Consider the following 138,748-nt stretch of genomic DNA (forward strand, 5'->3'; position numbering starts at 1 on the left):
AATGATTTTAACAGCGCTGGAGGACTTACCCCTTCTCCCCCAGGGACCCTCAGCTGATTCATTGCATGCAGGGCTAGAAGGAAAGCGGGGGACAGCTGGCCTTGGGGGACATGATGGCTCAGAGGCAGCGGCAGAGCTATACAGGGAGCCACGAGCTGCTTGCAGGCGACAGCAAGCCAAGCACGGCTGCTCTGGGGCAGGCAGACAGGACGCTCGCGTAGGGCAGCCTGGTCCCAGTTTGCTGGGATTCCCCCAAGTCCTCGGCAGGTGCCGTCTCCAAGAATTTTGGACGTTGTCCTGCTCTCTGTGTCCATCCAGGGAAGCCCTGAGGACCTGCAGGGGGAAGGGAGGGTGCTGGGGGTCTCAGCACGGAGGACAGTTGCCACTGAAGGTGCTGCTTCAGAGACACAAAGCTGAACCCATCACATACCCGACTGCCTCCTAACCACAGCCAGCTCACATCTCGCATCTAGAAATAGTCACAGCCAGGTCTTCCCTCTCTCTTGGCTTCCCATTGACTTCAGGAGATATTGCCTGCATTCCCACCACCCCAGCAAGGAGAGAGACAGGCTGCGACTCACGCAGGCAGGGCAACGACAGCACTGTGGTGAAGGCAAAGCCATCACAGCACTCAGCAGGGGACAGAAGCACCCACGTTTTGTGAAGCCAGGGCCCTCCAGGCTTGTCCATGTGCATGGAAGAGCCCCTCTCCTTGAAGCAGGGGGCTGCGGGATGCCCAGGTCCTTCCCTGCATCGTCTGGTGAAGGCAGCAGGTCCTGCCCAAGCTCGCACACAGCTCCAGCTGCAAGCCATGCTCTACAAGCCAGCGAGGGGCGAGGGGTGTGCTGGGAGGCATGATGGGTGGACAGTAAAAGGCACAGGCAGAAGCCAAGGCTAAAAGGACAGAGATGTCTCCACGGCAGGGTCGCTCCAAAACTGCCCTGGCAGAGGAGCCTCATGTTTCTGGTTGCTGGTAGGGGGCAGAGACCTGGCACCATTCATCACACAGATGGAGAATCATGGCCATCACCCCCATCACGCTGTGTCGGGGGAAAGCATGAGCCTTTCTGAGTCTGAGCCCCGCAGGCTCTGCCAGGCTGCCCATACACTGCCATGTCCCGGGGTTTCTGCAGGACCTGGTCCCAAGGTGGGAGACAGTCCAGAAACAAACTGGGAGAACTGGATCTCCATCTCCCACCCAGTGTTTTGCCCTTCTCATGTAATCACATTGGGAAGGGAAGTCTGCACCATCACCCTTCCTCTGCAGGGCATGGACAAAGGTTCCCCAGCCCAACAGGAGCAGCTACAGTGACCACCCTGATCACACTTCAGATCGGCTTCACAGGGGCGTTTAAACCAGGCAGGGCTTCACCCGCCGGGAAGGGGGTTTTAGCATCCACCATGTGCTGCAGCCAAACCCCAGGTGCCCCAGGTCAGCTCTAGCCTGGATGGACACTGGCCTTGAAGGTGATGATGGAAATGAGCACATCCATGAGGAATGCCCTACTGATGGTCCTGCCCCGCACCTCGCATCGAGCATGCTGGGTCCTCCCTGGGTAGCCGGTTTGGGGGAAGGATCCCCAGTTTTTGCAGATGGGAAGCTGAGGATTAGGGGGCAGAGGTGGAGCCAGGGAGAGGTCCCAGGATTCCCGCTGTCCCAGGTTTCCCCACCAACCCTTCCCCGCTACCAACACCAAGGACAACAGAGGAGTGACCAGCCACCTGCAAGTACCACCCCAGAGCAAAGTATTAAATTTACAGAGACCCACCTCATCCCGCCTCTCCCAGAAATTCACTGCGGGGCAGGCACCCTGTCCCTTAGGGCTGCATCACCAAACACTGACGGGGAGGTCGGAGGAACAGTGCAAAACCACCAAGCCAGGCTGTCCCACCCTCTCCAGCCACCCCAACTCTCCCAAGCAGAGACAAGTGAAGCGGAGCGGGCAGATGGGAGAGCTGGACAGGGAAGGCGAAGCCACGGGCTACAAGAACGTCACATCATCCTGAGACTGGAGCCAGCGCCAGTGGGCATCGTACTCCAGGTGCAGCTTGCTGTTGAGTTTGCAGTTCTCAAAGTCAGCTTCGGCTTTCCGAGTCTTCCCACCCGGGTTCCCCTTCCCCAGCCTCTCCCCGGCCCCCGATGGCAATTTGGTGTCTCTGCCTGGTTCCAGAGAGGAGGGCTGCTGGCCCAAATACCCATTGGCCACCTGGGGCTCCTTAGCAAACCGGTGATCCTGGGGCAGCCCAGGGGGGGAGAGGTCCACGTGGGGCCACTCGTGCTCCGCTTTGCCCTTCTCTTGCTTTGCAAGACCTGTCTCAGGGTCGATCCTGACCCAATCCTGCTCCACCCTGACCAGGGCTCTGCCCGGCATGGGTGCGGCGGCGTTTTCAGCAGTGTTTTGGGAATACTCATCCATGTCATCAGCCAATGTGTCCAGGTAGCTACCGACGGAGATGCTGTCCAGCCTGTCGTTGGGGTCCTGCAGGCTGTCCCAGCTGCCCCGCCGCGAGGCCGCCTGGCTCTCCACCAGGCTGTACTGGCTGCTGGTCAGGCTGCTGCAGCGACTGGTCAGCGTGCTCCTCTCCTCCAGCAGCCACTTCACCGCCTCGATGCCTTCGTTCACCACCACCAGCTGCTGCAGGATCTTCACATCAAGGGCTCGTAGGTAGGCCTGGCAGGGAGACAGAATGTGGGGTTTTTGAGGGGACTAAGGTGACACCAGTGGCCGAGGGCCCCGAGTCCCAGACCACCCTGGCAGAGGTGCCACCATGGTGGCCGCAGGTCTCCCAAGCTGAGAACGGCATGGGGGAACACCCTGCAGGGAACCGTGCTAGGGGACCCTGTCCAAGACCTGGAGACACAACCATGGGGCCCAATGACTTACAGCACCCACCAGCCACCAACCCCCTTGGGCAAATAAGTCCAGGGCACTTATGTCACTGTCTCCTATGGGGTAAGCAAGGAACTGGAGGCACTGGGTGCAGATCTGAGCCCAAAGCAACCCCCAAAACCCTGGGAGGCAGCTGGGACCAGGCAGGAATGTGCTGGGGCATTGCTCAGGGCAAGGGGCTGGCTGGACCATCAGCACCTCCCTGGGCTGTTTCAGCTGGGCCCCTTCATGCATTTACTCCCCCCCTTCTAGGGTCTGATCCAAGCCTCGTGACAACATGACACGGCAGGATTTGGAGCCTGAGACCCAAGTCACTCCCAAAATGGGGAAGGACGGTGGAGGGGAACAGGGGTTGTGGATCACAGACTCGCCTCGCTGACTCCTGCCCCTCTGAGCCCAGGGAAAGCTCTCTGCAAAAATTCAGTTGCTGCAGAAACATCTGTTTTCCTAACGGAAAGCCCCGCGTGCCAAGACATTCCTGTCTGTGTGATACTGGCCGCTGAAAGCCACTGGATTTCCCCTGCGCGGGACGCAAATATTTTGCCAGGAAAGGGAATAAGGCGGCGGGGGGAGAGGGAGAGAAACCCATCGCAGGACAGGTACAGGCAGCCTGGGATCTCCAGATGCCCACGGACTCATTCACAAACACATCCTGTCCCCAGCACCAGCAAGCTGTGACGGAAATCCACGCAGTCCCCCAAGGATCATTTCTAAGCACAGCGCCGGGTAGCCAGCATCCGGTGCCCTCAGAGTCACCCGCCCTCCCACGGGTAACCCGCCGGTCTCTCAAGACTCCGTCTCTGGTCCCACAGCGAGCACAGCAACAAAAGCATCCCAGGAAGGAGCCTGGGAAAACTCCAGCCAGGGTTTTGGCACGTGACACCTCTCAGTCCAGAGGACACAAAAAAAAAAAGGTTTTAGATTTTTAGAGACCCGACACCAACCCCCCATGCCCTCCCCACGCTCCTCAAGCTGGATTTAAATTAAAAATATCAGCAATGTGCCTGGATCGGAGCAGGAGCCAGCTTCGAAGTGCAGAAACTTCCTTTCTAGGCAAGTTATTTCAAAAACTGCCTACAATGGACTTTTCTGCACGCACTGCTAAAGCATCTGGCCTTGGCAGGGAGAAGACGCAGGAGGAGGAAGCCTGGGAACCCCTGATGGGGCGGGGGGGGGGTGTCCCCTTTTTTCTCTGCCACACGCGACTGTGGCTGTCAGAGATGCAAGGGGAGCCACCCCGAGAGCAGAGGGTGGGAAAACACTCCCTGCTTTCCATATTGTTTGCTGGAAAGAGTCGGCCATTCATTTGCTGCTGTTTCAGACCAGCCTGCCCACTCCCGTTGCACCCGGAGAAACCCCCTCTCCAGCAAGGCAAGATTAGCGTGGGAGGAGACCAAGGTCCCGCTGCTCTCTATACTCTCTATATTCTTCCAGATGCAGTGATGGGTACACGACACCAACCCCACACCCATCCCAAAGCCTGCCTGGTGCTGCCCACACAGTACCCGCTGGCTTCTGGACCCAGGGCGGCAGCAGCATCTGGAGGGGAGGAAGGTGACCGAGGTCCTGAGTGCGTGACAGGGGGTGGAGGAGACCCACCTGGATCCCTGCTCTGGGATGTGACACCCTGCACTGCTCCGTGCCTCAGTTTCCCCATGCACATCCTGCAATGCTGTCCTCCCCCAACATCCACAAATCTCCCCCCCTTCTTTCAAAGCAGACCCCCCAGGCCAGCGGAGCTGGGGGGCCCACCACACTCCTCCCCATGCTGTCTAGGGGCAGGCAGAGGCAGGGAGAGCATCCCCCCCGGGGGGAGAAGGTCCCACTCCCCTCCCCAGCACGTGAAAAACCCGCAGGCACCATCTCCCTTTGAGACATCTAGCCCCAGGGATAAAACATCCTCCTTGGACTGGGAGGCAAGAGGTGGAATTTGCTGTCTTCTCCTCCCACCGCCCCCTCCCAGGCCAGCTTCTCCTCTGAGCACTGGGTTTGCTGGTCTCTGCTACTGGGAAGGGAAATTTGTTTCCTGTTCATGGGGATGGGGAGACGGGGGGAGCCTCATGCTGGGTTTTTGGCACCCAGGTGCTGTTCCCAGCCTGCTGACCTGGGTGCAAGGTGTCCCCACTTCTTCACCAGCCAGTGAGAAGAGCCAGGGCAGAGAAAGGAAAAGCCTTTCCGAGCCGAGGTTAATAACCTGTGGACAAAATCAGGCCTTGCAGACCATGGGCTGACCCTGCCTGCACCTGGGCAGGGCAAACACCACAGCTGCTTCCTCTTCCTCCTCCTCCTCTGAGCAACCCAAAGCCTGCAGACCTTTCTCCTCCCGTCAGAGTGCAGCCTGGAAGCCGGCATGGAGGGAAGATGAAAGCAGAGGGAGGATGAAAGCATTTATGCCGATGGGGAATATTGAACCAGCCAAAGCACGGGCATGGAGGGCTCAGGCTGGGTGGGTCCCCAGCCCCACGGGTGGCAGGCAGGGATGCGGGAGCATTTAGCCTGTTTCCCTATGGAAACGATGCTCATTCCCTCCCTCACGCACGAGCGTGGGAGAGTCCCTTCCCCCAGCAGCACTTGAACCCATTGCCCAATCTCGCCACGTTTCCCGGAGGCGCAGGCATCGCCGGTATTTGTTCCCTCCACGGAGAGACGGAGGCGAGAAAGCTGCCACCAGCACTCCCACGGTCCCCGGGAAAGGCTGCCACCGGAGCACAACCCTTTACTAGCCACTGGAGAAGCCCCAGCAGGAAGCAAACCCCTGGAAAGCTCCCGGCGATGTTTGTGCCTTGTCACCCAGGGGGTGACACCCAGGGAAGGGGGGCAGGCACACGGGGCCGGACCCGCCACCTTGCCCTTGGCGAAGGTCCCTGCCCTAAATCCTGACCCCCCGGGACAGCCCAGTCCCCGCTGGAGCCAGGGCCTGGGGGCGGTGCGTGGGGTGAGGGGAGCAGGACGGAGGTGGGCAGGGGGGTCCGTGGGACCCCGTGGGGGGGATGCTGCGTGGGCCGGGGGGGGTATGAGCTGGGGGCTGTTAACCCATAGAGGAGACAGCAAAAGCGGGGGGCCCAAAATGCAGGCAGAGCGCGGGGCACTGTTAGGGGGCTGTTACCGGGGGGTGGCAGGCAGTTACCCGGGGGGGATGCGGTTATTCGGGGCGGGGGGGGGAACAGTTACCGGGGGGGATGTGGTTATCCCGGGGGGGCTGTTACCGTGGCGGTGGCAGGCAGTTACCGGGGGGGCGGGCAGTTACCGGGGGGGGCCGGCAGCTACCGGGGGAGGCTGCTACCGGGGGGGGGGGCAGGCAGCTACTGGGGGGGCAGCAGCTACCGGGGGGGCTGGCAGTGCCCCCGGTGCCGCGGGACTCACCAGCTCAAGGCGGAGCGCCCGGAGGCGGTCGGCGAGCGGCGGGCGGGCGCCACGGGCCGGTGCCGCCGGTGCCGGCGGTGCCGACGGTGCGGGGGCGGTCTCGGCCCGCAGCCCCCGCAGCAGCCCGGCGGGCGGCCGCCGTCCCACCTTGCTGGCCAGCTCCCGCAGGTCGGCGGGCAGGGCCTCCCCGCCGCCCTCCATGCGGGTGGGGCGGCGGCGCCGCGCGGGGCGGCGGCCGCGCTGTCACCGCGGCCCGAGCCCGGCCACGCCCCACTCGTCGGCCACGCCCCTCGCCACGCCCCCCCGCCTCCACCTGCCCACACCCGGCTCTGGGTTCCGGCCGCGCACCAGCGAGGTCCGCCGGGGAGCGCAGAGCGGCGCTGTGGGGCGGGGCCAGGGGCGGGGCTAGCGCTGGCTCCGCCCCCGCGGCGTCTCTGCGGCGCCGGAAGCGGCGCGGCCCCGCTGGCGCTGAGGGCTCGCGGGGCGGCGGCGGCAGCGGCGCGGAGCCGGGCCCGGGCCCGGCCCAGCCCAGCCCGGCCCGGCCCAGCCCAGCCCAGCCCAGCCTGACCCGACCTCGCCCCGCCCCGCCGCGGACCGTGAGTAGCGCGGCCGGCACTCACCCTTCGGGCCGCACCGCCCGGCTCCCGGCACCCCCCGGGCTCTCCGCGGTCCTGAAGCGCCTGGGCCTCCCCCCCCGCCCCGCGCTGCTCCGGGAGAGCCGCCGCTCCCTGCCGCCTCCGTCCTTGGACGCCTGACTCCCCCTTTCCCCCCTGCCCGGAGTGCCTGGGTCCCCTCCGCGACCCCTCCCTGCAGCCCTGCCCCTCCTTCCCCCCGCCCCGAGTGCCTGGGTCCACCTGTGATACCCACCTCCTCCCGCCGGCATCGCCGGGGTCCTTCCCCTACGGGCTCTGGTCCCCCAGTCCTTCTCTCCCCAGCCGGGCGGTTGCTGTGCGGCCTCTGCCCTGTAACTGGTGCTCCCCACCCCGCCTGGCTCCGCTGTGCTCCAGCCAGGCCCCTGGCTCTGCCGGGCCTCTGCATCCTGCCCCAGGCCCAGCCGGTTGTGGGGGGCCTGGCCTCACCTGGGCACAGCCCCTCTGCCCTGGGGGAGCTGGAATCTCCAGCAGGGCCGTGTCTGGGCCCCATGTCTAGGCTAGCTGCATCCCCACAGTGGCTGCAAGTCCTCACTGCTGCAAGTGGGTAGGGTGACTCTCCCCACCAGGGACCCTGCAGGCCGATATGGCCAGTGATGGCACCTCCATAATGCCTGCTGGTCCAGAGCCTATCACCGGCTTGTGCCTCTTGGCCACTTTTCTTTTTCCAGAGGGTGGGAGTGGGCCGACCACACTGCAGCACCCTCACTAAGGTGTTGGCCTGGAGCAGAAGTCGTCGCTGGCCTGTGGGTTCAAGGGCTTCCTATCACCCTGCTTGCAGTCCTCCAGTGAAGCCTGGCCTCCTGGATTGCTCCCTGCAGGGCTGGGGGTGCTGGCAGGCAGAGAGGCTCCATGGGGCTTCTGCTTGTGGTACATGAGTACCACTCATGGCCACTGCTTGTGCCAGGCCCTGTCTTTGCTGTGGAGAGTGTTTGAAGGTGCTCGCCTCCCTCACCCTGTGTCCATCCCGTCCTGGCAGGGAGCCCCGATGGACACGAGAGCGGACCAGAGCGCGTCCTGACCCCTGCCCCACACGGCTGCCTCTGTGCCAGCCCCCGTGACTATGGATGAGTGGAAACCCAACCCCGCCGTCAAGCCCCACAAGAAGCGGAGCTGGTACCTTGCCTGGAAGTACAAGCTGATGAACCAGCGTGCGCTGCGGAAGCTGTGCCAGGTGAGTCACCCACAGGCCTGCAGTGGATTAGGGAGGATAATCTGTAGGGTTTACGAGCTTACGGAGCAGCTGTGTGGGCAGAGGTGGGTCTGCTGGCAGCCCTGGGTGACCTAACATGCTGGGGAAGCATAACTTGTCCCACAGAAAGCTACCTCCAGTGGCTTTATGCTCATGAGTGGAAGGGTCTGCCATGTCTAGCAGCTCCTTCCAGCCGCAAATGGACCTGTTGGGTGGCTATGGCAGGAGATACAATTATCCAGGCATCCTTGCGAGGCTTTCAGCTAGAAACCTGACTGATTCCTCTCCTGGTTCCGGTCCCATGCCGAGTGCAGCAGGGCTCTGCCTGCAGTGAGAAACCACCCCTGCTCCATTTGGTTTGCAAACCAAGCCTGGTATAATGCACAACAGGTGGACAGACAAAATAGGGCTGGGTAATGGGATCTTGTGCTCCAGGGGCAGCTGGCATCTGGGAAAACCACAGGCTTGGTCACTTGTGCTGTAGAACAGCTAATCCTCAGTGGAGCCAGCATCCTGGGGGGGGTGTCTGAGGACAGGGAGGGTTTCGCCCCATGGCAGCAAGCTGCAGAAAAGGGGCTGTTCCCGAGATGAGCAGAGCCCGGTGAAATCTGGCAGCCAGTTTCTGTGGGAGGGAGCAGGGGAGGGTTTTGCGTGTGCCTGGGAGGACGAAGGCTCGCAAGGGCTCACTGGGGAAGGAGACTGCTTGGTCCTGCCTCCCCTGGGGTGCTCAGGGCTTGGGAATGGGCGTGGTCATTCAGGCAGGTGTTGCTTATCACACTGGGGCAACAGGCTAGAGCCTGTCTGCTGTCATCTCTCTCCTTCATGGCACTCTGTGGCTTAAAAAACAGATGAAAATTTGGCTTAAAATATGTAAACCAGAGATGCAGATATGGAGTGGCCAGGTCTACAGTAGCTGGGCCTCTATCGGCAGCTCTGACTGAGCCAGCCTTGCTAGACCCAGCTGCTGGTCTTGCTTTGTTGCTGCCCTCCTTGCTCTGGTCACCAGGGCTGCACCCCCATGTCTCCAGTACCAACCAGGGTGGAAGGCCTGGGCACGTCAGTCAGGTGGCCTTGCTGCTGGCCACCAGGCACAGCCTGCTTCTCGCCACGAGCCCGAGGCTCTGTTCTTGCCTAATTAAAAGCTTTCTGTGCACAGATCTGGAAAGGTGCTCATATTCCTGCGTCAACAGCAAATCAACAAGCCAAAATGCCATAGTGACATTTATATCATCGCGTTGTCTTATTGCTGGTTTTCCATCTTCCTTAGTTACTTCTTGAACCCGTTTGGCTGCTTGGCAGAGGTAGCAGCAACACGTAGCTTTGAGGCAGTAGCTGGCCAGGTAGGGCAGGGATCCTTTTAGTGCCTCTCACCAAGGGCAGGCCTGCATGTGATCTCGACCCCATACCAGACCTCAGAGAATCGAGGGTCCTAGAGCTGAAAAAGGCACAGATTTTTAGGAAGCAAGCTATTGGGGGGGTGAGGGGCAAGGGAAGAGTCTCAAAATCACCCAAGACCTGTCTCAACATCCCTTGGCGGGGGACCAGGCTATGAGCAACCTCTGCCAACCTCTCCCCTCTGTTCCCTTGGTTGCTGTGACATCTCCATGCTGAGTCTTGGGGTGCTCAAGGGAGGTTAGTAGGACCCTGAGCTTGCATGGCTGAAACTGGAAACTATCCGGTATGTCGAGAGCGTGGCTAGGCCAAGGGGCCAGAGCTTTTGGGCCATGGGATGAATCTTTTCAGCAGCACATAGCAGTCAGATTTGGGCCTCCGTGGTGGCTCTGCTGTGAGCTGGACAGACCGTCCTGGCATGGAGGCTGGTGGTGGAGCCCTGCAGCAGTGTTAGCTTTGGGGGTAATAGCTGCTCAGGGCTTTGTGTCTTAAATCCAATGGCGAAGCCTTCCCTTGCTGTGAGACTGTCCAGGGCAGTTTTGGGGCTTCCTGCTAGAGCTGTTTGTCAGCCGTGGGGCAGGGCTGTAGCTACTGCACAAGGGACATTGTCCCCGTGCAGAGCCCCACGGCCACCACATGCTGCAGTCGCCTTTCCACCATGAAGAAGCACCTGCGCCCTGGGTTACAAAGCTCCCTGGGTCCAGTAAAGACAATTTGCTTCAGCTGAGGTCTTGTCTTTCAATCCTACATCCCAGGCCAGCGTTGGAGCTCTAAGACCATCCTCTTGGCCGTGGCCAGATGTGCTCTTGCAGCTTACACCTGCAGGTGGATTATTTCCCAGTGTGGGATGTGTGGTCCAAGTCTTCCTGTGTGGCTCTGTCTCAGAGAAGGCCCTTTTAGCATGGAGTAGTTTCTGCTTGACACTGGGTCCAAATACCGGGAAAAAGTCTGAAGTTGAGGAAGAGAGGAGCGAGATATATTAAGTAAATACAGGTGCTTGTAGAAATGTAGTCTTTTCTCCCTCCTCTTGGTCTGGAAGAAACAAGGCCACGGGCAATGGTGATGCTCACATCAGGGGTTCCCGCGGACTCCTCCACAGCCCCGGACCTTCCCATAGCCCTTTGTCTGAGCATCCACACGGGTTGCCTTGAAGTTTGCTGCGGACAGTAAGGCTGCAGGCTGTTCTCCACAGCCTGTGGTACAGTGTGTTTCCTGAAGTCAGACCTCAGCTTCTTCCCTTTGCCTTGCTTTAGTTGCACAGCATCTCCTCTCCCTCTGAATACCCTGAATACATCCTCTGGTTGCAGAGGGAGAGATGAGAGTAGTGATGCTGCAGGAGAGGCAGAAGTTAAGGTTACCGTGGGAGCTGTACTGTGAATTACCAAACTTTGCCTACAGAGACCCTCAACCTTGATGCAGTATTTTAGCAGGAATCTGCTCGCAGATCTGGAAGCAGGTTTATGTTGGAAGTGGGTTAATTCTCACGTATCAAGAATTCGGTGCTCTCCAGCTGATGAAACCACTTCACCCTAAAACTCGGTCATCTGTATTTCTTTCTCTTTGCCTTCCCCCAGAAGAAAGCAGGGGAAATAACAGATGCTTGTGATCCTTTGCAAGATCTCCTTGGGGTGCCCTGCAGCCTCTGCCAAGGAGGTGGCTTGATCTTTGGGTTGTTACTTACAAGTTGCTAATGCAAGGCATCCTGCATTGCAGACAGGTGCTGTCCTCTTCCTGCTTGTGACTGTAATTGTGAACATCAAGCTGATCTTGGACACCAGGAAAGCTGCTTATGAGGAGGAAGAGGAGTCTGCACAGGACTATGGTGAGGGGCAGCACCTTGCTTTTCTTGGAAAGCAAGGAAACTGTAGGGAGGGAAGTAATTTATTTAAGTCAGGGCAAACTTGTGACCAGCTACAGCAGGAAAGACAGGTCTGTGCATGTGGGTTTAGCAAAATTGAATAGAAAAGACCATTATGATTCCTGGTCTGTCTACTCAAGGCTCCAGCACATTTGGCTGCAGAGGTCTGTGTGGGGATAGCTGGGGCCAGACCTGTTGCCACTTTGGGTTTCCCTTACCTGCTGTCCCTGTAGATTCTGGCCCATGGCTTGTTGGGCTGGGATACCTGGTGGGCATGACGTTCTGGAGGCTTGGCTGGGCTAGCACTGAGCAGGGACAAGCCAGAGGTGCCTTGGCTGGTTGAGACTGGGCATTTTTCCCCTGTAGATGATGAGATGCTGAATGTGGAGGTCCCTAGGCACCCTGTCAGCAACAAGAAGGTCTTGGATGTTGAGGTGTACTCCAGCCGGTCGAAGGTCTACGTGGCTGTGGATGGGACAACGGTAAGTGATGGATGGGTGCTGGCCATCCCTTTGAGCAGAGGACGGATGGAACTGGATGGGTGAAGCCTCAAGCAGCGGGTGGTGAGAGCAGTTTGGTGGCTGGCAAAAGAAGGTCAGGAGTGGATCTCTCTCCTGCCCACAGGACCATGGAGGTGTTGTCCCGCATTGTCTTCTACTCTGGCATGCATCACTGCCATGAGCAAAGACAAAATGTCAAAGGAGAGAGACTTGCCCCTTGTTCAGTGGCTCTGCTGTGCTGAATGGGCAGGGACTAAGAGGTCTTGGCATATGGTTCTCATCGCTTCTCCACTTGCAGGTCCTGGAAGATGAGGCTCGGGAGCAGGGAAGAGGGATCCACGTCATCGTCTTAAATCAGGCTACGGTAAAGCATCCCGGCATGTCTGCATTTGTCTTTCTTACTGGGCAGTGTTTGTCCTTGCTCTTTAACTGTTGGGTGTGTGAGGCAAAGGGCAGGCAGGAGAGAAGTCCCTGAATGCTTGTTTGCCTGTAGTTTCCAGAGCATGACATGGTCACCCAGAGGGTCCCTGCAGTGTTTCTCTTGTGCTTGCCTGGCTGTCCTTGGGGAGCAGGCAGGAGAGGAGTTGTGAGGTTGGGTAACGCTGTCCCATGGACCTCAATGCACTTCATGTTGTACGTGAAGGCCCAAGGGCTGTATTTGCCTGGGGACTAACTCCCTGGCATACCAGAAAAGTAACTCATCATGTTGTTCAGGGACTGAGGCTTCCAGGACATGTTTCCATAATTTCACATGTCCTGGCCGTATAGCATTTAAGATGCATCTGACGTTTGAATGCCAACAGGGTCATGTGATGGCCAAGAGGGTCTTTGATACCTATTCTCCCCATGAAGATGAAGCCATGGTACTTTTCCTCAACATGGTTGCCCGGGGCCGGATCCTGATCTTCACCATTAAGGTATGTGACCTTCGTGTCAAAAGAAAAAGTCACCTTTAGTCAGGACACCCTAAAGCCTGTGTGGGCAGTTGCCTCCTGAATGTCATCAGGTGTTCCCAGGGCTAAATGTCACATCCCCACTGGGCTATGCCTCCCTGTCTGGATCACCTCCCTTGTCCTCTCGCTCCCCCTTGTTACTACAGATACTGTTGTGTGCCCAGCAAGGCAGGAAAGCAAAAAGCAGATGTGTCAGAGCCTGCAGCAGTAAACAAGAGGTTAGGTGGAGAATGGACATGAGGAAATATAAGGATATAGTGGGATCCTTCTGGGTCCCAGTTCTAGGCTTTATGGGGGGCCACTGTAGACTGTGGTGGCTCTGGGCTGCTGTGCAAACAGCACTGTGCTTCTTCAAGTTTTTGGGTTTAGCTGTGTGAAGTGTTGCTGAACACATGGCACTGCTTGAGAACAATTTAGTCTTGAGTAAACAGGAGTCTGTGACTCCTCTGACCTCCCTGTGGGTCATGGTGAAGCCACCAGCAGGTTTAGTGGAACAGAGACCATAAGAACCTGCTCTTGAAGGTGTCTGGCTCAGCTGGTTCAAGGGTAGGAGTGGGCCCTGTACCTCTTTGGTATTGACAGAAGACTTCTCTTGTCTACATCGGGAGCCAGACCTCAGCTGCAGGGTTGTGTTTCGTTCCAGGATGAAGGCTCCTTTCACCTCAAGGACACAGCCAAGAATGTCCTGAAAAGCCTGGGGAGCCAAGTTGCACCATTCCTGAGCTGGAGAGACATGTGGACATTTGTGGGGAAGAAGGGAGGTGAGTCTAGCACAGGCCAGGAGAGGGTTCATGGCCCCATTCTGGGGGGAGAAGCCAGGTGAAGACAAACCCAACCCATCCCCAACATGCTGTGTGAGCAGGGAACAAGTCAGAGAGAGCTGATGAGAGAGAGCAAGTCAGAGAACTCTGTTCCTGGGGGTGAGGGGAGGGGATGAAGGCAGAGCATGTCCCTTCAGCAGCTTGCCAGAGGCCAACGGGGAAAAGGTGCCAAGCTGCCACCCTGAGCTACAGCCCCTGTTCATGCCTTGACGCAGCGGGGATGGGCCCTTCCAGACAGTCCTGACCCTGTGTCCCTGCTCCAGGGGAAGTATATGGGGAGAAGCACGCCAAGTCACCTGCCCTCTCAACATGGGGTGACCCTGTACTGCTGAAGACAGAAGTTCATCTGACATCCGTGGAAGGTAGGAAGTAAGATCCATTCTGCAGTGCCAGGTATCTCTGGGACGCATCTGCCTGCTGCTCTTGGTGGTTTTGAGTCAAAGTCACGGGTCTGTTAGCAGCATCCCAGGATGGATTTAAGGCTGTTTTAGACGGGGATGGTGACTTTTAAAATGGGGCCAGCTTCCCTTCTTCCTACTTCATGGCAGTTCCAGGCATGGTTGTTGAGAAGGGTGAGGATGGGAAAGTGGGGACATAGTCTGGCTGTTTGTCACCTCTCCAAACCAGGCCTGGTCCAGTCTTTTCTGACTGGTGGCCTTGAACGTGGCCCATTGCTGCTGAGAGAGGCCATATGGTGGGGAGGACTACTGAATGGCTCCTGTGGTTATATCTGACATTGAGAAGTGTTGTTTGTTTATAGTAATAAGGACTGGCTTGGTGAGGGCTGAGCCCAGGGAGAGCCGTCCGTGCAGCAGTGCAGCCTGGAGTACAGGTGAGGCCATGGGGATGAGCAGTCTTTTTCTCCTTGATGCCTCCAGATGCTGAGTGCCATTGGCCTGACACAGAGCTAAACCGCCGCCGGAAGAGGTTCTGCAGCAAAGTAGAAGGTTACGGCAGCGTCTGCAGCTGCAAAGACCCCACACCCATTGAGTTCAACCCTGATACTGTGAGTGCAGGGGCAGAGTATTCGGGGAAGGCTCCAGGAGGGAGGGCTGGGCTGGGCCAGGTGTGTTTGCAGCTGAGATGCAGAGCCCTGTCCTTAAGCTCCAGCTGAGTAGTGAAAACTGTCCCTGGGCAAGCTCTTAACCCCAGCAAAGGTAAGATGAATACATGTGGTCAGGTCATGCTGGGGAAGGAGAGTTCCCTTGCCCTATGTCTGCCCTGAGCTGCCAGGTTACCATGGCTCATGACATCAGTGTAAGCAGCAGAGCCTGTACATTTGGAGACAGAGCAGTTATCATGGCCTTTGGGCTGTCCTTGGCACAGTGCTGAAGGGTTTGGACAAAGCTCTCTGGGTGGATGCAAGCTGGATTTGGGAGCTGGGTCTGAGGTGGAGTGAAAGGGGAGAGCTGGCAGGTTCTCCAGCACTGCTGAGTGGAGTCCTCACTGGTTGGTGTGGTCCTGAGCCAAGGGGTAGGACTATGCAGCCCTACTGTTTAACAGCAGGGCCGATCCCTACCCTTTGGATCCTGCTCTCAGTGGCATAGAATCATTTAGGTTGGCGTGGCCTCCCCCCACCCCACTCACACACATTTTTCTCTTCCAGCTCAAGGACAATAAAGTCTTCAATGTGCCTGTAGCTGTTATTGCAGGGAACCGCCCTAACTACCTGTACAGGTAAGCACGTCCAGAGGACACAGCTTCTCTGCTCTGTGCCACAGGACCAGACATGGCCCAAGCCCTCCCCTTTGTCCTGCTGGCAGGATCCAGCCTCCTCCTGGGGTTGCATGAGCAACACGGGCAGACCTGCTTGGACAGATCCCAGCATCCTTGGCCATGGGAAAGGGAAGAGCCCAAGGCCAGTAGGTCCTGTTCCCTTACCGTGCACCCTCTCCCCCACCCCAAGGGATCCATACCCCTCTGCTGAGCAGGCCCAGGCCCACTGGGGCTGTGTGCTCAGGCCCCTTGATCTCTCCCCAGGATGCTGCGCTCCTTGCTGTCAGCTCAGGGCGTCAATCCGCAGATGATCACAGTCTTCATCGATGGGTACTATGAGGTGAGAGCATTCCCGGAGGTCCCTGTAGCCAAGTCCTTGGACCCCCAGCCAAAAATATGTGGCTCTGGCTCAGTCCTTGGTGGGTGGCAGCCCCTTCACCCTTATTCCTGCTGTGGGTCACACTGCTCCTACACAAAGTCAGTCAGCTTAGCCAAGCCACAGGTGTGGATAAAACTGCCTTGACCTTTCCCAAAGCCCAGATTTTACATCCCCATGTCAGGCTGGTGTGCAGGAATGAGGTGGTCATGCTGTACTCTCCCCATCCCTCTTTTTTGTTTGATGAGTATCGCCAGCCTGTGTGTAACACTGCCTGTCCAGCTCCCTTGCATGAAGCAGAATGAACCAGTCCAGCTGTGCCTGTCCAGCTCCACTCTCAGTAAGAGGTGAAGAGACCCAAAACGATCTGTTTTCACAAGGCTCATGAAAACTGTGGCCAGGTAGAGGAGAGCTGGTGCTTTAGAAGACAAAGACCTTCCTGTCAGCAAAACCTTATAAAGCCCTAGAGGATCCCACTGCAAGCCCTGGCTCCCTGGCAGTGGGATGTGCTTTGGGACAGGCCTTTGGCATCCTAGTAGGTCTCAGGAGCTTTCTAGCCCTCATCTCTGCCGCAGCCCATAAGGTATTGCCTGGTTGCCTTGTGATGGAGGTGGGGAAGGGAACAAGCTCATTCCCTTGCAGTCCTCTCCCACCACTGACAGGTTGTGGGGCTGGGGGAGCTGGTTTGTTTATGCAGGCTCTTACTGCAGCACATCAGAATGGTTAAAGATAGCAGTATCCATTGCCATGGCAACTGGAGCAGCATCCCTCAGCTACAAGGGGCAGCCTGGATGCTCCTCCTGCTGCCATAGTGGATAGCAAGGAAAGGGGGAACGGTTGGTGCAATGGGAGCTCCTTATCTCTTTTGTGGCTAGGAGGTGGGATGGAGAAGGCCTTGGTGGGGCCTTCTTAGGGCAGAGATATGTCAGCCCAAATATGGATTACTTCTGACCCCAGTGCTGATGTGCTTGGTCAGAGAGGTCTCTTTCTTGGCAACTGTGAGAGAAAATGAAGTTGATTATGGTCTTGACATTAAGCAGCTAGTAGGCGTTCCTGACTATACCTGTTTTCTTTCCGTACTGTCCATGGGGGACTGGGGATTTGGGCTTTTCAGATATTCTTGGATACAACTTTGGGTCTGCAAACTAGCAGGGATAACAGAAACTTATGGTGATACTTAAGGGCTGAAGGGTCAAGAGTGTTTGGCGAGTTCCTTGCTTGCGGGGTCTACGGCACAGCATCGTTTTGAGCCTCACTTGCCCCCAAGAGGACAGCCACATGCAGGGGATCCCACAGTTATATTCTTCTTGTCTCAGGGAGCTGACACTGTCAGAGGGTGGGAATGTATCCAGACCCACACATTTGATGAGCTTTGTACCTCTCTGTTGCAGGAGCCAATGGATGTGGTGGAGCTGTTTGGCCTCTCAGGAATCCAGCACACTCCCATTAGCATTAAAAATGCCAGAGTTTCCCAGGTGAGAGACGTTTCCCAAATCCTGGGAGAGTTATTTCCTGGGACCTGGGATAGCATTCATGGGAGGCAGGCTTAGCCCCACATCTGTGCCAGGCTACCCTCCCTGTGTTCCGGGGGTTGATGCTAACACAGGCAACAATCTGTCTTGTCTTGTAGCACTACAAAGCCAGTCTGACTGCAACCTTCAACCTGTTCCCGGTGAGTGAGACCTCTGCCTGCATCCTATCTAGCTGCTCACCCATGGGAGCGAGACAGTGCAGGGTTTCCCTGGGAGAGTGGCATCTGTGACCCCCATCTCACTGGAGCTGGTATTGGTCCTGTGGGGCAGGGAACAGCACAGGCAGGGGATGCTGCTTGGTGTTTCTGCTCTGTCCTGGTCCTATCCTTCTGACATCTCTGCTTGCCCTACAGGATGCTAAGTTTGCCGTGGTTCTGGAGGAAGACCTTGATATTTCTGTTGACTTCTTCAGGTAAAGCTGTGGGTCCCTGAGCTCCTGTTTGGGTGGGGCATTTCCTAGAAACTCTCTGGCTGCTCAGGAGAGGCCAGATCCCTGCCATGCTGTAGCTCACCTATCTGAGGCTGAACAGCCATAACTGAGCTCTGCCTGCAGAAAGTCTTCAGCCCACTGTCCTGGCACTCAGTGCAGGGTGACTTCGAGGTCTGGGATCTCCTCCTAGTTTGCTTTTTGGGGACACTGATCCATTCTGTACGTACATGGTTAGAACTGCCCCATGGCAAGAGGACAGGGATAGCAGCTACTGGGACTTCAGTTCTTTCATAAGGAGGAGGGACTCTGATGGAGCAGGAGAGACTATTGTCCCATCCCCATGGTGAGATGCAGCTTAGCTTGTTTGGGTGCTCCTCCCCTGATCTCATGCCAGCATCAGCTATCTTAGCCCAACAGGTGGGTTAGTCCCAGCAGTTGGGGGTGGCTTGTTCCTTTGTGGAGAATTTGCATTGGTTCGCCTGGGGGAAGAATGTTTGACCAGGAACCGGACAACTCTTTCCTCAGCTTTCTGAGCCAGTCAATACACCTTTTGGAGGAGGACGAGAGCCTATACTGCATCTCAGCTTGGAATGACCAGGTGGGTGTCGTGGTTTAGCCCCAGCCAGCAACTAAGCACCACGCAGCTGCTCGCTCACTCCCCCTACCCCAATGGGATGGGGGAGAGAATCGGAGGAGTAAGAGTGAGAAACACTCCTGGGTTGAGATAAGAACAGTTTAATAATTGAAATAAAGTAAAATAGTAACGATGATAATAGCAATATAATAATGATAATAATAATATACAAAGCAAGTGATGCACATTGCAATTGCTCACCACCCACCAACCGATACCCAGACAGTTCCCGAGCAGCGATCGCTGCTCCCCAGCCAACACCCCACAGTTTATATACTGAGCATGATGTCATATGGTATGGAATAGCCCTTTGATCAGTTTGGATCAACTATCCTGGCTGTGTCCCCTCCCAGTTTCTTGTGCACCTGGCAGAACATGGGAAGCTGAAAAGTCCTTGACTAGCATAAGCAGTACTTCGCAACAACTAAAACATCCGTGTGTTATCAGCATTCTTCTCACACTAAATCGAAAACACAGCACTATTCCTGCTACTAGGAAGAAAATTAACTCTATCCCAGCCGAAACCAGAACAGTGGGTCAGGGAGGATGGCGGAGCAGGGACACCTCTGCCCTGTGTTGTTCCCATGTCAGGCTGGGGTCCAAGTTCTGTCTGTAAAGCAGGGTGTCCCCCCACCATCATCCGAGGTGGGTCTGTCTCCCCAGCCCTGACCTGTTCAGAAGTGCCCCTGCAAATCACCATCCTATCCCTGCCATGTGCTTCCCAGTGGCTGTCCCCTGCTCCCCGTGATGGGAGTCTCCATGGAGCAAGGTGTCACCTATTTTGGCAGGGTAGGGGTGCATTCAGGATGCTGAATGCTCCCCTTAACATTGCAGGGCTATGAGCACACAGCTGAGGACCCCTCACTCCTGTACCGCGTGGAGACCATGCCAGGCCTAGGCTGGGTGCTCCAGAAGAGCCTGTACAAGGACGAGCTGGAGCCAAAGTGGCCAACCCCTGAGAAGGTGAGTACCCTAGAGGGACCCTGTCTTCTGCACCCCCATCTCTGCCTATCAGCAGTCCCTGATCATCACCCAGTCCCTGTGGGTACAGTTCTTGGAGGGGCTCTGGCTCTCCCTGAGCTTTCACTGGGAAGGATGCCCAAGCAGAATGGATTTGGGACAGACAGTAACTTGAGGACCATATAAACAGCCACAGAGCTGGCTGGAACAGCCCAGGCAGGCTGGAGCCAAAGGGGCTAGAGCTGGCCCATTTGGATGGCTACGCTACCAAATCATGTCCCCAAACTTGAGTGAGAGTGGCAGTTTCCCCTCCCCAGCTCTGGGACTGGGACATGTGGATGCGGATGCCCGAGCAGCGGAAGGGCCGGGAGTGCATCATCCCTGACATCTCGCGTTCCTACCACTTCGGCATCGTGGGGCTCAACATGAATGGCTACTTTCACGTGAGTGACCTCCCTCAGCCCCCAGACCCTGTCCTGGTGCTGAGCTCTGACTCGGCCACCTTTCCAGGTAGCGGGGATGCTCCACATACTGCTGACTCCCGACTGAACCCTGTTTTCCTTCCCTCCTCTCTCTCCCTCCCAGGAAGCCTATTTCAAGAAGCACAAGTTCAACACAGTTCCAAATGTCCAGCTTAAAAATGTGGAGAGGTGAGTGCTGGTCAGAATGAGATCTGGGTGAAACAGTTGCTTGACCTGACCCTTGTCCCCTTGTGCTGGGGACATTTCCCTTCCTTCTGGAACAACAGCCATAACCACCAGCCCCAGCACACTGGCCTCCACTGGGGCATCCTTGCAGTGTTTTTTGTGAGGTTGGGTTCAGCTACCGTGTGCTCCTCGTGGACATGTTGAAGGGCCACGTTTTTGCTGCCACGTCCTCCAGGATATGTGACAGTCCCTGCTCTCCATTCATTGGCTCCAACCTGCCTTTTTGTATTACACTGGGGCAGTCTTAAGTTTGGATCATCTTGGGATGATCCCTGTTTATCAAACTGTCTGGCTCTGCCCTGATCTCTGTGCTCTCTCCTCCTCTAACAGCTTGAGGAAGGATGCCTATGAGACCGAAATTCATCGGCTCCTGGGGTAAGTGCCTGCAGGAAGGCTGCGAGACCACAGCGCACACTGGGTGAACCAACCAGGACAGAAAGGGTGGAGGTGGCTCTGGCAACTCCAGCCACCGCTTGCCTATCTGAAGTACCCTGCAGTAGGAACAGGGAGGAGGTGAGGTCCCCTCTCACTCCCTGCTCTGTTTCCACAGTGAGGCTGAGGTCTTGGACCACAGCAAGAACCCCTGTGAGGACTCCTTTGTCCCTGACACTGAGGGCAGGGTCTACGTCATGTTCATCAGGATGGAGCAGGAAGCAGATTTCACTACGTGGACTCAGCTTGCTAAGGTGAGGCCCCTGATATGGCCCATCCTAACCCCTGCACCGATCTCTGCATCACTGGGAAACATCTGGCTGTTGTTCTTGGGCTTGCCCGTGGCCTTGGACGCAGCTCAGCAAATGGATTCTTGCTGCCCTTGGGTGGTATTTAAGCTTTTGGTGTTTACAGAAGGCACTGGGTCATCCAGGGCAGATACTTGGCTCAGTGGAGATAAGTTTTACGATCTCCCTGTGTGGGACCCCAGGGTCTGAGCTTGTCTGGATGACTCCATCACTTGTATGGAGGTGATGGTCAAACCCCCTGTCCTGAGGCAGGGGTGGGAGTGGGTTCCCCGTCTTCTCTCACTGGTGGTGGCTGGAGGGGTGCTGCCCTGTGCTACCGCGATCAAGGTGCTGTCCCCTCTCTGCTGTGTTTTGTAACGGGCAGGAATGGTGGCTTTGCCCTTGCCAGGGGATGCCTGGCCCTGGTGTCTTTCCCCAGGCTCTGATCCCTCTTCCTCCCTCCCCACCACCCCAGTGCCTCCACATCTGGGACCTGGACGTCCGTGGGAACCATAAGGGGCTGTGGCGGCTCTTCCGCAAGAAGAACCACTTCCTCGTGGTGGGGGTCCCTGCCTCCCCCTACTCGTGAGTATTGGGGGCACAGCAACCTGGGTAACCCCCGCCTTTCCTCATGGCACTGTCCCCTGCCCGGGGCACTGCATCATCTGCTTCTGTCCGAGCCCAGTCCTGGGGCATACCATGCCTCTTCAGAATCATGGTGGTGGGAGGGGAGACAGGATACATGCCCAGGGCTGGAGCATATCACAGTGGGAAGGAGATCACACCAGGGAGGCAGGCAGGGCCGTTGGGTGGTGGTCTCCCTCAGGATCCCAACTCCCCTGCCTGCTCCCATCCAGCCTCTTTACCTGCAGGTCCAAGAAGCCCTCATCAGTGATACCCATCTACATGGAGCCCCCTGCCAAGGAGGAGGGGGCAGTGGCAGTGCCAGCAGTTGCTGCAGCAGAGCAGACATGAGACCAGCAGCTGGGAAGCGAGGGGGACTGGGAGAAGACGGAGACCTCCATGGTGCAGAGACAGAGTTGGCAGCAGCTCTCGGAGGCTGGTGACGGGACATGGACTCCCATTTCAGGCTGCAAAATGAGACCTCGGGTTCCCTCCAGCCCCCTATTGTGGTCTCCCTCGCATGGGACAGGGTCCTTCCCATCCCAGGAACTTTTATTTTTTTAACACAGACTCTTTACTAACACTACTCCCGTCAACCCCTGGCTGGACAAGGCTGGAGGAAAGAGGTGCTCAGTTGGGGGCTAAAGGGAGTTTCAGGAAACACCTCTGCTTCTCTTTTTGGCCCCCAAGTCCTGACAAGGCAGCATGCTCATGTGCAAGTGCTGCAGCTGCCCGGCTGGGTGTTATTTATTAACTCTTGCCTGGCTGGCTCTGTGCCCAGTGGTGAAACATGATGAAGAGGGGATCTTCCAGCATCTCTTCTGTCTCCTGCACAACGGATGCACCTTGAAGACTGTATGCTGGGTTGGACATCTCCCTGCACACCAGCTTCGCTTCCTGGGCTGCAGCAATGGGTGCAACCCAGCTCATAGGCAAAAGGGAATGCTGAAGAGGAGCTGAACTTGCTGTGGACATGTAGGGGACACCCTGTACCCTGCCCGAGGGTGGTCAGGTGTCCCTTTCCTTTCCCTGCAGTTCTGGGAGCTGGAGATGACTGTAGATGGAAGTGGACCAGGCTGTGCGCTGCAGCTCAGACTGTCCTTACCCACCTTCTCTGTGGGGAACAGCCCTGAGTCACGGGAGAGGGGGTGAAAGTGCCTTGCAGAGCGAGGTGGGAGCAGCCAGCGGGCATCCCCCCGGCTGCAGGGGCAGGATGGGCCAGGGTCCTTTGGAGTGAGAGATGCTGCATTCTGGTGTGGTCCTTGCCTGTGGTACTGTAGCCTATCTCTCCCTCCTCCCTGGCCAGGTACCCCCAGCTCTTGCTGAAGGCAGGGGGCATTTGTTCTCCTGAATCCCCACCCTTACCATGGTACGTTGCTAGCAAGGAAGCTGTGAGCTGAGCCAGGATGGGCAACCTGGCTCTCCTGCTGTGGTACGCCCCTCATGTAGAGGGAGAGGGAGGGGGTCCCTATACCCCCTCCTGTGCCTTAGGAAGGACCCCAGGGCTCCCTCCCACCCCCAGCCACTTGGTACTAATGCCACACACACACTGGGGGCAGTCCTGGTCCCCTTGCTCCGCGCACCTCCCTGTCTCATCCATGCAGCAAGAGATCCGTTCTCTGCCCAGGTCCCTCAGCCTCAAGCAGGGATGCTATGCTCTGGCTTGCCCTTGGGAGGAGGATTTGCTGCTCAGCCCTTTCCATGTGGTCACAGGGTCTCTTCCCCTTCATTTTCTCACTGTGAACTGAGGTTGGGGTCTATACTACACTAACTTATTTATTTATTGCTTGTGGGAAGGGGAGGATAGCAGGAAAGCAGCATGGAGAGCTGGTAGCCCTCAGCCTGCATGGGGGCAGTCATGGGAGGTTTGTCTCTTGTCTGTCCCCCTGGCTCCATGCTCTGTTCCCCTCCTTCCTCCCTTGCCCTGCGTAGGAATGGATAGTTGTGAACCTGGGAAATCTGCTCCTCTTTGGCCAAAATGAGCCCTGTGTGGACACAGCACAGCTTTAGCATGACCACAGGGATTCTGACCTTTGTGGTCCCTTGCATGCCTGTCCCAGCAGCAGGGACAGAATGGATGCAGGAGGGAAGCGAGAGGGTGCAGGGTGGCACCCTTGAGACTGCGGTACCCAGCTTGGGTTCAGCCCTGCCCTCCCCTGCCACCCCCGGTGCTGCCCTTTGCTGGGACTCTGCAGTGGCAGCCAGCGGGCGGGTGGCCTCTCTGCGCTGGTCCTCGGGCGAAAAGCAGCTCCTTCCAGAGTGATGGGAAAGGGACCGGGCTTCTTCCTGGGGAAAGCGTCTCTCTCCCCATAACCTGCTTTGGAAAAACTTCCACAAGCCTCCACTGTGATGCCCTTTCCTTGGCATCTGTGTTCCCAAGGCCCCCATTTCCCTTTTCCTTGAAACTAAATGCACCCCCTTTCCCTTCTTCTCTGGCAGGGCTCAGGCTGGGCTTCTTCCTAGCTCCTCCTGGGGCTGGGGAATGTAGTCCTACAGCTAGGGAATGGCTAAAGGCAAGTTCCCCTCTCTGCTGCCTGCCCTGCAGTGACCAGGGGTCTGTGGCTCCCTGCTCTCAGCGACAGCAGGGCTTGACCGGTGGGCTTGGAGCTCCCTCCTCTCCACACGCCACAGCAGGCCCACTGGGTGCTGTTCTCCGTCCCTCCCCGTTCCTCCAGCAAGGCTCCGGTGTGGCGGCTGCGGTAGGGCTGGGTGCGTGGGCATCCCCAGGGCTTGCTGCTTTCTGAATCGGATTATTTTTTCAAGAGTAAACATTGCAAAGCTGTTGAGCCTCGTGTGTTTCATGGCTGGCCTCCTGCCTGGCGCAGGGCTGGGGTCCCCCGCTCTGGCCACCTGCCTGGAAAGGACAGAGCCCTGTCCTCTGTGGGGTCTCTGCCCTATGCGCTGCAGGGCTAGCCGTGGGCTAAGTGGCCCCGGGCCCCTGCCCTGTGGCCCCAATGCCAGCAGAGGTCCTCCGTGCCGTGCCGGAGCAGCTGGCGCAGGTTTGTGAGCTGTTTCCTCCTCGAGCTTTATCACTTTTATCTTCAGTAACCGACGGAAACTCTGGCCAGCTGCCTGGGGACTCGTTTGACATAACCAGCCCCCGTGCTTCCCCCCGGCACCTCCAGCCGCCATCCCCTGAGAAATACGGACCCGCGGCCCTCCCTCCTGGCTTGGTGTCCCCCAGGGGGTCAGCAGGGTGAAGCGGCTGCATGTCCTGGGGAGGGGGACAGCGAGCAGCCAGCCCTGGCACTTGCACCCCACCATCCAGCAGTCTGAGCCTCACAGGGCTGGGCTGCGTTTCGGGCCTGTCTGGGGGATTTTGGTTTCTTTCCTTTGAGGGAAATGGGGTCCTGGTAAGGACCCACTGCCCAAGGTCACAGCAGAAGGAAGGGACATCGTAGCTGCAGGGGACCAGGCCCCTGCCATCAACCAGCCACAGACAGAGCCGAGACCTGACAATTCATGTCATGCCACAGCAGGGCCAGCCCCTCCCCACACTGCTGCTGAGCCGTTCAGCCCCTGCCTGGTTGCGGCCAGGCGAGGCAAAGCAAATGCAGGGGCTGCCGGAGGGACCTCCAGCAAAACCACGTCCGCAGCACAGCAGCCTTTGCTCCTCCCTGCGGGGGTGAGTGCAGGCAGGTGTGAAGTGAAGCCAAAGAGGGAGCCGGCTTCCTCCTGCAGTGAGAAAAAAATAGCCACAGAGCCTCTGGGCCAGACCTGTGTGGGTGCCTTTTGCAGGAGGCCCAAGAGACCTCTCCAAATTTCTGCCCCCATGGGGCCAGGAGCTCTGGGAGGTGCACCTGTTTCTAGGCCAGAGACCACAGGACCCAAACAAAACTGTTGTCGTGGTTTAGCCCCAGCCAGCAACTAAGCACCACACAGCCGCTCGCTCACTCCCCCTGCCCTGATGGGATGGGGCAGTGAATCGGAGGAGTAAGAGTGAGAAACACTCCTGGGTTGAGATAAGAACAGTTTAATAATTGAAATAAAGTAAAATAGTAACGATTATAATAGCAATATAATAATGATGATAATAAAAATAATAATATACAAAGCAAGTGATGCACAATGCAATTGCTCACCACCCACTGACTGATACCCAGCCAGTCCCCGAGCAGCGATCGCTGCTCCCCGGCCAACCCCCCCCAGTTTCTATACTGAGCATGACGTCATATGGTATGGAATAGCCCTTTGGGCAGTTTGGATCAACTGTTCTGGCTGTGCCCCCTCCCAGTTTCTTGTGCACCTGGCAGAACATGGGAAGCTGAAAAGTCCTTGACTAGCATAAGCAGTACTTAGCAACAACTAAAACATCAGCGTGTTATCAACATTCTTCTCCAACTGAATCCAAAACACAGCACTATGCCTGCTACTAGGAAGAAAAATAACTCTATCCCAGCCGAAACCAGGACAACTGTGAACGGGAGGGTGTTGGCCACCAGCACGGAGCAGCCGTGACCTGCATCCTGTACCAGCTGCTTCCTGCTCCCCTGCCCACTCCCTGCAGCCATGCTGGGCTTCTTCCTTGGTGACTCCCACCATCTCCCCGGGGCCAGGAACAGCTTTTGGGGGGGCACCCCCTTGCCAGAGGCTTTTGCCCTAGCTCCAGGAACTTTGCTTGGCAGTGCCGGAGCCGGCTCTCGCCTGGCAGCCTCCCTGTCCGCATCCGCCTCCCACCGAGGCCAAACCCTGCGGTGCTGAGCCTCTGCCAGGGCACTGTGGGTGAGGGGAGGATCTGGCCGCTGGGGCTGATGCCCACGGGCAGAGCCCTGCAAGGTGATGTGGCTCAGGTTTGAGACCCACCACATCTTGCCCACCTCGAGGGACTGGCGTTTGCAAACTGCTGTGTTTACAGGAGCATCCCCTTCTGAAACAGAGGGATGATGCTAAAAGCAGGTTAACCCTCTCAAAGGGGAGTGCATGTGCCAGGCTGATGGAGAGCTTCGGCTCATCCCCCCCGGGGTGATGGTGATGAGGAGGTCACAGTCCCTGTGAGCTTGTTAGGGCAGCCAGGTCGCTCCCCATCCTGTCCTTTCTCCCCATCCTGTCCTTTCTGACACCCTCAGAGTCCCACTCACTTCCCGGCTCAGCCCAGAGGTGCTGGAGCATCCCCAGGTGTCTGAGAGCCAGCCGGGCGACTGGCCCATCGCCTGCCCTCCCTGGGAAGCCCAACCCACCGGCTCCCACAGCTCGGCCCCACGCGACACCCAGCTTTAGCACGTGCTGCCCAAGTTGCGGGTTGCCAGGTCTCACCCAGCCCCACGCAGCCCCCCTGCAGCCCGGCCTCCCTGCCTTTGTGCAGCCGTACAAAGGAGAACCTGTCCGGGCTGCTCCACGTCCCAGGAACTGGCTGATAATTAAACAAAAGCAAAATAGCCTTGGCGTGAAACTTGACCTTTCCAAAGCTTGGGGCGGGGGAAGAGGAATTTTACATCATTTCTGGTGGTGGTTAGTTTTATGCATTACGCTTGTTTCGTGGGGATCTCTGTGCCAGGGGAGTGGGGAGTCCCCGTGCTCCAGTGATGGGCTGGGATGTGGGAGACAAAGTTCAGGCTGACCCTTCCGATGGCACATGGGTCCTCTCTGCCACACAGATGAAGGGAAGCACCCTCCAGCCAGTATCCTCCGGGATAACAGATGTGGTCCTCTTGAATGGAGGAATCTCAGCTCTGGAGGAACAGCAGTGCCTAGGGAGTGCTGGCCCCGTCCCCTTCCCTGTGTGGGAGGGACACAGTGATGCTGTGCCCAAGCCACCTGCATCCCAGCTCAGGGAGCTGATCCCCAATTTTCAGCACTCTCTGCTTTATAAAGAGCCCTGCAATGCCAAGGTGCCCAAACCACTCCCAGGAAGGGGCTCTGCTTCGCTTCCCCCCTTGGTCCCAGCTGCGGGGGGTCCCTCCCCTGCGCCCAGCCCATCCCTGTCCCTGTCCCCTGCTGTGCCTCCCAGCGCGGGGCTGCCACCTCCTCCGCCTGGACCTAACAAAGCCTGGCAGCAAAATTAATCTTCAACTCGGTAGCTGGGACTGTTGCTGTGACAGTTGTTACGCCGCGTCCTGCCCACTGCGGCGTTAATGATTAACACCCCAGGTTCAATGTCAGCTCCTGCCTGCTGCCTTTGGAATAGCCCTTCCATTGCCTCCTCTGATATCCTGACAAATGACCAGGGCATGGAGCTGCCCAGAAAGCGCCCTTGGGGCTGGGGGGCACACAGGATGGTTTATCTCTGGAGCAGGGAGGAGGAGGAGAAGAAGGGGAGCCAGGGAGGAAGGCTATGCTGGGGAAAGGGTACCTTGCCTCACTTCTTCCCCCAGGCCAGCCCATGCCCTTCAAGGATGTCCTCTCCTTCCCGATCCTGGAACGTCCTGGCCAGGCTGTTACAGCGGGCAGTGGGAAATCCCCTGCAGCAGGAACTCCTTGAGCAGCTGATGCCAGATGAGTTTGCTTTTGCTCCCCATTCACTCCCTTTACCAGCACAAACCCAAAGAGCTGTGATTCCTCCTCCCACTCATGATGACCCTGTCCCCAGCCAAAACTAATTCCCAGGAGGGAGAGGGCAGCTCATTTCCTAAAGTGCTGAGTGCTGCCCGCTCCAAGGCAACACACACCCCTCTGCCACACAGGGTTTTTGCCCCAGGACAGGCGATGCCGGTGGTGAATGCGCCCCGAAAAATGTCCTGGGACTTTGGCCTGTGCACAGCACCCATCGTGGCAGGGCAACACATGAACCCCATGGGGCTGCCAGGGCTGAAAGGCAGGTCTTCAGGTATCTGCCTTCCCCATAAGTCTAAGGGTTACAAGGTGCAGAGATGCCTGGTGGTACCCACATGGGTTGGTGGGGATGGGTGGTGGGCTGGGGTGTGTCCTGGGGCTGCTGGGGGACCAGCTGGGATGGGGTGTCCTCCGGGGAGCCCAAAAGTTCTGGCGGTGCTTGGGCAGTGGAAAATGGAGGGCAGGGGCACAGTGGGAGCACAGGGGAGGCTGCACCAGCCTGGCTTGCCCCCTGCTGCTGCCCTTCAGCTGCCAGGGTTGCTGAGAATGGGGAAGTGTGATGGGGAGGAATCGCATCCGGGAGGAGAAACTGGTCCTTCGAGTTTCCCCAGCACACAGAGGGGAGGAACAAAACCAGTGGTTGCAGGGTTACTGCCAAATCTCGGCACCACAGAAACTGCCTGCCCTGTCCCAGAGAAACTCCATGGCTGGGAAGAGGTGCGAAGCTGGGAGCCTCCAGCCGTCCAAGCATACCCCTCCGAGCCCGCTCCACCCCACAGGGGTGATGGTGAGAGAGTGTTTGCCAAGAGCTGGCTTTGCAAGGCAGCCCCAAAAAAGAGGGAGCAGAGGCAGACATGGCCAGGCCAGGTGGTGCCCAGCTTGGACACCTCCAGGAAGGGCTTTGGGCAGCGTGGGCAGCTCCCGTGTGCTCGGAGAGAGAAAAGAGGAGTAAAAGCCTCTTGAGGTGTCACTCATGAGGTCACCAGTTTATGGTGAAACTGGGACCTTCACCTATCCAGGGAGGAGGAGGAAGAGGAGGTCATTTTGTGGCAGCTTCCCCCCATGCCTCACGGTGGGGCAGGGCCAGAACCCACGTCCCTGGGGCTGAGTCACCCAGGGTGCGGAGCAGGTCCCCACGCCTGTCCCACTGCCACCCAGCTGCTCCTGTCCATGTACTGGGTGCTGGATGGCACCGGGGAGGTGCTGGACCATGAGGGGCCGCAGTAGAGCCCCGGTGCAGCCCTGTACCCGGTGCAGGAGCTGATAAAGGGGTGCCATGGCAGGCACGGAGCAAGGCGGCGCGCAGGGAGGCTGTTTGCACATTGGCCTCCTGCCCTGCTGCTAATCGCCCCGTCCTTCACCACCGCCACCCCACAGCCCTCCTGCTCTGCCTCACAAACAGGGAGGTGGGGAGCCTCGTGTCAAAAATGGGGTGAAGCAGCCTGCAACACCACCCACCCCCCCAAACCACCCGCCTTGGCCTTGCTTTTGAAATGGGGAAACTGAGGCACAGTGAGTGGATGCTCGAGGTGGGGTGGTGCCAAAGGCGGGGGGGGGCGATGCTGGGGAAAGGGGGTGGCTGGGAACCCCCCACCCTGCCTGTGACCCCCCACCATTCCCACACATAGAGGGACTGCGGGTGCATCACATGGGCGGTGTGGGACAATGCTGGGGGGTGGAGATGCTCGGAGATGGGGCTGGCAGGACCCACTCCCCCTCGCTACCCCAAGCCCCCCATTTTGGGTTCCTGGGGGTGATGGGGACAGAAGCACCAGTACAGCCCCCCCCAGAGCCAGCCCTGCTTTTCAAGCCAAGCTGTTGCTGGGTCCGTGAACCAGCCTTGCTGAGTGAGCCGCGGCTCTTGCGGAGGGCAGGGCACATTTCCAAGGCTAGTGGTAGCCCCCACCACTCCCCGGCTGTTGTGCAAACACCGGGCTACTTGTTTCCAAGCGCCCAGTGAGGAGCGGCAGCAGAGGGAGGGCAGGCAGGCTGCAGGCAGGGCTGTGCTGCCTGCACTGGGCTCATGGCAGGGGGGCAGGTAGGCAAGGCAGCTGCCCCAGGCAGAGGCTATTTATTGAAGGCAACACCCAGATCAACTCCAGAAAATCATTTGTATCCAAGATGAAAAATTTATTTGTTTTTCTTTACAGCATGGAGAGGGGCTCAGCCATGAAATGACAGGGGGTACGGGGCAGCCCTAGCCACCGCAGGGCCAGGCACCAACAGGGCTGTCTTCATGCCAGGGCAGGGGCAGAGACCAGCCAGCTTTTAGGGAACAACAGGGTGAGGGCTGGCAGAAAAGGGGTGTAGGGGGTAGATACATGCCCAGGTGAGGGTACAGTTACCACCTACAACACCTTGGCAGGGTACTAGCCCCAGTTAAGTGGAGGGATGCAGGGGGGCATGGGCCAGCCCCAGTGCCAGCCCCCTGCCCTGCCAGCCCCGCACAGGGACACAGTGGGGACAGCATGGGAGAGGTACAGTACATGGCTGCAAAGGTTTAATCAAGACATCGCTGTGCCGCTGCCGGATCAGCAGCCCTGATTGGCCCCCGTGTCACTTTATCTCCTTCTGGTATCGGCCAAACAGACCAAGCAGCTTCCCCCCTGCCACCCCCCCTTCAAAAAACGCCCAAACCTCTATGTACAGACTCTGTGTGCCATATCAGTACAAAAATATACACAAACTCTACAGATCCCAGCTCAGTAGATCAAAACATAGCTATAAATCACAGTGCACAGGACAGCATCAGGCCCAGGGAGCAACGGGGTCCCCCCAAGAGCACGGCATGCCACAGGTGCACCCCGGCACGGTGGGGGAGCAGATCATCCTCCTGCCTTGAGGGGTCATTTCTGATCCAGCTCGCAGTACAGGTACATGGAAACCGCCATGGACGCAATCTGTGGGCAGCAAGAGGCGAGTTATCCCTGCTAAGTGTCCCACTCCAGCATGGGTTTGGGTCACAGCCCGTAGCATCCATCCCCAGCGCACACAAAGAGGAAGACCCAGGTGTGCCCAGGGAAGAAGGCTCAGTAGCCACCCTGAGGCAGATGGTGGTCCATGGAGCTACACCAGCCCCCTGCAGCTCCTTGGCCACCCAGGCCAGTCCCAGCCCCAGTGCTCACCTCCAGGTACAGGGAGGAGGAGGCAGCACAGCGATGCTCAGGCACTCACCTCCAAGGCAGCAATGCCGGCTGCCACACCACCCACCACACCTGCATTAGTCTTGATTTCGTCCAAGATCTGATAGAAACAACCCTGCAGGAGACAACCACGCAGGTGAGGATGAGCAAGGGGTAGCAATCCCCCAACCACTGGGGCACAACATCCCCAGAAAGCGAGGTACGGTTCTCCAGCCTAGAGCTGCACAGCCATGGAGAAGGTCTGGGGTCTTCAGGGGGCAACTCCTCTCAGCCACTTCTCAGGCCAAAGCACAGTGTTGGTGGGGGAGGAGGGTAAGAGGCAGGGAAATCACCCAAAAGAGTAGAGTGGTGCCTGGCTTCATTCCCAGCTCCAGGCATGCCACCCTGCTGCAGAGCTCCCTTTAGGGCCAGAGCAATGGTAGCAGCTTTGCTTGTCTCCACCAGGGACAAGCCAAGGCCACCACAGCATCCCCCAGGACTTAAAGCCATGTCCAGAGCTGGGGCTGGAGCTACAGGACAGGTCTCCCTCCCTGTGCCAGGGCACACCCCAAACCAGGCTCTGCCAGAAGGCAAGAGCTGCTGGTGCGTCCGTACCGGAACTTCGCTTTGCGCAGCGAGCGTGCTATTGCAGGGCTCCCTGTCCTTACAGCAGGGCTCCGGGTAGGTTTTGTGTTCCTTATACCAGGGGGAGTCAGTGAAGTCTGTGTAGTTATTCAGGCCACAGCAATTGACCTAAGAGGGAGAGAGAGGAAGGGATGGGGAGAACGTCCTGCAGGTCTCCCTCCTGCATCAGACACGGTCTGGACCCTGCTGCCCCATGGAGGGGGTCACCCAGCTCAACCCAGCTCCAGGCCTTGGCATCAGGCCTTTGCCCCACACTCCAGCATCTACAGCTCTCACTGCAGCCACGGGACCACTAGATCCCAAGCAGGTAGGTCCCAGGCACCTGGGAAGCTGATGGGGTGGTGACAGCTCAGCGCATCCAGGATTGTGATGGTGTCCCCACTCCCATCCCGCTGGCGCACCAGGCACCACCAAGCCTGTGCTGGGAGCATCCTGACCCACAGGTGGGGGCCCCTGGGCTCAGCATACCTCGTTCATAGTGACATTCCAGATGTGCGTGAGACCCTTATCTGACCCGTACTTCTCCTTCAGGAGAGGGGTCACCACAGCCGTCAACAGCGTCTCTGCCTGAAAGAAGAGGCAGAGAAACACCATCAGAGAAGGTCCCAAGGAGCACCACAGAGCCAAGAACCCCCATACCGGTCTCAGCCCATGGAGAGGACACCAACCAGACCCCACACGGCCAGGAGCATGTCACACCGCACCCCTTTGACCCGAGTACAGCTTGGCCCCTTCCCCACTAACCAGTGCTTTATGGCACCAAGGCCACTTATGACCAGTGAGTCATCTGATAAGCAGCATAACCAAGGGAGCCAGGAATGATGTTTGCCCTACGGTTGACTTCTCCCGTGCCTAATGAGGCAAAGCCACCTTTCTCCCCAGGTGGTTTCTCAGGTGCCTAATAAGAGGTTGAGTTTGCTCAGCACGAAGCATTAGGGACTTCCTCTCCCGTGTAGCTCCTACCATCAGAGGTGGAGAGGTGTCAAGCCTAGGCTGGTACTGGACTAAGGGGTTTGCAAGAAAGAGGCAGGCAAAACTTGTACCATAAGCCTCATTTCTTTAGGGCAATGGGATTCCCTGTTCCCACCACCCTCACTCCGGCCAGGCCGACCCAGCCTGCCCACAGAGCTAGTGCTGGCAGGGACTGGCATCCCTTCCTCCTGCGGCAGGGCCCACCTCTCAGCTTCCCCATCCATGGGCAGTATTGCCAACCCCAGTGTCTCCTGTTTTACCAAGGGGTAGGACAGGTCCCAGATTACCCCAGCCCAAGACTTAGATATGCCACTCACAAGACCTGTGTAGACCAGAGCCACCACGGCAGCAGCAATTTCAGCAATGAAGATGATCAGCACCACCGAGAAGAACTAGGATACAGCAAGGGGAGGGAGGTCAAAGCAACAGCCAGAGTCCACAGGGCCCCCAAGGAACCCATTTGCTTCCCAAGGGCCAGCAGGACCCTCCCTCAGGGCTCAAGCCCTGTCTCATTGCCTTCCGCTCTGCTCCAAGGCAGAAGCGGCACAACCCCCAGGTCCTCCAACCCTCCATCTGCATGGGGCTGACCTCTCCAGACATGCTCCAAGAAAGACCTCTGCTGAGCACCAGCTTCTGCTTCCTTTCACCCTTGGCTGGGTCAGACTTTGGTTTCAACACTGTCTTTCCAAGGTCCGCCCAGCCTTCCACCACATGGGAACATCCAAAGAGGACATCTCCATGGAGAAACCTATCCCTCAGACCTCCCCCACCAGAGACCCAGCTCAAATGAGGCTTGATAAGGAGATAAGTCAGGTCCGCACCATCATCAGGAGACACTTGCTCTCCTTCTGGGCACCGTAGCACCCGAGGAAGCCGATCACCAGCAGGATGGCACCAATGACGATGAGGAAGTAGCTCACGTTCACAACCTGCAGGATGCTAGAGGATAGCGCCCCAAATATATCCAGGAACGACTGTCCATCTACTGTGACCCAGATGCCAACTCCGAGGAGGGTCCCGCCACCGAGCTGGGAGGAGAGAGGCAATGTCAGCTCCCGTGCAGGCAGAGATCTGGGCTTTGGGGAAGGTGCTGGCACAGGTATTTCTCCCCTCTGCAAATTGTCACTGTGCCAAAGCAAGACTTTGTGGCCACTCAGGGCAGCTCAGGGCATTGCCACCACAGGCTTGGGGCAGCTGGATGGGTCACTACCCCAAAACACACCCCACCACCAGCACATCCCCAGCTGCGGCATCGCAGCTACCCCCTTCCCCAGCCCAACGGGTTTCGGTGCCAGCAGCGGGGCAGTAACCCTCATGCAGGGCAGCTGAGCCAGCAGCACCACAGGCTGTCCCCCCAACCCCAGAGGGGCAACATGCAGCCGGCTCGGACGCTGGCCACCATCACGAGTTCCTCCAGGCAGGGAAGCTGCCTGCTCACCCAGGGCAGCAGCTAAGCAGCCCCTGGCTCCAGGTGCTCACACGCTTCTGGCAAGGGCAGCTCAGGGCTGCCCCCAGCCTGCCCCAGCCCTGCCCTCAACCCGCTCGACCTTCCCCACCAGCCCCAGGTCCCAGCAGGAGCTCTAGGGAGGGAATGCTTCGGCAGGGCAAGCCTGGGGGCTCTGCACCTCCCCTTCCCAAGGCTATATCCCACCGCACCCCCTTCCAGGTTGCTCCGTCGCTCCTGCAGAGCCAGGGTAGCTCTCAGGAGCTCCACCACCCTTTGCCGTGGGTGGGAGCAGAGGCTGTGCGTGCTCTGGAGACCCCTGACATCTGAGACCCCCAAGGCTGCAGGTCGCTGTCACGCACATGAGCCTCTCCCCTACTGAGATGGAGCCCAGCAAACCCCCCCCTGCTCTGGGGCACTCAGCACCCTCCACCAGAGCTTCAGCACAGGGAGGTACATGGGCGGCTGATGCAACTGCCACCGTCCCCAGAGCCCAGCACCGTCCCCTGCGCTGTGGCCAGAGGTGGAGAGCAAGAGACCCCCACAAGGTTAAGGCCTCAGCTTGGGGCCAGAGACCAGATCTCGCACCCCACCGGGGTCCCAGGAGCATGAGTCCCACCAACACCCGATATCCCCCTCTCCATCCCCCACAGAAGGGATGTGGAGGGGCAGGAGAGCCCACATGGGTGGGCTTCGCCCACCCCATGGCCGGCTGAGGGTGCTCCCCAGGAGCTGCTCCCACAGACCCCAGCCCTTCATCCCAGTTTCCCAGGGCAGCCGGGGGGCTGCCAGGCTCGGCCCCCCCGGGCAGAGACAGCAGCTAGGGTGCACTTACAAATATGGCCAGGTTGAAGAGGATCATCATGACCTTGATAAAGGTGAAGCACCCCATCTTTGCGCTGGGGAGAGCGGAGAGAGGTTATCAGGGGGAGCCCCCACCCCGACACAGCCGCTGCCCTCCTGCGAGCGGGGCTTAGCCCCCCTCCAAGGGAGTCTGGGGGCTCCCCACGGGCAGAGGGGGTGCACCCACGGGGTCCACTCCCCGAAACGCCGAGCCCAGCCTACCTGAGTGCTGAGCACGTCCCAGAGCCCCGGCCCAGCCCGCCCCGACCACACTGCGCCCCCGCCCCGCCCCGCCGCCCTTTAAGCGGACGCGGCCCCGGGGCCGCCTCCGCCGCTGGGCCCCCCCCCGCCCCGCCCCCGCCGGGGCCACCCCCTGGGGGTGGCGAGGCCACGCGTGTCCCTGGGTGCCTGGTGGCTTGCTGCCCTCTGCCGCCGGAGCCGTCCGCCCCGGGGGACCCGGGTAGCCCGGCCGGCTGCTGCCCGCGCCCATCACCGCGGCCTCTCGGCGTGGGGTGGGGGACGTGATGCCCCCCGTCGTGCTGCTGCTGTGAGCTGACAGCCCTCGCGGGCCCCTGCCTGTGTCCCCGTTGAGTCCCCACCCGACAGAGCCCCACGGAGCAGGAGGCTGGGACCCCCGGCATGGGGGCTTTGGGAGGCAAGGGTATCTGTCCCGGGGGGGCTTCACCCCATGGCGGATGCTGCAGCCGTGGCGGGGGTACAACCCGCTGCCCTCCTCCGCTGGGCACGGTGCTTGGGATTTTCCAGCCATGGGCAGCCCTACGGCTCAGAGCCCCCCTGCCTCTGCCACCCATGTCTGGTGCGGCCACGGTCGAGTCACCCCATCTTCCCGGGCTGATGCTGCGGGTGCGCTGCTGGCCCCGCTGCCTGGGACCGCTCGGGCAGGGATCTCTCCAAATCCCAAATCCCCAACATCCCTCCCGGGCCAAAACAGAAGGGGAGAGGAGAGCATGGGGGAACAGCCATGTGAGACAGTGTGCAAAGGAAAAGCCAAAGATTTACGAGCTGTCCCTAACTGTTGCGACCAGAGGCAGATTTTTGCTGGCAGGGACACAGCAGGGTGGCAGCAGGAGAGGACGGTGACAGCCAAAACAGATGCCACCGCTGGAGCAGGTCAGCAGAGACCTGCCATTGCCTAAGGGCTGCCAAAACTGATTTTCTTTGGAAAGACACTTTGAAGCAGGGCTGGTTTCCCGGGAGTGAGGCTGCAGCAGGAAGCCAATGAGAGCTCTAGGGGGATGCTGCGTGCCCAGGCCTGACCATGGGGGTGGTCCTCACCCATCTAGCATGGCTTTGGGGAAGGGTCTTGGGGTTGGTCCCCTCCCCAGCACCCACTGTGTGTCCCTTCAGCTTGTCATCAAACCAAGGCTGAACAATGTGGGAGGCTGCGGAGCCCTCCTCCTGCAACAGCAGGCAGCAAAGGCAGGTTCTGGGCGCTCGGCATGCTCCGCCCCACGCCTGGCTCCCCCAGAACCCCCCAGCAAATTCCCTGCCTGGCCATAATCATACATTCCAGCAGGATGAAGTCAGCCCCTTTGGGCTCCAGCCAAAGCCCAGTGGCATTTGGGGGAAGCCTTCAACCCTCCCAGGCACCCTGGGTGTTAATGCAACCTGTGCTGGAGCCGGGGGTTTTACCCCTTTCCCCCTCGCTGCCTGCAGCCCCGGCCCTTCCCTGCAGCAGCTGCCTGTCCAGCTGCCACGCAGCCGCTCCCCCTTCGGGAGACCACTGCCCCCTAAATGCAAATGAAGACCCCCATCCATACTGCCCCTCTCCCAACAGTTGCCCCATCCCAGCCTGACCTTATTAGCTGCACACAATCCCCCAACCCTGAAAATAATTTTTGGCAAATATGTAAATACTCGCTGTCATTCCCAATTGTTCCCAGCCACAGGGAAAATCAAAAGATGAGCCACAGGCTGCTCCACTCACCTCCCCAGTGCCTGGCGCCGCAGCCTGGGGTTTGGTCGCTCCTCAGCGTTGCCCATCCGAGCCCCATTGGGGAGCCTGGGCTGGATTTTCTGGCTTTCCAGGAAGGCCTGGCCTGACCAGGGCAGGACGAGCCCGGTGACATTCCCACATCCCTCCTGCCCAGCCTGGCCCTGCCACCTCCCTGCTGTCCCCATCCCTGCACGCAGCCTGGCTGGAGCCCAAGCATCCCCTTCCCCGAACGTGGGGATGCCTCTCACCGGGGCACGGGTAGCGTGGCTCAGCCCTGGGAGGCTGAGAGCAGGAAGGGGGCCATAAGCAGTCACCCCGAGGCCCTCTGTCCCCAGCCCAGCCGCTAGCCCATGCCCCGGGCGAGCGTGGGAGCCAGGCACTTGGCTGGTGTCAGGGTCCGGCCACGGTGTCTGCACTGAGCACCCCTCCCTGGGCTTTTCTTCAAGGAAAAGCTGCAACTCTGCTCCCAGCCTCATGCCTCTTCCAGCTCGTGTTCACATTTTGAATGTTCAAGTGCTGAATTCCCACCCTGCTGATGATCCTGGGCCTTGGCATCCTCTGGTTAATGGCTGAGCTCACTGCGGGCACGGCCTCCCCTGCATTGGGACCCTCCTACCCAGGGCTCCAGCGAGGCAGCGCAGGCAGCTGCCAGGTGCTTGGAGAGAGGCATTTCGGAGCAGCCATCCTCTGTACAGGCAAATTAGCCCATGATGCTAACGAAGCATCTGCTTGGGAATAGGTGGGGGGAACCTAAACTAGCATCTCACACCCAGCACAGCACGGCGGGGCTTGCTGGAGCCTGCTCAGCCCCCTGTGCGAATTAGCAATCGCTAACGAGCCTGAGCAATCTGCCAGGGCCAGGTGGGTGCTGAGCTGGGCTTGCTTGGCTTAATGCCATCCACAGGGACTCAGCTGGGCACAGGGAATGTGTCTCCCCCCCCGCCGTTCCTCAGTTTCCCTCCTCATAAGGCATCAGGTAAAAAGCCCCAAGCAGGGCCAGCCATGGAGACCAGATCAGCCCAGGCTTGATGGGATTTTGGGGTAGCCCCAGCCAGGTGAGCCCCTTGCAAAGGGCTTTCACCAGTGTGTTTTGGGCTGGCAGCATCTGTCCAGCTGTCTGTGCGGCGTCCAGTCGCCTGGAGAGTGGTGGATGGATGGACATACTGCAATGTGCCAGGGATGAACTTGGCTTTGGATTTACAGATGGAAGTTACTGAACGTTGCAAATTTGTGCTGAATTCATCACTTCCCACCTCCTGCTGGGGAGAAATAAAAATCTACAGGAACCAAAAGTTTCTGACATCTTGAAAATGAAATATTTCAGTTCTCAGCTTTGAAAGGACTCAAAGCATTTTGGCTGGAGAACTGGGGAAATCACTGATTCCCCCACCCTGGCAGGGACCAGGCAGTGGGACCACACTGATTTCCTCATGGCTGCAGCTCCCACTTCGGGGCAATCCTCCCCATTTCCGTGGCTATGTGCAAAAACCACAACCTGAGTCCAAAAAACAGGAGCTGCCCCATCCGGTGCCATGACCTGTGCCATGCAGAGCCCAGAGTGTAAATACGGGGGGCAATAAATGGGGGCTGCGAGTGTGTCCCAGCAGTGCATCCCCCTGGTGTGAGGCCCTCAGGGTAAGGATCCAACCCCGTGCCTTATGTAGCTGATTTTAATCATCATGCTGTTTCTAGCTGTGTGTTAATAATACAATTAAAAAGGGGCTCAATGACATCTCCCTGCCCGTGTATTGGGCTGAGCTTCTTCCTGTGCATTTACTCCCCGCAGCGAGTCCCCCCCGTGCCTGCCCTGCTGCTGGCCACCTGCCAGCACCCCTCCAGATAAGGTTTTCTTGTTTCTCACATGTGTCCAGGCCGGTATATCCCTCACGAATTAATTAACAGGGGCTGTGTGGTGGCACCAGCTGCTGTAAAGCCGAGCTGGATGGGTTCAGGGATGCGGAGGGCTGTACCACGGGGTCATGTCAGGACAACCCCATGCCTGGGCGCTGATTCTCTGGGGGCTGCTGCAGCCGAGAGCTGCGCCGAGAAGCTTTCACTGTCTTCTTGCCACCGTCTCGCCAGCGAGGATGGCCGGGGCTGCCCGGTTGACGGAGCTTTCTCCCGCCACGGGTTGGGGAGCAGGACCTGCCCCAGCTCGGGGCTCTGTGCTGGCATTGAGGGGCCATCAGTCCCCGGCACCGTGCCGGGATGCTCTGCACAGCAGCCACTGCTCTGGCAGCTCCTGCTGCCTGCCATGCTGTGAAGCTTCAACCCTGCAGAGAGGCGCAGGAAAGAGCCCTGGTACCAGCCCCGGGCTGTGCCCTGAGCCTTTCCTTATGTTTCTTGGGTTTTTTTCCAGCATGTGCCTCCCGGGGTCGGGGGTACCCCCAGCTCGGCAGCAGTGGCAGAACGTGGCTGTAGGAGCGAGCGGCTCCCGGCTGCCCGCGGGCGCCTCACTGGGAGGTTGTTTGAAGAAGCACTTGGCTCTTCCTAAAACAAAACCCCCAGAGGCCAGAGCTCACTCCTGGGCACCCTGGGAGAAAAGCAAGAGAGAGGGAGTTTTCCTGCTTCTAAAGAGAAGAGAAAGCAAAGCATGGCCCCCTCTGAAGGGGGGAAACAGAGAAGAAACCAAAAAAGCCGACTCCAAAATGTCAACGGAAATCAAACGTTGTTTCTCGCTGATTTCTCCAGCTGGGAAAGGCTCAGCCTGGTTTCGCAGCCTCACTTACTCCAGCCAGGCACGTTAACAACTCTATTTATGCTCTATTTATTCACAGCCGTGTGGCTAACTTCCCCTGGCCGCTGCCGGGAAGCACAGGGTGAGCACGGCCAGCACACCTCAGGGTTGGGCGGGGTGGCGCTGGGCAGCCCCCAAAGCAAAGAGGGGAGCAGTGGGGCTGCCCCTGTCGCTTTGGGAAGGCCAGGACAGGCAGCTGAGGTGGGTACCTGCCGAGCATCCCCTGGAGATGCTCCCACCAAGGGCTTCCCTCTGGCCAGGAGAGGAGAGGGGCTTGCAGCAGGCCATGGGGACCCCAGTAAAGAGACGTGTTGCTCTCTCCCCCGTAGCCCCACCATGGGCTGTATGGAAGGTGAGCAAAGGGGTGCTTGAAGGGGAACATGGGGTGCAAGGATGCCTCCTCCTGCACACCCCACAGAAAAGCAAGGGCCAGTCAGGTCAAAGGCAAAGCTCTCATTGCAATGAGTGCTGCTCATTAAGCAAACGAGGAAGGATCTGTAGCTAATCAGGGCCTGACAGGCAGCTGCTCTGCTTGCTCAATAAATAGTGGTGAAGGCCTGAAGCACCTTTTACTTCTTCGTAGCGTGCTCCCTGAGGGGTCTCTGCCCACCCTGGGAGATGTGCCCACCTCTGGGCTGGAGTGAGGTGGGGGGCTGAATTAATGGTATAGGGGTGACACAGGTTGAGGGGCAGCCCAGGGAGGTAGAGTTTTGGGAATGATCCTGCTGCAGTGCAGCTGGAGTGGGGGGTAAGCAACAAGGAGGGGCCCTGGGACAGGAGCTGGCTGTGCTGGGGAGGGCTGGGGTGATGCTCAGCCCAATCCAGTGGAGAGGGGGGCAATGGGACTCTGCTCTAGCAGGAGATGGTGCCTTTGGGTTTGGGGACCCTGATACACATCAGGAAGGGAAGATGCCTACTGCTGGGAAGGGGAGATGGAGTGTGTCACGCCAGGGTGTTCCCCTGCCCCAGAGCCCTGGGACTGTGTTAATTCCTGGCCTGTATATAGGATTGATGCTAGGATAGGATGGGTGGTAATATCAGATGGTGCTGTACCCACCAGCCTCCCCAGCTCTAATCCTCTCCCAGGAGGAAAACACCTCCTCGCCTTTCCCCAGGCAGCCCTGTTTGGCTTGACATCCCCCATGGGACAGGCTGGGGAGATCAAACAGGGGTTTAGGCACTCAGCAGAATCCCTTCATCCCCAGTGGGGCACAGGGGACGCTTCTGGGGCAGCCCCAGGCAGGGAAGCATGACTCAGGGGAGGGCAGGGTCTGGTTGTTTGCAGCTGACTCTGACTTTGTCCCAGCAGCTGCGGCAGTAGCACGGTGCCAGCAGAAACAAGATGAGGGAGAGAAAAAGCCTTTTTAGTCCCCAAGGGCCAGCAGCTGGGCTGGGGAGAGGGGCTGCATGCTGCCCAGGGAAATGCAGCTGCGGTGAAATCCCCTGGGATGCAACTGCCCTGCAGGGTCAGGCCATGCACTGCAAGGAAAGGAGGAGTGAGTTTGCCAAAATTATGGGTGAGAAGGACTGTATCTGTCCCGCCTTGCTCTGCTGGCCTCTGTGCCTCAATTTCCCCAGTTTTCCCAGCCCTTGCCCAGCATCTGGGGTGCCCCTTTGGACCTTGTGTCACCCCTGCACTGCTCCAGCACTGGCCCGGGATTCAGCGAGCATGCATTTCCTAGAGCCCATGTTTTAGGTACCATCTACTTTTAGGATGCCCAACCTGCAGCAAAGACAAGGAGCAACTGCCTGTTTGGAGAAGTCAAGGTGAGAAGAAAGGATTAAAAAAAAAAAAAAACAAAAAACAAAAAAAAAAAAAACCCCAAGCTTCTGCACCTCTGGGAACATCACATCAACCTCACGAACAATCAAACACCAGGACAGCTCATCCACACCCCAGTGTAACTGGCTCTGCTGAGACTCACCAAGACATGAACCACCTTGGGGCAGAGGCACCCCCACCATGGGTGTCCCCTGGCTGGAAGTGAGCTGAGAACTGATGCTCTTGTTGCATGTGACAGCGCTGCAGTTGCCACGGGCTGGCGATGTGCGTGTTCCTGCCATGGCAGAGCTTGGCCCTTTCCATATGGGCCCTCTGTATGCCCAAGTTCTCTGCCCTGTTATATTTTAACTGTTGCCTTGTTAATTTTTAAGGAGCCTTGCTGCACGGGGAGCTCTCGCAGCATCGCCCTGCGCTTTTTTTATGGGGTGCCCAGCCCTTATGCCGGCTCTGGGGAACATTTCTGGGCAAATGCTCAGGAGGAGAGAGAGAAACCGAAGCATCCCTGGGCTCGGATTCTCCATGGCAGCTCCTGCCTGTCCTGTGCGTGTTTTCAATCCTGGCTAAAGGATGGGGTCCCTCTGTGGGGGTGCTGGGGCAGGGAGAGCTGGCTGGTATGGGGGGGGGGGGGGGGAGCATGGGGTGCTGGTCCTCCCCTGTCCTTTAGCATCCCTAAGGATGGATGGAGACCCACGAGTGGGGGGGTCTCCATCCTACAGAGGAGGCAATTTGGGAGCAGAGATGCCGCATCTGGGGATGAAATCATCCACCTACTCCTACAGTTCTCCCCTCTCCCCGGTAGCCGGGCACCCCCCCCCGCCGCAACGCGGCGGGGGGGGTGCCCGGCTACCGGGGAGGAGGAGGAGGGACGCTGACATCACCGCCGGAGCTCGGCTCGGCTCGGCGGGGCCGGGCCAGCTCCGCTCCCGTTCTCCGCTCCCGCCGGGAAAAGCCCCCGCGCCCGGTAAGGCTGGCGGCGGGAGGGGGTGGGGGGAAGCAGCGGGAGGGCTCTAGGCAGCGGGTGGATGGATGGACAGACGGACGGCCCCGCGGCTGCTGCTCATCATCCATCCCTCCATCCATCCCTCCTCCGCGGGGTCCTGTGGGAAGCCGGGTTGGGTAGCGAGTTGGCAGACGCACAGCCTTTTCCCCTGGGCAGCTGTGTCTCTCAGAGGAATATTTTAAATATACCGAAAAAAAAAAAAAAAAGAAGGAAGGAAGGAAAAAAAAAAAACCAAAAACCCACCCAAACCCACCCAAAAATCCTACATCTTCATCCTTGGCTCCATGTAGCGATGCCGGGCTGGAGCTGCTGGAGAGGAGCTGCGTGCAGCGGGAGGTTTCTCAGCACATATATCTATTTTAAAAGCCCGTGGTGTGATCTCTTGCCCTACTTTCCAGACTCTTGCCAGTACTTTCCTTGTACGCAGCGGCCGGGTCCTGCTGGCGGGAGCTCCCCGGGAAGCCGGAGCTGAGCGAGCCACTGGGCTCTCCCTGGCATTTGGTGGCTGGGATGGGGGACGGGGCGGTGGGGTTGGGGTCGATACAGTGGTTTGGTCGTTAATGCACTCCCTTTCCAGCAGAGAGAGGGAGGTCCCCAGCGCCACGCAGATGACACCAGGCTGGGAAGAGGACAGTACATTTGTACCCAGCACCCCAGATAGCCTCGTTTGCTCCCTTCCATTTGCCCCAGTGATGAAAAGGCTCCCTACCCACACCTGAGCCAACCCCGCCAAGCCCTGGGTGCCAGCGTGGCTCCGCAGCGATTTTGGGGCTGGAGAGGTCAGGAGATGCTCTCCAACGCCGAGATTTTCCAGCACTGAGATTTTTATTCTGCGTGCGCAGGGAAGGGAGCGCACCCATCCCCACCGCGTTGCCCCAGCCCAGCTGTACCTGCCCGCCCGTGAGGGCACTCCGCGCCTCTGATGCCCAGCCAGATTCGGGCAGCGTGACCTGCACCACGCCATCGCCATGGCCTCCTCGGACGGGCTGCAGTACCGAGCTCTCTATGAGTACCAGAATGATCGGGAGGAAGACCTGGCGCTGTGCCCCGGGGACATCCTGACGGTCAGCAGGGCCGGGCTGCTCAGCAGCCCCGACTATAAGGACGGGGACGAGCGCAGCCCCCAGGGTTGGCTCCACGGCCTCAACGAGCGCACCAAGGAGCGCGGCAACTTCCCCGGCACCTACGTGGAGTACCTGGGCCCGGTGCGCATCGTTGCCGCTGCCGCCAAGGCCAGGCCACGGCCCTTGCCCCTGCCGCCTGCTGGGACCCCCACACCCTGGGGTGAGTGCTGGGGGACCAGGAAGGTGGGAGCCCGGGGGTGGGTGTCCCCCGCAAGATGGTGAGGGTGGCCCAGGTGGGTGCTTGCTTTTGGGATGGCTCGGTGGGGATCCACCCTAGGGAGGCGATCCAGCCCCAGAAGGAGGAGCTGCTGGTGCATTGAGGCAGCCGCAGGAGGGGCAGGGGGTGCGTGGGGTATCGCTCCCCGCCCAGGCAAACATGCCGCAGGGATTGCTCCTCTCCAACATCCCGGGCTGGCTGCTGTGCCGGCCTGGGATGGCCAAGGGGGTCCGCGTCTGTGAGAGCACAGGAGAAAGATGCAAGAGCCCTTTGGCCCCCCAGGGAGGAGCAGAAAGCCCCATGGCAGCCCCTGGGGACCTTTTCTTCCAACTGCTCTTCTCCCCGCCACTGCGGCACCCGATTCTGGCTGCTCTCGGTGCCTGGGCGAGCGCTGGCACCCAGCCAGCTCCCGGCCTCACGGTCACTTTGTGCAAGCTGAGATGGGGGACAGTCTGGGCACACGGTGGGGTCAGTCCCCGGGGGGGGTCCTCCATCCTGGAGCTGGGGGGGATGTTCAGCAGGGCCCCTCCTGTCATGGGGACCCTGGCCATTTCTCCGCCGGGATCTGCTGAGGTGGTGGAGCAGCTCTGCCTTCGCCATTTACCGTGGCCAAGTGCGTTGGGGCTGGGAGGGATTTCACAGCAGTTGTGTAACGTACCCAAGCTCAAAAAAAAAAAAAAAAAAGAAAGGCAAAGTAAGAAACCTCCCTTCCAGCCAGGCATGACCCGGCGACCCCAGCCAAAGCCATAGTGCTCTCCTTCTCTGGGATGCGATGGAGAAGACATCGCTGCGGGGACAGAAGCACTGCCTTTAGCCACAGCTGCCCAAAACCTGCCCGGCTGCTCGCCCAGCACCTTGGGCATGCTCCTTGCCTGGTTTAGGACCAAGGCACTGATGTGGTAACCAGAGAGGCTGTTTCGGCTGTTTCCCTCCTGGGCTGGCTGGGCATGGGGGGGGTACCTTGGCCCCAGGTTACAGGGGCACCTGCTGACAAGGAGTCCATCCCCCTCCAAGATACGGTTCAGGGCCCCCTTGCCACAGTGATTTGAGAGGGTGGAGACCACCTGGCCCCTGGGCTGAGCATGGCAGGACTCAGCCAGCGTGGGGCAACTTCTTCCCCCAACACCATCCACCACCATGTATGGGGCTTGCCGTGCAGGTCCTGCCACTCAGCCCCCCCAAAATGGGGAGGCAGGGGTGCTGGGAACCCCCTCTGCCTCCCTCACCAAAACAGGGGTGCTCCTCCCTGACCGATGCCCAGAGGGCGCTGAGGCAGACATGGTCCCAGGGCAGTGAGCAGCTATGTGCTGCCATCACGGGGGGGAGGAGGTCACTTTTTGGGGGTGAGCGCACTTCTCAGCCAAGCTCACTGGCACGCAAGGAGCCCTCTGCCCCTAGCTTTTTGGTGGGCAGAGCCCTAGCAAACTCGGTGCTGTAGTGTGGACAACTCAGGTCAGACAGAAGCAGATGCAAGGGCTCTCCAGACCCACTCACTGGGATTTTGAGAGATGGGAGAGCATGGAGCCACCCTCTTGCTTCTGCCCCTGCTGCCCATCACTGTTGCCTCACACCTGCCCCACACAGGGCTCCTCTCCAAGGGGATGGGAGATGTGCCCAGGGGACCCCTGCCCGCAGGTGCTGGGGACATGGCGGTGCCCCACAGATCCAGGCACATCCCCAGCAGCAAGCACAGCCTGGCCCAGATGGAAGGTCCCGGTGCAGGAGCTCCAGCCCTGTGTGCGCTTGGGCGACAGGATAAGAACTTAAAATTTAAAAAATGTAAAACTGGGATTTTTTTAATAGGGCAAAAACCCACTAAAATCAGGTTTTGGGGATAGATTGGGGAGGGTGCTGCCATCTGGAGGACATGCTCTGGCCATGGCCTTGTGTCCAGCCCCACTGTCCAGGGGGACGCTGGGTGCTGCCTCCCCGGTGCTGTGCAGCGGGGTGCCCCTCCGTGGGGCACCTTTCCTGGGGCGGTGCCGAGGTGTGTGGGCGCCTTGGCAGGGAACACTTGTGGCCCACGACCATGTCTTTCTGCAGCAGCAGAGCAGAGTGTACCGTTTTATGTCAGTTTAAACCCAAACCTCCCTGCTGGCGGGATTTCCCTTAGAGTAAAAGTCTCCAACGTGCTCTTGGAAGAGAAGGGATTTTTTTTTTTTTCTTTTTTTGGAAAATTCTTCCCATACTGTTTCCATTCCCAGATGGAGGTTTTGAGGGACATTTGTTTTGGCTGGCCCAAATGCTTATTTTTCTGCGACAGCGGCGTACCGCCCTGCGTGCCCTCGGTGCCCACTGAACCCCGATGCTGGCTGGGGACCCCGAGCAGGGTGAAGCCCTGGGGGGAGCACTGAATGGGAGAGAGACACTGCGTTTTCTAGCTGTGCCCGAGCCGGAGCTGGCTCTGCGGGGAGGAATGGTCTTTTTTTTAATTAAATAATATCGTATAAATGGTTCTGCAGTGGATCTGAGTCCCCAGGGGACTTCCCAGGAGCCCAGCGGCTGTTTTGCCCCTGCCCGGTTGTCCTGGGCTGTCACTGCTGCAAGGCTTCACCTCCACTTCACCTGGGGTTGGAGCCAAGCGGTGCGGCAGGATGCTGGGGTCCAGCCTGGCACCCTGAGGGGAGAGGCTGGGCTAAAGCTCCAACCTCAGCTTGGGGCTATTCCTGCTGTTTCCAGCAAGGAGAAACAGATGGTTATTTTTTGCCATTGCTGCCTTTCCCCAAGCCATTGCCTTGGAGGCCAAAACTCAGTTTTCCCTAATTAAAATAACACCCGTGTGGTGGGGACATTTTCCATGGGCTCCCAACCACCTGCTTTGCTTTAAACCCTGAAATCTTCCCCATTTCCACCCAACGCACCCGCACATCCCCATCAGGCAGTGGAGGGGACCCTGTTGCCAGGCTTGGGGTTCGCAGCCATGCCTGGGGACCGGATCAGCCACCTACGAGCGGGAGGTTTGCATCCCTCCCCACTCTGCAGAGAGCACCAGGGCAACACTGTGGCAAAGATGAGAGCCCGGATCCACCTGTTGCAGCTAGGTTGTGTTTTTGCAAAAGGCCAAAGGTAGCGTGGCCCTGTCCGCAGCCCCCTCTTTTTTTTTTTTTTTTTTTTTTCATTTTCATTCCTTAAAACCATTATGGGTTTATTGGCTTCACACGTGAGCTCCCTGCCTTCTGCCAGGCAGCAAACACCAAAGACAGAATGAACCCAATGCTGGAGTTGGCCAGGCTGCAGTGTGCCTCACTGCGGGGAAATGTCACACTCAGGCTTTATTTAATTTGCTATAATTTTTTAAAATATATTTCCACTAGAACAGATCTGCTCACCACATAAAACAGGCAGAAGAGCTCTTGACACATCACCCTTTCCAGACGCCATCCGTGCCCTGGCGGTCACACACAGCTCTGATGTGCTGCGGCCGGTGGCAGCCCCTGACTGTCCCCTGCCCGCTGCCTTCCTGGGGGGGTTCAACTGGGGGGGGGGGGGGGGGGGGTGCAGAATCCCAACACTGTCAGGGTCTCTGTCAGGTATAACCCTCACAGGTGGAGGGGTTTATCAGCTGGGGTGATAAGAAGGGGAGGAGGGAGGGATGGAACTTGCTCTGGAATGTGCCCTGGGGTGAGGAGAGCCGCTCTCACCCCTGCCAGGGGGTTTGCTCCTCTCTGACAGGGTCTGGGGTGAGGTGCCCTTGGTATAAAACCCAGGAGCCAGCAGCACCTGGGGATTTATGTCATGGGAAGCCTGGCCCGTGTTTGGCTGAAGGGCTCCTCAAGCACCGGTGGAGGTCTGCACCAGTGAAGGGGGTGTCTGAGTCCTCCCTGGGCTTGTGCTCAACCCTGTTGTAAATACCAGAGAATCCAAGTGGGTGAGAGCTGCAGGGAGCCATGTCCATGCCGGCTACGGATCTGGCCCCCCAGCTCCTGCCTGGTGTTGCTAAGGGCTGTGGGTGATGAGAGGGGGCAGTCTCAGTGTGATGGGAGCAGAGGTGGGGAAGGGTTTTTGGCCCAAAGGAGCTCCACGTTCAGGGCAGGTGCTCCCCGCGGGCAGGGCAAGTGCCTGAGCAGGTCTTTGCATCTCAGCAAGTGGCTGAGCCCCCGATGGTGACTCTTACTGCAAAAAGAGGATAAAATAAGGGAGAACTTCTCCAAAATTGGACGTGCATGAGCCAAAGTGTTGGTTGTGGCTGTGCCAAAGCAGCAGCTTGATCCTGTCCTGGGGCTGCTGAGGAAAGAGGCTGGAATTCCCACAGGCAGGAATTTCCAAGCCCCTTCTCCCTGTCTTTCCATCACAGGGCTCCCCGGGCAAGCAGAGCTCACCGAGCACCCCACCCTCCCCGAGCAGGCACTGCCGACTGTGGCCAGGCTTATCGAGGCGCTGGAAAAACAAGGTATGGGCAGCCGCGGCGTCTGTCTGCAGGGTGTACGTGGGTGCACACGCACAGCCACTCTCTCTGCCCATGCTTGGAGATGCCCCAAGAGCATCGCTAGAGCCAAACCTCTCCCCACGCAGCGTGGGCAGGGCGAGGGATCTTGGTGGTCTCAGTCCCTGCCCGCTTCCATTGCATTGGAGGGGATGATGTGGGGCTCAGGATTGACCCCTCTCTCCTGGCTGCTCCCCAGGTCTCGACAGCGAGGTGCTCTACAGATCTGCCCCCGGGGCGCTGGGGGATGCCGAGCTGAAGCAGGCTCTTCTGACGGGTAAGTCCCAGAGCCGCGTCCCTCCCCATGTCCCCAGGAGGGTAGGGGGCTGCAGAGGTGATGCTGCCAGGCAGGCCACACTACCCAGGCACAGCAAGGGTGGGTTACTGGCTCCAACCTCATCACGGCCCTAATTACAGCTCTGTAAGGCCCTGCCTGCATGCAAGCCCCCCTCCGCTCCCCCAATAGCCCGGTGTGATGCTGCCAAGAGGGATGCAGGTGCAGGGCTGGGGCGCTTCACTAAAAGCTCTATTTTTTTTGGTTGGGGGGAGAAAAATATTTTGGTTTTGCAAACCTCTAGGGTTTTTATTTGAGAAGCAGGGCACGGAGAAAGCCTCTTGTGGGCGCGATAGGGAAAAAGGGGAAGAAAAAGCTCATTTTTTAGGAGAATGGGAAGTGTTTTGCAGGACTGGGAGACGGGCATGAGGAGGGTGGGGAAAACCCTCTCCCCACCCCTGCCCCTAAATTCACGGCTGGGATGGCACGGCGGCGCTGGGGACATGATGGATCCAGCGTGGATCCGCTCAAATCTGGAGGAGGGGCGGTGCGTGGAGCATCTCTGCCCTGCGGGCCGCGGTGCCAGCGGGCGGCACTGTGGCACCAGGCAGGGCCCGGCCCCGCGCCGTCCGGTTCTGGCACCGCGGCCACCGCCGCTGCCCTTGGGCCCGGCGCCCCGGGAGCTGCCGCCGGGGCCACGGCACGGCACGGCACGGCAAGGCACGGCGCGGCGCGGCGGGGGGCTGGAGGCTCTGCCAGCGCCGGGAGCCGGCGGCAGCCGCCGGGCCGTGTTGCTGGGGAGAAGGGCTGTGATGAAATCGCTATATTAAGCACCATGACCTCATCGCTTCCCCCGCGCACCGGGAGCCGAGTCCCCGCCGGGAGGGGGGACCGGGCTGCGGAGAAGGAAGGGATGCAGGAGAGGAGATGCTGGGGGTCCCGGGCTGCGGAGAAGGAAGGGATGCAGGAGAGGAGATGCTGGGGGTCTCGGGCTGCGGAGAAGGAAGGGATGCAGGAGAGGAGATGCTGGGGGTCTCAGGCTGCGGAGAAGGAACGAATACAAGAGAGGAGATGCTGGGGGCTGCAGAGAAGGAAGGGATGCAGGAGAGGAGATGCTGGGTGTCCTGAGGCTGCGGAGAAGGAAGGGATGCAGGAGAGGAGATGCTGGGGGTCCCGGACTGTGGAAAAGGAAGGGATGCAGGAGAGGAGATGCTGGGGGTCTCGGGCTGCGGAGAAGGAAGGGATGCAGGAGAGGAGATGCTGGGGGTCTCGGGCTGCGGAGAAGGAAGGGATGCAGGAGAGGAGATGCTGGGGGTCTCAGGCTGCGGAGAAGGAAGGAATACAAGAGAGGAGATGCTGGGGGCTGCAGAGAAGGAAGGGATGCAGGAGAGGAGATGCTGGGTGTCCTGAGGCTGCGGAGAAGGAAGGGATGCAGGAGAGGAGATGCTGGGGGTCCCGGACTGTGGAAAAGGAAGGGATGCAGGAGAGGAGATGCTGGGGGTCTCGGGCTGCGGAGAAGGAAGGAATACAAGAGAGGAGATGCTGGGGGCTGCGGAGAAGGAAGGGATGCAGGAGAGGAGATGCTGGGGGTCCCAGACTGTGGAAAAGGAAGGGATGCAGGAGAGGAGATGCTGGGGGTCCCGGGCTGCAAAGGAAGGGATTGCAGAAGAAGAGATGCTGGGTGTCCTGAGGCTGCGGAGAAGGAAGGGATGCAGGAGAGGAGATGCTGGGGGTCCCGGGGCTGCTCCAGCCCCACTGCCCAAGGAGGGCTCTGCTCCCCCGGGGATGATGGGGGGCAAAGTGCACCCCACCACCCTTCTCTCTTACCCTTGTGGAAGCTCCTGCTGCTGCCTGGGGAAGGCAGGAGCAGCGGGTGCCCTTTTGCACAGCCTTGTCCCCTGGCCCAGATTTCCCAGCCGATCTCCAGAGGAGGCGAAGGCATCCGGAGATCAACCCCGCGGCCCCGGCTGCCCTGGGTATTGATGCCCAGGCTGGGCAGGGGCAGTGACAACAGCATGAGAAAGATGCTTTGCTTTCTGAGCATGCAGGAGCTGCGGGTCTTCCGTCCTCCCCACGCAGCTGGTGGAGCATCCCTAGCAGGCGCAGGGCTCCCCGGCAGCACCTCAGCCGGTCACTGCCGAAATCCTGCCCAGCCTCAGGAGACTCCCCCAGCCCAGGAGCAAAATCCGCTGGCTTTGCTGGAGCCTGGGCTGGAGCTCTGAGCAGCTGCTGGGTTCGTCCATGTTTTTGTCTCCTACTGCAGGATCCAGCACTGGGCAGAGAAATGCCATCATGGTTTTCAAACCATTTGAAAGCCCTGAAAAATTCCCAACCGCCCTGAGTGACTTGATGCTCCCAAGCCCCCCATCTGCTCTAAGACCTAAATAAGCTTTTATTTGGCAACTCAGGGGGCTGCCCCACGTGCTCGGCAGCGTTGAGCTGGGCACAGCCAGAATTCTCTGGAGCTGGCTGGAGGGGGTAGGACATGTCACGTGTTTGCTAGCTCTCAGCTGAAGGTGCTGATGCTCAGCCCTGCCAGAGGGATGCTCTGCAAGCAGGATGGGGATGATGTTCCTGCCAGGGCCAAGCACCCTGTCAGAGCCCAGGCTTGGCAGCTGCTCCCCCCACAGCCTCCTGTGGATCAGAGACCCAGCAGTGCTTCCCCAGGGCCCTGCTGGAGCCCAAGCTGGGCTGGGGAGGGCAGGAGAGCATCTCTGCTTTGGTTCCCATACAGGCCTTTTCATTGCATTTGGTGGAGTAAAACATCCCTGCCAAAAAAATGGGAGTTTGCATGCCCCATGCGCGAGACAGCAGAGGCAAGGGTCGCATTTGTTTTCCTCCTGTGCTCCTGATGGTCCATCCCTGCAGCACCCCATCTCTGCCAGCAGCCTGCCTGCAAAAGTCAGGCTCCATCTTGGGGAATAGGGAGAAATCGGAGCCAGGGCTGGCGGTGGCTGGAACTGAACTGCGTCTCGGCTGGGGGGAAAACCGGGTTCCCACTGGGGGTTTCAGCTTCCCTGCAAACACCCAAACCACGCTGGTGTTTGGCAGTGGTGGCAGAAAAACTGCTAGAGAGTGCAAGAAAAAGGAGCAGGGGCTGGAAAAGTTCGGGTGTTGCTTTTCTAACCCCCAAATCTTAATGTGCCAGAGAAAACAGGGTATTTTCTACACTGAAAGAGCATCTGAATTTCCAGTGGGGAGCAGGAGGAGGTTTCTCTGGGAACAAGAAGCCATGCAGGTCGGAGCAGTCCTGGCTGTCCTGGGTTGCCTGCGGGCATCATGTCCCTAGGCCCAGGCAGCGCAGGCACCCATCTGAGTTGCACTGATTGAACCCTTTCCCTATTCCTAGTCTTTTCGGAGACCTTACCCGTGGGGTACTTAGCCTGATGGGGCAGCCCCCAAGCTGAACATCACCCAGGCTTTGGGATGAAGGTTTCCCATCCTCATGAGGCTGTGGCGGCGTTGAGCACAGAGCACTTGGACGCAGCATGGCTCAACATGGCTCTACAGCCTGGGCTGAGCCTGTCCCCATCCCAATGCTGGTGATGTCCTGCAGGACGGTGGCATCTGACCACTGGCTAGAGCCTGTGCACCAAACTTGGTATTTCCATGTTGGATGATGCAAGAAAAATTATTTGTAGGGGGAAAAAAAAAAAGCAAAGACAGAGCTCGTCGATAAAGGGGGCCAGTGAACGCCTCTGCTGCCACCCGGCTGAGATGCCACTGGGGCTAGCAGGTGAAGCACGGATTGAAGGGTGGTTGGGCTTGCAGCCAGCTTATGCTGGCTCCAGAGGAGAATTAATTGTTTTAGGACACTCAGTGCTCAGTTCAGACATTTATGCCCCGAGATGCAGGCAGGGCCATGCGACATCACGGAACACAGGAGCTGGAGTCACATGGCAGCACCAAAAAGGGACTTAAAGAAAAGCCGCAGCCCCACAGGGGGCTGGGGGACTCGCCAAAGGGTTGCGGGTGATCAGCCAGCCAGGAGCCTGGCTGCAGCTGCAGGGAAAGAGTTATGGACAGAAAAAGAAGTAGAGCTGTAAACGGCAGCGGCAGGGTGCAGCACTTGCCCCAGCTGCCCCCAATGCTCCCTGCAGTGCCTGGCTGCGGGGCTGCTTCATGGTCTGGGGACATCTCCATGCCCGTTGTGCCAGGGGCCACATGCTGACCCCGAGGGTTTTCAGCCCCCAGCACTCCTGCTGTCCCCTGTGTGTGGCTCAGGGACTGTTTTGAGCACAGGGGATGGGGCAAACCTGCGAAGTCGCTGGTGCCTGCGGACATGAGGTGTACAAGCCCCTCTGGTGCCGAGGGGTGATGTCCTCTCACCCCATGTTTGCTCAGGGTCCTGCCTGCACCCTTCCCCCCTTGAGATGTGCCAGGCAGCCTTCTCCTCATGGCTGCCACAGAACCTGGAAACATGGGACCTTCTCTGGCCGGCAGCAGCGGGGCTGTGGGTGAGCTGGTGGGTGCTGGAGCCCTTCGGAGCTAAGGGACCCAAGCTGGAGGAGGCTTGGCATAGGGATGGCTGCAAAGTCCTGCGTGGAGTGGCCAGGCAGTGCTTTGCCACCACTGGTGAGGGATGGTTTGAATCCTCATCCCTCCTCGCTGGTGGGGGACAGGGCACAGAGACCTTGCAGGGCCCCCCACCCCATGGCTCCCTGGGCATCCCGTATAGCTCGGATGGGGCTGAACCCATCCAGCATTGAAACCTCCCAGATTTTGGATACCCCATGCCCCTGTCTGGGCTCTGGAGTCCATCAGCAGACAGAACCACCAGGAGCCTTCCCCAGGTAGCACTGGGAAAAGCCCCCGCTGCTGGCAGGGCCAGGCAGGAGCTGCCTGCGCCCCGGGGTGCCAGGGCGAATCCGGCAGCAGCGCGAGGTGGATTGGAGCCGGTGTCTCCAGGCGTGCAGTGCCTGTGCTGCCATCCTGCGTGCTTTGATCTCAGGCCCCGGCGCAGAGCAGTCTGCCTGGAGACACGCTCACGTGCCCGGGAATTAGATCAGGGCTTGGTGGGGATTAGTGAGTGGTGGTGGGCCCAGGGGCTTTGCTGGGGCTACCGGGAGCTGCTGCTGGGCAGAAAGTGCTGGGCTGCAGCGGAGAGCAGCCCGGGGGGCCTCACACTGCTCCCCCCATCATTGAGGAACAGATGCCCTGGGAAGGAGCGCATCCCCATCCTCATCCCTGGGATGCCAGAGGGAGTTGGAGGCCCCCGAGGGCTCTGGTTTCCCCTGGCCAAGCTACTAACCCCACCACGATGACTTTACTCCCACACCCGAGGTGCCCCGGTGCCTGCCGCACTGCTTTTTATTTATACCTGCAGTGGAAATAAACCCCGCATCGTCAGAGCCTGGCAAGAGCCATGAGCTCATCTCTTATATTTGGTGGTGATGAAAGAAGGGTAAATAAACAGCAGCAGCACAGACGTCCCTGCCAGGCCCATCGGGGTGAACTGGGGGTGAGCTTTTGCCATCCCCTCCCATAGCTGCTGGGGAAACTGAGGAAGGGAACTGCCCTCAGGAAGCCCAGGCGGGGGAAGGCAGCCTCACTTGAAAAGGGGTCCCAGCAGCCCTCCTGCCCTGGCTGAGTGCAAGCCGGGGGTATGCCGAGGTGAAACCCAGCTGGGAGGGTGTTTGGGGCTGCCAGGAGCTCCTGTGCATGGGCAGGGGGTGTCCTGGCAGCTGCCAAGTCCCCAGCACCAAGGTATCAGCCAGGCTGATGCTGAATGATGTAATGATGCTGAATCAAAGCTGGGGAAATATTCCCTGATTCAGTGCACAGTTCCCCAGTAAACCCCTACTGCGGGATGCCCAGAAGCCTCACACACCTGGTTGGGTCCGGGGGATGTACAGGTCCTTGCACGGGCAGCGTCCATGTGGATGGGAAGGTAGAGCCCCCCGGACTGGACAACAAGGACATCCCTGCAGCACCAGCTGACGATTAAACCTAAAAGGTCTGGAAGGGGTAGGGAAAATCCCTAGTCAGTATTTAAGTCAGCCCCAGGTATGGGTGGTTTAGGTGCCCCTCTACCATGGGGACCATGCACCCAAGAGCATCACGCTGCGGCAGCACTTGGTGGCCAAGATCCAGCTTAGTAGGACTCCCTGCTGCAAGAGGGGCCATGGGTGCTGGGCAGGGTCTGCACCCTATCACCCATGCACTGGCTGGGGATGTGGGCGCAGCTGTCACCTGTGTCCACGTGCAGGGGACAGCTGGTTACCAGGACCCACTCAAGCTTCTCCTTCAAAACAACCTCCCCCCACACCTCCTCCCTGTCACCTCTTGGCTAAACATCCTCCTCGTTTACTGAAACTCCGGGCTTACTCACACCTCCCCAGCTGGCTGCAGCTGCAGGGAGAGGTCCTGGCGGTTCCTGCCCAGCCTGACTCAGCCCAAAGCTCTGGCACCCCTCTGCCTCTGCTGGGGTGCAGGGTCTGACATCCCGGTGGGAGGAGGCTGGGAGCACCCATCACTTTTCCCTCTGGGCTGGTGATCATCCCGCACACCCTTTCCCCAGCCCCAAATTTATTCCTGCTTTTCATCCCCCATGGACAAGGGATGCTCTCTGCTGGTCCCCACCTGCTTGCTTGCTCTGCTGGCAGGTCAACAAGCAGGTTGTGTGCTGGAGGGGGTTGGTACAGGGTTGAGGTTGGGGTTTTGGGGTGTTTTCCTTCTATTTGTGGCAGGCGGATGGAATCCCTCCATCATTCCCCCGGGGAAGGGACGGGAACATCTGGAGAGCAGCGGGAGAGCCATGACTCATCCTGCAGCATCATTAACTGCTTATAGCTGGTTATCATCTCCCTCTGATAAGGAGAGAGCAGCATCCATGGGGTCAGGCCGGCGGTAATTGGCTGGGAAGGCTCCAGGGTTAACCCTTCCCCAGCTGCCAGCTGAGCCTCCCCGAGCTGCTGGGGTGCAGCCGGTGCCGGGGAGCAGCTCGGAGCACCCCCGCTCTCAGCCCAGCAGGGAGCCAAGCTCACCAGGGCGGCTCCAGGGGAAGGAGGGGAGCCGGGGCAGGAGGATGCCACTGCATCCCCAGGATGATGGGGGCAACAGGCTAATGGCTATTTCTAGCCAAAATGCCAAGGAAATCGGTCCCTGTTAGCAGGGTGTTAATCCCCCTGGTCCCCCCACCATGCCTCTCTCTGCGTGTAAAGATGTTTTTGAGTCTCACTTTGAAACCGGCTGAGCCTTCCCTTTGAACACCCCCCCAAGCCCATGCCTAACGATGCAAATGAGCTAATTAGGCCACGGTGGAGCCCGGGGCTGATCGCCTGGGGCCAGCACCCGGCAGCAGCCCCTTCCCTGCACAGAAACAGCTTGCGGCTGCTCTCCCCAATCTGCTCCAGCATCCTTAAGGCAAGTGACAGGTCCCTGCAGAAAGCTCTGCAGCAGGCAGGGGAGAGCAGCCGGGCTCCCCCCCAGGTGACAAGGGGTTTGGGGTTTCCCCGATGCATCCTGCTGATGGGAGCAACTCTCTGCAATTCAGCCCAAGCAAGAGACCCCCCCAGCAGCATCCCTGGGTTTTAGCCATGCACTGTGGGGTTTCAGCCCAAAATGGGGGTTGGAACATCTCACAGGATCCCTGACCCGCTCTCCTCCCCCTGCTCAGCTGGAGCCAACCTGCCAGCTCACTTCTCCAGCGCAAGTGCTAGCAAACATGGGGAACTGCCTGTCATCCCCAACCAAACCCCAGTAGAAAAAACCCTTTTGGCCAGCTGAGAATGTCCAGAAGTGTGGCTGGGAGATGGGAGCATGAACCAGAGCGGGCCTGGGGTGCAGCAGGCGAGAGCTGGCACAGCCCTGCCCGCCTTGAGGATGCTGAGGGCAGAGTGGCCCATGGGGAGATGCTGTGACATCAGGGGGTGCCAAAAAGGCAGTACCCGCCTTTGCCCTGGGTTGCGTTTGGCCACACTGGATGGCTGCCTGCTCCGGCGCGGTGGCATCTCTCCCAGCCGTCCCCATGCTGGCCCTGGGCACGGTTCCCGGCCAGCCGGGTGCTTGCTCCTGAAAATGAGATAGCGTCTCCAACGGCTGGGTTAAAGGCTTCACTTCGGGCATTGGTCAATCTGTTTTCTCTTTGGTCTCCAAGCCAAATGGCAGGCACCGTCCATAAGGGATCCTCCAGGCAGGTGGAGGGGGAGGCAGGCAGGCTCCCAGGCTGCCTGGCCCAGAGTGGGGATGCCCCAGGGAGATGAGATCAAGGTCAAGATGCCCAAAAACAGCCTTTGCCAGGAGTTAGGGAGCTGCTCCCCATCCCAGCCCCGCTGGCCAGGCGCCTCCAGAGCCTTGCCCTAGGAAGCAGTTTTTCTCCGCTCTTTTGGGCTTATCACCCCAGAAGGGAGCACAGCCACACGTGGTCAGCTGAAATGGTTGGAGACTCAAGGCATTTTCTGCTGGAAAATGTTGAGCTGGGAGATGGAGCAGCTCCCAAAATGGCACCAGTTTTGGTAAAGCTGCATTTGGAGGTAAAGACCCAGAGAGGGAAGGGGAAGGGGCTCAGAGCAGGGCAAGCCCACCATCTTCTTCTCAATCACAACGCGCCGGGCCATTTGGGGCCTGACATGTCATCTTTAAGAAAGTGCAAAATTTGCTCCTTGTTCAATATTCTCATTTAGAAGAAGGGAGAAATTCGGTTTCTACAAATAAACCATTTCAAACGATCCCAAATATCTTGGCCTTTTTTATTATCTGCCCACCCCCCCCGCCCCGATTTCTCCTATAAGGAGAATTTCAAAACATTGTGTTTGACCCCAGTTCAACTCAAAGGCTGATTTTGAAACCTCCAGATCTTTGCAAAAGGGACCGTTACCCTCCGGGCAGCCACCTCCTGACCCAGCCAGGCTGAGAGACCTCCAAGAAAAATGCATGAGGCAATACCAAAGGATGCTGAAAGGGCTCTTCTCCCTGGACCCTGGTGAAGCAATGTCCCTACACTGGCCCAGCCATGGGGCTTGGATGGACGCGTCCCACCCTTTGGCGCCTGCTGGACCGTGGGATATTTCTGCGCAGAGCGCTGTCCCTGTCCCAAGCCCAGGCTGGGTGGCCTCTGCCTTCCCTGGGCGCTTTTGCCCCATCCCTGGAGCATCCTTCACCACCTCACCCAGGGCAGTTGCCTTTTGGGGCCCGTTCATAGCGTTTCAGGCTCACTGGGGGTGACGTGGGCCTTCAGCATCGTGCGTTGCCTGGGGACCATAACCCTGTTCCATGGATGCATTTTTCCAAGCCAGTTCCTCCAGGGCTGGGGTTGGCACATGGTGCCTGGCCCCTGATGGCCCAAGAGTGCCTGGGGCAGCTGCTCAGCCCATCCCATGGGTGCTATTCTGCAGTGGGACCCTGATGGGATGGTGAGAGCCCCTGCCCCACACACTGGATGTATAGTGCACACGAGACAGACACTGCCTCGTACTCTCCATGGGCACATGGAACTCAGGGTCAGTGGAAACTGGGACAGGAATATTTGCTGGGAGAGGCGGGGTGTGGCGGTGAAATCATTGGCTGCCATACCTGGGGGATGGCGGTATGGACAAAGAAATTGGCACCCACATCTGGAGGAAGGCCCATAGGGATGGAAAAGCTCCAAGCTCTGCAGCAGAGGGGCAGCACCATGGGCTAAGGGCTCCCGCTGTGTCTCTCCCTGCAGATGCTTCAGCCGTGGACATGGACCTGTATGATGCCCAGACGCTGGCGGAGGCCCTGAAGTGGTACCTCCAGGAGCTCCCATCACCCCTCATCCCTCCAGCTCTCTACAGCGATTTGGTCCACATGGCTCAAGGTAAGCACAGCCATGCTCCCCCAGCACCCGGGACCTTTGTGGGGCTGGAGAAGCTTTGGAAAGCCCCTAGAAAGTCTTTCCCAGCATCTCCAGGATGGCTTCTGACCCCATCCCCTGCCCAATGTTGCACTAAGGGCAGATCCCAAGAAGGACCATGGGGAACATCCCCTGTGTCGGAGTTCCACAGCAGCTTTTGGGAGATGCTCTGGGAAAGCGAGGGGAGACCCGGCAGGCAGCTTCGTCCCCAGCACAGCATGGTCCTCTCTTGCTGCAGTGCCCGGAGGAGGAGGTGCTGCCTGCCGGGACGGGCAGCTGCCAAGTCTGGGTGATGCTGGCCCTAGAAGAAAGCGTTATTATAATCTTTTGGCTCTGCTGCCTGGAAATTTTTTACTGTAATCTCATTAACTCTTGGCTTTATATGGGCATAGAAAATTCTCTGCATTTTCAGCTTAGTGCTGTTAGGAAGTACCTTTAGGTCCCTGCAAGCTTTCCAGCCTCTGTCCAAATGTACGAGACCGTCAAGGTTTTTGTTTTATTTGAATTTTTTTCAAAAAAGCAGGGCAGGGCTCGTACCCAGGTCAGCACAGTCCACGCTCCACCCCAGCAGGGATTCTGGACCAAAACCCATTTCAAATGAGTCCTCACAGAGCTGTTCAGCCCCTCCCATCCCAAGGCCCCGCAGGTATCACCAGGCACACACGAAGCCCTTGCCCACCATGTTAGATAGGACCTGAACCCCTTGCCGCCACCAAAACCAGGATTTCCCCTTTTGCAGCAGCTGCCGGTCGCTGCAGTATCCTCCACCCTGTGCATTACCTCCCTGTCCTAAGCCAGATTAGTGCTTGGGCAGATCATGCTCTTGGCTGCCTTAAGAGGCACTAAAAGATCACCCGTGGCCAGACCAGCATGGTCTTTTCCTACCATGTCCTGGCAGGAAAAGGCAATGGGCCCTTTGTGGCCTCTAGCAAGGCAGGAGGGACACATGGAGAAGATGAGGGATAACTCACACCCCGTCCTCCCTGCCCTGCACAGAGACACAAAGCCAGGAGAAATACCCCCAGGGTTGGTGGCACCAAGATGCTGTCTTCCCTTCACCCTCGGAGAGAGGAGAAATCAAAGGCCCTTCCAAGGATAAAAATGCAATTAGGAAGCAATTAGCTGGGTTGCCTCGTTAAGCGACTTCAAAGGGAAGCGCCTTTCCCCGAAGCCTGTGCTAGAGCGGGCTCTGCTCCTGGCACAACGGGTGCAGGAGGAGGAGGGGGCAGGAATGGAGGCAAAACCAATGGGGATTTCTCTGGGGCTAAAAAAAAAGAAAGAAAAACACAAGTCTTTCAGGAGACAGTGCTGGTTTTTGGCAGTCTGCCCTGTAGCAGGCTCCTTCTACCCTGCTCGAGGCTGCGGGCTAGAAAAGTGGCAAGCTGACCACCTGCAAAAGGAGGTCAAAAACATCCCCAAATTACCCCTTTGGCTGTGGACCTTTCCCCTGCAGCATCTCTTGGGTACAAAAAGGTGCAAAAAGCAGCTGATTGGGGTAGGGGAGGCCTGGAGCAAAGCCATACATCCCACGGGAGCAGTTTGTTGGATATGGGGGCACAAAAACACCCCATCACCATCCCAGCCGTGTTGCAGATCTGCTTTGGAGGGGATCCCGGACCCCTCACCCCTCCGGCTCTGGTGCACCCCAGCCCCAAGGATGGTTGCCGGGAGCTGGCTGGGCATCAGCCAAGCCTCAGCCCTGGTGCAAAGAGCCGGGAGAGCTGAGTCAGCCCCCGGCTGAGCCAGGCTTTGAAGCCGGCTGAGAGCAATACAACCCCGGGGACCTCCTCATCCCCTGCAGATGAAAGGGCCAGGCCAAGGCAGGGATGGAGGATGGCTGGAGAGCAGCTGTTTCCCGTGCCCAGGGCAGGACCACAGTCCCAAGCCACTGAGCTCACAGCTCACAAGACTGGGGAGCCCCGGCCAAGGCTGCCAGAGGGCACCAGGGACATGGTGGGATGCTGGTGGGAACACCACAGAGCTGGGGGCTGCTCAGGGCACCCATGACAGGGGTTCTGGCAGCACCTCCATGATGTACAACATCATTAGGTGCCTGCTCTTATTCACATGGGCAACTCAAGTACCACTGGAAGTAGTTATCCCCCAATCAGCCCTCCCTGCTGCTGTATTTCAGGGGGCAAGAGAAACTATGCTGGGAGGTCTGTAGGGACCTCGCTACAGCCATGCCTATGGCTCTCACCCAGGTGCAGCTTTTTTTGTCCTAAAAAGCCTTTTCCCTCCCAGCTTTCGTCTTCTGCAGGGGAGGGCTGAGCCTTTAAATTTGGCACATCTTCCAACTGGTGTCTGTTTCCCCACCTCTGCTTTGTTCTGCCTTTTCCATGGCTTTGCTGTGCACTAGGGCAGTTCTCCTCCTTTGGAGCAGCAGCAAGGGGTGTCTAGGTGCAGCCCCTGCCAGGAGAGCAGCTCAGCCCCCAGTGCTCCCTTCCTGGCTGTGCTGAGAGGGGGAATGTGCTAAAGTCACCCTATAATTGGATCTGGGGTGGTGCGAGTGGGTAAATGGGGCTGGCAGCTGCCAGCAAGAGGTGGCTGAGACCCCCAGCGCATCACCTCTGCATGCCCTGCGCTCCCTGGGATACTCATGTGTCCCAGAGCCTGTCTGTGGGAAGGGATGGGCTACAAAGAAACAGTCATGGGTTTTGGGGGAGAGATTGCGGTCAGGTTTTTTTGGGGCTCGTGTGCTGACAGGTGCCAGGCTCCCATGAGAGGCAAGGGGATGCCCCGACCTCCCGAACTGACCTTTCTTCTCTTTTCCCTCTGCTGCAGAGACCCCAGGCCTGGAGGAGTGTGGCCAGCAAGCCAGAGCCCTGCTGGCCCCCCCGGCCCTGCCGCAGCCTCAGGCCCTGCTCCTGCGCCAGCTCGCCCGCCACTTCTGCCGCCTCTGCCAGGGCACCCGCAGGAGCCGCCTCTCGCCCCGGCTCCTTGGTGAGCTCTTTGGGGAGCTGCTTCTCTGCCCTGCGGCAGCCAGGTGAGGTGCCCCTGCCGTGCGCGGGACAGGGCAGGCGAGAGAAGGGTGCCCGCAGCCAGGCACAGGCACTCTGGCCCCCAAGCAAGCTGGTTTTGCTGGATGGCAACCCACCAGTGGCTCCGCCCTGGGTTTTTCCGAGGGGGGAGGCCAGAGCTGGGAGCCCCCATCCCAACTGTGATGCTCTGACATCACACCCATTCTCATGGTGACCAAGCGTGATGTCACTCACGGGACCAGGATGCGCAGCATCGCCCTAGTCCCACACAGAGATCCATCCGGGCGGCTGGCTCCTGTCCCAGAGGTGTGGGGATCTCCCAGGGGACCGAGCTGCTGGCACCTTCACGGACCCTCCCCTTCTTCCCGCAGCACCGAGGCAAGCCCCGAGCTCCACACAAGGATCCTCGAGTCCCTCATTGTGGCCAGCGAGGCGGCGGAGGTGCCTGCAGCCCCTGGTAAGAGATGCCCGTCTGGCGGCGAAGGGGAGGCAGCAGGAGTGAAATTTGGGGAGGCGATAGCAGCAGGGCGGTTTCGGTGCCCAGTGCGGTGATGGGAAGGTGCCTGCGTCCCTGCGGCAGTGCCCGGGCTGCACTGGCTCCCTGGCCAGGCACGCTGTTCCCATTTCCCTCCCTTCTTTCTCCTCAGAGAGACTGGTTTTGGGGCGTTTCTTTGCAGTCCCTCGGAAGGTTTGCAGCTGTTTTCTTGCTTAATGTCTGTGTTGCTGCTCTTTGGTCCCGGTGTGGTGCAAGCAGGTCCCGCTCCCCCATTTTGGGGGCTCAGTAGGTGAGGTGCTCTCAGTCAGGGGCTGCTGTGTGGCTTGTTTTGGTGAGCAGGGATCTGGTTGCAGTCTGGGAGGAAAAAAAATACCAACACAACCATAAAATGGCAGGACGGTGCTTGCTACAGGATCAAATCTGGGTTTATGATTTTTGACTTGCATTTAGTTTTCACGTGTGCAGAATCACACTGCTTCCATCGACACACTGCTGCTTCCGCCATGGGGCATTCCTAGGATGGGGATGAGGATGGGCACTTGTCCCCACTTGTCTGTGCATGGGAAAGGAGCCAGGAGCGTGTGTTTTTTCTGCAGATGTTAATGACTCCAAGCAGCCTTCACCCCCCAAGGACTGCGGTTCTGCCTCTTTTATTATCAACGTTTGCCTCCAGCACCTCTTTGCTCTTTATTTCTGCTCCGGTGGTTAAGTCCCAGCCCCCTCTGCTGGCCACCTTCTCCTGCCATGTCCCTCTTGCTTGGTGGCATCTCATGTCCCATCAGTGTCCAAAGCCAAAGCGCATGCCCCTTGTGCCCTCTGCCACACTCCAAGGGTGGGAGGCAAGCGGTCCATCCAGGCAGGGATGTGCATGGTAGGGAGGGATGGTGCTCAATGGAGCACAAACCACAAACCTTGAGGACCACAGAGGTCCGTCCCTGTGGGATCCCATCTCCAGGCAGCAGCCAAGATCCAGCTGTGTCCCCACACTGAGCTGCGCAGACCCCTGGGAGACACAACAGCTCCCAGCCCTCCTGGTTGAGATATGTCAGCATTGGCCCCGGTGAATCCTGTCTCCTTGCGATGTATCTGGGTCTTTGTCATCACCCTGCCTCCCTGGGGGGTGGCCAGGCCAGGCAGGATTATGACTCTTAATATTCCTCGTAAATCAGCCCTTTCAGACCTGTCATCTTATTTATTGCTCTCACCCGCGAGTTTGTCGCGATCCATATGGCTCTTCCACCCACTGATCCAGATGTTGGGCAGCTGCAGCCCGGTGGTCTCTGGGGTCCCTGTTGCCGTCCCCAGACCCTGCGCTGTCACCAGTCACCCCAACCCCAAACTGAGCGGAGAGGTTGAGCAGGACTCTGGGGTCCTCATCCCCTTTCTGGGTCAAAATCTCTTCTATGGGCACATCCTGACGTGGGCACCCCACAAGTGTGGGGCAGGGCTCAGGGCACCTGGGCTCACCACCCCACAGGCTGCCTCTCTGCGGGACTTTGGACAAGTCCTGCCACCGCCCCTCTCTTTGTACCTAAAAGCAAGGATATTATTACTTGGCTGTCATCACATTAGGATGCTGGGAAGCTTAATTAAATGCCTGCAAAGCATTTTTGAGAGCTGCGGATGAAAGGTGCTATATATAAAGTGCAAAGAATTATTAGTAGCGGTGGGGTCCGCGCCCCGGCCCTGCTCCCACCATCCCGGCACTGTGATTATTTTTGTGCGTGTGTGGAGTTGTGGTTTTATAATTATACATGTAAAATAGCTATAAATACCCTGCAATAACACGGCGGGTGTGTGCGCATAGCACAGGAATAGGAGTCAGTAGCTGACACGGAGGAAACCGCAATGTGACCTCATTCTGACTCAGGCGTAAATACACATCGTGCGAGCAGGCGGCTGGGGGGGTTTGGGGCAGCTGGGGGGGTTTAGGGGCTGCTCGGAAGCTGCAGGGACAGTGGCCACCTTGGCAGTGAGGGTCATGTTTTGGGGGACATCCAAAGCTGGCTGCTAACCCCAGGGAGGCTCCTGTGCAGTTGGGGTCCCTCCTCTCCCCTGTGTCCTGGTGCTGATGGTGGAGCACCTTGGATGTGAAAATCGTCAAGACTAAAAATGTAAATTATGAAATCTGGTTCCTGGATGGGCTTCCTGGGTGCATTCACTGTCGCTGAGTTTGCTGCATCTCTTCCCGCAGGCGCTGCTCCTGGCAGGTCTCTGCAGCCACCCATGGACAGGCTGCAAAGGGCAACGGCACGGGGTGGGTCCGGGATGGCTCCTGAAAGCTCTTCCCAGTGACTGGGGGATGCAGCAGTGGGGTCATGCTGGAGGCACTGGTTTGCACAGGGCAATGCTATGGGTCAGTGGCAAAGCTGGGATGGAGCCTGGGGCCAGGCGGCCACATCCAGGCCACCTCACCATGCTGTCCAGCAAGCCCCTGGCAGCGGGCAGCCAGCCTCAGCCCAGGGGCATGGGGACATTCCCCAGCCCCAGGGGGACCCAGGGGGGCACAGAATCCACAGCGGGACCTCAGAGACCAGGGGGGCTGTTTCCCAAGTACGGTGAGGGGGCAGGGCAAGGCAAAGAGAAGAAGTGATGCAAATACCAGCTCAGCTGAAGGAAGATGACTTCATCTCCTTTTCCTCTCCTGGTGCTATTTATAGCCACTTTAATTTACTCCCCTTTGCTTTATTATCTCTCCAGCAAGCCGTTAGCCTTCAGACAGCAGGATGCCTTTACTCACCATGCAGCACAGAATTCTGGAGAAAAAAAAACAACAAAAAAACCCACCACCAAAAAAAACCCAGAAGCGGGGGCAGGAGGCAGGGAAAGGCGGCAGAGTGCTGAGGGCAGGAGCATCACCATCCTGTGGCATAGGTTTCTGGAGAAAATGAGAGGATTTTGGCTCCTTTGGGGGAAAAGAGTGAGAATCAGGCAAGGGAGATGTTTCCTTCCTCCTTCAGAGCACTGGCTGGAGGGGACAGGACCGGCGGTGCCAGGGTTCCCTACTCAACCCAGGGTGGGGACCACTGTTTTGCTGGACGCTGCTGAGGCAGGCACCCCCTGCTCCCCCACGACCCCCAGCCCTGCCCCGCTTTACGTGGGGCAGTGGTATAATGCCAGTGGGTGGGGATTGGGCTCCAGCACCCAGCCCAAGCATCTTGAAAACACCTCCCCAAAGATCAGGTTTGGCAGCCCCATGTCATGGGGAAACTGAGGCACAGCCTCTTCCCCTCCCCACGCCCCCCCCCCCCCCCCCGAAGTCACTCTCCCAGGGGATCCAAAATCCAGTCCCTGGATGGGGCAGTCCCCAGACGCCCAGCACCATGGCACCCCACACCCCAGTGCTCCCCAGCAGGGGAGGAGGCCACAGAGCTGCGGTGGTGCTGGTGTGGGTGACATCCCATAACATCTCATGATGTGACGTGCTGGGCACTTCCCAGCCCGAGTCCCACGCAGGCACCTCTGTGACAGCATCGCCACTGAGCGGGACAGCTGCATTAAACCCAATTAGAAATGTCTGGCTTTAAAGTTTGTAATTAACTTTTTTGCTGTTGGCTTTCTTCTGAATCCAAGGGGAAAGCCCATCCTCTCGCTCTCCCTGGCACACGTGTCAGTGCGTCACACAGAGGTTGCAGACTTGGACGTGCAGGGGGTCAGGAGGGAGCAGAGGGCTTGCCAGGAGGGCCCAGCCCAGGCGGTGCAGACCCCTGCCTGCCCGGGAAGATGGGGGCCATGTCCAGGTGCTGCCCTGCCCGCGTGGGAGCATCCCTGCATGGCTGCGAGCATCCCACTGCTTGGCCCGGCACATTGGCCGCAGGGCGCCTCTGGTTTGCGTTACCCCTTGGTGTTTCATCCCCTTGGGGCTGCCAGTGGGGAGCCAATGGGGGTTAAAAATAGCCAGGAAAAAATCCAACCAACAACTTCTGAATGGAGGGCAGCATGGGGAGGCCGTGGCTGAGTGGTCCCCTGTGCTGAGACACCCTGGTTCTGCCTCCCCTAATCTGCAAATAATACAGAGAAAACAAATTAACACTGGGGGGGGGGGGGGGGGAGGGGGGAGGGGGAAGGAAGAGAGACAGAGACTAGCTAGCAAGGCAAGATAGGGAGAGCAGCTAAAAATAACAGATCCCCAAAGGCACGGGCAGGAACATGACAGGGATCTGCACTCCTGCCATCCCAGAAGGCGTCCTTGCACCTCCCCAGCCGCTCTGGGCGTAATGCAGCCCAGCCCAGCGAATCCGGAGAGGGAAAAGCCTCTGAGATGGGCAGCAGCGGGGAGGCAAGAGGTGCAGAGCCATGCTGTGGAGCAGAGAGCGATGCTCCCACCTGCAGCAGAGGATGGGGGTCCCCCAAGCACCCAGGGCACCCAGCTGGGAGGCAGCTGCTGCCTGACCCACTTGCAGGCAGCCAGCGGGCAGTGGGATGCTGCTGAGAGACCCCAGGGGTGCTGCCTCCACAGCTAATTTTAGCCTGTGTTCAATTAATCATGGAGCAGGAGGGGATCATGGCAAGCCTGGCCTTTGCTGGTGCCTCTGCCAGCTCCCCTGCCTGCCCTGTGCTCGCTGCTGGGAGGGCTTGGAGGAGCAGGGGCCGGGGCATACGCCCACCCTGTGATTTTGGGCTGAGGAACTAGGAGTGACTTTGTGCCACAGTCCCCTTCCTCCAGCTGGCTTTAAGTGGCTGGGGCAGCCCCAGGAAGGATGTCCCATGGCAGCCCAGGGACAAGGGGGTGGGAGGCCTCCCTCGTCATCGCCTTGTGCCTCAGTTTCCCCTCCTGGCTGGCAGAGGTGGCCTTTGACAGTGGGGTTTCTCAGGTTGCCAGTCCTGCTCCAGGCAGGCATTTTCCCAGCACACCAGGGCTCCGGGATGCCTCCCTGGGGCGGGGAGCAGTGACACCCAGCAAGGAAGGGATGTTTCAGCCAGCCCAGACCTCTGCTGCGCGCCCCAGTGGCAGCTCCTTTCCTGGGGGTCACCAGCTCTATCCCCTTCCCATCCCTGAGCTCTGCAGGTGGCCGTGCCCAGGCCATGGCACAGCACTGCCAGGCGAAGCTGGGGCAGGAGCAACTGCATTGCTTGGAGACCAGCAGCTTCCCTGGCATGAGGAGGGACCCTGGCAATGCCGTGGGGACACAGGGTGACAGCCCCACGGTCCCTCTCTCCCCATGGCAGCCACAGCCCTGCTCCACCAGTCCCAGTGCTGAAAGCATGGCATGGTAGAGCCCTCCCCCATGACAGGGGGAACGGCTCCTGACGGAAATGTGGCTCGGCTGGGATTGAAACCCTTTTCCTCCCCGCACCTCATGGCCAGAGCTGATAAGAGCCTGGATAACCTCAAGCATTGTGTGTGCTGCCGGCCCATGACCTGCCAGGGGTTTCACTGCCGGAGAGGAAACGCTGCCGCTCAGCCAGCCAGGATTTGGAGGGAGCCTCCATGCATGCTGGTGGTGGGGTGCTGGGGCTGCCCTCCTGTCTGGGCAGCCTTCCTTTCTTTTTGCCGGCATATGAAGTTTTGGGGTGGCTCCGTCAGATCCTCACCGGTGCAAGCCCAGGCCATCATGCCAGCACGCGCCGGCCAGCTCTTGGCTGTATGGCTGTGAAAGCTGCCGGCCCAGAAAACCCAGGGGTTCAGGGAGGTTGTCTGGTGTGGCCAGGGTTTGGCCCTCGGGGTTTGCAGGGCTTTCTGGATGGGGCTTTGCACCTGGGATGCCCCTGCCTGCTCCGGAGTGCAGCTCCCAGAGGCCAGGCTGGCTGAGCAAACCCTCCCACCCCGGACAGAGCCATCAGCTTTGCTATCACAGCCCGGCCAGGGCTGGCTCACTCCTCATGCCGGCTGCTCGCCGAGCCAAACTGCAAGAGCGTGTGTGCCAGCGCACGTGTCCTCTCAGCTCCTGCCCTCAGACGCTGTCTGAGCTGGAGTCACTCTTTCTGCTGCAGTGACACCGGCTAAACACCACCAGCGGCTTCATAAAAGAAGACGGGCAGGGTGACAAAGCACTGGTCACACCGCCAGCCACAGCCGGTTTTCCAGCTTGGCACCAAAGCCAGGAGCATCCTCTCCTGCACAGTGGCATTTCTGTCCCCTGCAGCCTGCCTGGCAGCAGACGGGCAGCAGCATGTCGCCCCACTGCCCTTTTGGTCAGGAAATGCCAGCAAAGGGCAGCGCTGCCCACAGGGGATTTCATGCTGGAGCAGGAGGGTTAAAGGGCGGCTGATGCCTCTGTGATCCTGCTGGCACCCCGGGACCCTGCCTCCCTCGAGAGCATCCTGGCCCTGCTCTGAAGGGGTGGGAGGAGGCAGGCTGCCCGGCACACACAGATGAGCGGCTCTGGGGAAAGGCAGGATCTGTGCTTCACAGGAGGGAAAATGAGTCACGGGGGGACGGCAGAGTCGTGCCAGCGGCTGAGCGTGGGACCGGGGTAAGTGGTGACTGTCGGCTGCTATCCAGGAGGTCAGGCAGAAATGCTCTCACAGGCCTTGCCTGGCTTTAAAATCTATTAACGTCATTTTGCCGTTCGAGCCGAGCGCTGCACAGGCAGCAGAAATGTTCGGGCATGGCTCAGATCAGAGCAGGATTTCAATTACAGTAATCAAAGGTGACACAGATAAGAAACCCCTGGTCTATGAAGCTGCGACAGCTGTCCTCTGGCTCAAACCGGCACCCATCCAGAGCAGCTCCATCAAAACCACTGAAGTGGTACTAGGGTAAAATTGGATTGCGAATCCATTTTCATCTGCCGTGGTGGAAAATGTATTCCCTGTGCTCCTTGGGGAAGAAAGCCACCTTCTCAGGGGAGCAGCAAGGGAGGAAGGTGCCAGGCGTGGAAGAGGGGACATTGTCCCCAGCAAAGGCATTGATGTCCGCTTGTGGATTAGGGAGGGAGCAGGAAAAACAGCTGGGATGCTGGAGCATCACGGCTCTGCCTCCTGCTTTCCCCTCTCCCCTTCAGCCTGGCCCCGTGGGGATGCTTGTGGCTGAGGCAGGGATGCGCTCAGCTCGGTGCCAGGCTCGCTGGAGGGATGGGCAACCCTCTGAGCCCCACCGCGGCCAGAGCACCCCAGGCCATGCTGCAAGACAGACACCCCCAGCAGTGCCAAGGAAAGCCTGGGGAGAGGGTCAGGGAGTTAGAGGGGGAGAAGAGCCCCGGGGGCAGGAGCTGGCACCCTCCTCTCTCATCCTTACAAGCGCCTGACTTGGTCCTGTTGAGAAGTGACACAGGCATGCTTCCAGGGGGTGACCCGCTGTCTGTGCCGATGGAGCCCGTGCGGGAGCATGGGGTGAATGCGCTGGGAGCGCACCCACCCTTCCCACCGGCTGGGGAGGATGCTCACAGGGTGACACCCAGGGAAAGCTGCCTCCTGCTCTGGCCTCTGCCACTGCTTGAATGTGTCCCTGGTCAAACCCCGCCACTCCTTTTGTCTCCCATAGTCTGGGGTTGCAAATCTTTTGGATGGCAGCAGGGCAGCAGCAGCGCTGTGCATGCTGGTGCGCTGGCTGAGCATCCACCCCCACCTGCCACCTCCGACCCCCTCATCCCATTTGGGCTCCCACCCCCAGCTCCTCACCATCACCCCACGGACCCACTGGTGACCGCCGCCACGGCCTTGCGGGACCCCAGATGTGACTGAGCAGTGGGGGCACCCCCTGCGTCCCGTGCGCTCAAGGGGCCCTTTCTGCCCCCACCCCAGCACAGCGGGAGCCAGCCAAAACACAGCGGCTCTTTCTGCGCCCACTGGCCCTGCTCCAGCCTGGCTGGGTGTCAACCTCCCGGCCACGGCGTGTCCCCCCTCCCCGGTGCCCCCCGGGGAGCACGAGCCGTCTCCCGAACACTGGGGGTTTGTGCGGGGCGGCGGGGCTGAATGGTGTGTCTGTGCGGCCAGGGCTGCTGGGCAGGGGGGGAAGGCGAGCCGCTTGCCTCATCTGTTTACCTGGAAGCAGAGATCGTGGCCAGGCCCAGCTGCTGCCGCGGCGGACGCTTTCATGCCGGAGCTAACGGGATGGGGAGTGCCACGCTGTGCCCGCCCCGAGCAGCCCGCAGCATGCCGGCGATTGGGATGCGGGCAGGGACCTGGTGGTGCTTCTCTCCCTCAACATGCTGTGTCCAGTTTTGGGCCCCTCAATACAAGAAAGACATTGAGGTGCTGGAGCGTGTTCAGAAAAGGGCAACAAGGCTGGTGAAGGGTCTGGAGCACAGGCCTTATGAGGAGCGGCTGAGGGAACTGGGGTTGTTTAGCCTGGAGAAGAGGAGGCTGAGGGGAGACCTTATCGCTCTCTACAACTACCTGAAAGGAGGTTGTAGTGAGGTGGGTGTTGGTCTCTTCTCCCACGTAGTTAGTGATAGGACAAGAGGAAATGGGCTTAAGCTGCACCAGGGGAGGTTTAGGTTGGAAATTAGGAAAAATTTCTTTACGGAAAGGGTGGTCAAGCATTGGAACAGGCTGCCCAGAGAGGTGGTGGAGTCACCATCCCTGGAAGCGTTCAAAAAACGGGTAGATGTGGCTCTTTGGGACATGGTTTAGTCTAGTCTACCCTTGATTGGCTTAGAGTAGACTTGGTAGTGTAGGTTAATGGTTGGACTGGATGATCTTAAAGGTCTTTTCCAACCTAAACGATTCTATGATTCTATGATTCTGTGCCTGCACGGTGCCAGACCCTCCTGCCTGCCGCAGCCGGAGAGCCAGAGCCTGGGGAGGGATGTGGGGATGGGGATGGGGCCCGGGCCTTCAGAGAGGTGGGCGATACTGCTGATCATCCTCTGCCCTGCAGCATCACTGTGTCCCAGGGCTCTACAGGGTCCCCCTGCATCAGTCCCCATGCTGGCTGGGCATCCTGGCTGTATGTCCCCCCCACACCGTCCACAGGTCTCCATCTCTTGCGTCGTTTCCCTGGACTCGCAGGGTCCCCACCCTGGCTGCCTGTCCCCATATTGTCAGTGCTCTCCATCCTGGCTGCATGTCCCTGCACCATCCTTAGCTCTCTGTACTGGCTGTGGGGCCCCACGCTGGCTGTGGACACCTGTACCAGCTCTGTCCCCATGCAGGCTGTGTGTCCCTGCACCAGCTGGGTCCCTGTACCAGCGGTGTCCCCAGGGACACATGGGAGCCACTTAGCAGCTCTGGCAGAGAGGGGCCACCCATGCAAGCGGCGGGTTTTGTCCTTGTATGAGCCAGGACTGACAGCCACACATGAGCTGCTGGGGAGGGAAAGGGGACGACAGCATCTTCGTCAGCGCCTGGATGCGCGGGGATTAACAAAGCTGGCTCATTGTCCCCACGGTTCAGGTTGCCTTATCTTTGTGTATCTGTTCCTACCCAGCCACTGCTAGAGCTGCTCCAGATGCCGCACAGCTAATCCCAGAAGCTGCCAGATAGGGCAGGGACCGCTGCCTCCACCCACACCTCCACCCACACCCTGCCTGCACCGGCAGGGCCGGGGGCACGGAGCTGTGCCATGACCTGCTGCTGCCCCCAGGCCAGCTGATGCGGGAGATAACCAGAGCCTGGGGCAGAGGTGCAATGAGTTTGGCGTTCTCAGTCTCTGGCAGTAGTACGTGCAGGGCTGGGAGACAGGCACTGGCATTGCCTCTTAGCTTTGTCTCTGGGGTCACCGAACAGATTTCTTCATCTTTTGGGTACTTCTGGCATTTGGGGAGGGGTGCGGGTGGTGAAGAAGCCTGGGTACCGACAGAGGCTGGCATCTCACCAAGCAGCCTGGCACTGACCGTGTCATCCCCAGGAGACATGGGGCTGGGGCTAGACCATTTGACCTCACGCCACACAGCCGTGGCTGCAGCATCCTTGCTGAGCATCCTCAGCTCTTCCCAAGTACCTGGAGGATCCACGAGTCCTGGCTGCCCATCCCCAGTGCTCTCAGCAGGGTGCCCTCCTGCTGCCCTCTGGCACCCCTAATTTCTCCATCCTGCATTGGCTCTTCATGCTCTGGGGTGGGAGGAGCATCCTGGGCTGTGCTTCGGCACCATCCCAAATTTCCAACCTGGCATGCACAGTGCCATGGCAGCGCCTTTATTTTTTCAGCTGCTTCCCTGTTTTCTTTGCAATCGGGCTCTTTCGCTGGGTGACAGTGAACACTGGGATTATTTGGGTAGGGCTCAGCATGCCGCTGAGCAAGCATCTTGCAGCGTGGTGACCAGACCCAGGACCTCGTGGTGGCCTGCCCTGTCGCACACCCCATGTCTCAGATGGCTCTGACCCTCCCTGGCTACAGCACAGGGGAGAAAACATCTCACCTGGGCTTGGGAGAGACCGTTTGGCTCTGCACACCCCAAAGTCATCCTGGGGCCTCAAAACCACCCATTTCCCACAGGCTGTGCAGCTCCATGTACCACAGACATGGACTGCCCAGACTGATGCCCCCAAGGTCACCAACGCTGCTGGAGCCCTTGGTCCACAGCAAGACGATGCCTCCCACTCCCAGCCTGTGGCTTCTCCAGAGCATCTCTCCTGTCACCTCCCGACCCTGCTACACTGGGATTTAAAGCTATGGGGAAGGTGTCCTGGAGAAGGCTTTGCAAGGTGCCAGCAGGGAACAACAGCAAAGGAAGCCACCCCAGGGGAAAGAGTGGGGTCAGGAGAGCACAAGCCCCCAGGACCCCTGTGGGAATGGGGTTTGGAGGACTGAAACCCCCAGTGACAGGGTTTTAGTAATGCAAAAAGCACCAGCCTGGGCTGGCCCTGCCTGAACAGCCTCGTTGGGCTGTTTCGGGAGCAGTCATAACTGTCGAGTGGCTGCACATTTCTGAGGGGAGCTCTGCTCCACAGCCTCCGACAGCTGTTTCTGCAAGAGCCTTAAATTGAAACATCTGGAGTGTTTCAGAAAGAGAAACCTGAGTGTTTTGGGGTCCAGAACAATTCAAAAGATCCAAGACAAATTCACGAGCTATCAGGCTTGACCTGAATCTGGTCTTTTCAGCAAGGAAGCCAAAAGCCCTCAGCCAAGTTGTTTCCTCCCAGCTTTTAGTGGGATTAGAACCACAGTGTCCTGCGCTGGCAGGCATCCCCCAGTGCCGAGCATGTCCAGCCCCTGAAATCGCTTTGTGCTGGCCCCAGAGTCCATCTCAGCATCCCGAAGCTTGCTGCTGCCATCACTTCCAATTTAGACCTTCTTGTGGCAGAGACCGATATAGAAGCACTTTGCAGGATGGTGCTTCCCCTCCCCGGGGAGCCGGCGCTTTGCTCTTCCCACTCGCCAGCTCTGAGGAAGACCGAGGAGCTTGAATTACTTTTTTCCAAGAAGGGTGGATTTGGTTTGCAGAAAGATAAGGGCTGGGGAACAGTTGTTCTGCTCTGCTGAGCCTTTTGCCATCTGGAACAGCTTTTGATTTCCTTCTGGATGCCTCTTCCACGGCCTGCATCAGCAGGGCTGGGAGAGGGGCGAGGGCATTGCTCAGACCCCCGAGGAGGGGAAGGGCTAGGAGATGGAGCCAGGGGACACACGGGTCTGTCTCTGTGTGACCTCTTTGCAGGGGTGGGGGAAAGTCAGCCCGGGCAAGTGGAGAGCTGCTTTAGGGAAGGGCTTGGAACAAACCCTGATGTGCCGGTCATGGAAGTCCCCCCATCAGCCCTTCCACAGGAGGGGCCTGCTCTGCCTGAGCTGCTGCCTGCCCATCCCCTTGCTGGGGTGGTGGCCGTGAGCTTCTGCAGCCACTGCTTCTCATGCCATGTCCTCCAGCCCAGCAGTGGGGAAAGCCTTGTCTTCTCCATCCTCCCTCTTTTCCTCCTGGGGAGAAACGTAAAAGCAAAGAAGTCGATGCCAGGGCTGGATCGCCCAGTGTCTAAAGTGGGGAGAGCTCTCCCCAAGGCGGGGGCACTGCTATCCCCAGCCCCCCAGGTGAGGTCTCCGGTGTGTGTGCTCTGGCAACTACTTTGTCCTCAGGGAGGCCATAAAAAGCATCTCCCAGTGCTCCTGTTGCCTGTTCCCTTGAAAGCTGGGAGAAAACTGGGTCTCTTAGGCATGGCACTCCTCCAAGCCGGAAAACCCCCTGCAGAGCTCTGCCAGGGGGTGGATGTCAGCTCCCACGGCCCCGTGCGGCTCTGAGCTGGTCATGTCTGTGCCACATGTTGGGGTCCCCTGGTCCCCGCCAGCTGCTTGGTGGCTCCATGCCAAACGGTTCCTACATGATGGCTTTGATTTGGTGTCCCCATGGCTGACACCTGGTTTAGGGTCACACTGCTGCTGCCTGGGCAGCCTGTGCCGTCCTGAGCATCCAGCGCTTGAAACCACAACCTCTCAGTGAGCATCCTCCCCGGAGAGGCTGCTCTCTGCAATTAATCTGGGCATGGTTTATGCTAACGACTCTCCCCACTTTAAATTATAAATGGCCCTTGGCATGTGTGCACACAAACACACGTGTGTGCACAGAGATCCTTTAAGGCAATCATTAGCTGTAATTAGCAGGATCTGTCACTCATCTCTGGCAGTTAACGATGAGCCCTGAGTCAGAGGAATCCGGCGGCAGATAAAATAAACACGATTTCAAACAGTTTGGAAATAACAAGCCCTCATTAATCAGACAAGCCCCAAAGGGAAGCACTTGGAAAAGCGGCAGCTTCTTTGCTGTTGCCGAGAGCAGGGCTGGGTGGGCTCCATGCAGACCCCCCCATCCCACCCCCTCCCCAAACCCCCCTCTGCAGCGGGAGTGGGAAGCCCAGTGTTTTCTTGCTCGGCTGAGTTCATGGCAGGGCTGAGGTGTCAGAGCCAGTCAGCTTGAGCAAGAGGCCTGAGAACTGGTAAAACCCACCCAAAAGAGCTCCTGCAAGGCTCCTCTCTGGGTGAAAGCTGCCGAGGCAGGATCTGACCCCGAGGTGCAGGTGAGGGTGATGCTGGTGCCCCACAGCAGGAGCAGGGGCGCAGCTCTGGGTGCAGATGAAGCAGCTCTGGGGTAGCACATCCCACAGCCACCGCTCACCCCAAGACATGAAAGGCTGCACGCTAAGGGCGTGTGGAAGGCAGCTGGAGCATCCCCAGGATACAGCCGCACAGGGCAGAGCAGGATTTGAGGAAGGGGCTGGTACGAGGAACGTTTTCTAGGGAGCAGGGGGAGCTGGGGAGGTTTCTAGCTGTCACAGCTGCAGCTAAATCACAGCAAATAGGAGGGGAATGGGACACACAAGGCTGGATTATATTACAAAGGAGCAGTCCATCATGGGGTATTTAAAATAATCCGCTTAGATGCACAGTAGCAGATTTGGAGTGCTAAGGGAATTGAAGGTGCTGTGGCTTTGCAAGGCTGGATCAGATCTAGTTAAGATGCCACTTAGGACAGCACATCCCATCCTGCCTCGCTGTCCCAGGGGACAGGCACATGGCACCCACAGCCCCTGCAAGACCACCCCCACCTCACTGGGGAGGCACCCAAGGTGACACTGGCTGCATTGGGATGGGTGACAATGTCCTGTGGCATCTCCCTGGCACAGGCAGCAGGTTTGCCTGGTGACAGCCCCAGAGCATGGAGCCAGGGGCTGGATTAGGTGTAGTGCAGGGGATTCCCACGAGAGGCCAAGGCTGTGGAGGGGTGAAGGAGGCGTAACTGCTGCTCAGGGTCGGGGGGATGCTGGTGTAACTCAGTGGCACCTTTGTGCCAAAGCCAGCTGCCCAGGAATACAGCTCAGACTGGGGGATGCCCAGAAGGGAGCTGCAACCATGCTGCCAAGGGACAGGCACCTCCTCTAAGGGCATCCATGTGGCATTTGCAGCTCCACTGGGGCTGGGGACCTGGCGTGGGGTCTCTGGCAGGCTGGGACAGGGTGTCACAGGGTTGCATGGGGCTCTTGGTACCTGCTTTGCGGGGGGAGCTAGGGCTGGGGCTGCTCTGAGGCCAGGTGGCCCCATCTGCAGGGATGCCAGCTGGGCTGCTCTGCCCTTGCGTGGGCTTGCAAGCCCCACAGCATGGCCGGTGGCCGCAGAGGGCATTGGATCCTAATGCCACGAGCTAGGGGGTCCTCTGTTGGGGTCTGGGGTCAGGATGGGGTCTGTGAGGGTAGGAGCGTGGGCTGTCTGAGCTTCCCTGAGCACCCTCACACTGCTCCTCTGAGCCAGGCTGAAAGTGCAGCACCAGGGAAGCCAGCTCAGCCCAAGAGAGGCATTTCATCCCAGAGACTTCATCCCAAGCAGGCATTTCCCCAGAAGAGCATCCTTCCAAGAGCAGACAGTTTCCACCTTGGGCTGGCACCTCCAGGCTGCTCTGATCCAAGGGGTTCAGCTCACAGTGGCCCTGCAGAGCCAGACCCCGCAGCAGCCTCTCAGAGCCCGACAGTGTTGCCGGACGTGACCCCCGGCATGGAGCTGGCCATCACGCTGCCCATCCCTTTACTCCCAGGGAGGGCAGGGCCCAGGAACATGCCCACAACATCCAAGGCCGCATGTCAGATTAGGCCACGGAACTGCCTACCCCTCTCCTTGCCCTTAACCTGTGCCCTCTGTGCCCCCCTGACCCCACTGCAGTGCCACACTCAACGCGAGGGCTCACTCCTGCAGGTTTAACCACTGTCCCCAGCTTCCCTGAGCATTAATCCAAGGGAGGATTAAGGTTAACAAGCTCCTGGAGCCACCCAGCCCTCATGCCTCCTGGGATGGACCACTCTGTCCTGGCCCCAGAGAGGGCACGGTGCCTTGCTGTCCCCCTGGGACTTGCTGCTGTCCCCCCCGAGCCCCCCAGCCTCTCCTCCACCAGCATGCATCTCACTGGGGTTGCATGGCATGTGTTCACCTCTCCCCAGATTGGGGCCCACAGGCCATCCCTGGGGCTTTGGGGGCTTCCAAGCCTCTGTGAGCATCTTCCCCCTGCTCCCTGCAAGCCCTGGGGTGGGGACCAGAGAGGGTATTAGCTTCTCTCCCCAATTCTCCCCTGTCCCCTGGGCACTGTGCTCCAGGTCACTTGTTCCTAGATAGCTCTGGGTTCGTGACAACTAGTTTAAATGCCTGGAAAATACCTTAATCCCTGGTAAGCCCTTGATCCCTGCCTGCCTCATGCTCCCCGCGAGAGCCCCCCATTCCTGCCATAATCCCCGGGGAGAGGTCATCTGCGCACCCTCCAGCCCTGGGGACAGGGGACCCTCTCCAGGGTACCCACGAGCTCCTGGGGCCAGTGTGCGGGTGCTGGTTCATCTTGCCCAGGGAGTCCTCTGTCATCTACGGGGGACAGTGGGGACAGGGCCCCCAGGGATGCTCCTGCCATGGGGTGGGATGGCCAGGACAGGTGGGTCACAGATGGAGCTGTCACCCTCCTGTGCCCACCTTCATGCCACCAGCTCTGCAATAGGGTTTTTTAGAGAGAACCAGATAACTGTTACCTATTTTTATATAGTTATGACTTTTTTTTATTTCTGTTTTGGGTTCCTATATGCTTTGCAGTGAGCAAAGCCCCCAGCCTCCCAGTCCTCGTCCCCCCCAACCCCTGCCCCATCCTGTCCACAGGGGCTCCCCAGGGCATGGAAGGGGAGGAACCCCCAGCTTGCAGGGTAAAAGAGGGCCCTGGCTCTGCCCCCAGCCCCATTTCCCCAATGCTGGGAGCTTCTGCTGCCTTCACCTGCCCTGACCCACAGCCCTGTGAGCTGTAATCCCCCTCCTGCTGCACCCGCAGGATCAGAGGCTGCCAGCACCGAACCCATCCCAGAGAGAAGAGGGCACCAGGCCAGGGGGGTCATAAACTCTAATGACACCCTGGGGAGAGGAGGAGGAGGAGGAGAGTGACAGGATCTCCCCAGTCTCTTGGGTGTCTAAATAGGCAAAAGGAAAAATCCCTGTTTGCAGAAGTGTCTCCTATATTTATAAGAAGCAAAGACAATGCTGGGATACAGGCTGAGCTGAGCTTTTAACCAGTCCGATTACACTTAGCAGGAGCATTTACCTCTACCTCTAATCTGCCTGCCACAAAGACTTGCTAACTCCTTCCCGGATTTAACTGGAAGGCTTGAACTCTTCCCATAGAGGAGAGAGTTAAGCCCGAGCTGGTACTCGAGGGCTGCAGGGGCCAGGGTCAGCGCTCCCCCCCACGTGCATCAGGTCTGGGATGGATGTTTTAGCCCCAGACTCAATTTTTTTCTGCCAAGCTGGTCTCACAGGCAGGACAGGCAGGAGAGGGGCAGGCACCAGGAGCCCCTCCATCCCTGGGAGCTTGGTGCTGGTGGCTTCAAAATCAGAGCTTCTGCAGAGCAAAAATTTGGACATTTTTGAGCAAAAATCACTGCTGCTTAAATGCAGAGCAGAAGCAAGAGCTCTGAAGGAGCCACCTGGCAGGCTCAGCCTCTCTTGTTTTCAGCTGGATTTCTTGCAAGAACGGAAAACATCCGCAGCCGGCACTGGGTGGCTGGGACAGGCTGGGGGGGAGGTTGCTGCAGGATACAGCCACACTCCCAACACCCGTGGCCGGTGTCCCCTGGCTCCCCTGACTCCCACACCCCACCCCAGAGCAGCCAGGTCCTCCATTGCCTGCGCCAGATCAGGCCCATCGGTCCTCAGAGCCCAGGGCACTGATGCCTGCCCGCAGGCACTGGTACCACAGTTGCATGTGAGCAGGATCCGGCCCTTTATGAGCATTCCCGCACAGGATGCTTCACCTCCATGCCAGGGAGGGGAGAGACAAAATTCCCAGCCCTTGAGCACGCAGCACACCTCTATGGCACCCCACGGCACAATGACCCCGCACCAGTGCCGGGGGCTGCGGTGCCCCGTTATGGGATTTCGGTGGGAGGCTTTGGGGCAGGGGGACGGGGATGCGGCACTGACGTCACCGAGCTGGCCAGTGTCAGGCAGCACGTGGCTCCGGCAGCGCTGCCGGCACAAGCGTCTCTGCAGCAGCCCACAGCCCCGCCGGTGCAATCCGCCGGCAAAGACAACTTGGCTGGGAGAGGGGCCAGGAGAAAGGCTGGAGCGGCTGCCGGTGCTGGCGTGAGCCTGGCTCTGCTCCGCAGGACCTGGCCCGAAGGGCTGCCCACCCTCTGTCTCGCCCCACGCCACCAGTGCTAAGCCCCAAGTGCCAGCTTTGCAGGCTGAGGCAGGAAGGAAGCGTGAGCCGAGACAGCCCAGCCAGGGCTGAAACCTCCCCTGACTTCTGGGAACTCGGCAGTATCGGAAATTTCCCTCCCAGCATGGCTGTGCAGGAGGGGACGGCGAGTTCCCTCGGCCAGACCTTGCACGGTCCCCCTCCATCTGGCAGCACCTCCCGGGGTGCGGGGGGTGCGAGCTTCCGTCGCGGCCCAGGCCATGGTGACAGGGATGGCCACAGCGCCGCCACCACCGCGCCGCCGCCACCACCGCGCCGCCACCACGGCCCCAGCACCGGCTCCTTGCACAAAGGCCGGAAGCCGGGCGCAGCCGGGGGGTTTCCCAGCTCCGCCACAGCTGCCGGTGCCCCAGGGCTGAGCCGGCTGCCAGCCAGCGGCGCCCAGCCCGGCCTCTGCGTGCCTTTGCTGAGCTGCTCAAGCGGTTTCTGCCACGGCCGGGGCTTTCCCTGCCTCTGCTCTGCTGGCACAGCCGGCTGCCCCAGTGCCACCACGCTGGAACCAGTGTGCGGAGCTGGGGGCTCCCCTGGGCACGACAGCAGCCGTAGCCGCTCCATCTGGGGTTAATGTTCACAGCATCACCGTCAAGTATTACGCTGGGCAGCAGAAAGCACCTGGCAAGAAAAAATCCACCTCACGTGTTCCCGAACTTGGTGCTGGGACCCGCACCAGGCTGAGGGCACCAGGCTGCAGCCGGCGGTGGTGGGGCAACCGGCCACAGTGGCCCTGGCTGCGGCAGGAGCCACGGCTGGGCTGGCCGGGGAGGACATCAGCCCCCAGTAGGTCCCGGCCCCGCCGAGAAGTTTTCTGCCCTTCAGGATGTGTCTTGGGGCAAGCAGCTGCTCTGGCCGCAGGATCCCGGCAGATACTGTGTGCGTAGCGCTGGGGTGGCAGGCGGGGGTCCCCTCCGGTGGCATATTCCGTCCTGCATGCCAGCTTCTAGAAATCACCTGAAATCCTACGTCAAAGGTGCCCCTAGCACCTTGAAGGCATCTAGGCAGGTTTCAGGCCTACTTCCTACGTTTGCTGCTGTGGTGGTGCATTTGTGCTACAAATGCCACCAGGTGCATGAGGACGCTCTGCAACCAGCTTCATGCTGGGATGGGGGTTGTTGCTAGAGAACAAGACAGCGTGATTTGGTCATCAAAGTTTTTGGGGATACGTCCTCTTGGGATTGTTGCCTTCCTAGTTGAAGCACAGGGCTCCTGCCTCTGCCGCATTTCGTTAGCTGCTGCCTGACACAGGGCTGAGTAGTGCTGCCTGTGGGCAGCACTGGGTCCCTCCTGTCTGAACCCACGCAGAGTCTCTGAATATCAGAAACTCTGGCTGTGCTCTGCCATCCCCACCAGCTGCTGGCTCCCCCAAAACCTCCTCCCAGGCGAAAAAAACTCCTGAATTTCCCCTTGGAAACCAACAGCGCTGCATGCTGGGGTAGCAGGAGGGGAAGGGGGGCCGTTGCTGGACCACAGGTCAGCAGAGCCAGCCAGGTTTCCTTCCTCGCTGGCAGGTGACCTAGCCCTGGTGTGAATGGAAAATTAGCCATCCCTAATGACAAGCTCCATGGCCACACCACAGCATCCCATCCCTGCAGCAACATCCCCCCTCCAGCTCCTCCTCCCACACACCCAGTCCCAGGTGAGTGTGCCCCAAGGGGTCCAGCACGCAGACACAGGAGGCTCCAACTGGGAGCAAAACGATTTGTTTCAAGGCTATGAGGTGGCAAGCAGATCTGCACCATCAGGCTGCAAAGAGCAGGACACGGCTATGGAGAGAAGCAGGCTTGCAGGCAGGAGGGGGGCATCCCGTGCCCAGCCGTGGGACCCCCTCCCATGCACACCCTCCTCCCCTGCCCAGCCCTGGCTGGGCTGGCACCTGTGGGTGCAGCTCCTCGGCATCCAGAGGGCAATGGGGACCCCATAATGGTGAGAACTGGCCCCGGCTGGGGCTTTCCAGCCAGCACAGGGGCGGGCGAGCAGGGCCCGGTGCGTGTGCAATGTGTGTGCATATGTGTGTGTTACACACACCCAGGAGCTCACCCCCCTTTCATCACTTGCCTTCCTCACCCACCGCCTCCCTAACAAGCAGCCCACCAAATTTCAACACTTTCACCCAAACAAACAGCAGCAGCCTCTGGGAAACGCGCTTCCCGTGGGCCAGGGGCCGGGGCAGGCAGGCAAGGATGCGGAGCCCCCCCACCGCTCCCCTCCTCCAGCCAGCCGGGCAGGGGGCCAGCTTGGCTCCCACAGCCCTTTCTGCAGGCAGGGCTGGTATGTTCACCACAAGCTATAGATGGCCCGGCTGCCGCTTACAGTAAATCTGAGTAAGTTGTTTTGGGCAGAGCATTTGAAGTCCCGCAGGCAGCAAACCAGCCGTATCCTACTGGCACAATCATCTGCCGCAGGCGTCCCGTTTCCAGCACGCCCCTTGGCTTTCCCAGCACCGACCCGCCGCGTGTCAGCCTCCGTCATCAGCATGAAGCCGCTTTCCCAGGGCTTCCCCACCTTCCCGGAGGCAGCTGATATCTCAGGGAGAGGAGCTGCATCTGCCATCACCCCCCTCTTTGCTCTGGCTCTGGGTGTGCAGGAAAGCCAGCGAGGAAGGATGCTGGGGCACTCGGTGCTTGCCAGCACGGTCCCACAAACCGCTGGCCAGCCACCCTCTTGCTGCTTCTTTCTCCCATCGCGGCCCTCCGGCCATCACATGCAATCTCCAGAGGAGGGACTGGGGGATTTTTCTGCTGTCTTGGGTGAATGTGAACTCTTTGCCCCTACGGTGGCCAGCAGATGAACCTGAAGCACCACTCAAGCATTTTTTTAAGGGCTTAAGTGGGTTTTACATGGTGAAAATGCCTGCTCCAGCCCTCCTCATGGATGGGCAACTCCAAGCATTGGGAAAAGGCAAGATCTGGCTTAACCAGAAGACTTTCTCTGAGCCTTCACGATCACGTTTTGCATTTTTCTCTCCCTTACCCACAAGGATTTCTCCTTACCCACTTAAGTGAAAACCACTGAGGGTCTCATATCACTGGTGACTGTGAGGCTTGGGGCTGCAAGGACTGTCCCACACCCCACCTCACATTTGCACTCCAAGTCCAGAGGAAGGCGAGGTACATGCTGGCAAGAGATTCAGCCCTGTCTGTTGAATGACCAAGAAGCAGAAAGCAAGCAAGGCACTAAGCCACCCAAGGACAGATCAACTCCCAGATGATGAACCCTGCCACCCAGCAACCCGGAGACACTGCCCCAGAGCAGCTCTGCCAGCCCCACAGCGTCTTCTGCATTTGGCCCAACCCTTCCCGGCACGGGAAAGGATGCAGAGCAGACACAGGCAAGGGTTTTTCCAGGGTGGGAGCTTGTTCCTAGTCTGTTTTTTCAGAAGCAGGCTGCAAGCTTGTGAATCGGAGGTATTTTTCAAGTTAGTTCCTGCAGTGGAAGTGATCAAATAATTGTTTATACACCCGTCTGGCCCAACGGCTCATGCTCACGGAGCAGAAACTTACTGTCAAGGCTGCTGGGATGTGGTTCCCCCGTGATGCTATGGCATGTTTTTAAGAGGAAGATGTTGAGGTCGCAGGTGCCTTTCAAGGCAGAGCCATGCCGCAGTCTGGGCACGCTGCCGGCCAGTCGCTGGGCCGGATTCGTGCTGCCTTTCTCTCCGTGGAGCCGCAGGAGGGCTGTACCTGGCAGCAGGCTTTCCCCTGTTCCACTTGCCCCAGAGGGTGCTCCCAGCATCTTCTCCACCCCTTGTCCCCTCCTTCCCTCTCCCACCAGTTTGCAACTCCAACAGCCCATCTCTGGCTCTTCCCCCCTTCCCGTGCTCCCCACGCTCGAGCACGCATCCGGAACAACCCTGCTGCTCTGAGTGAGGATGGAGGACATGCATCCCCATGGGAAAGTCAGGCTCTCCCAGCAGCAGCCCCCTCCAGCCCCCAAAGTGATGGTGAGATGAACATTTCTATGCAGGCCGACCGTTTTTTCAGGCATTTGTAACCCCTTCTAATGTGTTTTTCTCTCTCCTTTGGGGTTGGAATTATTCTGGCTTTGTGCAAAAACCAACTCTGAAGTGCTCGGGGAGTGGAAACCTCCCATTATACTTTTGAAAACATAATATTAATCTTCCCTCTCCTTTTATGAAGAGCTCTCTCCCTGATGGCTCAGGACCAGAGGTAGGCATTTGATGTGGAAATAGCCCTTGCTGAAAGAGCCCTTTTGATGTTTGATTTTCACAGGGCCAACTCCAAACCAACCACAGGGTGCACTGGGTGCTGGCGGGGCTGGGGCCCAAGGGGTGCCCAGGAAGGATGCGGGGCAAAGGGGAGGTGCTGCCAGACCCTTATCCTGCCTGCCTGCCATTTCTCTGAGCAACAGGCAGGTGTTTCCAGGCTTTCAAAGACAATAAAACCAGAGGGATTTCCATTCATGAAAACTGCCCTTGGCCTGATTCAGCTCCAGGACCTAAGGCGGGTGCCCAGCCTGCAGTGAGCTGGAGTGACGGACGCAGCTCTCGGCCATCCGTGCTGCCTTCCCTCCGACAGCACGGTGGCACTGAGCTCTGCAGTCCCGTGAGCATAGCTGTGCTGGTCCTCCCGTCGCCTTCTGCACCAGCCATGCCCCGCTCCCTGCCACTGCCCACAGCAGGAGCCCGTGGCTCTGGCTTGGAGACACTCACACTTCCCAAGAGCAGGTCTCTACCCCTTTGCCCAGGGCAAGAGAGACCTGGCATCTCCCCATCAACTGCAGAGTCCAGACGGGAGTGCAAGAAGCAGAATTTGGCCTCAGCTGCAGGAATGCAATGGCAAAGGAAAGGAGAGGACACGCTGGCTGGCTGATTCCATCACCTGCCGCGCTCCCCAAAACACCTGTGCTGAAACCCATCCACTGCAGGGAGCCGGGGCCATGGAGCCGTGCTGTGAGGATGAGGATGATGTGCCTGAGCTCAGTGTGTGTGGAGGTGGGGGCAGGTTAGCTGGAGTGCCGCAGACCCAGACAGCATCCTCAGGTTACAGCATGCCCATCCTTTCTGCAGGGACATAGGGGATGGTGAAGTGGATACTCGCTTTGGGACGGAGCCACTCGTGGCAGGGAGCCTGGTCACCCGTTTGCTTCTGCCAGTCTGACTTTGCTCCTAGCTCCTTATTTAGTGGTTTTAGTACCCACCAACTTTGTCTCCTGTAGTGCAGCAACAAGCTTTGCTCTCCTTCCCCTGCCTCTCCCCCTCCTACTGTTTTCTCTCATTTAATTCCTCAAAGCACTTTTAAGAGGCCATTCATGTGGGAGGTATCACCTAAAACAAAGTTGTATTGTGTACGTTTGGTCAAAGCAAGATAAGAGCTTCCAAGCAGCTGGGCAGTAAAGGTGGCTTCTTCAGGTGCTGGCAGCTCTCACAGAGCATGCAGTGTTCCGGATGTGTTAACCCACCGGCCGAGATTTGCATACGTACAATACCCCTCTTCACTTTCTGGCAGGTTCTTGGCCTGGAAACTGTTGTATTAAACCTTAGACCAGTATGTTGGCCTGGTAATCAGTATCATGCTATTTACTTTGTCTCTTCCCTTTTTCTTTTCGGAGACAATACACATTTTATGCTTTGTCAGCAGAAGGCAGGGCAAGGGCTCACCCTTCAGGGTGTCCCGCTCCTCCTGGAAGCTGCAGGCACCCAGTGCTCCGGCAGCCACCGGTTTTGCCTACGCTCTGCAAAGAGCTCATGTCCAGCGCGTGCTCATGGCACCGAGAAACAAAAGGTTTTGCACTTTGGTCTCTACCAACCCACATGTTGTGAAAGAGACCCAGCCGCCTTTTTACCCAAAAGCTTTGTCCTCAGTAAAATCCGAAGATGTTGCAAGTTTTGTTTGATCATCAAGGAACAGAAGAACTGCGGGACATCTGGAAATCCTGGACACGAGCACCATGCCAGCACAGCTCAGCCCTAAGGCACGTGCTTAGCAAGACCAACGCTCCCGGGAGGCAGGGGACCAGCCGCACACATGCCGCGCAGTCCCTCCGTGCACGGGCAGTAAAGCTGATGCCTTCCAAATGCGCTGGATCTGTTGCACGTTTAGAGGACATCTGTGCTGCGCAGGCACTGATGAGCTCAGACTTCCAGCAAATGGCCGAAGGATTTACCTGGTGTGCTGGGAAGCTGAACTTCACGCTGCGGTGGCTGATCTGGCAGCATGTGCCCACCGACATCTGTACCACTGCAGCCGGGACTTAGTGAAACTGTGAAATTTTGGGGTTTGATGGTGATAAAGTCCTCTCTGGTGGTGCAAAGTGACATGGTGCTTTGCAGGGACAAGGGAGGTGCTCTCCTGCCTGTTTCTAGAGGATGCCTAGGACTCCTCAAGGCAAGCATGGCAGCAGAGACACAGAGTGAGTTCTCGGTGCCCTAAAGTCCCACCTGTCCTCCAGGAAATTAATGTTCTTCTCTTGGAAATGCAGCATTATTCAACCAAATTCCCTCTTTGGGTTTGGAAATCTTCAGCAGGGAAAGAACCTTAATGCAAAGGCCAGACAAAAAAGGTCTTAAAGAAGCTGATCTGCAAGTTGCCTTTGCTCCAGCCCTCCCTGCCCATCACCTTGGCTAGACGAGGAAGGCATCATGTTCATGTGCTGGTTTTTAAATGATTATCCTACACAGCACTGTTTGTTTTATTTCCCCGCTTCGCGTTCAGAGGCTGTTCTTCTTGCGTTTATTTACTGTAAAGCAAAGAAAGCCAGGGAAAATGATCTCCAAAGCAAATAGAGCCATGTTTCCATTTGGGAAAACTTAGAGGGAAAGCGCATGTAGCTAAGCAACAATGCATGATGGTAAATGGGTCATTTTCCAAGGCATGAATTGCATGTGGATAACTGCAAGGAAAACAACCCAGCCAACACACTGCCGACGTTTGAATTCTTGGCCTAAGCAATTAATAAGAAATGAGATGACTTTTCAATACCCCCGAGAGCTCCCTGGGTTGTTATGGGGTTTTTTCCTCCCGCTTTCGCTCTCCACCCAAAACCTTGGGTGGGAGTCTCCGTCACTGCAGCTGAGCAGAGCTCTGAGTACGGATGCATTGCAGTGAGGTTCCCTGGACCCAAAGAGCGATGGGTCAGCTCCACCACATGCCAGGGAAAGGGATGGGGACAGGGGAGTCCCGTGGCAGGACTGGGGACTCAGCCGTGAGAAACTTCCTTCTGTTTAGGGCCAGAGTGAAGCCAGCGTTCACTTGTGCATTAGCACTGAAGCTCGATCTCAACCTCTCCCCAGCAGTCCATAGGGTGGCTTTGCTCACTCATCCTCCCTGTGAAACAAGCTAATCTGCGCTGCAAGAAAAGGGGGGTGTTTTCTTACCATGGGGTAACATGTTACGGATATACGAGGGTACTAGTACTAGGATAGCACTAACTATGGGATCATAAAATCATTCAGGAAGCCGGGAACGGGAGAGTTTGCTGGAAGATAAATAGGTGAGGTCACATTTGGTTGGGGGCATAACGTCCACATCACGCAGCTGCTGCGTCACGGGTGACAGTGCCTAGCTCCGCTGCAGGTGAAGGGTTAGGGAACCCTTCAGCTCTGCATCCTAGGGCAGGAAAAACTATTGTGTTGGATTTGGGTTTTTTTTCATAATAATAACAAATCTACAGAGTACCAGCTTCGCATTTGCAGAAGTGACCACTCATCTGGGCTTTTCCAGAATTCCTCCTACCAGGAATGTTGCCATCTTTAAACCAGTGCTGGCAATTCAGCCTGAAGGTCAGCAAGTGGGATGGCAGCAGAGCAGGGACGAGACCTTGCTTTTCCTAGATGTGCTGTTGATTTCCTCTTCCTGCCGCTTGCATTGCTGGCTGTGATCAAAACATACGCTGCCATGTTTATTAAAAAGAAAGAGTTATTGCAGGAAGATATTGGGATTATTTCTTTCCTCCATGAATAAAGTTCTACAGTTCCTCTTAAAATCAGACCTGAGGAATTTACAGAGTGGTTATTGTACATTCCTTGGGAAAAAAAAAATCTGAGCAAGTAGTTCCAGTGCATTAAAGCAATGAATAGAGGAAGTGAAAAATATTTGAAATTCCTATACAGTGTTACATTTCAAAAATGTTCTGGTTTAGGGCATTAGAATTGGGGGGGTGCCTTTTTTCTCTCTCTTTTTTTCCCCTCTTAATTTCTCTGAACTTGTTACAAGTCTCCTTCCATTCTGCTCACCATTTCCAAGCGACTAAATAGGGAGAAGCCTGGAACAGTGACAGAGATGCGAAGTGCACAAAGGGACCGGAGTGTGGTCCGATAATTCTGTAATTGGAGCTGCTGGAGGCGAAATTTTTTTCAAGCCAGCGTAAATGGGGATCGCTGAAACCCTTAACAATCAGTCTGTCAGGCTGCTTCTTTAATGGATTGCTCTGTTTAACTCTCTGTGTTTGTCACTGGCAAGATGACAAGAGAAATTAGTGTACTGGAAAATATAAGGTAACTGGCAGCTCCCCAGCCCGGTTCCACAGCCCCACAGACCCCGGGGTGCCGCAGGACCGGAGCCTGGCTCACCGGCTGCCCTGTCGCCTCCGTGGAGGAGGAGGAGGGCAGTCTGCAACTGCCTGCCCTTCCTAGGGGTAGGAAGACCTCCAAAAATACCTGTGGCTCTGGGACTGACATAGTGAAGGGCGGGGGGGGGTGCCCTCCATGGCTGGGGGTTCCCTGAATTGCCGGGCACAGCTGGCTGCAGGATTGGGGTGGGGAGAGCACCCAAGGGTCCTCCTAAGGCCAAGTTGCCAACTTTTCATCAGCTGCAAACCGCATTTGTCTTCTGCTTTTACACCACGGATACTTTTTTTTCTTTCAGCGCTACGGGTTAACGTCAGTCTTCTGGGAGCGTTGGTTGTAGGGTGGGAGCACTCACCGCTAGAGATGCTTCCAGTGTGTGTGTGAGCGTGAGCGTGCGTGAGCACATGTGGGTGCATGCAAGTGTGCGCTGCTTTGGAGATGCTCCGACACCTCCATTGTTCACAGCCAGCCTCTGAAATTTGGCAGCAACGATGCCCCGAGGCTAGAGATGTACCTTTCACTTTTCCCATGAAATTCCATTCTGGTTTGGCTGAGTTATAAAAAAAAAAAAAAAGTTTGAAAATCACCATTTCCCTTCTGCTGCCTGCATTCCTCAGGAAAACTTTGGCAGCCTGTCAAAACAATAACTGAACGTGAACTTTCTAAAGAGCTGGCCCAGTGCTGTCTGCCAAAGCAGCAATTCAGCACAGCTCAGCGCGGCGTGTCCTTTCCCTCACCCCCCCGTGCCCACCCCCTCACACAACCATCCCCGGGCACCCTTTGGCGCAGACGTGTCCACCCTGGACACCAGTGGGCAGAGCACGGGGCTGGCATACGCTGCCCGGCTGCCAAAGCCACACACACCTCGCCTCCCCTCGCAGGAGAGCGGCTTTTCGTTTCCAGCCCCGACCGTTACTCCTGCAATTTTTGGGGCAGAAACGTCTGGAGCAGTGAGGAAAGGCCAGTCCAAACCTTGCTGAGGAATATCTTAGGTCCAGCTGCAATAACCTACATTGCAGACATTTATTTAAAAGATCTTATTCTTTTTTTTTTTAATGTTATTTCCTATGTTAAAAGAATGTTGTTTACAACGCAAAGCCAAGTGCTTTTAAGTTAGGAAATGCCTAATGTATGATTCCTCGCAAGCTCAGCTCTGTGTGCATGCATTGTGCTACGACCTTTACGTACGTGAGCCCCGATTTCGACCTCTTTCCTTGTCGTGTGGACATGGGAGGGAAGAGGGCATGGACTGCTCCGACAGCTGTAAATAAGACACTTCCTAACACTGAAGTGTTTCATTTGAATGTTTTTGCAGACCGCATATTATTCTTTAATACAGGCTTTTAATGCAATGTATAATTTTCAAACCAAAGCACCCAACTTGGGCACACTTGCCAGAGTTTTTCCTCACCACAGAAATGCGGCCGCATCTGGGGTGGAGCGAGGCAACTGTTTTGCAGCCTATTAGGACATAAAGTGACTTTAAAGCAGAAGAGGAGGAAGCACAGTCCTTGTTAAAAGCACCCCTTACATTTCATATGAAGGTGCAGGAGGTTGCGGGGAGGGAAACTGCTGCTACTTCACCCCCACAGGGGTTAATACTCTTAAATCTGGTGGCAAATGCTTTGCGGTCCAGGGGTATTTGCGGGGCTCAGATTGTACAATTCAAGGGAAAAACGGTGCTTGCGCCGTCCCCGTGCTGCCAGCACTGCGCTGGCTCAGGAAGGCAGCGTGAACCTCTGCCTTTCCCACCACCTCTTCTCCTGCCAGCAAGCCCCAGGTTTAGCTTGCGGCGCGCTGAGCCACGGCGAGACCCCAGAGGCAGCGCCTGAGCCAAAGCAGACCAACCCTCCCGCCCTCCCTCGCCTCCTCGTCACCAGGAGGTCAGAAACAGGCAGGAATAATCCGTTAGCTAAACCAAACTGCCGCAACTGGTTGTTCTCGTGCTGTTACTTGCAAGATGCGGCTGCCCCCGTGGGAAGCTGGCCACCAATTACGGCAGATACTCCACAAATCCCGGTGTCTGAGCAGCGCAAGGCTAGTAATTTCGTGTAGCATTTATTGCCGGCCAGGGAGCCATCCTTTCCGACACAAACGCAGCTCTACCTTCTACAAGCTCCCCTCCAGCAGGCCCTGAGCTCGTGCTAACAGTGAAGCTAATATTTGGATCTCGGGAGTGACCAGGAGTCTCCAGCCTGCCCCAAAAATCTCTCATCGTTTTAGTGCGTTTGGCTGGCAGCACTGTGGATTCAGCCCCCCTCCCTCCTCCACCCCTCCAACTATAAAAGCCTGTTGTGGCCTACATTCAGCTGTCGGATATCACATTATCATGGCTCGGCAAAGAGGAAACCAAGGAGTTTGGCACAAATGGCTTTTCTGTGTTCAGCCTGTTCCAGCGCGGGTCCGTTCGGCTCCTCCTGAAGCACATGGAAGCGCTCAAAACTTCAATATTTAATCTTGCCTTGAAATGCAAATTGTCAGACCCAAGGAAATGAAAGCAAGCGAATGCATGGCCGTCGATGCAGGGACATTGAGGAGGCAGCAGACGCTGCGCTCGCTTCTTGCCTTTCAACCTTAGCGTGGGACACCAGCACCCTTTTGTGCCCGCCTGCTCAAGTATTGTTATTATCGCCATTATTTTATTTCAGTGTTTGAACGTAGCTTTTCCCAACTTGGGGTGGTCTAGTGCTCCGTCAGACCTTGAGCATCCCTGACCGCTCAGCATGCTCTGTTTTGCTTCTGTTCTCCAAGGGCTCTGCCGTGGTGCTGGACGCCCAGACTTTGTGCCCGTGGACGGGAGATGCACAGGCAGAAGGGGATTTTGCCGTGTGTAAGGCACCACATGTGCCTCCCTCTTCCCCCCCCGGCACGCACATGCACACAACCGCTCGCCCCTGTCGCAAGGCAGGCAGTGTGGTAGGAAAGGGAGTGCCCCATGCATGCACGTTGGGAGCCAAGTAATCCTGGATATATTATAAGCACAGTTTTGAGAAATAAAAACACATTAATATTCTGTTCTCTCAAGGCATTATCCTACTGTTTACCATTACACACAATCCTTTGCCTTAAATTGCATCTTTGATTAAAGCAGCAATGAGAGAAACCAGTGCTAATAACAAAATGTATTCTGCTTTAAATCACTAAAGTGAAAACATCAATAAGCTGTAACCATCAGTGCCGCCATGAAAATGAAGGCAACCACCATGGGAAACAGCAAGGATGAAATCCACTTTGCCAGCATAAAAGCCAAGTAATTAGGTCTTATGTGGGTGGAACTTATAATGAGGTGCAGGAAGGGGGAAAATGAATTTCATCCTGAGCCTGCCTCCTCCTTCCCCCCCCCCGCTGCCAAAGCTGCTAATCCAAGTTTGGGGGCTGCGGTAGGGACAGCAGCCCCATTTCTCAGCTCCACAAGGTCTGCAAAGTGGCATCAGCATCTCCACCTGCACCCACCACCCAACCCTTGTGAGGCTGCTCTGCAGCCCTGCCCCACGCACCATCGGTGGGCAGCGGATGGTTTGTACCCGGTACCAACTTAAATTTCACTGGGGGAGAGGGGTGTGCTTCCAAGGAGGGCATTTCACTTTGAGCAAACTCGAGCTTGATGCTTTGTATCAGCCCAAGAAATTTAATTTAAAAAATAGAAAAAGGAATCGTATCTGGTTATCATGGATTAATCAGAATTTGTAGATGAGGATATAAAATTAATATATCTACAGTGAGTTATTTGAATCAAAGCCCTGTGCTCCTCTGCAGCTGTCCGTCCCTCAAGGAGCGCTATTCCCAGAGCAGCGCTGCTCTCAATTGCTTGCTGTGGAAGTTGTGATACATCAGCAAACTTCAGATCCTCTGCGCCCAGCTCTTCCCATATACTCTTACGTTGGGTATAGCCTTTCAGTTATTCAATGTTGCAGTCATCCTCTGGTTCGCCTAAGCCAGGAGTATGTTTTCAGGAGCTGTCTACCTAGTGCTAGAGCAGGAGAAATTATTCATAACTTACTCTTCCATGCTTTAAAGTGCAAATAAAGCGGACAACTTCAGTGCTGGGTTTTCTAATGTTCCCTGACATCTCCACCAGCAGATCAAGGTGCTCATCCGTCCTTGTGCCTGCAATGCTGGTTGGAAGTCTCTGGAAAGGGCTTTTCCTTAATTTCTCAACAGCTGTCATTTTGCCTTTCTTTAAGGATGCTTCGCCGTGCTAAGACCAAGGCTGGCTGCCGAGCTGGCTGCGTTTCTGCCTCCCGCCGGTGCTTGTGGGCTGCGGGCTCAGGGTCTGGCCATCGGGATGTGGCTGGCAGGCAGGCTGAGGTTCAGTTTCGGGTGTGTTTGCAGCTCAGATTTATCCCAAAGCTTGTGAGAGGCAGCCATCCGGTTTTGTGCCTTTTCCTCTGTTTTTTTTTTTTTTCCCTCTGGTTATGTCGCTAGAAAGAGCACTGGGTTTCCCCGGGGGTCACACTCGAGCTACTGGCCGGTTATGATGCCCTCTGAAACGCTCAGGTTATTTGGAATACACAGCAGGCGGCTGCCAGGGACCTGCAGAAGTAAGGCAGGGGAGCAGAGACCGTTTCTGGCGGCAGCAGCAGCAGGGCAGGCAGCTGGGAGGTGGTGCGGGGGTGGTGGCGGGGGGGGTGTCGGCCAGTCCAGGCCCCAGCCGGGGATGGGGACAGCGGCTCTACCTGCAAAGGGCCTCCTGGGCCTCGGCCGTCACCCTCTCCCACAGACCCCATCCCCAAAGGGGGGCCGGCCCTGGCTGGATGGTAGCAGGTAGGCCCGGCGCTGCGGGGCACCGGCCCGGGGGGGTGCAGCCCCCCGTCGGTGTGGGCCGGGGGCGTTCCCCCACCGGTAGCGTCGGGGCCGGCGGTGGCGCAGGGCCCAGCCCGGGTGCTCCCGGCCGGGCTGCGGGGCCCGGGGGTGCCCGCTCGCCCCCTCAGCCCCGTCCCCCCTTGCCCCCTCAGCGCTCGCCTTTCTTTGTCCCGCTTAGTAACTGGGGCTCCCAGCCAATCGCCATCGAGCCGGCCGGCTTCGCCGCCAGCTGATTGGCTGAGCCGCCCGGAGCCCTCTGCCAATCGCGGCACTCGCTGCTCCCTCAGACAAAGACGGCAGCTCTGGCAACCGGGCTCGACTCCCCCCGCCCCCCGCGCGTGCTCCGCGGCAGCAGCCCCTTGGCGACAGGCCAGCCGAGGGACCTACCACCTCCCCTTCTCGCCTCAGAAGAGGGGGGGAGTCGGTAGGAAAAGGCTGCGAGAGAGGCGGCCGAAGTGGCGAAAGGGAGCCAGGGAAAAGTTAGGCAAGTGGGGAAATAGATTTTTTGGTGCCAGGTTTTCTTTCCTGGCGTGTGTCGCCGGCGTGAAGAGGGACGTTTCCCGCCTTCTGCCTTTTTTGCCCACCCCCCTCCTCTGCCCCGTGGAAGCGCCCGCTCGCACAGCGCCCCCCCCCCCGCCGGCCTCCTCGAAGGGGTTAAAAAGCCGGCGCGAAGCCCCGCCCCCGGGGCCCCTCCCGCGCGGCGCCGGGGGGCGTGGCCTCGTCCTCGGCAAGAGGCGGTTGGCGACGGTTGGGCCCCTCAGAGCCTCTTAAAATGAAACCTAGCGGGGCTGGCCGCGCCGCAGAGAGCCCGGGGCTGCGACCTGCCGGAGCCGCCCGGGGCCGCCGCCTGCGCCGAGCGGGGCTGCCAGCTGGGCACGGCGGGCGACGCCGCCGCGGGCTGCCCGCCCAGCGCTGAGCCGAGCCGGCAGGGACCGCGGGCCGAGCGGCCCCCCGCGCTGCCCGCCCCGCTCGGGCTCCGCGCCCGCCGTTATTGTTGCCCGCCGCCCCCTCCTTTCTCCTCCGCCGGCGGAAAGAACTCATCCAGAGACCGAGATCTCCCCTTTTTATCCGCTTCTTCCCACCCCCCGCTTTTGTGTGGGGGTTTTGTTTTGCTTTCAGCCCCGTGTTTTAAAGATACCCCGAAAATGGCGATTTTTAGAGAGAATTCAGGAAAGTGGCTTTTCTGTGGAAAGGTGTTTTTTTAAACAAAAAGCAGCACTCTCTCTCTCTATATATATATATTATCTATAACTACCTATCTTAGTTCCTGCAGGACAGCTGCTGAGGTGGCTTGTGTGGTGGGGTTTTTTTAAATTAAGTTTAATTTTGCGATTTTTTAAATTTTTTTTTTTTTTCCTTAGAAGTGTTATTTTAGAGCGGGGTGGATTCCTCCCGGCTTTTTTGCCTCCTTCCCCCCCCCACCCACCCCCCTCCGTTAAAAGCCGAGAAAGCCAATCTCTTATTTATAAACCTGCCGGGACTTGACCGTCGCGATGTACAACACGGTGTGGGATATGGACCGCGATGACACGGACTGGAGGGAAGTGATGATGCCCTATTCCACTGAGCTGATATTTTACATTGAAATGGACCCTCCAGGTAGGGAGCCGAAGCCTGCGTGCCTGCCTCTGCACCCCTCGCAGCGGGTCGGGGCCGCCTTTCATTCCTGCCTTCTTTGCCCTGCCTGTCCTCCATCCTGCTTGCAGACTTTTCCCGTTTGGAAAAGGAAGGCAATCTGCAGAGGGGGAGGGAAAAAAAAAATATCTGTAGTTAAACTTTGCCTGCGTAAACTTTTCAGGGACTTGAACCTGCTGTCTCCTGGGCAGAAGTATTTTAATACCCGGTTTTGGTTTGGGTTTTTTTTTTTTTTTTTTGGGGGGGGGGGCAGGGAGGGGGGATAACTGCAATTTATGGTGCCTTTTGGGGGGTGGAAGGAGGCAGGAGGAGGAGAACTGCTTGCAGCCTCTCTCCCGAGTCTCCTTTTTTAAAGTCTTTATTGAAAACCGTATATTGCGTCTGTATTTGCTTCTAGAGGAGCATTTTTATTAGCCTCTTCACCTGTGTGCCTTTATGTGCCTGTAACGCTTTGATGGTAGTGATTTACCTACCTCCATTCAGTTCCAGTTTAATCGCTTTTACAGTCTCTGAGACCCTTTTCCCGTCAGCTCTCTTCCAGCATTGACAGATAAGGTGTGTATTGTCTCTGGGTTTGGCGCTGGGCGGATAATACTTGGGAACAGGCTGGAATACGTCCCTTGAGGCACTGTTACTTTGATAACACTTAATAACCTTGTTCAAAAGGGTTTGGTGCAACTTTTTTTTTTCCTGTGGATTGCCAGTGCTGAAAATTAAGAAATGTGTTGTCCCCTTTCTTGCTTGAAGTTTTCAGATGGGACAGAAAGTTTCTTTTGTGTCTGAAGAGTGAGGGAAGGCTTACAAGGAGGAGAAGAGGTTGAGTCTTTCTTTGGTAATGAATCAAAGTAAGCATAAATGGGTACCGGTGAAACCGTATCTATACCTGTAAGAGTCTAACAGGCTGAGGGCAGTAAGATAATTGAAAGGCCTTTATGTTCTCAGGTCTCTGATCTGTACAGCCAGAAGGTACAGTAAAATATGCATCAAAAATCTTAGCCTGCAGAGAAACTGCTGGCAAATAAGTGCTTCTAAGTGGTATCTTGTGTGGCATGTACTGTTAGACTTTTGAAATGCGCTTTTCAATCTGTGCTTGAATCATGGCTTGTATCTCCAAGGGTGGTTTAGTCTCTTTGTTTCAGTGCAGTGAGCTCTTTTTTTTCTCTCCTTAGGTATGTGGTACTTTAATTAAAAGAGGAGGAGGTGATCATCCTGAGATTTTTGGATCTCAAGGACCTGTACTCACTTCCTCTGGTAACTCTGATGCTTTAAAACTCTGACGCACAATGCTGGCCACTACTTGCTAAATTCTTGCATAGCTGACACTACCTATTTTTAGATGTTGCTCCTGAAAGCATAAAGTTCAGTCAAATCTCTTTGCTTCTGTGAATTTCAGAGAGTATCTTTCTTGTAAATGCTTTTGATTTTAACTATTCATGAAGTTAGTATTTGTATTTGCTTGCATTGAGTGAAGGAAAAACCTGAGTTCCATTGTAGGTGACTTAAAACGGTGTGGGGGTTTTTATTAAAAAAAAAATAAAGCCCCTTGAATGGCTTAGTGCGAGGAGGCTGCTGAAAGGGGCTGGCCTAACAGAACTGGTCAGAAAACAACTTTCCAGTATTTCTTCAGGAATTCGGCCATGCAGTCTTACGAAGTTTACATTAAGAAGCAGTGCTTCTGTTGTTAGCAATGCCAATATTTCCTTCATTGAAGCCCCACTGTCAGGGATCAAGGCTCTGCACTGTCCAAACACCAGTTAGCAAAAGGACTTAGCGTTACATGCTGATCCCTGAAGTGTTCAGTAACTTTATCTTTCGTATTTTTAAACTAGAAAAAACAGAGCTGGAAATGATGCATGGGATGATCCCCATGTGTATGTCCTGATTTCACAGCACTATAACTTTTAAATTGCAGGGGGAGGGAGGGCAAGTGTGGTGGAGGTGGTCTGCTTTTTCCTTGTCCAGAGGTGGGGTGGGAAAGCGTTTTCTAGTCTGGAATGATAGGTCATCCCTAAGGGGAGTGTGGAGGAATTTATTTGGAAGACTTAAACACTTGGTATGCCTTGGGATAAAGTCACTGCATTTGCACCCGGTAACAACCACAACTCCATTTGGCCCGCTTCCAACAAAAATTTGTGAAGGTTTTCAGCATAGCATTCCCCCGTGCGGTGGCTGGAGTTCCTGAGCAGCTGAATGGTGGCAATATGTTTTCTCAGCAGCGCACAAACTAACAATATGCAGCGAGTGTCCCCACTGCCAAAGGAGGCAGCACAGTCTTTTGTTCACAGAACTTGCGTGAAGAGATCCCTGGTTGGTCTTTATGCCGCAGGACTGGGCATCTACTGATACCGGGAGCCAAGTGTCGCAAATCACGCACGACTGCTCGTGATTACATTTTAGTGTGTTTAAACTTCAGGCAGAAGACAAAAGCAAGGTGAACATCACGTGTGGTATCGCCCGTAACCTCTAAGTCAAGAGTGGGGATACTGTTTCTTGTTAAGGGCCAGCAGACCTTTAATTTATCTTGGCAGGCTGTCTTAATACCCACCTTAGCATTGCCCAATAATAATGCAGAAATAAAATCCTGTGATGGCAGGCAGCCTGCAGCACAGCCGTAGCTTCTGTCAGGCCTCAGTGCACCTGCACCAGCTTATCAGTGTGCTTGTTTTTTCTGTCTGGGGTTGTAGGTGTAAATGGATGCTCGGAGCAGGTCCTGAAGCCTCTCTGCTGGAAGTCTTGAAGGCTTGCTCAAGAGTTCAAAAATAATAATAAAGTTGACATCTCTCTCATGCAGGAGGTTTTTTCCAACTCCAGCAGAGGCAGGGTCAGGCAACAAGGGATTGCTAGCTTTCTGGTAGCTTTTAATCCATCTTAAACATAGGAGTGGGACAGTTTTCCTAAATAGAGCAGTGGAACTAGGGATTCAGTTCTGCCAGCCTTGCAAAGCATGCCTTACAGCAGTACAAGTAATACAGGAGCAACAGCAGTGACAACCAGCAGGGTGAATCCTGTTACCTATTTTTTTGTTTGCGAATGGAGAAGGACTTGTGGGTGATGTGGTGGTTGGAGGCTGTCTTGGGCACAGCGATCATGATGAAATGATAGTGTTTTTGATTCTTGGAGAAGTAAGGAAGGGGGTCAGCAAAACTGCTACCTCGGACTTCCAGAGGGCAGACTTTGGCCTGTTTAGGAGCCTGGTTGACAGAGTCCCTTGGGAGGCAGTCCTGAAGGGCAAAGGAGTCCAGGAAGGCTGGACATTATTCAAGAAGGAAGTCTTAAAGGCACAGGAGCAGGCCATCCCCATGTGCCGAAAGATGAGCTGGTGGGAAAGAAGACTGACCTGGCTGAACAGAGAGCTTTGGCTGGAACTCATGAAAAAAGGAGAGTTTATGACCTTTGGAAGAAGGGGTGGGAAACTCAGGAGGACTACAATGATGTCATGAGGTTATACAGGGAGAAAATTAGAAGGGCTAAAGCCCAGCTAGAACTTAATCTGGCTACTGCCATAAAAGACAATAAAAAACGTTTCTGTAAATACATTAGCAACAAAAGGAAACAAAAATCTCCATCTTTTATTGTATGCGGGGGGAAACATAGTGACAAAGGATAAGGAAAAGGCTGAGGTACTTGATGCCTTCTTTGCCTCAGTCTTTAATTGTCAGACCAGTTGTTCTCGGGGTACCCAGCCCCCTGAGCTGGAAGACAGGGATGGGGAGGAGAATTAAGACCCCATAATCCAAGGGGAAATGGTCAGCGACTTGCTACCACTTAGACACACACAAGTCTATGGGACCAGATGGGATCCACCCAAGGGTACTGAGGGAGCTGGCGGAAGTGCTCACCAAGCCACTTTCCATCATTTACCAGCAGTCCTGGCTAACCGGGGAGGTCCCAGTTGAGTGGAGGTTAGCAAATGTGACGCCTGTCTACAAGAAGGGCCGGAAGGAGGATCTGGGGAACTACAGGCCTGTCAGTCTGACCTCGGTGCTGGGGAAGGTCATGGAGCAGATCATCTTGAGTGCCATCACGTGGCACATACAGGACAACCAGGCACTCAGGCCCAGTGAGCATGGGTTTATGAAAGGCAGGTCCCACTTGACTAACCTGATCTCCTTCTATGACAAGGTGACCCACTTAGTGGATGAGGGAAAGGCTGGGGATGTTCTCTACCTGGACTTTAGTAAAGCCTTTGACATGGTTTCCCACAGCATTCTCCTGGAGAAACTGTCTGCTCATGGCTTGGATGGGCGTACTCTTTGCTGGGTAAAAAAAGTGACTGCATGGCCAGGCCCAAAGAGTGTGGTGAATGGAGTTAAATCCAGTCAGTGGCCGGTCACAAGTGGTGTTCCCCAGGGCTCAGTATTGGAGCCAGTTCTGTTTAATATCTTTATCAATGATCTGGATGAGGGGATTGAGTGCACCCTCAGTAGGTTTGCAGGTGACACCAAGGTGGGCAGGAGTGTTGATCTGCTTGAGGGTAGGAAGGCTCTACAGAGAGATCTGGGCAGGCTGGATCGATGGGCTGAGGCCAGCTGCACGAGGTTCAACAAGGCTCAGTGCCACGTCCTGCACTTGGGTCACAACAACCCCATGCAATGCTACAGGCTTGGGGAAGAGTGGCTGGAAGGCTGCCCGTCGGGAAAGGACCTGGGGGTATTGGTCGACAGTCGGCTGAACATGAGCCAGCAGTGTGCCCAGGTGGCCAAGAAGGCCAACAGCATCCTGGCTTGTATCAGAAACAGTGTGGCCAGCAGGAGCAGGGAGGTGATTGTTCCCTGTACTTGGCACTGGAGAGGCCGCACCTCAAATACTGTGTCCAGTTTTGTGCCCCTTGCTGCAAGAAAGACATTGAGGTGCTGGAGCGTGTCCAAAGAAGAGCAACGAAGCTGGTGAAGGGTCTGGAGCACAGGTCTTATGAGGATCGGTGGAGGGAACTGGGGTTGCTTAGCCTGGAGGCTCAGGGGAGACCTTATCGCTCTCTACGACTACCTGCGAGGAGGTTGTAGTGAGGTGGGTGTTTGTCTCTTCTGCCAAGTAACAAGCGATAGGACAAGAGGAAATGGCCTCCAGTTGTACCAGGCGAGGTTTAAATTGGATATTGGGAAAAATTTTTTCATGGAAAGGGTTGTCAAGCATTGGAACAGGCTACCCAGGGAAGTGGTTGAGTCCCTGTCCCTGGAGGTATTTGAAAGACGTGCAGATGTGGTGCTTAGGGACATGGTTTAGTGGTGGACTTGGCAGTGCTAGGTTAATGGTTGGACTTGATGATCTTAAAGGTCTTTTCTAACCTAAACAATTATATGATTCTGTAATGCTTTTTCCTTCTGCTTGCATGGCTTTTGGCGTAATAAAATGTATCGCTGGCATAAGGTAGGATCTATATGTGGCAAATAATACTAGGTGCAACTAAATAACTTTCAGTGTCTACAGACAAAACTGGAAGCATCAGTTGCATATAGCTAACATAGTACCTTCTAAACTTTCTAATCAGGATTAATGTAGAGTATTACGGCCATAGCAGCATCATATGCTGGTTCTGGCATTAAGGAACTAGCTGTCAGGGGTTCACTAGCATGCTTGTTCTTGCTGTGGATCTTGCTGTCTGAAAAGACAAGGAAATAGGTTACTGGATTGAATTTAGTGTTTATTTAATGGCATCTGTTCAGGTCTGCAAAAAGTTGTTACTGCCATAAGTTAAGTTTTTGAATGGAGGATGTTGAATTAACTGCAAAAGTTACCAGAGTATCTAAAGTATGACTACCTATGTATAACCTCACTTCTAATAAGTAGGACTAAGTAATGTCTTTCCCTCTGTAGATCTGGGATATATTATCAGTTGTGTTGATGATAAAATGTGTAATCACTGAATACATTTTGTCACAGTTGGATGAAAATCAGTAAGAGTGTTCCGCTGGGATTTCAGACACAGATGTCAGCAAAGATATTTGGCTCAACTACAAATTAGAGGTTAGTTTCATTTGTGTGGGTTATGAAGAAAACCACAAGTTTAAAGTAGGCTTACTAATGCAGAATGGGCTCTGTCTATTTATGAGCAGATAATGGAACAAGTGTTTGTCCTAAAGCTATATGAAAGCTACCTTTTTGAAGCCTGTTAGGCCCAGATATGACCAACCGTGTTTATAACTTGATCCAACCGTCTTTTTCAAGAATATTATTCTTCTTTATCTCATGTGCTGAGACTGGCTGTGACAATGCTGCTGTTAAAAAATCTCTTAATGAAGGGGGGGGCAGCAATAATCTGTAGGCTGCTTAGTTTAGTCTACTTTGCAAAAGCATGTATGAATGAGACAAGTATTCAAGGGAGAAAGTGTATTTATTCATTATAGTTTCTATTTTCTTCTCATATATAATTTGACAACCCTTGTTTTAGGGGAGTGATACTATAATTGTAATTTGCAAAACATAGGGTTCTGATCTCAAGGGCAGTGTTTACCCAGATACCGGTCCTGCTGTATCATTATAAATGTTATAGTGGAAACTGAATGTGGCTTCTCAAATGGGGTTTGTGGTATGCAGTAGCCAGATGTAGGTGAACGCTGCATGTCTATGCCTGACTAGTTTTCCAGTGGGAGAACAGATGCAAATTTTAATAGCACTGTCAGTATTGTCCTTCAGCTTATCTGAGCTGACTCCAGAAGCTTATCAAAGAAAGTTCTGCTCTCGCACATCTTAAAAAAAAAAAAAAAAAAAAAAAATTCTACTAGTGCATGTAATCAAAGCAGCAGCACTGTAAAAGCAACTGTCTTTGTTGCAAATTTAAGTCTTGCTGAAAGTCATGTTTCCCAAAAAGCAGATGTTGGGGGTTGAGAGTTTCCCTATTACAGAAAGGAAGTTTTGGGGTAGAGCAAGGAATAAATAAGGCTCAGTCACTTGTATTCTGCATATCCTGGAAAATGGTTTGAGTTAGTCTCAGCTCATGTGAGAACAGTGATGTGAAATGCTTGTATTCTGTTCTTGTTACATCTAGATTTCTCTACTGGCCTTTTGATTTAATGACTGCTGTAACCATTTTTTATTTCTGATCGCATTTTCAGGCTTGCTTTTGCATTCCTTGCATTTGGTTTTCATTTTGATGGCTCTAACTGTTAAAGAATATCACTCATCAGCTTTCAATTAAATACGTGAACACAAAAAATAGCATCATTAATATAAAGTGAAATGATGTTTTGCTTGAGATGGGAGAGCCTGCTTTAAAAGGCTGACACTTTTGTTTATCAGTAGGCTTTCAGATGATGTAGAAATAGTTGGGGAGGGAAAGCTTCCTGAAGGGAATTATTCAGCTCTGTTCTGTAAAGCTGTAGGTTTATGCAAACTAAAACATGGGAGAACATTCTGAGAAGAAACCAAGCTCTTCACCACGTGTTTGAAGGCAAAACCTGCAGCAAATGTTATTTTTGCAATTGTTGTTCCAAAGAGTTTTGTGTATTGCTTGATGCCTATATCTGACAGGAGTTAATCACTGTGTTGCTACCTCACCTGTTTAAAAGGAGAAGACTCTTCTTGGAGTTTCCTTTGGTAAATACTGTTTTCCCAAGCAGCAGAGTTGACTTCCGTCTTTGCCATTGGCTCTGTGATATCTTATTCCAGAATGAAGCTATTCGGGCTTATCTTTGCTCTACAGCTTGGGAAAACAGAGAGGCATAGCTGGTCATACACATCTGCGCCCAGAACTAAAAGCAGTTGGGTGCCTTACATCATCTCATGTTGGTTGTTTAGTGAGTCACTTTTTGGGCAGAGAACTAGAGAACACTGGAAACAGCAGCATAAAGAATACTTTTATCAGCATTCCCTGTATGTTTTAAAGCTTAGGCTTTATTAGTGTCAAAAAGACCGTTAACTGTGTTGAAACAGATTGCTGTAAAACTTTGGCCCCATTAAAGCAATAGGTGTGTTCTAGCTGGATTTTTGGAAACTCATTTTTGTAAAGTAGGTTGCTGAGTAATGCTTAAAGAACAGTCTCTGCTCGTGTACTAAATGCCCCTATGGAAATGAGTCAGATTTTTTTTTTCTTCTGCTTTTTATCTCATTTCTTCTGACAGGTTAAAATCTGCACAATAGCTAAATAAGCAAGAATTTGCTTCTCCACATAATCTAAACTACAGCATATAAGCTGGTGCCAGGTCCCCAAACAATGTGAGTGGATGTTACCTTTATAGAAGAGATTTTCGTTGTCCTTCATCTGTGCTGTGTCCTCCATTCAACAGACAAAAGATTTTGCAATATTTCAGGGAATATATTCCAGTACCTTAAATTCTTCTAGTCTTCTGAAGAAAAGTGTCTATATACAGGGAGTTTTATAAGAATTCATACAGTTCAAAAGAAGCAAAGTGCAAGTGGTGCCTGTTATAGCCCTTTCCAAAAAGGACCCCAGCTGCCCTGCTGGACACGGACCGGCTGCCTGGTGAATCCTAATGCTGAAGCACAATGAGCTCTGAAGCTTTCCTGTGGCTGAACAGGATCCAGGTTCTTCTCTGGCTTGGAGGCCGGCGGCACACTTGAGATGGCTACATTCCATCCAGTGCTCTTTGAAAAAGGAGATTAAATACTTCAACTGCTTCAACCTGTGACTGCTTCCAACATTCACCCAGACTCTCTACCGGTTTTTGTGAACTGGAAAAATGTTATTTTAATGATAGTTCATAGGAATGTTACTTCTTCTAAAATCAGATATCCCTGAAGCTGACGCATGGTTATTTAGGAAAGGCTTGAAAAACATCACGTTTCTCAGCACAAAAATTTGTGGGTTTGGACAAATCAAAACCCCATCAATCTGTATCTCCTTCACCTTGTTTGCTCTTTCACTACAGAATAACTTGAGTTTTGGTTTAGTGTCACTTTGGGACTCTTGTACTTAAGGACAGTTTCTCTTTCCAAACATAAACCTCCCATTTCCTTCTGTTAGCTACTACTTACTCTCTGTTACTTTTCTCCTCTTCCCCATGAAAGAAAAAAATCCACAGGAGCCTTTTTTCAGGGTTTTTGCCTTCTGTAGCCTTATCCAAAATTTCAGCCTCTGTCCCTAAAATCTGGTGCTGCACATGATCATCTTTGCTTTTGGAGGAATTCTTTCTTTCCTTGCATCCCTCCCCTCAAAAAAAAAAAAAACAACCCCCAAGAAACTCCAAAACCAGAAAAAATTGCTGCTGCAATGGAGCTAGAGAAAAATTGCTGTAATGAGGCAACACAGCCCACTGTTCAAAGAAAAACACACCTGAGTGTGGGCAGTAGGGCTTACACTCCAACACCTGCCCCAGGAAAATGTTTTAGAGGTGAGATGGATGAGAAGTTCATTGGCAATATTGTGTATGTAAGTGCTGTTGTCTGTTACAGCCCAAATTTGTACATTACAATTAAATTTCCCAGGCTGTCAGTACTCATGCTGCAGTGCCCTGTGTAGTCATCTTGGGGACATAGGAATCTAGATTGTTGGTGCTCTGAGGAGCTGCTCCCAAGTGTCAAATTAGAAGTCTTTGGTGTTTGTGGCATCTTTACTCTGATTCATCTCCTGTCTCCAAAAGTAGTCTCTTGGAGGATACAAGGAAGCTTGAATCAATGAGATGAATGTTTAAGATCTTTTCCATTTCAAAGGGTACAGTGTAGTCTCACTGAAAAGTTTTGGGACAGTGAAAGAAGTCAAACTGCTGCTGTGAAATGGATTTCATTAAAATATTTTGAAGATCACAGTGTACCTGAGTGAGGAGATTGAATCCATTTCTTTTGTTACACCTTGAGAACTCAGCATGAGCAATGGCTGTGCAGCCTGAGCCTGGCTAGACTGCTCCATGTCTGCTCTGAATCTCAGCTTCTGCTGAGGACACTGTGTAGGACTGCATGGGTTGGGACTTCTGCCTCGGTGGAACTTCCTTCAAGATCAAGGTTCTTAGAAAAGATGATGTGTGACACAATGTACAACAGTTTCCCTCTGAATACTTTTTCTACCTTCAAGTTTCTTCTGGAGTGTTGATTTGAAATGCACCTTGATCTTGATTTAGATGGCTCTCTGTTAGCAATTTAGGTGGTGTTGAAATATTTCTACTTTGGTAACTAGAAAATATTTTGACGTAGCACAAGGACAGGTGCTGTATCAGGAACAATTTTACATACTGCTCTGAAAGATGTGAGCTAGTGGTAAGCTGAAATAAAACTCTGCTTAGAGCACCAAGACTAACCTGAATTTACAGATGTATTATTATTTTTAAGTAGGCTCTTGTGCAGCAAACTTCTTGGTAGCGCTGATTATTTCTGTGAATTGGCTCTCCTATGAGCTTTGTACCTGATGCCTGGATGGATGGTTAGTCTTTGAAATATCTGGGGAAAACAGCCCTGGGCTGTTTTCATTTAAAATGGCTTTTTCTTTTGGCTTTAGTAGGTCTCCTAGCCATAGTGTGTCACTGCTGAGGCCTGACTCCATTCTCCATCTTCCACAATGAAAAGCTAGTTCTTAGTTCTCAATCACTGTAGCTCTGTGCTTATGCTAAATTTTGTGTTTTCCTTACTCTTATCTAAAAATCTATTTCCATGTATTGACCAACGAGTATTTTTTTAATAGCCATTTGAAGACTCTACCTGTGGAGGGGTAGGAAACTTGCTGTGGTATTTCTTCTGTGAAGGCAGATGAGGAACTACTTCAGTTAATAAGCGAAAAGGATAATCTACTTGCTCCTTGCATTTTATATTTACTTTTATCGTATAGTCTTCTAGACCTGACATTGGATACTATAAAGTACAATTGTTCTTATCAAATATTTCAGATTTTCATGGACAATAAAATGTCTGATGCAGACTTTCATCCAAAGAGTTGGTAAAAGCCTGGGCCTACTGGCTAGGAGATAAAGCTATTCCTTCCTGAAGTGAGCTGAGCATGGGATGCTGGGTAGTGACAATCTTTGAGTGATGAAACATGGCAAAAGTTCTAAAATGTATCCAGCTTATTAATAGTGTGCTAATTATGCTTGGTAGGTAAAGGGGGCTTTTGTCTTCCTCATGTTAACTTTGGGACAGTCATCTCAACCCTGTTGATCATGGAACCACTGACCTCTGTAGCTTTGCAGCTGTTACCCTATGGTGTGGGTTGAAAGGAAAACTGTTTTTCATCGAGCAGTGAAAATAATTGGGAAGTTGAGGGTTTTTTGGCTTTGCAACTTCATGCAAAGGCTAGAATGAAGAGGAGATGCTGTGTTACTTTATAATACAGAAATCGGAGATCCCAATGTCATTTATCTGGCAGCGGGCATGTTCCATTTCTTCCGTCTCAGCCCATGAAGTAACAAGCCTTGCAAAGTAGTGAGGGGTGCTTGTGAAATGCCCAAAAGAATTCTGCATTTGAGCCAGCCTTTTCACACACTGTTGTTGTCCACCATTCTGCAGGTATCCCACAGTGGATAATCTTTTAACCTGTGCAGTAGCTGTGGATGCTCATGAAGAACAGAGTGCAACAGAAGTCTGGCAGGCTGTAGGAGGTGAAACAGTGGTTGGGAGGTGTGGGAGAGGACTGGATAGCTGGGGAGTTTTCAAACAAAACAGATCTTTATCAAAAAAGCCAATTAATCAAAACTGAAATATTTCTTAAGGTGTTGGTTTTTATGAAAGTTCATAGAAACACAAGCAAAGCTATAATGGGAGTGTTTTCATTGGAAGCCTGCCTGGCTTTCTGCCAACTTGTCTGCTGTTCTCTGTAATGAGATATTGAAAGACTTCAATTCTTTGAACATGTCTTACTCTTTGGCATCTCGCCTGTTTTGGGGGAGGAGAGTGAAAATGTGAGCATGCCTGAGGTTCTGTGGCCAGCAATAATGTGATCGAGTAGCTTCCTTCTCCGTCCCTTGAGGAGTTCTCAGTGCGTGTTAGCTGGCCTTTGAGGAAGGGCAGCTTCGAAGGGCATTGGTGCTCAGTACTTTGCGAAAGGGGTCTTGGCAAGAGAACTGACGAGCAGAGATGTGGAGCTGCCAAGATAACTTACCTGCCAGTGGTGGGGAATGAACTGCTGTCAGCAGGTGCGCATGACCCTCCGCTTTGTCAGCTGGAGAATCTCTGCAAAAGCATGGTGCCTTACTGCCCTGGCTTGCACACGTAGTACACCATTTTGTGGAAATTGTGTGCAAAAAGCACCTTTGTTCAGCATGTGCTTTTTTTCTTGGGTGTCTTGAGGGGATCTCGTGCAGCAGGGACAAGTACGGGACTATTGAGAGAGGGAAAAATTTTGAGGCTTTGCCTTAAAAGTGTTGGAGAAATTGAGAAAAGTTTGAGAAATTGAGTAATTTTTTTTGTTTTGTTTTTTAAAAAAGCTGCCCTACATTTTCATTCCAAGCCTTCATCTATACCTCCAAAGGGAAAACCCTTCTGTCCTTAAGGACTATGTCATTAAAATGTTAGCTGGCCTAACCATGGGTTACTTGCATGTTTCCATAGTAATGACACCTTCTAGAGCTTTATATTGCAGTTCGTAGGGTACCTACTGTATGCCAGCCTTTTTGAAGCTGGGTAACTCTCTCGAAAATCCTCTGATCTGTTTTCTGCTTGTCACAATGTGGAGGGAGAGTAGATTGAGAGCATCAGAAAGAAGGCTAGGAAACAAGCTCGTGGAAGTGCCGAGTGACTTAAAATTGACTTTATCAGAGTACTTGCTAGTTGAGATTATTTATAACTAAGATAGAGTTAATACTGCATTTAAACCTGCTATGCTTTTAAGTATCTGGCCTGCAGCTCTTGGAAAATACTGGAAGAAATAAGTTAGGGAGCCATTCTTAGACTAAGTGGCATCTGCCTTAAAACTGAAAATTAGAGTTTAATTAACTGGCAGGTTTATTTTGTATGCAAATACTGCAGCCAGAGAAGAAATGAGCTGCTTGACTGGGTGCTGTGTGGGATGTAGCACTTGGAGACCCAAGGCATTCTTCTGTTTTCACTCCTCCTGAATTAGTACCATTGAAAACCCTCACACATAGGGCTCGGTGGCTGTCAGATCATGCAAACTGGTGAAGTTTTGATTCAAAAGCTGACTAGAAAAAGTGCATATCTCATGGAAGTGACAGTGTACTTTGCTGAAGTTGAATTTGGGATTAATATAGCCTAATATTTTCTGCAAGAGACTTTAATTTTTAAAAAAATACAGTGGTGCTAGACTTCAGACACTTGACAGCTTTCTTGGTTGTCTTGGTGTTGGAGGTGGTTTGAATTTCAGGGAATTGTGTCAGTTAAATCTTGAGTAGCCTTTTTAAAAAGCAATTCTACTCGGTCAAGAAAGTATCAGAAAAATTACCTTGGCAAAGCCTAATCAATAGGCTTTTCTCTCTAAGGACCTGTGCTGCAGCTCTGCAGAGCAGCTCAGCTGAAGCTACCTGCTGGAGCCGGCACGGCAGCCTTCTGGGCCCTGACGTCAGCAACATCCGATCCCGGGCCTGGCCGGCATTGGCTGCCGCCGCCTCTGCTCCATCACCAGCTCTTTTTTTATTTCCTGCCTTCTAAGGGACACTGATCTAGGATTGGGATTTGGCTCAAGCTAGGCTGCTTGGGGAAGCTAGAAAGAGGGGACTAGAGTTGCTAAAGAAAGAAAAAACAGAGATGCCCACTAGTGCGCGAGGGAGAGCCAGCCTGCTCTCATTGCTGTGTGCCAGGTGGTCACTGAGAGCTGAACTTGATCTTGGGAATGCACTCATGTGACAGTGGAAGGGTCCAGCTGAGCTTTTGCCTTTTGGGTTTTGGAAAGATCTGTGCCCTAAAGCTGTCCTAGAGGCATGGTAGGGGAAGGATGCTTGTGTATCTGGTGCTAGCAGCAAGTTCTTTATTAGAACAGATAGATCCATTGTGCTGTTAATCACTTGTGATCAATGTTCTTCCAGGAAAAAGGAGGCAAGAAACTATCAGGATCATTCATTCTAATCAGAGCTTATTTTGAGATAAAGTAAGATTGTGCCTGTGGCTGGATCAGAATTGGATCCAGTGCCATGGAAAGAAACACAGTTGCTCTTGAAAGGATTTCTGTTGACTTCAAGCCAGCCTTATTTTACTTTACTGTAGGGTTTTAGCTCTCTAATATTCATCAAGTAAGGTATATAAAACTGGATTTGTTTGAATTTGAATCAAAAACTGTAGACTCTTTCAGGCTCTCTGTAGCTTCTCATAGAAACATCACGGGATTTCTCTTAGGGTGGTTAGCACTGTCTAGGTGCTAGTAAAAACTATTTTAGGATGCCTCTTCTAGCAACCCATTGGGCCAGCGTTATGAGAGCAGCAGTAGGGTGGATGCTGCTCTGTTACAGTAGACTTGCCATGCTGTTACAAAATGCTCCCCTTGTGTCATCACAGGTTCTGGGTGGGGGGGTTTAAACTACCTCTGTGAGTTCTCCATTTCTCCAGACTACAGTCATATCAGGCTGAGAGGGTAGCCAAGAAACACTGAAATGGATGGGCATGTTAGTCTACTGGGTAAAGCAATAGCAAGGGCCTGGTTCTGTATCCGAGACAGGAAAATCTATTATGACTCAAAGAGCTTGAAGTATTGAAAGTAAAGAATTAGATTCATAGCTCTCTGGAAACAGGATCCACCCTCGCAGATACTTTTGTATTTTTAAAATGTGCAAGCTATTAAAAAGCATTTTTCAAAAGTCTATTGTGAAAAGGACTGGCTTCCATGAGTCAGGTTTTACAGGAACTGGTCCAAGCCTTATTCTTCTCCCTGGAAGAATTTCCTTCCAGTTCTCATGCAGAATGAAGTTCTGCAGACAGCCCCCTGATAGTGAGAACTGATACCTACCTATTAGGGGAAAGAAGGAAAAAAACCCACCTGTAGTAAGGACACTTGGTGTAATGTCTAGTACTCTGTGTCCAAACTCCTCTTCCTTACTTTTCTGGTGTTTATTAGCTTGCTTTTCTGTGCCCAGTGCTTTGGAGTGAGCCCTAACAAAGCTGCTAAATAATTCCACAGTATATAAAGGAGCAAGACTTAATCTTACAAAGAGGGCTAGAGAAGTATTCAAGTACTCTAGAGAATACTTGAAAGCCTCTTCTGGAAAGACCCTATTACCAGTGTAAAACAGGCTCTTACACTGTAAAATACCTTGAAGTTTTTGATATGTCCAAGCCTTTACTTGCAAGACCCAGTGAAATAATTGCTGGTGCTCGTATAGCTTTCTGAAAATTCTCCATGCTGTTGTGTTTTTTTTTTATATGAATCTTCATGCACTTGTTGGTAACTCAGAATCTACAAAAGATTCTGGAGTAGATCAGAACACTTACAGGTTTTCTGAACTTGGATTTACTGCCATGTGCAGACACTGATGAGACGCAGAACCACTGTGTGTGTCCTGTTGCTTGCTTAGACTGCATGGGGTACCACAACCCAGGTGTGCGGTGGGGAGGAGAGAGGACCTAAAGACGCTTCCTAGTTGAGGAACTTTGAATAGGGGAGATGCAACAGCATAGGGCACAGTAAATAGAATAGATTCTACAGGCTTAGGCAGGATGTGTGCTCCTCTGACCCTGCAAAGTAGGATGGGGCTGGGATCTTCAAGCAAAGTAGGGTTAGAACTGTGTCTTACTCTCAGCGGTGCTTTGTACAAATACTTAGGTGCTATGCAAACAACTGTAATAGTTGAACTAGGAGTAACCAAAGCCTCCTAACCAGGAAGCTACTTCACTGAATCCAAAGGTTTTCACCTTCCTTTTATAACAAGACCTGTTATTGCCTCACTAGATATGTGCACACCTGAAAGTTCCCAGCTCACCCCATAAAAAGAACCTGTATGCTATGGTTTAATGCTCACTCCCACAGAATGAATGCTGCTATCTGAATCAGGTGTTTGGTCAGCAACCCTAGGGTGCAAACGTCTGGGTCAAGGTTCAGATTTAGTTTAGATTGGCTCGATTAAAGTATCTACTGGTTTGTCTGAGAACAGTGAAGTTACTGTGTCAGATATTCAACATGAAATGGTATTTGGAACTGCAGTTGGAACACTGTTTTCTCTTCTTTAATGTGGGAGGTGTGGCTCGGAGGTGAGCAGATGGATGGTGCCAAGTAGCACACCTCTCAGTGTTAAGCCATTCAGCACTGGAGCTAGAGATCAAAATCTTCTTTCTGCTCCCTTTATTTGTATTTCTGCTTGTACACTGGGATTGTGTGTGTCTGAAAGATGGCTGTTGTCAGTGTGTGTCAGGTCTGCTTGCTGATGCTTGTGTAATCTGATGGCTAGGGCATAGGGCTGGGAGCACAGATGTTCAGGGTCTGATTTAAAAATGTGCTAGTAGCAAATCGATGTGTAGCTGCTTTCTTACTCTAAATTCAAATGTTACCTGCCCCTGTAAAACACTCTGTCTCATGAAGTGCCTGAAAAATGCTCAGTTTCAGTGGTAGTGTTCTTGGTTCAGCCTCTGCAAAGCAGGAGAGAGCACTCAAGACATCTTTCTCGAAGAAAACAGTGTAATGCATTCCTGCTGACAGACAAGTCTCTACCAATACATGAGCATGCCCGTTGCTGCTGAATTACTCCTGATACAGGGCTTACATTCAAGAGCACGATAAAGTTGTTTGAGCAAAAACTGACCAAATAGAAAGAGCTTTAGTGCATCGTATGCCCTTACATTGTGTAACCTATTTTGAGAACAGACGTAAAAGCCTGCTTGCCTTGAATTCAGAAGAGGGGAATTCTGGGCAGGTGTGCACTAGGCCTACAGATGTGCAGTTCTGGCTGTCTTTTGGGGATTTGTAGCATCCCCTTTCCTGTGGTAAACACTTCAGCTATGTAAAGTGGTGCAGGCACTCTAATAATGAGCTAATGTCCCCTTTCCCCTTCCTTTATTCCCTTCCTTTATCACCTCATGTCCTGTAGTATTGAAAGTGTTGTAGGTTTTGTTCCTAACAGGGGCCTAAATGACAAATCTAGCATGAAATGTGAACCTTGGGTCTATGGTGGATATACCACTGCCCAGCCACCACTTCTCTCACTAGCAGCATTTTTCCCACTGAAGAAAAGTCCACCAGTTTGCTCTTACAAGTTGCCATAAGGACTGGTGATGCCTGAGTAACTGGAGTTTTTCCATAGTGGTGCACAGTGGTGCACTTTCAAACACAATACACCTTTGTAGCTTTTTTGGAGGTTTAGGCGGTGATTGTCCTTGTAGTCATGCCTGAGCCAGTCTTCCTTTTAACAAGAACTCATGTTTCCTCATACTCCTTCCCTTTCCTATCCCTCAAGTATATGTTTAGTTTGAGTACTAAGGAATCTGGGATCACAGTGTGGCTGTTGACTTCAAAATTCTCTGAAATTACAAATTCCATTTACTTTGAGAGAGCTTGAAATTCAAGTTCAAGATGCACGTTTGTTTTTTCACTGTCATATTTCATTAACAGTTTAGTGATTTTTTTTTTTCCCTGTTTACCTTTCTTAATCTGTTCTTCATTTTCAGCTCTTCCTCCAAAGCCCCCCAAACCAATGACTCCAGTCAATACGAATGGAATAAAAGACAATTCCAGTTTCTCTCTGCAGGAAGCGGAGTGGTACTGGGGGGACATCTCAAGGTAAGCAATATTACTAAAATATACAGATTAACATATAGTAGTATATGTTATTAGAATAAACCTGTTAGAATTCAAGGGAAAAAGAACATGTCTCTTTCAGGCAGGGAAATGCTTCAGGACTATACTTGGCAAAGCACCTAAATGAAAGTATTCGACTGGGTTCAGGACTTGTGTTTAAGTTGTTACTGTTCTGGTGCAGATATTGCCAGTCTTGGTGACAGTTATTTTGGGTTTCTAAATTTCTCCAGATACACAAAGTCAATTATTTTGTTCGAAAGTAAAGTGCTTCTGAATGTGCTAGCTAATAAGGTTTTGTCAGCACACAGTGCTGGGATGTGTGCAGTTCAGCAACCTTTCAGTAGGAGGCTTGCTCAGAATAAAAGGAGTTGCATTGTTATTTTTGGTTTCTTTAACATTTGGTTTAAATTGCATCTGTATTAATTTCTATTACATGGTGGTATAAAAATAGCTCTTACAAATGCTAACCATCACCAGCTATACTGAGCAGATGATACAGACACCTACCAAATAAATTTTTATCTCTTAAGGAAACCCTTTTCTATGCGCTTGAGAAAATAGATGGCTTGGGTTAGGTTCAGAAAATGAAGCGCCAGGTTTTATATACTTAATTGCATAAAATAACTGAAGTGTCCAGTCATCTCTTTCCCTCTTAAGGCACTTCGGACAAGTCTAGAGTTTGGAACTGTAATGGGAAACATGAGCATGCTGGGAGTGTGATCAGGAATTGCTCAAACTTGTGCACATAATACTTTGAAACACTTTGTCAGATAGAGGCAAGAAGAGCGTGTTTGCCACAGCAGTTCATTGAAGTTATGAGAAGGAAAATAAAGTTTTCATATCTTTATTGTACCACCCTTATCTTTATAAAGCAAACCCGCATAGATCTTGCTTTTGAAGGCCCTCGGCAGTGATGTTTTTCTGTTAATTCTAAATCAAAGCAGAGTGGCAAAACCTAATCACAAAACCCACTGGGTGGGGTTTGTTTAAAACTGCTCAATATTGGTATCAGTTTATTGACTGTGGATTTGTTCCTCAATTAACAGTGCATGTGATGGCAGGAGCTAATGCAGTACAAATCACATTGGAGTGGCTTTATTAGATTAAAATGTGATACACACGCATGTAAAGATGGAATTGTTTATGACCCTAATTTGACAGCCAGCAGGTACGGACTGCATCGGGCTGTCAGGGCAGGAGCCATCGTCTTCAGTCAAGAACTTGTGCTGAAAATTTTGTCATGAGCTCCAGGGTGCAACTTGCAGGCATAAGCCCAAGCCCTTAGATCATATCTAGACATTCAAAAAGAAGGCCATTTGAGTTAACTGGGTCCAATGTGTAAAATATTCTGAGAGGAGTAAGCAGATATGCACATGATACTGAATAGGAGTAATTTTTACTAACAGAATGGTTTTCAGATAGCTAAATCAAAACTAAGGCTATTTTGTAAGAATACATTTGTTCCTTAGTATTTGAACAAAAAAGCTGCTGTTGATTTTTCTTTGTAAGATTCAAGTAGGCTTCCTACCTCACTTAGATAGTGTTGAGGCTACCTGATAAACTTTAGTTTCCAAATGATTGTATTAAAAAGTGCTTAGTGCTTCTAAGAACCTGTGAGGGAGCTGTTACAAAGTGAGATATGTAATCTGGGTGAAATGGTCAAACCTGGCTTAACTCTTCAGCTGAAATAATTTTCTTATGCTTACAGGTGCTCACTTTCACTAAAAGATTTCTTGATTTAGCTTAAGGCTCTGGACTGAGTATTCTTTTGCTTCAGTTATGAATAAGGAAAAGTTGCACTGAAGCTAGCAAGGTTGTAGTGGTTTGAAACTGCTGTAAATAAGATCAGAGTTAAGCCAATAACGAGTCTCTTGAGACTAAAACTGGGCTAAACTCTAGACACCTTTGAGCTATAATGCTAGAGACCATTTCTTAAGAGGTTGGGACTGGCTTCTCAAAGGGCACCTGTTTCCAGTGTGGACTTTAAAACCTGAGCAGATTACAGGGAAAGGTTGTGAACTGTGAGACACAGCCGCTACTGTTGCTTCAACAGAGACTTCTGCCTAAGTGGCAGTTGGCTGCAGCTGCTATTTTTTAGTATAACTACACAAGTTCAGACTTGCTTTAGATGGCCTAAAAGACTGGGGAGGCTGAGTGTGAAAGATTGCCTGGTATTTTGAAGATTGAACTTCTTACGCATGCTGGTGTTACTGGTTCCAATATTGATACCTGTGGCAAAGATGATCGTGTCCTTAACAATTCTAATTTTGCCTTCCTTTCCACTCTCCAGGGAAGAAGTAAATGACAAATTACGAGACATGCCAGATGGAACATTCCTGGTGCGCGATGCATCAACCAAGATGCAGGGAGACTACACTCTGACATTACGGTAAGCTCTGAGTGCTTGTAGTCCACATAGTAATAAAACCTTGAGTAGCTAGTTGCTATACCAGTGACAGCAGTGGCTGTGTAAAGCTGATGTGGCTCAAGCTGAGCGATGTTCCCAAAGGTATTGCAGATCACAGAATGAGCAAATAGCCAGGTCTAGATAGTTGGTTCTGTTCTGTGCATTGAATTCTGTCCCTCACTAAACACTACTGTAAGCATCTCTGTGTAGATTAGATGGGACTCGGGGAGGAGAGCCATTCAGTAGCGCTTCTTAGTTTCAGAACTGCTACAGTAAAACGTATTTATAAACTAGGGCTTTGATTAATGGGAGAGTGTTGAATATCTCGTGAGCATGCAGCTCTAGAGAATTGAACACAGTGTCTTTGTAAAAAGAGTATCTTGTGCTTTCTGATCTAAAGTTTAGGAAATATTGAATTGGAGCCATGTTCCTTTCTTCGTTAAAATTGTCTGCGAGTGGCAGACTTCCCAGAGCTGCCCCAGCCCTGTCTACTGCAGTTAGGCAGCAGATCTCATGTGACTAGCTGCTGGTGCCTTGCCCAGCCTGTCCAGCCGCTTGCCTCTGCCAGGCTCCCAAGACTGGTTGTTAGAGGCAAACAGGCAAGGCGCATAAGCCACTACCTTTGTAGCACACCTTTGGGAGTTACTGTGATATGGTAGATATTTGATCTTGCTGTGAAATTCCCTTGTCTTAATGGCAGGTTTGATCCCAAGGGTGTAGTTTAAATTTTGCTTTGACTTCTGCCTTGAAGTTCGTGGCTTGTGCACTAAGGTTTGGCATGATTTGGTTATTTTGCTGAATGCAGATGTCTTTAGGAACCAAAACTGAGAGTGCAGGAAGGACAGGATATTGTCTAAACAGTCTGTTGGTGAAAAAAGGAAGAAATAAGCACTATATTTGTAGAAACTGCTAGAATGTATAAATCTGGATAATGTAAAGTCCTAAACTTACAACCATCTTGTAATCCTCAAAGGATTTTGTTTAGGTTTGTGTATCCTGTATTAGCATCCAAAACTCAAAAGACTTGTTAATCACTGTATAAATGTATACTCAGTTGTATACCATTAGTGACCCCAAATTGCAGGAAACTGTGGGTTTGGGTTTTCATGTGGCTCCTTTAGTTGGCCTTCAGCATCCTCTTTTTCCCTTGCAAAACTTCTGGCAAAGCTAGGTCTTAAATACCATAAGCTGGCTCCAGAATGAACACATAGGAAGAAATTTACTTGGGGTTTTGCTCTTGTTCAGATAATACCTGCTGATAATTCTGTGTGTATTGACTCTTAAACTTACAATCTGCTAGTATGTAAAGAATCACTCTGAAGGTGTATAGTGTCAAAGCCACTTGCCCGGGAATTTCACTGGTGTCTTTGTTAGCAGCTTTAGTGTGGAAAAGGAATAGGAGGTACACAGTAAAACCTCTAAATTACTGTACCGCTTTACAGGAAGGGTGGCAACAATAAACTGATAAAGATTTATCATCGGGATGGAAAATATGGCTTTTCTGATCCACTGACATTTAATTCAGTTGTGGAACTGATTAACCACTACCGCAATGAGTCTCTTGCTCAGTATAACCCGAAGCTTGATGTGAAGTTGATGTATCCAGTGTCCCGGTACCAGCAGGTAAGATCTTCATCGGAGCCCAAGAGCTATTGGTGCAGACAAGAAAAAAAATTGCAAATGTGTATACTATTTTGTTTTCTCTATGTTAAGCCTGATTTTTTTTAACTGAAAAAAGGTGATTTTTCACATCTGACCTCACTTTGCTCGTAATAATGTTTTTTCCAAATTGTCTAGCCATTTAAGCTTCTTCATTTTATAAAGCTTCCAGTCTCCATCTGAGCAGTCCTATAGAGAAGTGAAACCCTGATATGCAGCAGACTTGAGCCTGAGAAGCCTTTTTTTTTTTCCCCCTTGGACCCTTGTGGACCCACAGGGCACTGTTCTGGACTGTGTTGCCCTTGAAGCACATATGATGCGTGCAGCTGCTTGCTGTGTGCATAGCTATCTAAATTTTTCAAGAGTATTTTTAAAAGTTTTATTCAGTAGCCCGAGACATTGTCTTGCATTAAGGAGAAAGGACTGCAGAGCTTTTTGGAAAAAAAAATACTCTGATCTTTAACTTCAGATTCCAAGCAATTCGCTTCCTCCATTCTCCAATAGGCAATAGCAATCCTAGACCTAAGCTGTAGTGTGCTTTTTGGAAGCTTAGTATTTTGGCATAGTTCTTGGTGTCCCATTGTTCCAGTTCCTACTGTCTGTGAATTGTGGAACTTGTTGCATGGAGAAAGGGGGATTTAGATACGGTGTTTGTGTTCTGTAGAAACCTGATTCTAAAAATGATGCTAATAGCTGTTGTAAAATGCAGATGTGCATAAGTGGACAAACAAATACTCTTAAAGAAAAGCTGCTTTGCTTGAAGACTTAATGGCTTTTTGTATGTACAGGATCAGTTGGTGAAAGAAGATAATATAGATGCAGTAGGTAAAAAGCTTCAAGAATACCATGCTCAATATCAGGAAAAGAGTAAAGAGTATGACAAATTGTATGAAGAATATACCAGAACATCACAGGTTGGTTCTACTTTAGTTATCTCTAGAGTCTGTTCTTTGTTGTTTAAAAAGTAAAGAAAATTATTTTAACCTATTGTGGCTAATAAAGGCAGTCCAAGGTCAGAAAATACAAGGAAAAAACTTGGTAAACTGTGGAATAGAGTAAGGTGGTTTCAAAGTTGATGGCAACAGTGAATATTACTTGTTGCTGATAGTCCTAGAGGTATGTTGTGGGGCAAGGAAGAAAGAGGAGCTAAGCTTCCTAGTATAAGATAGAGCAGTTGGAGAAGGCCATCACTTACAAGCTTTGCACTGCAGACATCTTCCTTGGCTGCTGAGTATTTCCAGCTGCTGTATGCTGCAGTGAGAATTGTAGAGGTGTTTGTCCAGGTTTTTTATGAAGTCATGTTCAAATCGGATACCAAATATTATGCATTAAGGAAGTGTGAATACAGTATTTGGATTGCTTCTTGTAAAATAAGATAGTTCATGTATGGGGAGGAGGTTTGCTAGCAGTCTTGCTGCAAACTGCGATGGAAAATGTGACTAAAATATTTGAGGGTATCTTGTGGGGGCAGTAGGGCAGACTTACAGGGAGTAAGTCTTCCCTGTACTTCCCTGACTCTACTCAGACATTTGACTAAACTTAAAACTGATTAATCACATTTTGACTTGGGGAGAAAAGTTCATCTTCTCAGGCAGTTTAGGGAAGATAGTCTTGCATTGCCGTCTGTATCATGAACAAATGATGGACTCTTTCCTCACATAGGAAATTCAGATGAAGAGGACCGCAATTGAAGCATTTAATGAAACTATTAAGATATTTGAGGAACAGTGCCACTCACAAGAGCGATACAGCAAAGAATACATCGAGCGATTTCGCAGAGAGGGGAATGACAAAGAAATTGAACGGTAGGCTCTCAAGTTGTGTTTGCTTACAAGGGAGAACTAGTGTCTACATGGACACTCCCATGAAATTCTTTTATATAATATTGCATCATATAAAACACTTTGTGAACTCAGTATTTACTCTGAGAACTTCCCCCAAGGTGTCTGAACTTTCAGTAAAGCCCTCTTCTGTCAGGGAATTGCATTGTAGAGAGAAGAGGTGGGAGGTCTCTGGATTATTCTCTCTCAACTTCAGTAAATCAAGATACTGTGACGAGGATCAGGAACTAAGAGCTGCATTTGCTTATCCCATGTCTATTTGGATTTTCTCAGAATATAATTCAGGAAATTCTTTACTTGTAAACTGCAAAATGGGCATAGATCTGGTAAATCTCATAGTCCGTGGTCAGTTTTAGTCACTTTCAAAGATGAGTATTCAATTGCCACTACTTGGTAGTGGATAGTGGTCATCTAACAGAAATTCAGTAAGGGCCTCATTTGAAATTGCCCTTCTGTGAAGATACTAGCAGAAAAAGCTGTATCTGGGCCTTTGAAGAAATGCCAGGTATAATGCCTAACTTGACACAGTGCTTTATGAATCATGGTAGGGTAACCTCAAGGAGATTTTTAGACTGAAAACAGTTACCTGTAACAGTCTTACTATGGGATTGTGGTGCTTCGTTTTGACTAAAGATCAATTAACAGGGGAAATAAGTTATTTTCCTGAATTGTACCAAACCTGCAAATTAATCTTGAATGAAGAGACAGGCAGTGTTACTTCCTGGTAGCTTTCGATCAGTAATTGAAGTCTGCATTTGAAAACTTGCTAGTACTGATACCTATAGTGGGATTGCATAATTGATATATGAAAAAGTGAATCTGACAGTGAAGGAGGAATCTGTTCTAGCTTACCCTCCTAGAGATAATTTGTTCCTGCATCTCTGCCAGCAGGAAATATATTAAGGTAAACTGAAAGTTCAAACTGTGGAAAAGGGTGGTAGGCCTTCTGGCAAGAGGTCTTTTCTGGCACTCTGACAGTAATTTTCATGTTAAGATGAGGCAGTCAAAGGGAGGAGCTGCTGCTGTTACAGTAGTTCTTGTGATACTCTTACATAAAAGTGCTACCAGTAAGGTTTAGTCCTTCTAGACTGGTTTCACCTCACCTCTCTAATATTACACTTGTTTCCAGGATAATGATGAACTATGAAAAATTAAAATCACGCCTGGGTGAGATCCATGATAGTAAAATGCGCCTGGAACAAGATTTGAAGAAACAAGCTCTGGACAACAGGGAGACTGATAAGAAAATGAACAGTATCAAGCCTGACCTAATTCAGCTCCGCAAGATCAGAGATCAGTATCTTGTGTAAGTAATCCTGATCTGTACCTCAGAATAGTGTCTCTGATGAACCTGATTAATGACTGCTCCTATCAGGATAATAGGAATTTAGTTTTCTTTTCATAACAGAAGTTCTGTGAGTGCTAAGGTAGTACGTTCTGGCATGGGATGTCTGAGTATTTGGTTGGCCTCTTCATGACTTCATTCCTTTATTATGCTGTTGTCAGACTTAAAAGAGCCTGCCGCAACCAGGTGCACATTCTGCAATTCCTGTAAATAAAACATTTAAGATAAATGAGTTATAAACAAAAACCTGTGCCTGCTAATACAACAGAGGTTAGTACTTTTTGTGCTAGGTGCAGCAGATGTTGCTCGTACCCACCCTTGATTTCACTGACATCCCTGTTACCCAGCTCCTAATGTCCTTAGGCTGGATTCAGTGCACTAGGATTCTGGCAGAATACAGAGGGAAAAACACACTATCTCAGAAGGTGATGTTAGGAGGTTAGAAGAAGCCAGTGGCAATACCTATTTTGTTTTCCCAAGAGACACAGGCAGCTGTGACAGTTTGTATTCCGCATCGTTTCTGGCCTGCACTGTGCAGAGGCAGTACCTCTTCCTCAGCTGTACCCTCTTCTTTTTCCATTTAAGAGATTGTTTCATGGCTTCTTTGCTGTTGCCCAGTAAAGGGGGCATCTCAGAAGATGATGCAAGAAAGTGCTCTTATGGAACCTATGGTCTTTCTATGGCTTTTACTACTGGAGAACAAACCAAGCTCCAGACTGTTTATTTGTGGGACCTTGTGTCTGAGCTTCAGCTTGCTCAGTTAGGAAACCCGTACATGTACTCTGAAGTAATGTATTAATGCTCTCTTCTTCTGGCAGATGGCTTAATCACAAAGGGGTGAGACAGAAGCGAATAAACGACTGGCTGGGGATCAAAAATGAAAATATTGATGAGTAAGTATTGTTATACATATGATTTTACTGAGAAGTGTTCCATTAATAAGTGTTTTCTCTTGTGGGGCTTGGTAATACAAAACACAGTTTCTCAGTAAAGGACTGCAGAAAAAGGAAGGGCTGCAGAAAAAGGGAGAAATTCTCTAGGGGAACTGTATGTCATGTGAGGCAGCAACTCTGCTGAAGCACTTGGGATTAAACAAAGTTGGAACAATTAAGTTCTAAGTTGAAGCCTTTAATATCTGTCCATTAGGAGCCTGACCTCCCAATTTGGGTGTGTTCTGGTATTTCTTTGAATGATTTCTGCAAAAATAAATTGCTCTGCGTATTAACTCCTTTACTGACCACTGGTTAAGTTAAATTTATCCTCTCTTTCAGCACGTACTTTGTGAACGAAGAAGATGAAAACCTTCCACATCATGATGAGAAAACTTGGTTTGTTGGGGATCTCAACCGTATCCAAGCAGAAGACTTGCTCTGTGGGAAACCTGATGGAGCATTTTTAATTCGAGAGAGTAGCAAGAAAGGATGTTATGCTTGTTCTGTGGTGTAAGTCTATCTTCCTTTTTGTTCTAACTACTCAATTCATAAATCTCTACCACAGCTCTTTATTTTGGAGAACAAGAGCAAGGCCTAGCCTAGGCCTACCCGCCAGAACATGTTGTGTATTTGCAGGAGGGCTAGCGTGCTAAAAGCTTTGTTGCAATAATGTGCTTTGAATGTGCAGTAACTGTAGTCCTGGCGGTCTCTTCAGTCACCACCGTAGCTAGCGCAAAATTCTGAAGTATCCCAACTTGAAGCTCTACAGTCATATTAAGGCCAAATTCTCCCATATTCTTCCCGTGTGTTCCTTGGCAGGGAATAAGAAAAACAGGGCTGTAAAGCTGTAACATCTTCTGTTCTCATTTTCAGCCATGGCCAACTCTAGATGCTTTCTTTTGTACATTTAAGATAATGGTGAAGCTTCAGAAGAGACATTATTTGTGAGTGGTAGTTTTTATGACATTCACACAGCCTTGCATTGATTTCTTGTGTTTCACTTCATTTTATGCTGGTGTAATGGAGGTCAGAAATACTTTGTTTCCATTATCTAAAAACCCTTCAAGCCTGTTCTGGAGTGCAAAATGGCTTTCACTGATTTATTTCGCATGCAGTTAATTGCTTCTGAAAGCAAGTCTGAGAAATGAGTATGTGAAGGTATATCACCTCAAGGTAACTGAAGGTAGTAGTATCTGCTATGTTCAAGATACTATTTGTCACAGTCACTGAAGCGATGGGTTCATCGGATACTTTTGCTTCGTTGGTATCATACTATAAGCTAGCAAAGGGATGGCACAATGTAACCTGTTCCTACATGTGACTTGGATTGTGATAGGCTCCAATACAGGGATTACCTAATACTTGATCTTTCTGGCAGAGAAGTTTTTCTAGCAGCTTTGGAAACACTGTGTTGCAGTAACTGCTTTGCCAAGTTAGGGACTCAGTCGCTATGACTTCAGATAATGAACCAGCTTGAACCCATGCCATGCTTAACATTAACCTTCAGTGTGCATTTTTTTAGTGCTGCATTTCAAGAAATATTCTGTAGGTCCTAAGAATTTGTGGGGTTTGGTTTCTTTGCTTAGTGGAAAGGTTTCCAGATAAGTTGAGCACAAAGTCATAGCTGACTTCAGGTGCTTATCTTCTTGGTTAGGCTCTTGACTTTTTTTTTTCCAAGAAATGTTTGGAGAACAATGCAGTAGGGTATTGTACTGCTGGGATAGAAGAGGCCTCTTATGTGGATTATTATGCAAGAGTGTTTAATCACATGCCCTGAAGCACTGTTTCTTCACAGACTATATTAATCTCCTCAACTTGCATCTGCTGGGTCCTCTATTATGTAATTTAGTGACTGGCAGGGTTACTGCATTAGTTAATTGTTAATAGACTGTCGCTTTGGGTTTGTCCTTTGATGTTAAAATCTCCTGGTTTCTTTCCTTGCAGAGCTGATGGAGAAGTGAAACACTGTGTGATCTACAGCACTCCAAGAGGTTACGGGTTTGCAGAACCGTATAACCTGTACAGCACACTTAAGGATTTGGTTCTTCATTACCAGCAAACATCCCTTGTCCAACACAATGATTCCCTAAACGTCAGGCTTGCCTATCCTGTCTACGCACAGATGCCCCCCTCTCTCTGCAGATAAATTTTGGGGAGGAGGAAAGTGTTGGCTACCTTGGATTCTTTTCTACAATTTTTATTAGAACTTGGAGGGCATTCTTTCTCCTTAGACTGCTTGTTTTGCACAAGAAGTGATTCTGTGAATGTGAATCAAAAAGAGGCCTAGCAGCAACAAGACGACAACTTGGGTGTAGGTGTCCTGGTGCTACCTTAAAAGCTCAGCTGTGCTTTTACACTGATACTTTTGTTTCCTTATGAGGGGAATAAACTCAACACAATGCATACAAAAATACTGGAAGCAAAACATTGTTTTATGGAGATAATTTTTTGCCAGGCACCTTCAGTGGAACTTCTAATTGGATTTTGTTTTCTCTTGTTCTTGTAGAGACAATTTGAAGCCTCTGTCTGAGGCATCAGTAATGTCTTTCAGTCTTAAACTCCCAAGAAACTTGGGGGGAAACTCTACCACAGCAATTCTTCTCTGTTAATTTAGCAGCTTCACTGCGATTCAGCCGAACTTCCAAAAGAGGGCTTGTCTTGAGGTAGCATGGAATTTGGTGAGAGAAGACCAAAGGAATTATGGGAAAGCTTCAGGTTTTTATTTAAATGGAAAAATGCTTGTAAAGAAAAGTTGCTTTATTTTTTTGCCAACAGTAACAAAGTTTTGGGTTCAATGGCACTACAGGTCTTCACTTAAAGGAAACATAACCAAATTGAACACACCAAAACTTTGTTTGTTGCTAGATTGAGCACTTATAGGGAAGGTTGCATTAGCATCCGCACATACTTTCTACACCAAAACTTGAAACAAATAAAAGGAAAAGCTAAACATTGTGTGGCTTCAAAACACTAAATTGGTCTGATCTGATGTAATTGCTCACTCTCCTCTTTCTTCACTCCCCCCTTCTTCTCTTTCCTCAGCTTGGGATACTGTCTTCAGTTTTTAATGATACTGTGCTTCAGAATGTAAACTAGAATGAAGCTTGCACTTACCTGTTGCAGTTCTCTTGCTGAACAAGGACAGACTCTTGTAACACTTAATTCTGGTATAGAAGAGGTAGGTGCAATTGAATGCTTCTGGATGGCTTATTGTCCCAAATTCTTTCATGAGGTGTAGTCATTTCCAGTTGTATAGAAGTGAGCATGCTAATTATAGATCTCCTCTGATTTTTTTCTTTGCAAGCTAGGTTCTGAACTCTCACACCACTGCAGCCAAGCAAGATTTTTACACTGGTATAATCTAAATTCCCTTGTAGTTATTTTGGACATGATGCAAAACACAGGAAGGGAAGAGAGCCATACTCTTTGATTATTGGATGTCTGGTACCATCCTTTGGCAAAGGCTGCTGTCAAATACTGGAGTGGGTAGTCCTGGGCTTTGTCAAGTATAGCAATCATCCAATAAATCCCCTCCCTGGAAAGTATACAAAGCAGCTTATTTCCATTCCTTAAGCTTCTGAAATGAAAAAGAGCTAAATTTGGCAAACTGAACCACTTGGCATCAAAGCACAACTGGCAAAGTAATTGTTCAGTGTGCAACCTTGAAAGTTACTTTTGTTCCTATTACTGGAAGCAGTTCCCTTGCAATGCACCCATTGTGCAGGACAGGAAGCAGACAGTCATGCAGGTCTGAGAATGCTCTAGACCTGTTTCTGACCCTGGGGCTTATTTCCTGTTCAGATGGGTTTTTTTCTATACTGCCTGGGCAGTAGTGCCAGACTTGTTGCTTAATGTTTACACTAGAAGTATTATTTTGCTGAATGTCATGAATTTGCAAGCAGGGAAATGACAAGGTTGGAGTGCTGACAGCCATTGCAGGAAGGGTAGTCTGGTTGCCTGGCATGCCTGTGTGATGTTTTATTTTGCACTAATGACCCTGATGCATCCTAGGCACTTTCTGATCAGCCAGAGTGCAATCTTCAGGCAAAGAATTCTGTAGATGCCACTTTTCTAATTAAATGAAATGCTACAAAACTTCATCAAAACTGAGTGAGAGGAGAAGAAAATTGATGCAAGTTGCTGTGTCAAAATGACCCACATATGCTTGCGTGTCCCTTCTCTCCCACTTCCCCAAGAAAAAGAAAAATGAGACATAGCCTTTGCTCTTAGTGAAAAGCTGGAATGGATTCCCCAGTGGTATATGGACGTGGAATTTTTTTTTTAAAGAAACTTGCCCTACCCCTTGGATAATTTGCAGTTCTAATCTGGTAGCTGTAAAGCTGTCATTCTCACACCTCTTGTGCATCTAGTGTTCCCTTTGGTGCTGGGCTGAGTCCAAATGCCTGATGAGGGAAATCAGTTTCAAGGCACAAATGATAGCCAGGTGCCTTATGCCTGTGGAAAAACCTGTGTGAGAGGAGTGTCTGATTGTTTTCTCTGTCTTTGCAATCTTGCTGGGCTCTTCTTTTACAAGGTTAATGTTTGAGGGTGATGGGGCACATATTTCTGATCCCTGGTTTTGTGACAGGGACAACCTGGCTGAAGTGTTTCACATCTGCCCCTTTTTTTAGATAGGGCTCAGTTTTGTTTTAAACAAGTGCAGGTCTACTTTCAGCCTCGTAAATCCTGGCACACCCTTGCAGTACTGACAGCAGCGGGATAGCAAAGCGGGACTGTCTGAAGTTTCCCTGTAGTGGAATCTGACTGATCCTGTGAGGTCTTGGTCCAGGCTCTGGTCCTGGCTCTGCCAAGGTAAATACAGTGTAATTCCATTGGCGTCCGTGAAGGTAGCTTGGCTTTATAGTGGTGTGAGTGAGTTGGGATTCTGGCCCCTCGCTCTCTGAGATCTCTTCACTGATCACAGGTGATGTATTTGCTGCAAATGATGCAGTCAGAGCCAATAAGCCATCTTGAAGCATTCTTTGAAATTCTGTTTTGCCCAAACCTTCAGATCAGGGCTATGGGCAGACTAAGCCCATGTTCCTTGTGTTTGGCTCCGTTATCCTCAGCAGTTTCTCTGAGGCTGTGTTTTGCCGCTGTATCTCTCTGTGTTTGGTTTAGGCACCTGAAGTCCCAGCTGCTGCAATTGCTCCCCTTTGATTCTCATGGGCCATTGCACAGATTCTTTTTGCATCTGTTTTGCACTCACAGGGCAAATGAAAATGGGTACAAAACCAACTGACACGTGTAGCTGGTGTGATCCATGGGGCAAGGGCTTGATCCTGCTGCACTCGTGCTCGGCCTAATTCTGTTTGCTCTGTAGCATTAGACCTGTGAGAAAACCCACAGCTTCCACGAGCTGTTCTACACTTGCTCGACTGAGAAATCAGAAATGGGCCTGTGAGGTGCAGGATAACACCCTAGTGTGAAAAGCAGCTGTTAAGCCTAAAACAAATACAGGAAATGTGAACATAAAGGCAAAACAAAGGAACTGAAGTTCTTTTAAAACAGTAAGATTTGAGAAGGTTTTGGTTTCAAGAGTCAAAATGTCAGGAGGAAGGGGGGAAATAGTCTCACTGTTGTCGCAGCCGTCTGTTAGCGGACTGCAGTTAGAGGAGTACTGATCTCATTGACCCATATTGTATTAAATATATATGTAGAGTTAAATAAATAACTTTTGCACAGTGTTAAATGGGGGGGGGGGATGTTGAAACTCAAATATGCACAGTTTCTTCTAATCTGTTTTGAAGTATATTTGCAGGGATCAGGGGTGATTCAGTATTTTGTATTTGTATGGATGGAAATCAGGTCTACTTCCACAGTTGCCATTGGCCCCATTGCGTCAGCCATGAGTGCCATGTTTTTGAAGTTAGTAAGTTATAAATCTTTTCCCACTAGTTTCTTCATAGATTACAAGTAACCTTAGCATGGGAAGAAACAGTTTAGAAACAGAGGGATGTCCCGACAGATGCTTCACTAGTGTGTGAAGCAGTAATATGTGATTGTCCACCTTCTGATACTGGAGTGCTCTAGATTTGGGGGTTGTATTTTGGTTTGGGGTTTGGTTTTTTTTGGTTTGGTTTGTTGTTTTTTTTTTAAGTTCGCATCAGCAGTGGATTGGGTCGCTGCTTTGCACCGCTGGTAGTTGCAATCTAGAGTTATATCCAGTACAGCCCTCTGTCTTATGCCAAAAATAAAATGCTTTTTCCACGCTCATCTCTTTTGATGTGGCAGATGGTCAAGAAGTTTTCCATTTAATGTGATGGGCCTGATTCTTTTCTCGCTGACACTAGTGTAAGCAAGACTTCCACAACCGAAAGCCATTCCCAGGAAAAGAGCTTGTATTTAATCATACCTGAATTCTAGACATAGCAGGGCAAAAATCAAAGTTTGTCCTTTGCAAAGCCAGGCAATTGTAATGGGGACTGTGGAAATGAATGTTGACACTTAGTGCTGTTTTGGGGAGGACAGGGGAAGGAGGAGGGTCTTGGTTGCCCCAAATCCTGGTCTCTCTGCAGGCTTGGGTGGCACTGTGTCCGCAACTGAACGCTGTGGCTGTTTAAAACAGCAGAATTGCTATAGGAGTGTCACACCTTAAGTTTGGAAAAGCCCCTTATTTGGTACTTGAACAATCTTGCTTCTGTTTTTGAATGTCTGTTTATTTTTTATTTTTGTTACACTAACAGGGAATAAAAATCTGAAATGTTAGTGAGTCTTGTATGCTTGCTGCATTGTGCAGACATGGAACAGGTACTGTTTGTGGATCGGGAGGGGTAAGAGACAGGTTCAAAATGCAGTTTTACAAAGCACTATGATGGGTCGGGGGTTGTTTTGTTTAGATCATGTTTAAAATCAGATTTTTTTACGTGTAGTTTCCTTATGTTGATTTGCAACCTCTGCTTTTGGAACAGCAAAATCAAAATGTTCCTGAAGAACAAAGATACTCTGAGGGAAGGGGGGTTAGGCTTGCTCAAATTCAGCATTCAAAGCAAGTAGCTTTAACGAAGGGGAAGGGTCAGCATCCTAAAGCATCCCTCTGGTTGTAGTTCAATGAAGCAGTAGACAGACCATGAAGCAGGACCTCTGCCTTGAACCACGAAAGAAAGAGGAGATGCCAGGGCAGACCCTTCCCTTTGGAATAATCGGTTCTCTCCTTAAATGTGCGTGCAAGGAGATAGTCAGGAAATTAATAGAAGTCCTTAAGGACTTTCTCCTCTTTCTGTATTGGAAGGGAACTTGCATTGCTGATCCCCTTGTTTCCCTTGGCACAACCCGTGCAGCCAGGAGAAGGGAACCAAGTTACTAGCCCAAATAAACGTGGGCCTGTTTGTGAAGCAGCTCGGCTAGTTAAGTACTGCGTGAGGAGTAGCTTTGGATGGGGTTAGATGAAGTTTGTCCAACATTTTTGTGAATCTTGCATCCTGTGGGCAGAAATAGTTTCCACCAAATGGGAAGGGGGAAAAAAAAAAATCTCAAAATCTTTTCAGCTCCTTCCTGTTTGTTCACAGGGGCAGATAGGGAGCTTTAGCTTGTTAACTGTTTAGATGATGACAGTGCTTGAGGTGCTGGTCTTTGGGGCTGGCTCCATACAATTAATGCAGAATTTGCATTTTTTTTTTATTGCTATTGGCATAGACTCACCATATTTTATGACTAGACTCACCATTTACTCTAAAATTTGCCTTTAAAAAATGTCATATGAGCTTCACAGGCAAAAAAAAGAAGTGAGAATGGGCCCTTATTGATAGAAAAAACACCTCGCTGATCAACCTGTATTAAAGAAAGTAGCTTTAATTTGGTGTCCCCTGCCACCACCTTCCTTTTGGGATTGCTTCGGTGAGATCAGCGTTGGCAAACGAGGGGGCTGAGATTTCCCCCTGTATTCAGCAGCGCTGTACCCATGCGTTTACCAAGTGCTCGTAGCAAGGCGCTAGGGATCGTTTGGAAAAACGATTGCATCCAAAGACAACAAAAGTGTCCAAGGGTGAATATCACCCTGGCATCAGTCTCGTCACTTCAGGGGAGTTGCAGGATGCTGGGGCCAGCCGCGAGCTGCCCCCGGGTCTCCGTCGGGTGCGGTGGGGGTTCGTGTTCAGTCGGCTGGTTGGGGTTTTGGTATGTTTTGGTTTTGTGAGTGACTTCTACATCCAGCAAAGATATGTTTGATGATACCTGTTAATTTTGTATATCTGGCTGTTTATTGCACCATGGGATTGTAATGGTCTGCATCATCTGTGTGTGTGTGCGCGCGTGTGTGTGTATATGTACTGTATGTATATAGATATATGTAAAATATATTCACGTACACATTTATATGCATTAGCTGTAAGTGGCACTGCCCTTTAAAAATAAAACAAAATTCACTGTTAGCACATTCTGCCATGTGTTTAGGCAGAATTTGGTTTGTTTTTGTCAAATGAAAAGGAGTTTATTGTGTTCATCTTGCATATGTGCTTCTGAAATGCTGAACTCTGGATTTCCTTGGGGGGGGTTACTACTTTACTTGTAAACCGAATTGAACTGGGGTGTTATTTACGCTGGGACGAAGCATTCAACTTTTTTCCAAGCAAAGGTTTAGCAAAAGAAACCCTCTTGCTCTCCTGCGAGAGGCAGTGAACGTTTGCACGTTTCAGTAGAGCCCCAGACCCCCCCCTGTCCAGAGCTGATGTGCAATGGGTGGTGTTGGTACGTGTCCCTTTGTGAGTGGACTCTTTGTATAAGGTGTGGTTCAATGTAAAGCATGAGTGGGTGTTTGATCTTGTATCGAGGGCTGAAATAACAGCACACTCCTTTGTACAACCTTTGCATTAATGTTTCTGCTTTTCTTTGACTTCTATTTTCTTTAAGGGAAACTGCATCCGTTAGGAACCTGCTTCTCCAGAAGCTATCGAATTATTTTGTTTTCCGGATGAATTCCAGCATGTAACTTTGGTACTCTTGTTTGTTATTTGTGTAAAACCTGTTCTTCTGTCGTTTATGGTGTAGTGGGGGGGGGGGGGGGGGGGGAGAAAAATAAAAAGGAATTCATGTAGTTTAACTTTTAAAGAAAAGAAACAAACTGCTTCATAAGGAAACCAATTGTATGTTAGTGTTTTCAGACAAGTCATCCTGTAGTTTTAGCTCAGTAATGCAACACTGTACTTGTCACCAGGTGTGTTTCAATTTTGCTGTACTTTCTTTTAATAGATGGTTGGGCTTTTAAATCCCAGACACTAAGCATCCTGGGCCTACTTGCTCTAGATCAAAAAAATGCAATAAAAAAATTGCAATAAAGCACATTGACATGTAATGTTTTAGAAGGATGTACTGACAGCTGTTTCTAATAAATTCAGAACTGCAGTGTGGTCGGGCTGTCGTGGTGTTAGCTGTGTTTGTGTCTCCCAGCCGAGGCCATGAGCGTCATCTTTAACAGATACTTCAAAAAAAAAAAAAAAAGTCTCGCAGAGGTCCAATTTGCTGTCGGCTGGAGCTGAAGCAGCCGGGCCCCGAAACCCTCTTGGGGCTGAAACGAGGGAGGAATACACGTAGCACACGCATGCTCCTTAATGGAGCATTTCCTCTGCTCCTTTTACAGTGCCTTTAGAGAGAGCAGGAGCCATCAGCAATGCTCTTGCACACCTCATTGCTTCCTCTGCCATCAGGGAAAACCACGTTTGGTGACACTGCTCCTCGTGCTGGGGGTAGAGGGGGGCCTGCAGCACTGAATCAGCCTTCCGAAAGCCCCAGCTCGGCTGGATCGATTTGCTTAGATCCTCAATTTTGCAGGAGTTTTGGAAATCACCGTTTGGTTTCCCAATTCCTTCATGAGCACCAGGCACTGGGGCCACTGAAAAATCCGTGATTTTGTCAGTGGCGTGGCCCACGGTCTTCCATTTCAACAGCGGTGTCAGCAGGAGGGTCCTGGCATGCTCGCGGTGCAGCGGCGGTGTTGTACGGCCGAGCTCCAGGCACTGCAACAGCACAGCCCCTCACCCAGAGCCCCGGGGTTTGCCCTAGCCCCTGCAGCCACGGGGGCTCGGGGCAGGGCTCGCCGCAGCGCACGCCTCTCCCTATGCACGGTTTGCATTTTCCATTCGAGGTCTCGGCAGCTGCTGGGGAGAAGCTGAAGTCACACGGGGCAGCCCAAGGGCTTGGGCAAGCTTGAGGGCTGGCAAGGGCGAACCTGGGGGGCTTCACCCCTCAAATTTGGGAGTCAGCTGGGATGCCACAGCAGCATCCTCAGAAAATTAGGGCAGGGGCAGACCTGGTCTGTGCGTGGTTTGGCTGGCCATGGTTGCAAATGGTTCAGTGTTTTTGCAACCCGATGAGTGGACGTTTTTGCAGACTGCTGAGCAACGTTTTTCCAGCCCGCTGAGTCGACCATTTAAAAAAAAAATGCTGCACCAGCATTTACTCACTCTGCTGAGTAAGACTTTTTGGCCGCTGAGTCAGCATTCCCTTCATCACCAGAGCCACAGGCCCCTCCGCCAGCAGGCAGGGAGCACCAAAACGGGCAGAAAAGCCCCTGGTCATGGTACAGGGGAGCAGGGAGCACCCACACGGACCCTGAGGGCTTGCTCAGGCATCCATCTCTACATCCAGCAAGGAGCATGCCCCATGTGAAAGCACCCTGAGATTGGGTCCCCTCTGCCTGCTGTGTGCTCCCTCCTGTCCTGCCTGCAGGGATGGGGCACAGCATGGGCGGGATGCAGCCGGCCCGGAAGCATCACCCAGAGGCATCAGGAGCCACGCGGCTCCCAGCGGATGAGCCATGGGCGCTGCGGGCCGGCGTCCGCCGCATAGGCACCCCCGGGCACCCAAGCGGGAGGAGAGTGAAGGGGAAACAGCAGCGAGAAACTGGGAGGACTCCGCAAGCGCTCCTGGGGACTGGCTCTTTTTTATTATTATTATTTTTAATATATTTCTTTTAAATAAAGGCTAATGAGGTAGAATTACAGGAAAGATGTAAGTCACTAATTGGCAAATCATTTTTCAGGGCTTTGCCAGACGGGTCATTTCATTATGAAAACATTACAGCCGGGAGCCAGCTTAGGAAATTTCCAAGCGGCTGTGCTGACTGGATGGAAAGAAAAACACCTCCCAGCTCAGATGTCTTCTTGGAGAAAGGGCAGATCCCTGGGATTTTTCCATCCTCGGCAACGCCATGGAGCTTCCTGCAAGTCCCCTGGGTTTCACCCCCAGTCACACATGGGATCCTTCCTGGGGGAAGGCGATGGGCCAGCACCCCCCGGGGATGGCACCGCAGGGCAGGGGTGCAGGATGGATGGACGGATGCCCCCAGGCGGCTTTCATGAGATTCCAGTTCCCCTAGGGCAGGAGACATTTACAGTGGGAGAAGCATGGGAGGATCTTCCCCATGGGAAAAAAAATCTGGGGGGAAAAAGAAAACACTCCAAAAGCTAGTCCTCCCCCAGCCAAAATGCCTTGATGTAAGGCATCAGCATTTGGTTCAGACCATCAAGGTTTGGTTCGAAAGCCATGGGTTGTTGCAACAACCAAACTGCTCTGCTTCCCCTCCTTGGTTTCAGCTCTCAAAATAGACCTATTTTAGTCTAATAGTTTCATAGAATCATAGAATCATTGAATCATTTAGGTTGGAAAAGACCTTTAAGATCATCCAGTCCAACCATTAACCTACACTACCAAGTCTACTCTAAGCCAATCAAGGGTAGACTAGACTAAACCATGTCCCGAAGAGCCACATCTACCCGTTTTTTTGAACGCTTCCAGGGATGGTGACTCCACCACCTCTCTGGGCAGCCTGTTCCAATGCTTGACCACCCTTTCCCTAAAGAAATTTTTCCTAATTTCCAACCTAAACCTCCCCTGGCGCAGCTTAAGCCCATTTCCTCTCGTTCAGTTTAATAGACACCGTGCTGCCAGGCAAGGTGAGCAACGTAACCGCCCGCCATAGCTCAAAGTACCACAGACGCAGTCATAAATAGATGGCAAGGCAGCTAAAGTGGGCTCCATGGCTCCCTGAGCTGCCCAAAAGGGTTGGGGGTTCCCTATGGAAACCATGAGGGACATGGTCGCCTGTCCGCTCCATCCCATTCCCACACGCACGGCCAGTGCGTGGGACCCATCAGGCTCATCTGCCGTGAACGAAGCAACTGAGCATGGAAATGCAGCCGGGGCAGCTTCTTCTCACACCAGTCCCCACCGTGACCAGGGGCTGGGGGGGTGGAAAGGTGCCCAGGGAGGAGGACGCAGCCTGCATCCCCTGGGAGCAGGACCCCTTCAGGGATGCACAGCCTGGCCGAGCCCCAGGGAGACTCGAGGAGGATGGAGGAGCGTTTGCACTGGCCATGAGCCGCGATTCCTCCCAGCAAGATGTGAGATGCAGCTTTTCCCTCCCTGGAGCATCAAGTCCAAGCTTGGAGCAGGGGCCGGCAGCTTTCAAGTAAACAAGCAGATTAGGCTTGGCCATGGACCCAGAATCCCCATTTCACGGGAAATCTCCTCCTCACCACCTCACTCACCATGCTTCATCCAAATTGGAACGAAATGTTAAAATACAAAATTTTACTCTGGACAATGTTTTTGGGGGGGGGGGGGGGACCCAACACAACAGTTTTGGTTCCGCTGGCACAGTCCTGTGCCAGTGTTAGCCTTTCTCTGCCAATACAATCCAAACGCCCAGGAAGGTTTGAAGGATGGAGGCTTCACCCTGACTTGAGTTAACCTCTTCACTGGGTGCTATTTTCTCCCTGAATTTTCATCAAATCTGCACTTTCTGATGGCAAAACTTTCTCCCTGGGGAAATCAAACTGGCTTTTGTGCAGAAGTGATGGGTAGGGGACAAGCTGCCAGCGCACCCTCTGCATGGCGGCTTTGTGCTCCCTGCGGCAGAGGACACGGCGGAGCCGGGAAGGAAAGGTGCAGAGCACCAGCCTGGGCTGCTCTCCACCCTCCTGTCCCCAAACCCATCCTTGGTGGCGGTGCTGGCTCCCAGGAAACATCTCAGCCATGACTGCCCAGCCGCTCTCCGCCAGCCTGAACACTGGCCCGTGCACCGCAGAGCAAAGCCCAACTCCAGCTTCCCCGTGGGCTCCCGCTCTCCTCCGCAGTGCCGTCTGTCCCCGGACCCCTTTCCCTTCCCCATCCCCACCAGCCCCGAGCCGCAGGGCAGAGCCGTGAACTCTCCCTCGGAGTGGGAGGAGGAGCGCGGGCAGGCTCCGGCCCGGCTCCTCACACCAGCTGGCTCGGCCTCGAAGCCCTGATGCAAAGCAGAGCAATGCAGGGCCCTGTTCCCAGAAGAGGGATAAGGAGCAGGAAGAGGAGCATTAACCGTCACAGGGCCCCAGGGGCAGGCAAAGGCATGTCCTGCGATGGAGCATCTTGGGCAGACAGGGGTGCCAGGAGGGCAGGGGCCAGGATGTGCCCCCCCATCCCATGGGTGCTGTGGGGGTGGCAGATGGACCTCTCCCTGGGCTCCTGCATGGGGTCCTGGGAGAGATCCCAGCTTCTCCAGCTGCTGTCACAGGTCTCTGCCCAGACGAGGCACTCGCTGCCACAAGCCTGCCTCAAGCAGAACCAGCACTGGAGCATTTCCTAAACCTTTTCCCTTTTTTCCCCCTTTCAAGGGAAGGGGCTGGTTGGGTGCGCTGGGAGCAGAGCCAGCTCGCCCGCCCTGGGCAGGTGCTGTGCACACTCCCGCAGCCGCTCTGCCTAAGGAAACACAAACATCCTACCCAAAGAAAGCACTTTTCATCGGCAACACAGGTTCCCATTTTTGCACAGGGCCGGCCTGTTCTGGGCAGCTTTCCCCACTGCACTGCCGGGCTGAGCGAGAGCCCGGACGAGCTTTCCGGGCTGGGCTTCGGCCAGAGCCACCAACCCCCCACCCCCCATGTTAGATCTACTGAAACCGGCCAAGGTGACCATGTTCGAGACCAGGAGGGCATTTAAACTGGCCCGGTAAGAGACACTTCAGAGTTAAGGGGACTTAACTCAGCCTCGGAGTCCCTCCTGTCCTCAGCGTGGGAGCTGGGGAAGAGGGTCCTTGGGGATGTGGCACTTGGAGATGCAGATCCAGGGGGATGAGAGACCTGGGGATTTGAGACCCAGGAGATTTGGGACCTTGGGATGTGGGATCTGGAGGATACAGGACCTGGAGGATGCTTTTGGCAAGGGGAACTTTGGCCAAACTTGGGTGTCCCCAGCCCTGCAGAGACGATGAGCCCCCACACCCAGAAGCAGCTGCTGGAGGGAAATTCCAGTTTTGTGGAGTGGTGCAGCTTATGAAATAGGCCATGGCAACAAAAATAGCTTACAAAAAAAAAAAAAAAAAGTGTAACTTTGGCGTAAAGTTTGGGAAGATGTGAGGAGAAGACAGGAATGGGGGCGGAAGAGGGGGTGAGCAGGAATGTAAGGCACTTGGACGCACATCACTCATGGAATAAATAGCTCCGGGTGTTTTATACCTGCCCTCAGTGGCGGGCGGGCGGCCGGGGGCGAGGAGCAGCCGCGGCTCCTCATCCTGCTCCTCTGCGCCGTGGAAGCGCTGCCCCTGCGTCAGAGCCGGGACAGCCCCCGCCGGCCCCGGCACCTGCCCCGGCGGAGCGGGCACGGTGGCGGAGCGCAGCCTCCCCGGCTGCTGGCGGGAGCGAAGTCCACAGGGGCAAACGTGAGGCCGCGGCCCTGGGAACAAAGCGGCCTTTCACTGCGGCGGCTTGGCTAAAGAAACGGGGGAATATTTCTGTCCAAGGGCTTCCAAACGGCACCTTGCTTTGATCCCGGGCATGGGGCGGGTTGTTGGGGTTTTTCCTTTCCTTCTCCATGTTGCTCTTATTTTTTTCTTCCTACTTCAAGGCATAATTTTTGTGAGTGCTTATAATTTCTAGGAGAAATTTCTTGCTGCTCTGGGAAGGAAACCTCTTGCTGGGAGCAAGGTTCAGGCGATGCACGGCCCCTTCACCTGCCCTGGCTTTCCCCCGCAGAGCAAGGCTTCAGCTGCCCTTTCTGCCAGGGTTTTTGGGTTCAGCCGCCACAGCATGTGGCTCCCACAGCCCCTCTGAGGACATGGCACCCCTCCTCTGCACCTAAAGGTCCTCCCAAGGGAGAGAAATCCCTCCCCCCGGGGCTCACTGCAGGCGCAGGTGTCCATCACTATCATTTTTGACTCAGAGGTTGGTTTCTGAACTCATCTGATAAATCCCAGCCTCACTCAGGGTGGGAAACCCAAACAACCCAAACAACCCCACTTCCTCCCAAACCATGCCCCTGCCAGACGACCCAGGAGCTGGCACGCTCAGGTGGCCTTTCAGACCCCCCAGATGATGAGGACGAGCATCTTCCTCCTGACCGGCCCCCAAATCTGCTGGATTTCCAACCAGTTTTTCTGTCACCTGTCTAAAAATCACTCCCTGGCCCCAAAGGCAGAGGGAGGGGACAGGCCCCCCGCCCCAGCTGAAGCCATCCCCAGCCCCGGGCTCTCCCCTCCCGCAGCGCGAGGGAGGGTCCCCGTGAGCCTGTACACCCACACGGCGTGGGGGCACGTGTGACACCCCCGGCAGGGCAGGCGGGCCAAGCCTCCCCTGGCCGCTGCCCACATCCCGAATATTTTTAGGCAGCAGGAAAGGCGCCTTCGCTGCCGCCAGCCTCTGGCACAGGGATGGGAGGAGACAGATGGGATGGAGAAATGGAGTCAGCCCTGTGAGACCACTGCTGCCCTGTGAGCCAGCGGCCAAGGGAATAAAACCACCTCCCCCACACTCTTCCTCCTCCTCTTCCTCCTCCTTCTTCTCCTCCTCCTTCTCCTCCTCCTCCTCCTCCCGGCCCCGCCAGCCGCCTTCTGACGGATGTTGCCTTTGGACTGGACCCTCTTGCAGCCCAGCTGCCGAAAAAAATGCTGCGGCGAGGCCCATGCGCCTGCGGGCCATCTGGAATCCATCGCCGGATACGCGCGGGGACGCTGGCCAAACCCCAGCCCTGCCCGCTGCCGGCAGCACTTTGCTTTCCAGGGGAGCACCTGTGGGTGCAAAGGGGTCGCCCCGCTCCCCGGCACCGGCATCCAGTCGGAGACCCCGCTGTGCCACCAGCAGCAGCTGGGGAGGGGAACGGCCGCCCCACCGCCACCACAGAGCAAGCAGGATCAGGGAACCCCGAACGGCAGCAGCCGGGGCCGGCCCCATGCTGGGGGAGTGGGGCTTTATCCCCCTGCCATGGGGTGGGTCGGTGCCTCCATCATGCGGGATGTGGAGGATGCTCCTTGCCAGCTTGCCGGGAGGAGCGGTGGGTATTCCCTGGGTGGAAATATGTCGCTCGCCCTCGAGCATGGTTGGTGCCACGGGTCTCGGCCATGCCGTGGGCCGGCCGCAGCTCCGGGAGGCTGGAGCAGCCCTGGTGCTGGAGCAAGGATGGGCCTTGTGATGAGGCTCCAGGCATCGCAGGGCGTTTTCCAGCTCTGCCACTGCATCCCTGAGCATCCTCAGGCACATCCCTGCAGCCCTCCCCTCTTCTGGCCCATGAGCCTCGACAACATTTGGGGATCATCCCCCTCTCCCTGAGCCCCATCCAGCAAACAGGCCCCAAAGGAGCGTCATTCCCCTGTACCCACAGATGCAGTGCCTGCCCCAAACGCCGTCATCCCTTGGGCTGTCCGCAGCCCCCATCAGGGCACGCCACCCCTGGAGCTTCACCGACACCTGGCCGGAGCATCCCCGGAGGACTGGGGCAGTTCTGGTGGAGCCCCTGCCCTGCTCCCCAGGGAGCAGGAATTGGGGCAGGATGGGCCGTATTGCTCTGAATTTGGAGTGTGCCTCCACATGCGTGTGCGTGCCCTCCCCCGTGCAGGATGGCCCCGGCAGGCAGTCCAAAAAGGAGGGCCAGCCTAGCTCCAGCTGCAATCTCACACCGGCTCAAGCTGCCAAACCCCAAAGACCCCCAAAAAGTCACACTTGGTGTCCTGATCGATTGATTATCGCTTCCACCCCATCGCCCATGCCCACCCCTCCAGTGCAAGGATGGCAAAGCAGGGCTGAAACATGAGCCTTCCACAAACAGGAGGGGTTTTCCTGGGTACTGGATGGGGATTTTCATGAAAACAGAAAGCCTCACACTCACTGCTGCACGGGCAGCGCTGGCCTGACTCCAGCGGTGGGAGATTTTCCTAGGGAAGAGGAAAAGTGGGGCCTCCATCCAGCTGCTGCCCGTGCCCCCCCAGCCTGCTCCAGCAGCACAGCGCAAGCAAGGCAAGGGCTCGGCTGCTCCACCACCATTTCATTTCCTTGCATTTAAAGGCTCACATCCCAAGTGCTTCATGGCTAAAGCAACCGGGAAAGTCAGCGCATGGATATGCAGGGGCTGGGGAGCATGGAGGGGGCACGAGGGAGTCCTGCTCCCCTCCTCATCCTTTTAATTATCCTCATCTTTTTAGTAGAGAAATAGAGAAAGCAGGCAGTGCTGGGGAGCAGCCTGGTCCCCCCGCCCTGGACGAGCATCCCCTGCCGCCGTGGGAACGTGCATCCCCCAACAGCCCCGTGGGCAAACCCAAGGGCCCCAGCAGGGTTAAGGAGCACCCTAATTAATGGCAGCTCCAAAATTAACAAGCTGGCTCCAGCATCCCCATCAACTTCTATAATGATGGGCGAGGGCAGGAGGGAGGGAACAGGAGCCCATTTGCTTATAAAAATCGCTGGCGAGCAGCTGAGAGGGTGTGCTGGTTTTGGCTGGGGTAGAGTTAATTTTCTTCATAGTAGCCAGCGTGGGGCTATGTTTTGGATTTGTGCTGGAAACAGTGTTGATAACACAGCTGAGCAGTGCTTACACAGGGTCAAGGCCTTTTCTGCTCCTCACCCCACCCCAGCAGCAAGCAGGCTGGGGGTGCGCAAGGAGCTGGGAGGGGACACAGCCGGGACAGCTGACCCCAACTGACCAAAGGGCTATTCCAGACCGTATGCCGTCATGCTCAGCGTGTAAAGCCGGGGGGAGAAGAAGGAAGGGTGGGATGTTCGGAGCGGTGACATTTGTCTTCCCAAGTAACCATTACACGTGCTGGAGCCCTGCTTTCCTGGAGATGGCTCAACACCTGCCTGCCGATGGGCACAAGTGGATGAATTCCTTGTTTTGCTTTGCTGGCATGCACGGCTTTTGCTTTACTTATTAAACTGTCTTTACCTCAACCCACGAGTTTTCTCACTTTTAGCTTTCCAATTCTTCCCCCATCCCACGGTGCGGGGGGGGTGAGCGAGCGGCTGCGTGGGGCTTAGTTGCTGGCTGGGGCTAAACCACGACAGCAGGGAAGTGGCCCGGGGTGGCACAGCAGCAAACCGGGGACTGGAAACCGTTAAAAGCACCTTTTAATCTTCTTTTCAACTCCAGCAAAGCGGACGTGGCCGTCGGAGGATGAGAGGATGGGGATGGGGAGGAAATGGGCTTTTAATGCCGCCCTGTTTGCAGAAGGCGCCTGTGCTCTGCTCCAGTCTGTTTTTCTTGGGGACTGATTGAAACTGTTCAAACATCCTCAGCAGAGCCAGAGGCACGGTGAGCAGGAGTCAGGGCCGGGGAGCGCCGGCCCCGGCAAGGTCCCACTTCAGGTGGCTGCCTGTAAAGCCAAAAATTGCAGCTGAGGGTCAGGGAAAGGTGCTGCCCCAGTACTGGAGCTGGAAGGGAGCACTGTCGGGTGATGCAGGAGCACGGGATGAAGCCCCAGCAGAAGCTCAGCTCTGGGCTCGCACCAGGAAAATGCTGTATGTGGATGGCAATCCCTGGAAGCTGCCTCCTCCCAGGAATGCTGCTCCTGCAATTTTTATTCATTAATTCCTGCAACATCCATCTTTTCAGGCCCCTGGATTCATCCCTTCCCCCTCCCTGTTGGAAGCAAAGGCAGAGCCCAAGGCCCCGCTCCATCCCCCAGCCCTGCTCCCTGCAAAGCCGCTTCTCTCCTTCCTTCTCTCCCCCATCAGTAACTGGGAAGGGCTGGGACTGAGGCAGCCCTTCCCCAAAGCCACCCTGGGCACTTTGGAGAGGCACCAGGATCAGCACAACGTTTTTGGCAGCTGCCACCCACGAGCTGGACCCAAAACCATGGGAGGGTGCAATGCAGAAGCAGCAGAGGCTGGAGGGCAGTGTACAGCCCCAGGTGCTGCTGCTCTTCAGGCAAAAGGCGTTTGAGCAGGGGCAGGCACTGGTTCCCAGTTAGGCAGGTGGCACCGACAGCTGGGCCACGGCACCCGGCTCCCGGGAAGGGCTGGGGATTTGCAGCCAGTAGCATCCCTGTGGGCTCATTTTGATGCTTCCCCCTCCTGCCCAGGAAAATCTGACCAACAGAATTTTTCACCACCCAGGGTTTTCCCATGAAGGGAAAGCAGGGGAAAGGGCTACATGAAATTTTATATTCTGGCTGGAAAACTTTCCGCAGTAGGAAGCGGTTCCTGCACAGGCACACAGCCAGC

At 54.1% G+C, this 138,748-nt stretch overlaps 4 protein-coding genes across 10 annotated transcripts; 2 read left to right on the forward strand and 2 right to left on the reverse strand.

Moving 5' to 3' along the window:
- Positions 1-1,982: 1,982 nt before the first annotated feature.
- Positions 1,983-6,455, reverse strand: LURAP1 (leucine rich adaptor protein 1). Its single transcript, XM_075711560.1, has 2 exons — positions 6,255-6,455; positions 1,983-2,672 (listed from the first exon to the last, which is right to left on the reverse strand). The coding sequence occupies exons 1-2, from the start codon at positions 6,453-6,455 to the stop codon at positions 1,983-1,985; spliced, it is 891 nt and encodes a 296-aa protein (XP_075567675.1).
- A 1,512-nt stretch (positions 6,456-7,967) lies between these two features.
- POMGNT1 (protein O-linked mannose N-acetylglucosaminyltransferase 1 (beta 1,2-)) lies at positions 7,968-21,793 on the forward strand. Of its 3 annotated transcripts, none has more exons than XM_075710419.1 (21): positions 7,968-8,082; positions 11,206-11,310; positions 11,713-11,828; positions 12,145-12,210; positions 12,650-12,763; positions 13,443-13,560; positions 13,884-13,982; positions 14,499-14,626; positions 15,227-15,297; positions 15,601-15,676; positions 17,104-17,187; positions 17,343-17,384; positions 17,598-17,656; positions 18,200-18,272; positions 19,143-19,271; positions 19,586-19,711; positions 19,854-19,918; positions 20,306-20,350; positions 20,526-20,661; positions 21,170-21,279; positions 21,567-21,793. In XM_075710419.1, the coding sequence occupies exons 1-21, from the start codon at positions 7,968-7,970 to the stop codon at positions 21,667-21,669; spliced, it is 1,980 nt and encodes a 659-aa protein (XP_075566534.1). In that variant the 3' UTR covers positions 21,670-21,793. The 3 variants fall into 3 exon arrangements, with proteins under 3 accessions (XP_075566534.1, XP_075566535.1, XP_009491714.1); XM_075710420.1 differs by having other exon boundaries at positions 7,968-8,078; positions 11,202-11,310; positions 21,552-21,793; XM_009493439.2 differs by having other exon boundaries at positions 7,968-8,078; positions 11,202-11,310.
- Positions 21,794-30,653: 8,860 nt separating this feature from the next.
- TSPAN1 (tetraspanin 1) lies at positions 30,654-34,882 on the reverse strand. The gene is made up of 7 exons (XM_009482364.1): positions 34,826-34,882; positions 33,368-33,574; positions 32,864-32,938; positions 32,043-32,141; positions 31,545-31,682; positions 30,982-31,065; positions 30,654-30,707 (listed from the first exon to the last, which is right to left on the reverse strand). Exons 1-7 carry the CDS (start codon positions 34,880-34,882, stop codon positions 30,654-30,656), a joined length of 714 nt encoding a protein of 237 aa, XP_009480639.1.
- Positions 34,883-43,278: 8,396 nt separating this feature from the next.
- Positions 43,279-121,497, forward strand: PIK3R3 (phosphoinositide-3-kinase regulatory subunit 3). Of its 5 annotated transcripts, XM_075710169.1 has the most exons (16): positions 43,279-43,598; positions 47,324-47,331; positions 47,946-48,041; positions 48,274-48,351; positions 57,998-58,129; positions 60,950-61,151; positions 61,518-61,603; positions 111,038-111,149; positions 113,458-113,556; positions 115,017-115,197; positions 116,022-116,147; positions 116,896-117,038; positions 118,204-118,380; positions 119,238-119,312; positions 119,691-119,861; positions 121,296-121,497. In XM_075710169.1, exons 1-16 carry the CDS (start codon positions 43,279-43,281, stop codon positions 121,495-121,497), a joined length of 2,208 nt encoding a protein of 735 aa, XP_075566284.1. The 5 variants fall into 5 exon arrangements, with proteins under 5 accessions (XP_075566284.1, XP_075566283.1, XP_075566285.1 ...); XM_075710168.1 differs by lacking the exon at positions 47,324-47,331 and having other exon boundaries at positions 43,279-43,594; XM_075710170.1 differs by lacking the exons at positions 43,279-43,598; positions 47,324-47,331; positions 47,946-48,041; ... (2 more) ...; positions 60,950-61,151; positions 61,518-61,603 and adding an exon at positions 93,478-93,583.
- The last annotated feature ends 17,251 nt before the right edge of the window (positions 121,498-138,748 follow it).

Source organism: Pelecanus crispus, chromosome 5, assembly GCF_030463565.1.
Source record: "Pelecanus crispus isolate bPelCri1 chromosome 5, bPelCri1.pri, whole genome shotgun sequence".
In the NCBI taxonomy this organism is placed as follows: Eukaryota; Metazoa; Chordata; class Aves; order Pelecaniformes; family Pelecanidae; genus Pelecanus; species Pelecanus crispus.

Coding starts and splice junctions, on each gene's coding strand:
- POMGNT1 (XM_075710420.1), top strand. CDS start 7,968: ATGGATGAGTGGAAACCCAACCCCGCCGTCAAGCCCCACAAGAAGCGG. Junction 8,079..11,201: donor CGCTGCGGAAGCTGTGCCAG/GTGAGTCACCCA, acceptor CCTGCATTGCAG/ACAGGTGCTGTCCTCTTCCT. Junction 18,273..19,142: donor TCTCAGCTTGGAATGACCAG/GTGGGTGTCGTG, acceptor TTAACATTGCAG/GGCTATGAGCACACAGCTGA.
- PIK3R3 (XM_075710169.1), top strand. CDS start 43,279: ATGGCCTCCTCGGACGGGCTGCAGTACCGAGCTCTCTATGAGTACCAG. Junction 115,198..116,021: donor CAGTGTCCCGGTACCAGCAG/GTAAGATCTTCA, acceptor TTGTATGTACAG/GATCAGTTGGTGAAAGAAGA. Junction 117,039..118,203: donor AATGACAAAGAAATTGAACG/GTAGGCTCTCAA, acceptor ACTTGTTTCCAG/GATAATGATGAACTATGAAA.
- LURAP1 (XM_075711560.1), bottom strand. CDS start 6,455: ATGGAGGGCGGCGGGGAGGCCCTGCCCGCCGACCTGCGGGAGCTGGCC. Junction 2,673..6,254: donor GGGCGCTCCGCCTTGAGCTG/GTGAGTCCCGCG, acceptor TCTCCCTGCCAG/GCCTACCTACGAGCCCTTGA.
- TSPAN1 (XM_009482364.1), bottom strand. CDS start 34,882: ATGGGGTGCTTCACCTTTATCAAGGTCATGATGATCCTCTTCAACCTG. Junction 32,939..33,367: donor GCAAGTGTCTCCTGATGATG/GTGCGGACCTGA, acceptor GCTGTATCCTAG/TTCTTCTCGGTGGTGCTGAT. Junction 30,708..30,981: donor CCGGCATTGCTGCCTTGGAG/GTGAGTGCCTGA, acceptor TGCTGCCCACAG/ATTGCGTCCATGGCGGTTTC.